Source organism: Polistes dominula, unplaced genomic scaffold, assembly GCF_049000335.1.
Source record: "Polistes dominula isolate Pdom_NZ unplaced genomic scaffold, Pdom_raw_medaka contig_31, whole genome shotgun sequence".
Classification (NCBI taxonomy): Eukaryota; Metazoa; Arthropoda; class Insecta; order Hymenoptera; family Vespidae; genus Polistes; species Polistes dominula.
The window spans coordinates 1,726,646-1,870,824 of NW_028300925.1; the positions used below are offsets into that span (position 1 = coordinate 1,726,646).

Below are 144,179 nucleotides of genomic sequence, written 5' to 3' on the forward strand. Positions count from 1 at the left end.
AGAAGAAGAACTGAAACTTTTTACCTCTCAATAGAATGATGCGCTTCCCCTCTTTAAATCCCTTGGCGCCACTCGCTACGAATATAAAGAGTGGCCTTTGAAAATATATATCTTTTATATATCACGTATCTTTAAACTCCTTCACGTTGATTTTTGTATATATATTAAAATTAATATTATATTTGTACAATAAAATTTCATAAATAATTATTTTTAAAATTACATAAGAAAAAAAGATATAATAATAATAATAATAATAATAATAATAATAATAATAATAATAATAATAATAATAATAATAATAATAATAATTTAAATATATATTTAAATATCTGAATATACACAGTAAATATTAAATATAAAATATTGAAATATATATCCAAATATTCAATGTACGATATTCAACGTATGGATGCACGTAGTCGGTGTTTAAAAATCATTTGAAATATTCGCTTTCTCGTATTCCCAAAGGTGAATAAAACATACACTCTCTTCCATTCGAAAATCCCTATTGTACTTTCGATTGGAGATATAATGCAATTATAATAAGAGAGAATACTACGTGAAGGATGATTAAATTAAAAGAATAACGTCCTCTTCTGAACGATTCTCTCTCTCTTTCTCATTCTTTTTCTCTTTTCATTTTTACATCCCTTTGATCTCTACTTTACTACAGCTAGAAGAAAATTAATCACGAAAATTACCCTTGCTCACTTTTATTCCATTCTCAATTATATTATACATCGGTTATATGAACACGATTAAAGCTATACTATTTTATATCAAATTGCTAAAGTATCACCGTCCAATACATTTTTCATGAAGAACTTTCTATTCTCTCTCTCTCTCTCTCTCTCTCTCTCTCTCTCTCTCTCATTCAAACACTCTTTCTTACAATAGTTTACTTTATTAAATCATGGAAAGTTATACGCTTGGGTATTTACTTATCATTATTATACAATATTCACCAAGTGGTATCTGGTAATACATACATACTTTTAATATTCAATCAAAACATAAGAGAGAATAAAAAAGAAATGTAAAAAATCATAGAAAAAGAAAAAGAAGATTTTAGGATGGTTGTGCCACTGGGTGAAAGCTGACATAACATCAACGAAACACTGTATATATACATATACTATATACTATATATATATATATATCTCACTCTATGTATCTCTTTTCTCTCTCTTCTTTGAAGACGTATAAAACAACATTGTCGAGGAGGAGGCACGGTTGAAGGGATCTTAGCTTTCCAGAGTGGAGTCTACCTCCTCTTTCACGTCTCATTTCTCTTCACCGCTTTCCCAGTAACATGCTTACACTGCACACAGGGTTATCCAAAACACCAGGAGAGCTAACTCTAATCCCTCGAACACGATGGAAATTAACGACATCAACGACTTTGTACTTCACGGTATCCACTCAAACTCGCACCCACCCACCCTCCTCCTCCTCCCCCTCATTCACGCTATATTCTACGCTTTATCGAATTTTCTCTCCTACGAATGCAGTGATATAACCCTACCTATATCTCTCCCCCCCTCTCTCTCTTTAACCCCTTCGCCACTACCCCTTCAAATCACTATCCACCACCCCCTCTATACATATTCACGTTGCTTCTATTAGAGAACCGGAAAATACGTCGTGTTTTAGAGAGAGAGCAACCGTGAGCTGATCGCGTTCGATTGAGTGAATGTCCGTTCTACCCTATACCACTACTACCATCACCCCCTCCAACCCCTTTTAACCATCCCTCTTCTCAAACTCCATCGCTAATTTATATAGCAATGAAAGAGGAAAAGTCGATTTCGGACGATAGAATACACATACACACGTTATATATATATATATACAATATTTGTTTCTACTTGTGACGGTAGTGTGATTTTTTGTTTGTTTGTTTGTTATTTGTTCTTCCCTTTGTTTCTATTTGAAAAAAAAAAGAAAAATAGAAAAAAAAGAAAAATAGATCGGAAATCTTTTTACGAGTTCGAATTGAAATCATTTGCCCGAGGATATTGCTTGTTTTCCGTTGTTCATTCCAATTCGCGTTATCTCGTGTCCGAATTTTTTTCGATGACGATAAATAGTAGAAGAGAAAAGGGATAATGTTTCATTTGTGAAATAGATGAGAAGATTTTATTATTTTAATCGTTGGCTTTGATTCGTTTAGTGTTTGTTTTGTTTTGTTTTGTTTTTGAAAGAGAGAGGATAAAAACGGTCTTCTTGGTTTCTACTTGGAAATCTTATTTGTTTTTAAAAGCACACGTGTTTTATATGAATATATGTGTGTGTCTGTGTGTGTGTGTATATGTGAATGTGTATAAGATACTCGTGTCAAGAAGTTCTCAGTCCCTAAGATAAACCCTTCGGCAGGGAAAGAGTACTCTTCATACATAAATAAGATTTGCGTATACGTGTAAACATCTTAACTTCTTTTTTTATTTTTTTCTCTTAGACATAGTTTTTGAAGTTTCATCATGAACTTTAGTTTAACTTTACCATCTTTAACATAGATCTATATATATATGTTAAATGTAATTATTTTATATAATCTAATTGTTTCTACAATTAAAAATTTCGTACACACTTGAACTTATAATTAAATAACATTAAAAAAAAAATACAATTTATGTAAAAACGTGTTTAATTAATTAATATTTGAAAGTGTTAAATTAAAACAGTAAAAAAGTTATTAAACTAGTTTAAAAAAAGAAACAAGATGTGAATTAAATAAAAATCCAAATAAAATTCCACTTATCTAGAATTTATTAATTTTCACAGCTTCATTTATTATAATTATTTAAATTAATTTAAGAAAAAAGAAAATGAGTTTACACTTACACGCATGTACAAATTACACGTAACACGATAAAAAAAAAAAGAAAAAATTATTCGCGATTTAAGATATCGACGTATGTAAATCCTAGACATATATTTCGATTTGAAAATGGAAATGGAATAAAGAAAAAAGAAAAAGAGAAAAGACATACCTTAAAGAGACGAACACTTGAGAGATCCTAGCCGAGGGCGGAAAGAAGTCGTTTTCTCTCGGTCGTAATTTCCAGCCTCTTTCTCGTTTAATGCTGCTCGAATGAATGACCTGAAGCAAAGTGTCCGTGCGCGCGTGCCGTACCCTTTGTGCATTACCAACCATCCCGTTAGAAATGAGAAGAGGATATTTACCAACGACTTCAAAAAAGTGTTCAAAAGGGGAACCACGCGATTTTCTTCGTCCAGTTATTTCATACAATAACTAAGAATTTCACGAATTAACTGAATCATGTATAATTAACACACTGCTTGACACTTATATGCACATATATACATATATATATATATATTACTCGCATATATATCACACACTAACACAGTACACGCGTTCACACACATATTCCATAGTTCGCGTCGCAATAAAAAAAAAAACACGCGAAATGAATTTACTTATCTTAATTCCGATGTAACATCTACCGACGCTCGAAAAAGACTGCCTAATGTACGAAAGAATAAATCACGTAATTACTCGACAAATACCGAATACACACGAAGGTCAATGTCTTAACAAGAGTACACTGTTAATATAAATTTAAGAACGAGATATACATATATACATAAAACTATGATCGAGAGATTGTTATTTCGAACAGTTTAACCTCTACGCACTCTTCATTTCTTAGTCGTCGTGTTGCTTTGTTTCCGATAAGACGTATTTAATCGTATTCCTATTTTTCATATTAAACAGTGTCTTTTATCCTTTTTCTTTTAACAATGCTCTACTTAATAATATTTCAATAATTATTCTCGTTAAATATATAGTTCGTCTGTACTATTTAGACAGATTATATAAATAACTTACACCAACACATTTACCAATATGCACATCATTTATATATCACCATAAAACAATTATATACGTTTAACATCTTTAATTTTTTCGTTTACCTTTATTTACATAAATTCTAACACTAAACAAACATAATACACATGTATATAGATATGCATAAATCATTCAGTGAAATGTGAACAAAAATAGTGCGTGAATTTAAAGTACTTTTCAACGTTCTTCTAATTGGATTTTTTAGAATCCAAAGTGTTTTAAATAATAGCACAAGTGCATTGTGAAATTAAATGGATTTAATCAGCATCCAGCTTTATTTTGTCATCATCTGCTTCAACTGGAACGACTTCAATCAAGGAAGGAATGGTACATCTTTCAAATTATACTTCCAAAGTGAGTTGACATATTTTTATCTATTTTGTTCATATAAAAAGATTTAATTTTTTGTAAATTTTATATTATTAAGAATCTTTTTTTTTATTTTCTTATTTCAATTTCAATACTAATCAAATTTTATTTGTATATTTTTTGAAGCAAGATATTTAATTTTATTTATAAATTAATTTGACATTAACACAAAAATAATAATGACATTTTACTAGTATATTTTAAAAATCAAACACATAATTTAAACGTAATAATTTAGAATAATTTCAATAAGAGAACAAGTGTAAAAAATAATCGAAATAATTTCTAATCATTTATGACAGAAGAAAATTAGAATTTGTATTGGATTAATCGGAATCCATCGATTCGTAATTATCCATCGAAATAGACTAAATTTCCATAAACGATTTTGGTTGGATACACGCTTGGGATGCAGATACATTTCTTTTATACATCGTATATCTAATCGATATCGATTCGTTGGAGTAAACGCAATGAGAAATGCAAGAACCTTTGAGGGATAGAAATAGCATTCGGAATAGATACATGAGATTCCGCTGACTCGAGTGTGCCCTAATTTCTTGCCGAATTCGCCTTGGCTTGCTTTACCTAGTACGTAATAGTACTTCCTTTTAATGTAAACGGGAAACCGTAAAGGACGCCATCGACTTTACAATTCCAAAGATGCTGAATTGACCAAAATTTCGTATACTATAAATATATTTATATATTATATGATTCATTTATTTAAATATCATTAATTTTACAAAATTATACAATCGAATAATTGAATTACGAAAAAGTGATAGGAATTAATGTAGAAAATAAGAAAAAATAACCAATGAAAAGGGTAGCATCGATTAGGTTTGTTTTATATACGTATTCTTATTCTTTATACGTATCATCGTGTTTCACTTTCGTGTTCTTTCATTTTATCGATTTCCAAATCACCCCGATTTTAAAGAAGTTTCCACTTGAAAAATAAAAACAAAAACAAAAAGGACAACTCTTAAGAGTGCAATGATTAACGATCATACCGATTTCCTGTGGTTGAGATAGCGTAACTTAGATCAGGTTAACATCCTTTTAAAAAGGACACACCCGTACACAGCCTCTTTTCGTTCGTCTTCCTGTTGCAGCTGCTAGTTTCACGTGCCACGACTTCTTCTACAACCACTTTATGAAAGAAAGAAAGAAAGAAAAAAAAAGAGAAAGAGAGAAAGACAGAGATAAAAAAAAAAAAATAAGAGGAGAAAATTCTCGTCGCAGGCAGAAAATCTTCTTCTTTCTTCGAGCAAACCCTCGTTCCCCATCATCCCCTACTTTTCCATATCTACCCCACCATGTTACCTACCAACCACTTTCTTTGTCTCTCTCTCTCTCTCTCTCTCTTCCACTCGTAACGACTACTTAGAGAAGTTCGCGTTAGAAGAGGCGCTGATTACTTTCGAAAAAGGAAATTTTCTTCTTCCCCCACTACCTTTCCATTTTATCTCTTTTTCTCTCTTTCTCTATCCGGACTAGATTTTCGTTGGCAAAAGTTTCTCACGAGTAAAGGTGGGTCTTTATTAAGTCCGCCAATATGACAGTGCCGTGATTTCATTCTATTTCTCATTCTCTTTTCCCCACCCTTATTTCCCTTTCTCTCTTTTTTTTTTACGTAGAAACGCAAGATTTTCTTTAGCAGTTGTTCGTTCATTCTTTTATTTCCTTTTTCTTCTTCTTCTTCTTCTTCTTCTTCTTCTTCTTCTTCTTCTTCTTCTTCTTCTTCTTCTTCTTCTTCTTCTTCTTCTAGACCAAAACTATCTCTCTTTTTATACATCAGTCTATCTCTTACTTTAAGAACAGAGAGAGAAAGAGAATATCTTTTTGCTTTACTCGGAAACGTCGCGATGGAATTGAGTTACAAAGAAAATTAATTAGACGACGGTGAACCTACCCTCGTACGTTGACGACGACATCGGCAACTGAATCGTTCCATGTTCAACCTAAGTTTTTGACTATAGAAACAAACAGAGATAGAAGGATCTTCTTCTTCTTCTTCTTTGTCTTCTTCTTCTTCGTTTTCTTTATTTTATTCAGTGAAACGCGGAATACGGGGAATCCACTTAAATGTTGCTCCTGGTGCGGGGACTGGTGCTTCTGAAGTCAACAACGAGCGATGCCTTTTTGACCATAGATCGGTCTCCGAGATTTCGGTGACCATGGTCGATGGTCGTCGAGACAATTTCAAAAGATTCAGAGATTAGAGTCTAACTCTAGTTCCCCCATCACTTTTCACCAAACAACTTTTGTGTTTTCTTGTTCTGTTTCAAAAGGAAAAATTTGACTGAAAGATTCTAAAAGTCTCCATTCCCATTGGATTTTAAACCCTTAATTTACAATCGTTCGAAATTGTTTTTAACCATTTGATTTATTGTACGAAATGTCCAAATGTCGAACATTTATTAGAATTAATGATGTGGATTTTTTAACGAGCTTGTAGATTTCCAGAAGAAACCTTTTTCTTTTCTTTCTTTCAAGATTAATTGGATGATTATTATCTGGATAGTTTTTATGATCTTTTAAGGAACTACTTTTGTGTTATTTTCGGTAAGTTACAAAGGTTAGTTGATTAATTGATTTCAAAGAAAATGTCATTTAAGGATTAATTAAAGGTACATTTTTGTGGAACTAGGGATATTTTATTTTTTAAGTATTTCATTTACTAATATTTTTTTATAAACGTTTTTTTTTCTTTAAACGTATTCAAAAAAGAGTTTTAAAAATTGTTTCTCTGTTTACACAAATTGTAAGCATTTACAAATTTTATTTCGTTACATTTAATTGCCGTCATAACTACGCGACTGTGTATATAAAAAAAAAAAAAAGAGAAGGAAAAGAGAGTGAAAGTAATAAGAAGAATGCTTCGCAAATCGTAAAACGACGTGATTTAATTTCGAAGAAAGTATCTCGTTCGAGGGGTTGGCACGTTTCAAACTCAAAGGGGGGAAGGGTGGTGTGGTGGTGGTGGTGGTAGTGGGGAAGTTAAATTCATGGAAAGTTTTGAAGAATCAAGACTTTAGACGCGAAATTATTTTTAATAAATTTTCGCGCCGTTTAAAGACCGACAACTCGGCAAGCAAACGAAGAAGAAGAAGATCGACCAAAAAGTGAGAAAGAGAAAGAGAAAGAGAATGAGAAAGAAAGAGACTCGTCAAAAATTCAAATCTCTAAGAAGATTGCAATATCTTTTCTTTTTCTCTTTCTCATGAGCGTAACTTTAGAAAAGGCACTCGTTGAAAGATTTCTCAGTGAAAGATTTATAAAATTTAAACGAACTAACGAAATCCCAGTTTCTCGGCAAAGAAACGTTTTGCTTTAGCTTGTCGCCTCGAGTTCTTAATTACATGGCAAACGAAGTTACGGTAACGCGTACAAAGTGGAAACTCATGTAAGTTGGTCTTTCAACTTTTTCTCTCTTTCTTTCTACTAACTTTCCTTTTTTTTCTCTCTCCATTTATTTTAGAAAAGATAAACTAATTTTGCAATCACACTTTACTATGAAACCATTCGAGTTTATAGAAAAAAAAAAAAAAAACGTACACACATATATATACTTTTATTTTAAACGATTACAATGAAAGGACGAAGATAAAAAAAAGAAAGTAAAAGTAGATATATGACGTGAAGAATAAAATAGATATGTCTCTGGAAACAGTTGTACTACTCGAAACTTGGTACAGCTGCTCATCGTCATTCTCGAAGTTACACTATCCAGGGAAATGAATATCAGAAAGTGCCGCTTAAGCACCTGTTCAGTAGTAATGTCTATGTAACCACTCTTACTATTAAAGCTAGCTACGTGTGCCACCGTTTCGAAATTCAACAAATTCTATTAAGAAATGTCCTTATCGAATTCAAGACAAGAAACAGTATAATGTCATTTTCTTAATTATAATATAACACATTTAGTGTTATTTATTTGTGTGCAAATTTAATTGATTTCGAAGTATGTTTGACGACTATCTATCAGCGGGGGTTTACATCTATGACGTTGACTGTACACATAAACACATACAAACAAATATACGTTATACTTTGGTGAGAGAATGTGTTGAGTAGGTACTTACTTTTTAGAAGGTACTTCTCCAACGTGGGCGTGTTATTGTACGCGTCGGACCCATCGCCGCGTAGGGAAAAAAACACGTTGGAAAACATGTTTTCGCGTGGGAGGAAACACGGAAAAAGCGAGAGTATGGCGAGACTGTTTGTTATAGTAGTGGTATTATAGTAGTTGGTTGTTGTATATGTGAACATACGAACGTACGAACGAACTAACGCACGAACGAACGAAAGGAAGAGAATTCGTTACGCACTCTCCAAACCGGATATCTAAAAAAACCGGGAAGTGTCTAACTACTTTTTACTTTTAATGTATTCAGAAATAAGCATGAAATGAAAACGTTAAATATATATATATATTTACGTATGGTTCGTTAAAATAAAATTATCTCTGAATATTTAATTGAATTTTTGATTAGAATCGTTCTCAAACGATTAGAACATGTTTGATATGTTGAAGAATCTTTGAATTAAAAACGGACATCAAAAAGCCGCACCCTAAAGGAGACGACCAATGAGAAGGTCGCAGCATAGATACAGCTCGGAATGCTGTTCTCTGTTGTATCTACGTGAGATAGAATGAGACTGATATATGTAGACGTGCGCGGGCGCAATATATATTACGCACTTGTGTAAACATGTAAATTCATCGTTGCACGAGTTAGAATGCGTGCGTACGTTCGTGCGTGCGTGCGTGCGTGCGTGCGTTCGTGTATGCTTCGTTACGTCATTTTGAAAAGCAATGCTCAAGCGTAAGCATCATATATTGAAATAATATATTTACGAATTATTTTCGTGATTTGATTTTCTTTTTTGTAATTAAACAAAATTATAATTAATTATCGTATGTTTATGTTTTATGTAAGTATTTATATGTGTGTATATACGTGTTTGAAAAAAAATATTTCGTCGGAACGTAGTGAATGAAAGGATACAAGCTCGTCGATTATTAAAGTGACCAAGCATTTTCTTTTCGAAAGGGTAGAAAGCTTCACTTTGAAGCCATGACCCTAGATCATAAATTATTCATCCCCTTTTCGTCCTTTACCTTTTTAAAACGAAAGGTGCGTGCCTTTCATATCCAATCTTCAAGAACACGATTACTTTTTCATCATATCTTTTCTTCTCTTCTCTTTACTCTCTTTCTCTTTCTTATTTCTTTGTATTATTATTATTATTATTATTATTATTCTTTTCAAAAAGAGAAATGAAAGGTTTTTCGACAAATCGCTTTTTCGAATAAGAAATAATCTATTCTTTGTTTACATTTTCCCATTTTTGTATACGTCAAGAAAATAAAAATAAAAAATAAACAAAATTCTGCATCATATGATTTTATATTATTTCATTTTATTACTTTCAAAATTTGAACGTGTTATAATAAATTGTTAATATATATATATATATATATATATTATGTTAACTCTTTAAAAATTAAATTTGTAACAGTAAGAATATAATAAGAAAGAAAAGAGAGAATAGAGAAAGATGGTGGTGGTGGTGGTGGTGGTCTTGGAATAAAAGGGAAGATGAGGTTCGTTATTTCACCAGTAAGACTGAGCATTCATTATGGCGCCGGTTGTACCGTACGCGGACGATTATTGCGACCGTACATATAGTCGTGTGCCGGTTTTAAGCAAAAGCACAGCACAGCATCCAGCAGTAGTAGAAGCAAGCACACAACCTTTTTGCAAAAAAAAAAAAAAAAAAGAAACCCCGTTCTGTTCGCATTTACGTCTGGAAGAAAGTGCCGGATTCTTGCAGTTAATTTTCCCGACTATCCTTCTAATAATAACCGTTTCCCTGGCCTTAATTAGTCTTTTATCCGTGGTCTAAATTCCACGTCGCGAGAAGATAAAACATTTTTTTTTGGAAAAGAAGACGTGTAGAGAGAAATAGTAATAGAAGAAGAAGAAGAAGAAGAAGAAGTCTATGCAAGTTGCGTAGGAAAGCAAGCCAAGTGATCCCCCTCCCCCTTTCACAGTCGCCTCTCCTGCTCAGTGCTCATTTTATTTTACGTATATACACGGCCGCCACGTCTGTAAAACGCAAATTAAGGCGGAGTATTATGGCACGAAAATAGGGCCCGGCGTCTGTTAATCTGCATATTTTCTTCATTGTTTTCACCCTTTTTTTTTTGTCTCTTTCTTTTTCTTTTTCATTTTTCTTTTTCTTTCTCTTTTTCTCTTACAAGTTTGCCAACGTATACTTCGTATAATGGGATACAGTGGGATCTTGGCAAAGGGTTCTCTCTTCGTTGGTTCTGGCTAAACGAATTACGAAAAGAGAAATTTATCATCTTACTCTCATAGTCGTTTCTTATGGTAATATATGTTATTAGTCGTTTTTTTTTTTTTTTAAGTAGAATTAAATGCATTAGTATTTGTTGTGTTACGTATAGATGATTGATAAGTAATTTGAGGGTTGTTTTTTTTTTCTGTAACATTTGTAATATTTATGTAGATATATTTGTGATTATACTTTCGTACGTTTATATTATAAAGATTCAATGGTTATTTCATGATAGATAGTTTTATTTTATTTTATTTTATTTTTATACGTTTTGTGCGTGAAAGATCTGTGAATATTTCTTACTAAATTACAAAAACGGTGGCTCGTAAAATAACGTCGAAGGGAAAACGTAGGAATAATTTTGTTGATACTAGACGGTTAACGCGTGCGTTTGGTTTGGTAGGTGAAATAAATCAGCATTCGTTTTTAGATCGTCGAGAATAAGAGGGAAAAAGAGGAGGAGGAGGAGGAGGAGGAGGAGGATGGAATAATTTAATGCGAATGAAAGAAAAAGTTTGTATGTGTGTGTGTGTGTGTGTGTGTGTGTAAGATAGAGAAAATGAGAGACAGAAAAATAAGAAGCCAGTAGAAAAAAAAAAGTAGATAAAGAAGAATTTTTCTCTGTTCTTGTTATCTTTAGACTATTCCCGAGACGTCATATATATATATGGTGGTGAACGGTGGCTTTACGGTTGCCAAACTTGAAGGAATGAGGGTGGAGAAAGGGAGGAACGTAATAAAAGAGAGAAGGGTGTGTAAGAGGAAAATATATTGAGTTACCCTTAGAATTCTATACCATAAGGGGGTGCCGATGGTAAATAAAGATGGATATAATCCTTGAGATAGTTCGTTCGGCTTAACGCTTACTTACGTCGAACAAATAACCGTATACATTCTTTTTTTCTTTCCTTTTGATCGTACTTGAACAACAACAATAACAGCAACAACAACAATAAAGAGAAATGTACACTAGGAAAAAAGTAAACCTTATGAATCCTTCGAATGAAAAACTGTTAGAAGAAGAAGTGGCTATTTAATCATTCCTTTTACTTCTTCTTCTTCTTCTTCTTCTTCTTCTTCTTCTTCCTTATTTTCTTTTCTATTTTCTTTTTCTTCTTTCTTTTCTTTTCTTTTCTTTCTTTACTTTACTTTACTTTACGTTACTTTTCTTGCAATACGCGTAACTCAAGGGACACGACTAAGCATTGACTTTTATCGTTCGTCTCTCTAACTCCTTGCCAAGAATGTTTTTTAAAGCTTCTATAATATTTATTTGGCAAAAGGGAAAGAAGTACACATCGGGGTCGGCCTTTAAAAGGTAGAGAGAAAGGGAAGGGTGGCGGCACACGTTTTGCTCTCATTATATCTTTCCGAAGAACTACGTCGTGTCTACTACTATAACTATACTTTCTTGAATTTATTTCCACCGTTGGAGAAAGCCTTACGACCGTTGAACCTTACGATTTTATTTAACTATTTATTGGATATATCCTTTTCTTACACTCTAACTTATATCAAATAAATATGCAATATAGATTAATCGTATTTCTCACTTTATATCTTTTCATATTCACTTAATATCCGGACAGATTATTATCTATATCAAAAAAAAAAAAAAATGTTTTTACGTGGTATATGTACGATAAAAAAAAAAAAATAAAAAATTATGTAAAAGAGGTGGTGGCACGAGTTTCAACGAGAAACGTCGATGAAGAAAGTTCTACTTCTTTTTGTTACCAACCCAGAACGGTATATTCCACAAACGAGATTTTCATTTAATTCCTAGCCCCGTGTACATACCTTAATGAGAGGTAAATTTAGTGTAAGAGTGTAAGAAAGAGAAAATACGAAAAAGAGAGATAGAGATAGAGAATGGAGAGAGAGAGAGAGAGAGAGAGAAGTAGCTTTAACCGTAGTAATGGTACATCGCATAGGTAATATGCTAACGGTTGGGTATGGGTTTAGGGGTTTAGTAGAGGGGGTGGTTAGATATATATAGTAGAGATGGGGATAAAGGTGGTAGTAATAGGTAGACTGGGAGGAGGAGGAGTAGTAGTAGAAGATGGAGAAGGGTTTCAGGGGAAGGGTGCGGTTACGTGCCTCGTTACCGCACCACGAGACGATGCTAATCGTAAGTCTACGACTTGAATGTACGCGGGGGAGGAGGCGGTGGGGGAGGGGGGTGGTTTGCGTTTGTTGTGTGTCGCTTTTACCAGTTGTCGAGAGTACATACGTAGGAAGCAAGCACGTTAGTAATTAGCGTTTTGTTATGTCACGAAAACACAATGTGTGCATGCGCAGAAGAGAGAATGGGGAAATGGGGAAAGAGGGGAGGGGGAAGAGGGGGAGGACATGCGAGCAAGTATATACTAGCACGAGCGAGTAGAATTTAGCTTTCTATCCTAGTTCATCGTCGTTTTCCTACTATCGCAGCTCTCGTTTGTTATAGCATAATTCGAAAATCGCATCATCGACTATTACCACACACCGAGATTGTGTGTATAGGTCTTGTATATTATCTCATTCATTCGTTCATTCATTCATTCATTCATTCGACAAAATTACGCTTTTGTTTCTGTCAATGTATGGATGTTGTTATTATAACGTTTAACGTCATTTAATTTATTATTGTCTTCGGTTGTTTACAGGTAATTTTAGAAATTTGCATATTCCAAAGGATTTGATGACGGTTTGTTAGTTGAAATTAATAAAAATTTCATTTGTTTTTTGATAAAAATTAGTATGTAAAAATAAAATTAACTAATTATTAAATTATTATTAAATTTGAAAATCTAATCAAATTTGTTCGTGGATAAATAATCAGATATATTTGTCTTTGGAACGTACCTAATATCTCACCCCTTCTTCGTATATTTGGCGCAGTTATTTTTACCCTAGGATTAATACTAGGGAAAACTTATCGATTTATCGGATCGAAAGGAAAAGTAAAAGTTGGACCTCTGTTCGGTCGATTTCATTCATTAAAAGAGGTACGGGATCTGTGAGAACGAACGAGAGCTTTTTGCTGTCCTCCCTCGTGCCTGAATTATGAGATAAATATACAGGGTGAATAGACAAAATGGGACACAATTCTGTCAAGCGCAACCAACGTCGTACTGGCCCACGGTCTGTCTTTCCGTCCTATATCTATCTGTTCATATACACCTCTGTATTCTTATCTGTATGTTTGTGTCTTCGCGTATACATGTAGGGTCACGTACTAGTACTACTTGCTATTTTAGTATGTTTCTCTATTGTAATATACACGGTGGTAACGCGTAAACTTCATTCTGACGTGTATAAATTTTTGTACTCGACAGTTTAGAAACGAGTCGACCACATTTTCGCTTAGCATTGCGAGAGTATTCTCTTTATATCTATATGTATTATATTTATATAATATACACAAACATATATACAGATACAGATACGCACAGTCATACAAAAATATATATATATGTATATATATATATATATACTTATAGGTATATATGTATGTATGTACGTGTAAATGCATAAGTGTGTATATATATACATTATCGTAAATTTACTCGTATAAGCTACATCGGCAGATAACTTGTATTTTAGGTCATGCATACGCGCAGGAGTACGCAGGAACAGAGGATTATAAAGTTTCCAGATTATATATAGGTATAACGAGATTTAGATTTATTACAACTATGTCATGAATAATAACGCGAATATATATTTACTCTTCTCTCAATTTTGACATCGTCAAAACGTAGTAGAAGAAAAAGAAGAAATCCTTTCTATGTCATACGTTGATACGATTGGTTTAGATTTATTATTAATCACTAATTACATACATATATCATTTTGATGATGCATACATATATCGTTCAAATCATCCCCCCCCCCTCCAATCCTACTCTTTCATCTCTACTTTTTATCTCTGTCTCTCTCTCGCTCTCTCTTTTCATATCATATTACCTTTTTACTAGTCTGTCTGGTGGTAGTCGTGGTAAAATCGATACGAAAATGTATAGCAAACGGGCAATGGAGCAAGTTTACCATTTTGCGTTTCTGGTTAGATCGACGCACGCATATTTCAATATATAGGTTCTACGAAAATAATAAATTTTTAAGTATTACTTTACAATTTTTTAATTATTTTATTTTAGTTAATGTACATTTTCGCACTTTCATTTAATACATTGTAAGAATCAACTGTTGGAAATGTCCAATAGAAATTTTGTTATACAACGTACGAATATATATGATTATTTGTATTTTAAATCATCCTGTATAACAGTCAAACATTAACATGAAAATTCGAGATAGAAATATTTCTAATTTAACCTTATGAAATCGTATTTTCATTACACGTTTCCAATGCAATCGCATAGATTTAAATTCGTCGAAGTAATTAATATCGTAGAAAGAGATATATTTATATATGTATATTGAGAGAGAGAGAGAGAGATAGAGAGAGATATAGAGAGAGAGAGATGGAAAGATAAATAAGCATTCGTATAAATTTCCGTATATTTTCACATTAGTCAAACGTTTCGATATAATCTATGGATTACGAGATGGTGGGCGTATGTGTTATTGGCATATTAATTAACGTTTCGCCTTTAGGATATAGTTTACAAGAGTCTGACTTGAGAGTTGGAGAATGCGGGTAGGAAGACGTTGAAATATGTGCGTGTATGTGTGTATATATATATATATATATACGAGTCCTTTAGTATTTGTGATGATCGTAGGGAAGGTGGTGGAACGTTAACGTTAGGGAAGAATTGGTCCTTTTCCTAAATTGAAACAAATAGGTTGGAAGGTAAATCAAGCAGCGACGCCCGAGTCATTACTTTTCATTTAAGAAAGTGCGTAACGAAAAGGGTTGAATAAGTAACTTTGGCCCAACAGGCTGCTTTGCTACTTCTAGTTGGTATTGCTGTTGTTGTTGTTGGTAGTAGTGGTAGAGTTTAAAATTACCATGGCTAGACTTTGGGGATGTATCATCCCATTAATTGTTCTCATTACCTTTTCGCTCCTCACGTTCATGCGAACGGTCTTTTACTTACCTGCGGTATCAATTTGCATTAGTCGAATAGTATAAGGGATATAAGTTAAGGTAGATACGAGTTACACATAGAACGTTTCATTATTTTTAATAGTTTGAAATATTTCTTATTTATGAGTCGTGCGGTTGTAATTTTGTTTCTACCTTCTTTGTTTTCGTTTTTCTTTTCATTTGCCGCTTATTTTCTTCAGGATTATATTTATCGAAGTATACGAGGTAAGGAAAGAAAAAAGGTAATATCGTATAGAACGGGAAATATTCTTTTATTAAAAAGATAAGCTAAGTTTCTTCCTTTTCAACACTTTTATTCTCACGAGCTCGATTATGGGAAAACATCAGCCTACCCTCCTTTTCTTAAAGTCTTAGAGTAGATGTTTGTCGTAATTCTTAGTTATACGTCTGTTTCAGTGTAAGTGAACATTGTCCTTGAGTAAAATTTAAGCTTTGCTATTGCTAATGCTGCTGATGATGGTTATTGTGGTGGTGCTGGTTGGTTGGTTGGACGGTTCTGTCGCGTTAAGAATTGTATCATCTTCGTCCCGGTGCGTTCTACCTACGATAGGCTTTTATCTGGTCGGTTTATCGTTAAATAGCAATTTAATAACGGAGAAACGAGGTAAGCGCTTCCTTTGTTCTACTGAAGTCCCAAACAATATCAAAACTCAGGACCAACTTCATAAAGTTCAACCATTCGCGTTCGCATTCTCGAAGTACCGAATCCTCCAAGTTATAGAAAGTTCAACCGCGTACTTTCCTACTTCGACAATACTCCACCTTGAATGCTCAAAATAATATTAAGCGATTCTGTCCTCCTTGTGCTTAGAGAAACGAATATTGCTTCATAGCTGTCGGTAATATCATTCTCTTGTACTCATCTAAGTACTTACATATATATGTATATAACAAATATACCCAACAATTTTTAATATATTTTTATTAATAAAATTTTTCCTTTAAAAGTAATCCTAATAATAATAAATCAATACTTAAATAAGATTAATGTGTTAACTTTATTAGGAATAATATTTATTGGTTACCAAAAAAAGATCATTAATTTTAATCGTTCCATTTCATTAGACAATTCAATATGCTGACACACAATATCTGCCATGTTCCTTGATTACACATAATTATTTATTATTCACGTCGAGACTATAGTTATATCTATTATAGCTTAAAACTAATTTTAACCTATTTCAAGTGCACCTAATTGCAAGCTGTCGTAACATCATTTGTTATCATCACGCCATCAAGATGTCCAAAGGTGTTATCGGCAACACACGTGGTAATTAGGATACACTCAGCCGAATCTGCGGCAAGCTGATATAGACAGAGATACATCAACAGAAACAGAGGGAGAGAGGAGAGAGAGAGAGAGAGAGACTAGCCTACACTAGACTAGACTAGACTAGACTAGAAGTCGAGTTAAAGTTCACATGGAAAGTAAGAGAGAGAGAGAGAGAGAGAGAGAGAGAGAGAAAGAGAAAGAGGGATAGTGATTACAAATATAATTAGTACTTGCAACTAATTAGTAATTGCCAATCGACGAGCGTAGCAATCGAGTGGGTCGAAGGTGAATAACATTGGTCGTGATGTCGATGTGTAAATGTAGTAGCAGTAGTAGTGTAACGGTAATAGTAGTGGGGGTAGAATGAGGAGGGTGAGAGAAGGCCTGTACTAGGGGTGGTTGTTGTTGGACAGAAGGGAGTAGAAACACGTGGGTGGTAAATTACGCGAGCTTTCGTATATTTAAGTAGCGACCGTTTAAATACTTGCTAATTACGTACGTAATCACGTAAAGCGTGCTTCGTAATTAGTCAATTTCTAAACACAATTCTCCTGTCTCCAGCTCGTTTCCTAACGAGCCGACCTCGTTTCGTATGCGCGCTTGCTTGCTTGCTTACTTGCTTGCTTGCTTGTCCTCCAACAACCGTTCGCCCCTGTTAATCGAATCTAATCGTTCCTTGAAATTTTGTCACGCTACTACGAAGAGGAAACCGTGACATTATTATCGTTTGAGATGACTTAAATGAAGAGGAAGAGAACGAGAGAGATAGATAGAGGGATAATGTTTCATATTCTATAATCATTTTGACAAGAAGATTGTTGAAATAAACGAGCAGTCATGTTGCATCGAAACGTGTTATTAAAACGTAGAACATAAATTGAAAACAATAAAAAGAAGTAATTAAAAAAAAAAAAAAAGAAAAAAAAATAGAAAGAATTCGTATTAGGATAAAATGTTTAGGATGAGCAATCACAAATGTTTAAACGTAGAACGAGATTGTATGTGTTTTAAGTGAAATACTGAAATAAACGATCTACGAGAATATTACTACAAAGCATAGTTGAAAACGAGTTATCTTTTAATGGATCGAAAAACAAAGAGAATATGAGAGAATGAGAAAGAGAGAGAGAGAGAAAGGGCAACGAAGCGAGCCAGAGAGAATTCAGTTGAGTTGAGTCGAGTTTAGTTGATTTGCAGTTGAAGAGACGATCTCGAGGACCTTTCGAGAAGAGGGAAATATAAACGGGCTGTAAGTGCTCGACACTGGTTACCGGCGATTTGGAACGTCGAGAATCGAACGAATAGAAGGGACTATGATGGGGGTACTGTTGGTGGTGGTTGTGATGGTTCGTGGTGGTGATGGTGGTGGTGATGATAGTGGTACAGAGGGGTTGTACCGCACTTACAGACCAGAAGGGGATTGCAGCAGCAGCAGCAACCATAGGGTAGAGGAAGGATTCATTCATATCGCAAACTGGGATCTCTTTCTCTCTCTCTCTCTCTCTCTCTCTCACACACACACGCACATACATTCATGCTCATTCATACATATATATATGCACTATATATCCATCTATCTCTTTTGGTCGTGTGGCTGACAAAGAGCAAGCAGGGGTTGAACCGCTGTCAGGAGCAATGCGCTCCATTGCGCAATACAAATGCTAACCAAAAGTGGTGCCCAGGCAACTGGGTGGATAGAATCTTGACCACACACGACGATATCTTAACGTCTCACTTGGTTGTCCACCAAATTCTCTATCATCATCCTTTATAACTTTAGAATGAGATGGAAAGATGGAGTGAGTGAGTAGGGGAAAGTTCGATATCCGATATTCGTAGATATAATTGATATTGGATGAAGCTGTCTTTGGTAAAAGTTTGTTTGGGGGATTACAAGAGAAAGAGCTAGCCGACCCTTTCAAACCAAAGATCTTCAATAGTTTCGACGATCTTTCCACAGACTCGTTCGTTCTTAACGAAAGATAGACTACTTTTTCTACTTCTTCTTTTACTACTACTAGTAGTAGTAGTAGTAGTACTTTTACTACTACTACTACTTCTTCTTCTTCTTCTTCTTTTCCTTTTGGTCGTTACTCCGATCAGAGGGAAAATTTGTCCCAAGAGATTTTTACGGGTAGATAGACAAGTTGAGAGAGAAAGGGCTAAGCTGTCGTGAAAAAGGAAAAAAAAAAAAAAAAAGAGAAAGAAAATATTTTTCTCAATATATTTTCCAGACGTATCAAATATTCTCTCTTTTTATCTATCCTTCAATCTATATAGAAAGATATTGAATATATATATTTTCTTAGATGTTATACAATTTGTATTATATTTTCTAGGATTAAAAGTTAAATTGGAAAATAAGATTGTGAATATAATATTAATTAATTTTTTTTGCAAGAATAGATTTCTTATTTACGAATATTAAATAGAACAAAAATAAGTTGGATGTTACAACTAATAATTAATCAATTTTTGTAAGAATGGTAACATTATTTTCACCATAGTTCTGATTTATATATATATACATTATATATTAATTTTATATGGGATATAAGAGCAACGGTAGAACGTTGCTCTCCTCTTGGCGTTCACGTAGACTGAAAAACAGGTAAAAGTAAGGGACGGCTTTTCTAGATGCGCGCTGGCTTCCAAGCGAAGCGTATAATTGCGCCAGAAAGAAGTACTCTTTATAACTTGCAGCAAATATTACAGAAGCACAGTGTGGAAATAAAGCGTTAGAGACGACGATTACACAACGACGAAAACTACGACAACAACGACAACGACAACGACGACGACGACGACGACGACGACGACGACCATTATGAAGAGGATGAGAACTGTGACGATGTTTTTTCAGGAGAACATTTTCTGAAGGAAAATGAAAACCCTTTCGAATTTCGCGATAACATTTTTGCCTATATATGTATATATGTAAGTATGTTATGTTATATATACATATATATATATAGTATACCTACCCACAATCTTTCATGATAAAGTTCTACTTTCTCTCCTTTCATGGTGTATACCTTCTAGACGATAAAACTGCGTAACGGATAATGGATTATCCTCGTGTGGATACGTTACTTTTAACAGAACACTTCGAAATCTCTATGAAATGATCATTTTATGCATGGGATTTTTCAATAAAAGCTAACAAATTTAATTTCTTTTACTTTTTTTTTCTGTCCTGTCGTTGTTGTTTATTTTTTAATAAATCATTCGAAATGTTTATTATGAAAATAATGAAAATTTCTCTATTAACGTTATAAAATTGATTTGTTTAATATTCATATTTCTCAAAGAAAAACATTGAAAATATTGAAATAATTTTCTAAAGATTTTTATCCTATTAAAATAATACAATATGAAACACGATATTAATCTGACGAAAAAGAATATTCCTTTATTTTTTACTTCGATAAATCTTGAATAATAGTATAGAACGTATTTATCTTTAACAATGAAATCACTGAACAATTTCGATCGATTCGATTCCTGATATAAATATTTTTTAATATAATAATTTCCATTTTTTTTACAAATAGAAAGACCATTCTTCCAGAAGAATGATATCATGTTTAAGATTTCTTTTTTTTTGTCATCCGAGCATTATCGAGATAACAAATTGAATGAAATAATGAAAAGAAATAGATTATCAAAGTATTCGTGGCTTACCTGATTCACTCACTAACTCACTCACTCACTCACTCACTTACTTACTTACTTACTTACTTACTTACTTACTTACTTACTTACTAGGTGTAATCGAGACTACTTTTCCTTTTGAAATTTTTCGACGATTTCCTTCTATCGAATCTTACATCTTATCGCAAAAGTAACTTTTACCCTCCCCCGAAAAAAGAACGTATGTGAGTGTGTGTGTGTATGTGTGTGTGCTCGAAGAAAAGTTTATTAGAAAGAACGAAAAAGAACGAAGAAGAACGAAGAAGAACGAAGAAGAAAAAGAAGAAGAAATCGACTTGCGTTGTAAAGAACGTTGCTACTCCCCTACTTTTACACCCTTTACCAGCAACCTCTTTTCCCCTACCCTTAACCCTCTCTCTCTCTCTCTCTCTCTTTTTTCACTTTTTCGTAGAAGTTATCGTAGAAAAATATCTTGGACGGAATGTTTCGAAGAAATTCGTAAGTTTCATGGAAAAGCTATCGAAGCACACTCGGAATCTTTAGAATATGATAGAAAGTGTAAAAAGCGAGACGAGAGTTAGAAAAAGAAACACTCGTATATATATGTGTATGTGAACATGAGTGTTTGTATGTGTTCTACAAAAAGAAGAAAAAGAAGAAGAAGAAGCTATTGGTGCCAGCTGATACCACAATTTTCAGGAATGATATCGGTGGTGCAAACGGGTTAAATCATCCCGACAATCTTCGATCTCGAAAGCATCTTTCTGGCCGGTAGCCATAAAAATGTTGAAAGATTTCGAATCGTTGAAATCCTTTGACACATGAGATTTTGATATTGTATCGTGAAATCGTGTTATATAAAACGAACGTTTCTATCTATCTATCTCTATCTCTCTTTCTCTCTCTCTCTCTCTCTCTCATTCTCTCTTTCGTTATTTTTATCGAACGAGATATACGTTGCGTTAGTCGTTGGCTACGATTTGTCGAGTGAGATACTTCGTTTTAGTTTTTAGATATGCAATGCATAAAGCTTCCCAATCGGCCTGGAAAATCCTTCTCGATCTATTCCGTGTGTTTTTCTCGGTATATAAGTGTTCACGTATATATGTGGTATTAGGTATATATCCAGATCAATTTTTCTATATCGGGTGAGACATTTAAAACATGCTTCCCGAATATAACACGATTGTTATCGATGATAGAAAAATACGTTCTGGATGATATCTAATCGGTTTTTAAAAATACTACGTTGATTCTCGTGGTAATACATTTTTTTTATTTTTTTTTTTTTTATTTTTTTTCAGATGGATTTTGATGCATCATAAAAATCGTATATAGATCACAAGAAATTTCTATTAATATTTTCTGTTTTCTTTTGTTATTAGAAAAAAGGTACAAAAATGAAAAAATATTATTATAATAAATACTAGAAATCAAATAAATTTTCTACGATTCATTTTCTATCATTAATATCAAATGTAATTATTGGAATGGTCTGTTTTAAATAATACCAGGTACATCAACAAAGCTTGTATTCTTTGGCAAACTGATTGCAGTAGTAGTAAACAAGTATTGGAACATATAAAATGGGATTTTCCCCATGCAAAAACGAAAGGATTCTTTTTTTCGGTCAATAGTAAATATATGGATTCGGTATAATAGCGCGTGCACGATTTTATATACATCGCGAATATCCTTTTGTAAAATTTCAATATGGATTATCTTGATCCTATCGTCAAAAACGAAGATACAAGAGTACATACAAATACTTATACCTGTGTGACCGTGCATGCATGCATGCATGCATGCATGCATACATGCAATAATGCATTCATGCCTTAGAGTAGAAATTCCAATTCGTAACGGGAAATAAATGACTATGGTTTGTACTGTAGAATCTCAAAAATACATAAGGTTTCTTCTTTCATTTTATATAGAGAAGAGGAATATTGTGCTAACGTACAAGTCGAATTTTATAAATACGCATTACGAATATTTTGCTTATGTGAGTTGCATCCTTCAACGGTGTTTGGATATTCCAAGCATTTCCCTGGTTTCACGAAAGGGATTTTACCGTTGAAAATTTTCTACCATACCGTATGTATGTCTCCAATGTGTAATATACATGTGAATGTGTATATGTAAGTATTATAGTACAACGTACCCATGAGTTATATTTAAACTTACCTTGAAGTTTAGCATCTTCTTTTGCATTTAGTCTTTTGCGCTGACCAGACAAATGCAACAGTCAGCAACCAGTCGACTTTAAACAATGCAATTTTCAACTCTCTTATGAATATCAATCTCTCGAGAATTGTTTGAATGTTTTTATAATAACAAATAGTAGATTAAATAAATACAAATGGTCGTAAATTTAATTATTATCTTATCAATTTTTCTATAAAATTATTTTTTCGAAACAAATTTTAATCGTTGAAAAATTAAATGGGAAAACTGGATCGATAGGACGAATGAAAGAAACGAGAAATAAAATGTTTATTATTATTATATAAAAAGTAATATAAAAATAAAGTTAATAATGATTAAATGTATATTTTCTTATCAGTACATATTTTTTTTTTTTTTTTTTTTAAATAAAGTTACCCCGGTAATACAACGTCACAGATGATTTTTACACTTGACGCGTGTGCACGCGCGACGTGTTTTTCTCCTTTCTGAAGAAAGAAAGAAGGAAGGATGAGGAAGGGGAAAGGGTAGAAGGGCAAAAAAAGAAAAAGGGAAAAAAGAAAGATAGAAAGGTAGAAAAAGATTCTTTTCTCCGATAAAGTGTTTAATTCAACGACTCGCAAGTTACTACGTGGGATGATTTATGATCGAGAAAGTCGAGGGAAGCCGCTTAGATCGTACAATTTACGTCCTTCGTCGATCCGTCTTGTACTACGACGTTACAACGTTGAAAATATCGAGTAGGGTTTTACCAAGAGCTTACACAGCACCATGCTTTATACATACATATACATATATATATATTTCGAAAAGCTCCAACTAACATAGAACCCTTTCAGTTTGTTTATAATGTTTTTATCAAAACGAATACTAATGAACGTAGAGTAGTTCAAAGATAAGAGAGAGAGAGAAAAAAATGATCGAAGTTATCGTATAAGAGGAAATTTATTTACTGAAGAGAGGAGATGTGGGGTTTTTAGGGGGAAAAAAATTATGAAATGCTTTCGTTGTGATTAAAATATATATAAATAACTTTATTGTTTATAATAAAATGCCCTATCTATATTACAAATATACAAAACCGTGTACTATTTACATTAAATCACCGTTTCGAGTTTTTCATTTGTTTAAACGAGTCGTTACATTACTTTTCGAAGAACCTGTTTTATTTATTTATTTATTTATTTATTTATTTATTAACTTTTTTTCTTGTTTTACGTAATAATGAATAATCGATCGATTGATTAAAACTATGTTCATCAAGTAAAAAGAGAACGAGAGATAGATAGATAGATAGATAGATAGATAGAGAAAAAATGTTATTTTCGTTGCAAATACAAGGGTGCTGCAAGGTTTATTGTTCCTCGCTATACACAATAGTCGTGGGCTTTTTTCATTTAATTTAATTTAATTTTATTATTTATTTGTAATTTTATTTTTAATTAATCTTTTTTTTTATTTCCTGTATTATTTATTTATTTTTATTTTACTTTTTCGCTCTAATTACACTTTTTTTTTTTTGCGCAACTACGAAGCTATATCACGATTCTCAAAAATACGAATAAGTCGTTTACTTTAATTTACGTGTTTGTTTATAATTTTTTTTTCTTTTCTTTTATTTCTTTCTTTTTTTTTTTTTTGCTTAACACACACCGTGTATGTATTTTTTCTTTTTATTATTCTTACTTTTATTTTTTATTTATTTTTTTTTTAAATCTTATCTCCGGATAGAAGGATATAATTGTGGATTACTGGTGAGAAATATTTGTCTTGATAATAAATAGAGAGAGAGAGAGAGATAGTGAGAGAGAGAGAGAGAGAGAAAGAGAAAGAAAGATAGGGAATGTTAAGTTAAATCGCATCTGTTGGGACCTTGGGATTCGATGATGCGAGGAACGACGCGACACAGAAGCTCCTGAAACAGAAAAGACAAATAAAAACAAGAAAGGGCAAAAGTTATTTACTTATTGATTAATGTGTTATCCGTGCTGTCTATCGGTTATCGTATTACATACGATTGACATTTATTTGCAAGTGAAAATATTCGATTATCATATTATCGAACCGTCCGATAATCAGCACGTGAAATTGAACGAAATAACGTTGAATATATTTATATATACGTGTATTTTACAACGCAAGTTAAAGTAAGTGTGCATATGTGAATACGTGCGTGCATATGTGTTATATATATATATATATATACGTACACACATACACGCGTATACACGATCGATAGTGGGTTGAAAATTTTCATGAAATTTCTTTTCTCTACCCCTCGTTCGAGCTAACGAGTCTTGTTTTAATTTTATTTTTTTTTTATTATTATTTTTTTTATTTTTTTTTTTGCCCCCGTCTTCCTTCCTTCTCAACACTTTTTTTTTCGTTTGTTTAATTTTATTTGATTATTTGCGCACTTTATTTTTCATTTGCATATTATTTTCTTTTTTTTTCTTTCTTTTTTTTTCTTTTATTATCATTCACTTTACTTCGAACGTTCTGATCAATTTGAATAGATAATGGATACATAACGATTTCCCGATAAAACAATGAAGAGAAGTTTATCGAAACTCACCTTTCCCCGTTGCTGCGATTTCCAATTACTCTCGGGATACGTAGTAGTGTATTGTGATAATACTTCTGGCAACATTTCACATCTGAAATAGAAAAGAAGAAAAGTAAATCGATAGAAATGAAGGAAAAATCTCGTAAATTTCTTTGAAATCTTGTTTTCGTTGGTTCGCATTTGTCGTCGTTGAAACATCGGGCAAGTTGTTTTTTTTTTTTATGTAAAAAAAAGATCATTTCTCAAACGTCGAAAAATATAATTTTACTGTATAAAGTATAACGATGACGTGATGCAAACAAATATATATATACATGTACAGAAAAGATTTATACATTATTCTGATTTTCAAATGAAATCAAATACAAAGAAAGAGAGAGAAAGAAACATTGTCAATATAACGTTGTATAACATTGACAATATTTGTTTTATAAACGAGAATATATATATATATATATATATATAAACGTAAAAAGGAGCCCTTTTCGTAAAAAGGAATAAGACGACTCTTTTGAGGATATCAAGTTAACTTTCGAAAAATGCATTTAAACTTCCACATCGCTGTGTGTGCATCCTGCTGCATCGAATTGTATTTTCTTTTTACGATGAGATGGCCACGCGAGGTTACTACCACCACCCTTACGTTTCTTCTCTTACTCTTCCCTCATTCTATTTCTATTTCTATATCTGTTTCTTTTACGGAACGTCACAACGTATCAGAAGGATACTATTTCGAAAATGCGAGTAGTGGAAGAAGTCTTTCGGTAGAAATTGCGTGTCCTTACAATTTCGTTTTACCACTAACATTTCTCTATTTTCTCATCTTTTTTTAAACCTCCCACTCACACCCTCCTATCTTTTTTTATATTACTTTTTATTTTTCATCTTCCATCGCTGTGTGTGTGTGTGTTTTTTTTTGTTGCTTTTTTCTAATTTTTTTCTTTTTTCCTTTTTTTCTTTTTTTTTTTTTTTTTTTTCCTTATAACGCGAAGAAGACGCTTGACACGTTGAGTCAATGCACGACCTTATTACGTGCCCTCGCAACACCCGTCAGGATAATTTTCGATTCTCCATGAGCGATAGAAAAATATGAATATCCTTTGAAATATCTTTTCCTAAGAGAGTGTACAATATTATTTGAGACAAAATATACCAAACAAAGTATGTGAAAAAAATAGATAGATAGAGAGAGAGAGAGTGTGTGTGTGTGTGTGTGTGTGTGTATTAAAACAAATAAAAATACCTAATATTATTATTCCCGACGATGAATATAATAAATAAATAAATGCAAAAAAATATCCATAAAATTTTTTCACGCGTCATATAGAATACAAATAATTTATCCGAAGATAAAAAGACAAAAAAATACAAGAATAAGATAGAAAGAGAAAGAGATAGAGTACAGAGGCACACGATGAATACACTTCGATGAATTCCATTGAGGATCGAAAGGAAGAAACAAAATAAAAAAAAATTAAAATATAAACAAAGCTTGGCACGCACCGATCGTGAGTGAGAGAGAATGAGAGAAAGGGGTGGTATGAAAGAGAGGAATGGGAAGAGGAGGAGAAGAGAACGAACAATCGGAATCCAACAGCACGCGGCGTCAATCGTTTATTGTTTCCACTCGAGGGGCATCGTACTCTCTAGGTAGGATGATTCCAATAAATTTAGATCGTCGAAAAGCCCTTGTGAAAAGGAGTGAAGAAGTAAAGGAGGCATTGATAAATGTGCAAAAGGAAAGAAAAAGAGAGTAAGAGAACGTTGGGGGGGAGGGGGTGGTAGGAAGGGAGGGGGGGGGAGGGAGAGAAAAGTTACGAACCGCAAAAGTCTTTGCGTTTGTACGCGTAATGTAATTACGGTATGGCCCGCAGGATGAGAAGAATGAGAAGGTACTGAAGGGGTGAGAGGAGGAGGAGGAGGAGGAGGAGGAGGAAAACTGCTCGAGTGAAAAAGTAATGGTTTGAGGGTTGCGGTGATGTCGGTGTAGTTGAAGGGAGGAGGAGGAGTGAAGAGGACCGTTGTAGGATGAGAAGGGTGCAGTCGATACGAACGTTTACTATGAGAGTGAGTGAGAGAGAGAAAGAGAGAAAGAGGACACGGTACGTAAACAGTGAAGTTATTGATTGCGAAAAATCACTTCCGGCCAAACGCAGAAACGCAACATGGTAGTTGTGGAACGTGTGTCGGTTAAAAGAGAGAGAGAGAGAGAGAGAGAGAGAGAGAAGAAGGATCGTTGGTGGGAAAGGTTTGATTGGAAAATCGCCAAAACGCGTGTTATCGTTTGTTTTCAAATGAGAAAAACAACGAGTTTTTTTTTTGTTTCTTTTTTTTTCTTTTCTGTTGCAAACGAATTCGATTTAATCGATCGTTAATTTCATTTGAAATTCTTTTTTTTTTGCCTATCGTAAGGTTTGATTTAAATTTTTCTTCTTTATTTGAATCTCCCTTACCCCTTGCAGTTCTTATCGTGGGAGGATTTTTTTTTCTTTTTCTTCTCGTTAATTTTTCATTTCTTATATTTTCTTCATAGTTTTTTCTTTTTTTTTTTTCTTTTTCTTTTTCTTTTTCTTTTTCTTTTTCTTTTCAGATTGACATATGTTATAACATAAAAGACGTGGGTAGTTGTCGTCGTCGTCGTCGTGTGTAGTAAATGACAGGACGAAATTCAAGGTTTTATAACACGATGGAAGGATGGAAGAATCGTCGTTTGCTCGAGTTACGTGATTAGTATCGCGTTTGAATTATTAAAGCTGTGCGAGGACAGGATGACAGATCGTTGGAATGGAATGGAATGGGGGGGGGAGGGGGAGATTCATTCTCGGCAGTCACTACCGATTTCGATATCACCTTCTTCTGATCGGACTTTTTCTATTCCTCTTTGAAAAGAAGGAAGGAAGGAAGGAAGAAAGGATGGAAGGAAGGCTACAAATCGATTTGAAAGGCTTGGACGTCCTGTGAAAGAAAAAGAGAGTGAGAGAGAGAAAGAAGGAAAGGGGGGAGTAGGGGTAGGGGTAGGGTGGAAATGAAGGAAAAAAACCTGCCAATCGTTCGACACCTTTTTCCAGTTTGATCTTTATCATTAGACATTTTATATCGAACTTTCGTAATATAGTTTTCTTTAGACGCGAATATTGCTCCACTCGTTCGTTCACTCGCAATCTCATCTCTGATCAAATTGCAATTTTTTTTTTTTTTAATGGAAAATGGATAAAAAAGATATATATATTCTTTTTTGTATTACTCAAGAGGTTTACTTATTGATATATTATTTGAAATATTAATTATTTAGTTTAGTATTAAATTATAATATATATATATATATATATAAGAACTTTTAAAAGCTTGACACGTAAGACCTCACGCAAGCATAGTCGTTGAAATTTGAGCAAAGTTACAAAATTTCTGGACACGCAACTATGGCAAAATTTATATTACAAAACCAGTTTGGTAATACTACGCGTATAATATGACTACGAGTTTATGTTAGAATGAATGAGAAGTAGTTTTGATAAAAAAGCAACGAAAAATACCTTTATCTATTATTACACACACATCGATATTTTATTTAAATTACTTATCAATAAAGTAGGAAAATACTGACCTAATAAATATCAGCTTAACTAGGGAAAGATTTTATCAAGACGAAGAGGAAGAGGAAAAAGAAGAAGAAGAAGAAGAAAAAAGAAAGTAAAGTAGTGTATCGAAGAAAGTGGGTAACAGCAATGAGATTATTTACCTTTTCGTAGGTAGTAGGTATAAAAGTAGTATAGACGAAATGGCGAGTTGCTTTTAGAGGAAAAGAGCTTTCCTTTTTTCCTTGAAAATTCTTTTCCTTTTCAAATAATCGATATTGCTTTCTTTTATCCGTCCCCGTAAATATGTCAAATGAACGAACTACTGCATCAATAGTGTGTTATGGTTTTTGTTAGAATGATTTTTCTAAAATTTACAAATTAGAAATGTATCGAAGAAAATACTATGCTTCAAATTGAAGATCACTTTACTTTCTTTCTTTTTCTTACTTACCCAATACCCACCTCCCCATAGAAACAACTAGGGAGGAAAACGACAACGTTAACGGCTATATTCGCGTAAGTTGTTAACTAAAATGGAAATAGTACAGTGGCAGCGAGGTGGCAAAGTAATACAATCGCGGGAAATTCGATTTGTCCGAGTAATGAAAACGTCGGATTCACGGTACACCGCACCTCTCTTGCCACCACCAACTCCCCAATACTCACCACCCTACTCCTATACCCCACGTTGCATAAACTTCGGCATATCTGTCGATTTTCCATTTTCACGTACAAGTATCTAACTTAACAGGGAGATTATTTCGTTGTTGTTCTTGTCGTTGTCATTTTACACTTTTTACTTTTCAAGTTTCTATTAATAATCTCAAATCTTTTTCTATCTTTTCTAACATTAAACATTAACAATGATAAATAATTATTTGATCCCATTTTTACGAAAAAAAGTTTCAAAATTTATCTATCAATTTGAAGTTATTAATACGATAAAAAGTATTGGATGTGAAAACACATACAATTCACGTGAACGTGTGTGTTTTGAGAAAACTAAAGTAATAATAATAATAATAATAATAATAATAATAATAATAATAATAAAGAAAATCAACGAACGAAAAAGTAATTAATATTTTTCTCGTTTATCGGTAATCGTCAATGAAGTTTCGATTGCAGTAAACGTATCGACAGTTTGCTCAAGAACACAAGAGAGAGAGAGAGAGAGAGACATATGTATACCAACAAAAACGTCACATTCAATATTACCGGTTAGAAATTACGACGACGCGACGCTTTGAAAACAAAAATCATGTTCTTTTGGTTCATTTCTTTCTTTTTTTTTTTCGTTTTTTATACGAGCAGGAGTAACATGATGTATTAAGATCGGGATAGCAGAATTCGTTATCCCAGCATGCAGGACCATTATTCGTAAAGAGTGATACTCCTGATCCAGCGTTCCATTAATCTCATTTCTTTTTTCTTTCTTTTTCTCGACTCTGCAACCGATCTCCTTATACACTCTCCTTCTCTTCAACTTCTTCTTCTTCTTCTTCTTTCGAAAGCCTCTTCCCCCGTTCCAGGGCCCCTAGCCCCTCTCCTCTCCAGCCCTCGCATATATTTCTTTAGACAAATCGCCGAGCGTATTTAAATTCAGCGAAGAAACCCGCGAAGGCAATCGTCGGGAATTTGCGCTGGAAAGAAAGTAATATCATTCAAAAAAGGAACTACTATCTCGCGCGCTTTTGGGCCACCTACATTCTAGAATTGGCGTTGGTTGGCTGGCTGGTTGGTTCTTTGGTTGGTTGGTTGGTTGGCTGGTTGGTTGGTTGGTTGGTTGCTCGGTTGCTCGGTTGGCTGAATCGACAAAGAGAGGAGGTTATTCCCCGATGCGAAAGTTTCTCTTCTCCATTTTACATTACCGGAATAGTTCCGGAGGAAAATGTTAGTCGTTGAGGAAACTTCATTTCCGCGATAACTTTTCCAATTATTATCAGATGGCAAATGGACACTCTTTGTACTTTCTGATAACTCTTAATTCACACCCCTTTGCCCCTACCACTATAACCACCACCACCACCACCACCACCGTCATAGTCACTCCCTACTCATCCTCCTATTATTCTTTTCATTTTTATTTCATTTCGAAGTATCACATATAACATCATTCAATCTCATTTCTTCGTATTTATGTCACGTGTCACGTGTATAACTGTATGTATATTATTATATTATATTATATGTAATATGTGTGTACATAAGTATATAAAACGATTGGAACGAGTCCGTTAAGTTCGAGCAGGAAGTCTATGAGACTTTAAATTATAGTGCAAAGCCGATGGAAAACCGGACGTATAAAGCTTTCCGGTCGTGGTGCGACGTATTATCTCGATAAGGCGTTCTCGCGTGAACAAGCGATACGTATTGTGCCGATTAAGCGAGCGTAACGCCGAGATATTTCATCGCTCGAAGTTTCCGGTATCTTCTATCTCTATACGTTCACATAGAAATACATATATATATGTATACATGTAAGTATATTATGTATACATAGTTAGGTTTGAAACGTGTTAGGTACGTGACCGATCAACCGATCAACCGATCTATCGTTCAATCGATCGATACTATAATTTTATCTGCTTGTTTTATTTTAATTTTTTTTTTTTTTTTGGAAAATTAAATGATAATTTGTACACACAATTTTTTTTTTACTTTTTACTTCATTTTTGTTTTAGTCGTTTATCAATTCATCGATAAATTTCAATGTTAGTATTCATTTTTGGTAATGGTGGTTGTAAATAACAAAGGGAAGATTTTTTGTATGTACTACGCCCTTTGTAAAGGACAAATTCGAACTATCTCATATATGCGTACACACGATTCATTTTAGTCATGTTAAAGCAACGGAAATTATAACTGCAAAAATTTATGTCGGAAGAACAAAAATTTCATTTCGCCTAACTGTTTGGTCGTCGTCTCTTCTCTTTGTGTTTTGTATGTGTGTATGTTCACGTGTGTTTGTTTGTTTGTTTGTTTGTTTGTTTGTTTGTTTGTTTGTAGGTTACGAGTAGTTCCTCGTAATTACTAACTTATAATAAACTGGTTAAAAGTTTTCAAATAAAACCATACTTATATACCATAAGGGCGTATACCTACTTTTCCAACAGTTTATAGTATAACTTAGCAAGTAATTTAATGATTAATTGCTATTTATTTTGAATGAAAAATATTACTTTTCTATAGATATTTATTCGTTCATATACTTAACACTTCAATATAAAGAAATAAGATATAATTAAGATGAATATTTATTATTACAAAAAAATATATTTTCTAAACTAAAGAGTGTCTAAAGTACAACTTATTCAAAACAATACATACATATAAATAAAATAAAAATAGAATGGGTAATTAACATATGATTGAATTAAAAGATTTATTTTCATTCTAAATTCGCGTTAAATAAATAAATAAAAATACAACAGGTTTTGCACGTGAGATGGTTTAATTAAACTAGATACTTGTACGTGTAGGTGTTTGTATAAATCTACACACGTTTATGAACGGATGAGAACATATATGAGTAACATGTATATATACTCAAACGTTCATAAACACGTATATAAACATATATTTACAATAGATGTGTGAGTGTATCAGTATACATACATAAATGTGTAAAGTTTGATCAAAGGCAAAGTAACAGAAGATGCGGCCAATGGCCGCGAATAGCCGTGGATGGCCGCGAGTGGCCATGTAATAGTAATGAAATGGACCGAACGGATGAACGAACGAATGAACGAACGAATGAACGAACAGTCGAACGTTGGGCTCGCGGAATTTCGCTCTTGAATAGAAGTCCTTTCCTTCGTGTTTACAAACAAGTGGAACTGGTTTCGTATGAGGGGTAAAGAGACGGGTAGGGGGGGGGGAGGGACGAGGATGGGAGAAAACTCTTATACGAGTGGACACGCCCTTGCCTACGGTCGGAGCGTGTGAAAGAGAGAACTTTGGCTTGGATGTCGGATGAACAAAGAGGAAACGCTAGAGCCTTTGTTTCAACCATTTGGCATTAATGCGAGCGCGTTAATTAAGACCGATGATGGTACTCCTCCTCCTCCTCCTCCTCCTCCAACTCTTTCTCGTGGTGGTTGGTCACCCAGGATAAGGTAGAAACGACGAAGACAGAGAGATAAAAATAAAACAAAAAAAAGATAGTGGGTAAAAGAAGTAGAGAAAGGAAAAATAAAGCACATAAAGTAAGTAAAGAGAATGAAAGAAAAGATTAAAAAAATAAATACATATATAAATAATAATAATAATAATAATAATAATAATAATAATAATAATATATAGATAAAAGAGAAATTTTCATCTTTTTCTAGATTTATTATATCGTAAAGGCGAAATTAATGCTCTCATTACGAGTGTAGAATTAATTAAAACGAATCCTTGGAGGTAACAGCTGACGCATAAGGGAATATGAAGAGAATGAAATAGAAAGAGAAATATATATATATATATATAGAAATATATATATAGTCAGATAGAGATAGAGAGAAAAGGGTTGAGTTCTAACGTAGAAACTTGAATTATGAAGCGACTTAGCTCTTTTACTACCAACCATATGGATTTACTAATTGGTGACCTGCCGATCGAGTTACGCTTTAAATTTCTCATGTCTCTCGAGTTATAATGCATTCATATACATCCCATATATATATATATATATGAATATATAGTTGAGGATGTATATGGTGCAGCTGCAACGAGCGAGAACGTCCTGTACCCAAACCCCCCTCTTTAAATATCGTTCGCATTTAATCGTCGAGGACAATTTTACGTAGTGTAGGCGAAGACAATGTTCGAACGTGCACCGGTATCCTTTTGATCCTATTAAAGGAGCGAACGATTTATCGATTACCGACAAAACCGATCATAATTTATTACGGTCAATTAGTCCCTCTTTAAATCATCTACGTGTGTTGAGATCGTCGTATATACACATACGTATGCATGTATTTAATATTGATATCGAATCGCTTAATGCAGATATTTAATATCGTATTATTGTTTAATGAAATGTAAGAAAGAGAGAGAGAGAGAGAGAGAGAGAGAGAGTGTGTGTGTGTGCATGAGATGGAATGGGGAAAAGGTGGATAAACGATTTTAAATGTGAAAGAGAAATGCCGACGAAAGAGTACAAAAAGAAAAAAACGAAATCTTAAAAAAATCGTGTAAGAGGAAGAGCGTGGTCAAGTGAGGAGGGGGGTGGTTCTTGTTCGAGTGGATTTTACCAGCTCGTAACACGTCCTTTAGCGTGCTTTGCAAGAAAGAAAAAGGACCTCAAAAAGAAAGTAAAGAAAAGGAACAACAAATAGAAGAAGATATATAGTATATAAACCTAGGGTCGAGTAGACGACGTGACGTAGAACGTTCTTGATTTCACTCGGAAACACGTTCCTTACCCTTACCCTTACCCTTACCCTTACCCTTACCCCCTGGTTGCTACCGAGTGAAATAAAAAGAACAAGAAAAGGGTATAGAAGTAGGAAGAGGAAGAGGAGGAGAAGGATGAGGATGAAAAAGAAGAGTCCACTCGATATATAGTGCGAGCCCGTTTGCCCCTTATGTTTCTTCTTCTTCTTCTTCTTGACTCGACTTGGCCGTATTTTCAAGAAACTTCAGCTCCAATATTTAAAGTGGGAGATGAAATTCACCCCGGTAAGATTTCAGAGTTGAATTCGTGGATGTACGAGCTATGGTAAGAACGAAGGTTCTTGTTCATGCGCGCACGCGCGAGTAAAAGAGAAAGAGAGAGAGAGAGAGACAAGTAAAAGGTACCAACGAAAACTTTCTTCCTTCCTTGGAGTAATCCTTTTTCTATCTCTCTATCTTTCTCTCTCCCTGTGTGGTTCTTTCTATCTTGTGCTGGTTCTCTCTCTCTCTCTCTCTCTCCTCTCGTGCTTTCGGCTCATTAAAATTGAAGGTCCTCCGCAGTCGCCGTGGCCGTTGCCAAGTCGTATGTCTAACAGAAAGTCCGCAACTGTTTCTCCGTTCCTCTTCCTGAATCTGATAGGGACAAACGCGAAGCAGTCCCGACTACTTGTTACCATATTTATCACCGACTCTCTTTCTCTTACTCTCTTTCTCTTTGTATATATATATATCTTTTTCTTTCTAACTTATTTCAACTTTGCTGGCCCCGTACTGCAGGTGCTTCAAGACAATGAAAAGGTATCGTGTCTCTTTTGTTATGCAGAATTAGCGCAACCACGAGACCATTCTCCTTCTTCAACTTGCCATCTCCCTTGTGCTTTCTTTGAAGAAAAAGAAAAAGGGAACTAACCAGAAGAAAGATAGAAAGACAGAGAAGGAAAATGTAGAATCAGCTTGGAACGATCTAATGTTAATGCGTCACGCTTCGTGAATGTCTTCTATCAGCAAAGATCCTTATGCATGTATGTATGTATGTATGTATGTATGTATGTATGTATGGATGGATGTATGGATGTGCATACTACCAACTAATCAAATTTAATCGATTCTTCCTTCCACATCCTCTTATTTTCTCTCTCTTTCGTTCTCGAATTTTTTCTTATTCTTTTTCTTATTTTCACCTTATCATCCCATTTTCGCATACCTTGCTTCTTCATTTCCGAATGGAATGAAGTAAAAAAAAACTTATCGAACTGTTCTTTGTTTCACCCTTCTCCCCTTCCTCTTCTACAGGTTTTTTCCAGTTTTGTTTTCATCAGTGCAATACTTGAAAAGACGCAGAGTATAGGAGGGTGGATGGGAGGTAAGGTGATGCTTACTTACTCTTGACGCTAATTAAATGTCGTTAACGATACGACTACGTCGATGACAAGAAACGTATATTTCGCTAGATTATTGAAATCGATCAAAAATCGAACGATAAAAAGAGAAAGAGAGAGAGAGAGAGAGAATATGTATGAGTATTTGAAATCACGACTCGTACGTTCTCGTTATTTCGATTAGTAATTTACGAAGTTCATAAATTTTTTATCTTCACCCATAATAGTAATAATAGTTGTAGTAGTAGTAGTAGTAGTAGTAGTAGAGAACGCGTAGATTTTTATTTTTTAAAAATATTTTCTACTATTATTTCAAGAGAAAAAACGAGGTAACCCAAAATATATATATATATATTAAAGTTGAGCCTTTCGAAATTCCCCGGACGTTTCACGAGATGTCATATTTAAAATTATAAAAAGGAAACGCGACGTCCCATGGCTGTTGTAAAATGGTTTTTTTTTGTCTTTTTCTTTTCTTTATTTCTTTCTTTCATTTTTCGTTCCGCAGTGTAAAGTCGCGTGTTTCTGGATTTGGTGACGACCGTGACATTATTACAGGGGTAAATAAACCCCCTTTCTCAAGTTATCTTTTTTTTTTTAAATCTCTCTCTCTCTCTCTCTCTTTCTTTTTGCTCATCATCATCATCTTCCATTTTCTTTTTAGCCCTTATCTCGTAGATATTTCTTTCTATTTTTCTCTCCCTTTCTCTGTCTCTCTCTCTCTGTCTCTGTTTCTGTATCTCTCTCATACTAATTGTAAGATGAAAACGAGGCGTTCGTTCTTCATTTATTTACGAGAAAGGAAAAACGGCAAATCTTACTCTCGACAACTCGCCGCAATCTTAACGACCCAGTTAATCTTGGTCGCAGAAGTGAAATAGACTACCACCATCAACGTTACCTACCTTGATTTAAAACTACGCTCGTAATTAACCAACCCCCTGGAACAATGTAAGAGAGATAAGGACTCCGTACAAACGACACGAACAAACCGAATATTTATCTATAATAAAATACCTAAGATAGTGTGGATTTACGTACATGCAACGAACCCTTTAGTAGTATTCCCTCGTACATTTTCTACCTCGACTCAACAATTTTATATAATTGATGTTCCCTTATGTAATGCGAAGCATTTAAAAATCAGTTTATTATGAAAACGATGTGTAATTTATTTTTTTTCTTTTTTTTTTTTTTTTTTGAGAGAGAATGAATTTAAAAAATACGTAATATTCTTACGAATATATAAATAAAATTTCCGAGTGTTTTATTGGCTTATTTTTATTTTTTTCGGGGTTTTTTTTTCAAAGATCTACTTACACTACTTTCATAAAAAGAACTACCCTGGATTTTCAAATTGACAAGTTTAATAATACAAAGATATGTTTCAGAGTATTGAAATTTATTAAAAAGATTTTATTAAAAAGCAAATATTAAATATTTTAAATTGATAACGAAGATGACACGAAATATTTCAGTGGCTCTTACGTAAATAGAACAAAACAAAAATGCAACGAAAAGAGAATTTTACTGGTACTTTAACTTTATTTCTTGATTGAATTAACGTTTAATATTCATGATGAAAAATATTAAACATTCTTCTTAACATTTTGAACGTGATATTAATTCAAACTTTTTCTCCTACATTATATATATATATAGTATCTTTTGCTCGAATAAATGAAATACATACACACACGTTTATTACACTTGTATTACAAATAGTCTAGAAAATTTCTATTTCATCCAGTTATGTCGTCAAGAAAAAAATTGAGATGAGACAAAGGTTTGCTTTAATGTTAAAAAAAAAAAAAAAAAAAAAAAAAGAAAAAAAAACTATAAAAGAAAAAGAGAGAAAGAGATGAGAATGAGATGAAAAGTTTTGTAGGAAATATAGATGGTGTGTTGTTAAAAACGATGAACAACAAGCAAGAAGAGATGAGGCAGAAAGCGTTAGCAGAGAGTTGTTCTGCGTAGATGATTTCCCCGGCCGGACCCGCATGATTCGAATTTACGAAAGATGTGACACAGCTGACATTTATGACGGCTCTAACGTTTCCCTCGCTTGTACGAGTTAATAGACCTCGGACATGTAACGCGCTGCGTGTCTCCAAAGAGAAAGAGAAGAAGGGATGATATGGTATATACACATGTACACAACCATACACGAATATACGACGTACATAAATGTATCCAATGAATGTACATGAATACATATATATACATATGTATATATACTAACAAACGTTAACGCGTTCGTCCTCATTCGCTATGGCCGATTACGAGGAATAATGAAAATCCGGACACACACGCGAAACGTACCGATGTTTAATACCGTACTGTTAATTGTCTCTGGCTCTTTCAATTACGTCGTTAGTCAAGCCAGTTAAATAGTCCTTCGCGAGAGGCACGAGGGGTGGAGAGGGTGGTGGGGGAGGTAGACGGAACGGAACAAAAAATAAAAGAGAAAAAAAAAGAAAATAAAGGGCGGCGGTGGGAGTCGAGAGAAGGGGAATAGAAAGGGAAAAAGGGTTGTAGGAGAAAGAGAGAGAGAGAGAGAGAAAAAAAATTACCTATGGATCAAACGGACCGAAGATAGTTCTCTGCTTCGGTTAATGGAGGACCCTGACACGGCCTTTCGATTCACTCGCTTTTAATTCATACCTTTGGATTCGAATCCGATTAATTAATCTCTGCCAACGAATCAAGCAAGTAGAGTCGCATTTGCCTCCTTCTCTCTCTCTCTCTCTATCTCTCTTATACTTTTTTGATATTTTGCTACTACCATTTAAAAAGTTCGTAACCACTTACGGGTTCTCCGGAGATATTATTTCAAGCAAATGATAAAAGAAACAGAAATATTGAAACAGAAATCGAATCAAGATTGTCCTCGTTCGATCGTTAAATTAATATTATTTTCTATCTCTCTCTCTCTCTCTCTCTCTCACTCTGTTTTGATGTTCTTTAATTTAACGATAATGTAATTGTCAGAGATGGTATTTTTTTTTTTTTTTTCTTTTTTTACAATGACGTAGAGAAAAATTGTACTCTTGTCCCACGAGATTTCTTTGATCTCTTTCTTTATTATTTTCTTGCTTTATTTTCAGATTAATTTATCCGCGGATTGGTTGCTGCTAATTTTTATGCACCAGGGAGATCATACGGTGCATAAAGAAGAATATCGGTCTCGTTCAATTGTAAGAAATATATATTTTTTTAAACAATATGGAAATATTATTATCAGAAATTTTTTCTATTCAATTTTTAAATTTTATTTTATACAAAGATTTATCTCGTTTTTATAGATGCGATTCTAAATCGATAATTTTTATATTTTCCTTTTTAAGAAATACATATATAGTTTATATACGATCGACCTAATAACATCGATATTTCTCTTTGGGATATCGCGCACCAACGTAATTTATTTTATTGGCGAAAAAGAAAGGAGAGAAAAAGAGAGAGAGAGAGAGAGAGGAGAGAGAGGAAAAGAGACGGATAAGTAACGTAAAATTCTTTCCAAGGTCCAAATTCCAATAACTGTCGGTAACACGTGGTCTATCGAAACAATAGGAAATATTTCATATACATATGTTACAAAAGGGGTTTGCTTGTAATACTGGTAAAACGATCAGAATTCGTTTTATATGTTCGATTGGACAAGCTTGGAAAGATTGACATTTGTTTAGTCTCTTCTCTTTCATTTCGATACGCAATATATACATAAATGGAATAAAAAAAGTGTCCCACGATATAACAGCAGCTCTTTTAGAGAATATAAAAACAAAAAAAAAATATATATATATATATACATACATACATATATATGTACGTATATATTTATTTTCTCATCAACGAATCACAACGTCGTTATCCATTTTTATTGGAACATAAAAGAAAATAAAATAAAAATGTGCAAAAAAGTGAGGAGTGACTTGGTGCGATTAGATGCGCAGACGAGACCAAAAAATGCTTCTTTCCACTTTCACGACTCTACGGATAAATAAATAACTTTTCGATAGCATGAGATTTAGGTTAAGAGATCAATCGATTCTGTACACATACGCATCCAATCGTATTTCCACTCTCCAATTCAATAAACCATTCTTGACGATAGTATCGAAAAGTTTATCGCATCGATAAGCTAGCGTTTTTCGTTCTAACTGCTTGCATTCTGCTTGCTACTATTGCTGCTGATGTTGTTGTTGTTGTTGTTGGTGGTACTTTTATTTTATTTTTATGTTTATTTTTATTTTCTATTCTATTCTATTCTAGAAAGAGAGAACGTTAGGAGTGGTAAAAGATCGAACGTCAAGTATTTTTCAAATAAGCTTTCAATAAATACAATTTGCTATGGCAGCATCGACGTATCACAAATCTTTTTTATTTTTTTCTTACTTTTTTTACTTGTTTTTTTTTGTTTTTTTTTTTTTTTTTCAATTTTTAGCACCAAGACTTTTCAGACTTTGATTGGAAATACTTGCTGATGTTTTTTTCTTTTGAATGATGATATTTTTCGATGATAATTATAGATACTACTACTTTTTCGAAGATTTTTATTTGGTGAATTTAATTTTGTACTATTTTACAAATTTTTGTTTTTTCTTTTTCTTTTTTTTTTTTTCATGGAAAGTTTATACAAAACGAGAGTCGAGAGATTTCCATATTAACTGATTTAAACAAAAAAAAAAAAAATAAAATTAAAATTCGAATAATAATACAGGACATCGTCTACTCCGAATATATACACACACAAAAAAAACAACAAAAAAACAATCGAACAAACAAAAAAGAACGGGAGAATAGTAAAAAAAAAAAAAAAATAAAAAGTGAAGAGAAATATTTTTATCAAGATCGAAAATTAAATAAATATTACAACAGGATTCATTTTCCATGGGTTTGTACGAAGGGGCGGCGCGACGATGGGACAGGGGAGGAGTCAAAAAAAAGATTGTACCACGATCCAACGGATTGTTGGTATGATTTTTGTATTTTTTTTTCACTTTTTTGATTTTTTTTTGTGTTCAGTGATACCAATATTTTATATCGTTTCGAATAATATTTCATGGATATACATATTTACAATATGATTTTATATACATATATATAAATATATATATATATTTCTTTTTGCTCTTTTAGATTTAATATAAAAATGTGAAACCTTCTCGATAATTATTATTATTAAATAATTAAATAATTATATAAATTATATATCTATATATTATATAATATATAGATATTAAATATAATATTTATATAAATGATATATTTTATTATTATATTATATATAAATATATATTATATTTACACATTTACATGTAATATATAATATCATTTTTAATATATATATTAAATAATTAATAAATAAAATACATAACTCATCGTGTTTAAAGATTAATTTGTATCAAACTTATTATCCTAGCGTCCCGAAAGAAGAAGGACACCTACTTTTTTCTATTTTATTTTTTATTTTTTTTTTTATTTTTAAAGCGTAAATAAGAGTGGGGAGAGAAAATGTGTGTTCGTTGGACGTTGAAAAAGAGTATCGCAAAAATTGAACAATTCGAACGGTGGCTAACCAGAAGAGAGTCTGAACGATTCATTCGACGAGATATAGTCGATCGAAAGAGAAATAGAGAAAACAAAAACTAAAGAGAGTGAGAGAGAGAGAGATAAAGAGAGGAATAGGTTGAAACTAGAATCAGTATAGTGGGAAGAACGAAAAAGTGCATGAGAGACGGTGCATACGAAACGATCGGAAAATGCGTCATTCAAATTTCGACTCGCCGTTCCAACGGGGGAATCCCTGAAGCGGAATGACGATGTTGCGGTATACATTCTCTATCTCTCTTTCTCTTGTTCTCTTGTTCTCTTTCTCATTCTTTTTCTATCTCGCTTTTATCTAACAGCTTTTCTTGCATACCTTGTTTCCGATTCAGATTCATCGTTTACGTTAATCCCAGTACTCGTAATAGGATACCGCAAGTATTCGCTCATTCGAAAACACTTTCAAGGATCTGTAATTCGTTCATTTTACTTTTTTCTAATTTATTTTTACAAACAAAAATACATGACAGTAGAATTTAGATGGATGTAGTAAATAGAATTGTAAAATAGAAAAAAATAGAAAAAGAATTCTCAAGTGATTGTAGAAAATAGTATTAATGAAAATCCTTTTTTTCTGTTTAGATTTGATGAACCCCCCAACTATCAAATGGTTGATGTGAAAAATTAGGAAAAAAAAGAAATGAAGAGGTATGATCTAAATTCTATTAAATTATATTTAAAAAAAAAAACACTTTGAAGTATCCATAATTTCTTCTTTTTTTTTGTTTAACAATAATACACAAAAGAAATAGAAAAAAAATAAAAAGCATTCTAAAAAGAAAACTAGCATATGGATTATCATAAATCATATTTCTGCATAGAATTTCATCGATCAAGAACCACCAACCCAACACCTTGCTAGTGTGAAGTAGAAAAGAATGAAAAGAATTGGAAGAGAAAAAGGGCATGAAGGAAGGGAGAGGGAGAAAAGGGAAGTTAGGGATGGAGAAGAGGGTTGTGGTAAGTTCTGGTTCGTTCTGGTTCGTTGTACTAGGTATTGGGGGGTTACTAATTAGAGAAGAGACCCGTTATTGAGAGTAAAGTGAGAGAAAGAGAAAGAAACAAAGTGTTAGTTAAAGGGTGGGGAGGTGAAGAGTAAAAAGGTGAAGAACAAGAGAAAAGATAGGAGATTGATAGGGCACGTACGACGTGCTGGATTGGATGAATGATCGATAGGTACGTATTTAGATAAACACGTTAGTGTGTCTGTGCTTTTATAAGAGACGCTTGCTTGCTCTCTTCTATTATCTTTTATCTTTCTTTTTTACTCTTTCTTTTTCTATTTTTCTTTTTCTACTACTACTACTACTACTACTACTGCTACTGTTGTTGCTGCTGCTACTGTTGCTTTCTCCCTTTTGTTATATCTCTTCTACGTTCTAGTCTTTTGTAACGTTGTTCTTTGTTACAGTACACGATGAAGAAGAGACACGTGGAAGCACACACCCGATATTTTCCACTTAATTACTCGTACGTGCTTATAATAAATTAGAAAGAGAGATAGTAGTGAAGATATTTATTTTATCTGATTGCGAATAGAAAGTGCAAATATCTTTCCTACTATCTTCTTTTTTTTGTGATTCATTTTAAAGTTTTCAATGAAATTTTGATCTTTCATTTAAATGATCCACAAACTAAATTAGAAACTAGAAAAATAATTAATATCGTGACGTGATTTAATTTATTGATTCATTTTGAAATTCGTGTGTTATCGAAAAAAAAAAAAAACAGAAAAGAAAAATGATGTGAGTAAAGTTAACTGATCGACGATAGAGAATTTTGTTTGGCCATGTAAAAATACTAAAACGCTTCTAAAATTTGGCGAATAGTGCGTATTGAAAGATTGCTGACATATCCATCGAATGTCCATAGTCTGACAGACGTTTAGACAGATGTCCGATTGTTCGATCGATATATGTCCATCTATGTCATCTTATACATTTATGTGATCATTGTACCACGTTCACTGTCCGTTACCAAAATATTCCTTTCCAACCCAAAAACTAAAGCCATACACGTATCCGACGTACTAGAAACAAATTTTATTATTTTTTTTTTTTTTTTTCATTTGTTAGGTATAATATATATTACATATATATATATATATATTATTATTATTAAATTCGCTTATAATTAAAATTATATTTATACGAAATAATATGAAATTTATTTAAACATATAATTAAATTTATTTGAATTTTAAAATACGAGGTATAGTAGATAGGTTGAAAAGTTTTAGAAATGATTTTTTTCTCTCTCTCATATATATATATATTGTTTTTTTTTTTTTTTTTTTAGGAGAAAAATCAAACTTTTATTTTTTTCCCATCTATGTTTTAATTACTTCGGTATTTAATAATTTTATTATTCCCATTAAAAAGAATGCTCTCTCTCTCTTCTTGTTAACGGGAAATGCTTTCGGCTTCAACAAAACTGAACGATACGCGTACATATGCACGTGTATTGTATAATAGTTTGATATATACAAATCATAATTGTTATAATTGTAAAAGTATGAAATAATTGTAACATTACTGACTATCAAGTATATACGCGTGCATGCATACACACACACATATATATAACACACATATGTAATATTATATAACGTTCGAAACATTACCAATACGGGGGATATAAAATCCTCATTAAAGCGGAGCACGAAAATATAAACGATTCAATTAGTTCCATCTGTAATTGCCATCAAAGCTTTTCGCTCGACTTACATTATTATACGAGATATATATCGATTATCAAGCGTACAATATCGACGAACATTTAATTCGGATTTTAGTGTTACATTATTCATGTAGATACAGAGAATTTCATGATTTTCAATGCACCAGGAGAGTTTATGACTCAAATTAACGTACTTATTCGTTTGCCGATCTGCCAAAAGTCTAATCGAACATTATTCCCATACTTTGTTATTCTTCTTCTTTTTTTTTTTTTTTCATATAAATATATTTATATTTTTCTATAAATTAATCCAAAATATTTTATACAGTCAAGTCAATAACGACGAAGTTTGACTCCGATTCGAAATTAAAATGTATTCCAATAAAATATTTCAATTTATTTGTGATCAATATTTTTAATAGAAAAAAATAATTTTAAAAATGTATGTAGGTGTTTCTTTAAGTATCATCACTCTTGTTTATTCAATAATTGCAATTTCTCGTATCCGAGGAAATGAAAAAAAAAAAAAGAAGGGATATTATATTGAGAAAGAAATAGAAATAAATAGTGAATGGGTGGTTCCACAATAAGCTAGTCAGCTTTCTCCCATAGCTTTCGATTCATCGTTTACGTCGATCACTATACCCTACTGCTACTACTATCCAGCTTGACACAATGTAAGAGCCCTTTTTCGTTCGAACGAACGAACGTACACGGATTTCTCGTTCGACCAATAACGTGGCAATGCCATTGCGTTCACCATGAACCATTCCTTTTTCACTTCCTCTATTTCTCTTTCTTTTTTTCTTTTTTTTTTTTTCTTTCTTTCTTTCTCTTTTCCTCTATGTTGGAAAAGTAGAACGGACGGATCCACTCTTTTCTCGCTCATTCGCATACCTATTTTACAGTCCGCAAAAAGAAGAAGAGAAAATAGTGACGGCGTGGTAGTGAAGTTTCTTTCTATTTTCTTCCTTTTTCTTTCTTTTTCATCCATTCTCGTTTCTCTCTCTCTCTCTCTCTCTCTCTCTCTCTCTTTCTCCTACTTTTTATCTATCTTTCTTTCTTTTGCTCTACGTGAAGCACGGATTATGCCAAAAGAGGATAAAGACTGCCATTTCACAGCTACGTCTGCCCTTTTATTACATCAACCTTTCATTTGTTTTTTACTCTTCTATAGACTCACCCTTGGGCCCAACTCTAGATCTCTGGGTTTTTTCTTTTCTTCTTTTTTTTTTTTCATTTATATTTTTTCTCTCTCTCTCTCTCTCTCTCTCTCTCTTTGTCTCTTTTTATCTTTATCTAGGAAGAGAGTATAGTGAGAAGGTACGAAGATTACGTTATAATTTTTGTAAAGCAGATGTTTCTAACGAATCTTGGTTTCTGAGAGAGTTGTAATAATACAGGTTTCAAATTGCTGTATCTTCTTTCTCTCTTTCCCTTTTTCTTGTTATATTTTCTCACACAATTTCTTTCTCATTTCTTCGTTTCTCTTAATATGTAAAAATACAAAAGAAAAAGTCAAAAAAAAAAAAAAAAAAAAAAAGAATATATATTATAACATTTCTATTTGATTTTTTCTAAAAGAAAATGATAAATTTTCTCATTTTCTAAGTTTCCATACTTTTTTCTTCTTTCTTTATTCTTGTTCTTTTTTTTTTTTTTTTATTCACACTCTACGCCCCCCCCCCACCCCACCCATCAGTTTCTCGCGAAATGTTTCTCTCAATTTTCCTGACTTTTACGACAATTGTCTTTCTCGTTTTAATATAAGCAACGCCGAACGATTTAAATTACGTTCCGAGTTCGACCGTAAGGTCGCTCGTTTACTTTGTGTGAACTTCGTGATTGCGATTTAACGAAGAGAAACCACGATTTCTCTCTTTCTCTCTTTCTCTCTTTCTTTCTCTCTTATTCTCTCTATCGTTTATTTTTCATTCTTTTCTTTTTCCATTTTGTCCTACTGTCAATTTTTTTTTTTATTCACCAAAGTCTACAAATCGTTTACTCTGTTACAAACGATCGATTGAAAAATCCTGAATGTTTTTTTTTCTATTTTTTTTTTTTTTTTTTTATTTAAAACTATTTCACGTGTTTATCGAATGTGCAAAATTTAGTCGAATTACTTTTCTTTATTTTTATTACCTATGTAATGTCATTATTATTAAACTCACGATAATTTCGTTGTATTTCATAATTCATTTGTTCCAATCGGTACCGGTGGAAGGGAGGAGATGGGGGAACGGGACAAGCAGCTTACAGGTACATACGTACAGCAGGGGGGGGGATAGGAGGAGAGAGCTTGATTATCAAATATATTCCATGATAAAGCTTGAAACTGGATAAAATCGAATGGTTTCATAATATTTGATCTCTCCTACCTATCTTTAATTTCGAGAATATATTATTAATTTTCCAAAAAAAATTCTACTATATTATTATTATTATTATTATGATTCTATACCGTGTTCAATGTAACAATTTCAAAATGTAAATGCACGCGATACAATGAGAAGAATAAAACGGGACTTTGCCCCTCCCCCTTACCACCCTCTTTCTCATCCATTTCTCCCCTGTTACTCTCTGTTCACGAATTGGGAAACCCATGTTTGATTGTACTTAAAATAAATCCCTTTCACATTAAACGAATGAACGATTACAAATTCGTTAATCGTACTTATGATATTTTTATCCTCCCTTGTTCTCTGTCTGTCTCTCTCTCTCTCTCTCTCTCTTTTCATATTTTTTTTTTTAATCACGATTTGAAAGAGGATTTGAATAATTTGCGTATAAAAAGAAATTTCTCGGATAAGTAGCACATATACAATGTACAATATACCCTGTCCCTTTTTCCCTTTTCCACCTGATCCTCCTTCTCATCCCATTTAATGCAATATCATCAACTAATTTGACTATTCGATGAATGCGAAATGAATTCTCATCAGTCAGACAATTAGTCCGAACAAAAATCCAATTTCATTTACTACGTATATCTATATATACAGGATGAAACTTGATTGTTCCATCTTTTCCAATGGTTCTGGCTGGTTCATAAATGAATTTTTTTTGTTTTTCGGTTTGTTTTTTTTTCTCTCTCTTTTCTTCCTATGCGAATATTTTTTTATCCTCCCAATTCACTTGGGTGTACACGTATGATGAAATAGAAGGAAAGAGTGGGAGAGATTCCCAATGGATCAAAAATGATCAAAGAATCGACATGTTTTTAGATAAAAATACGTGTCTGTCGTGAGAAAAAAGGTGTGAAAGTGTAAACGTTAACGTTCACTTGAGTGAAAGTATAAAAAAAAAAAAAAGAAGAAGAAGAGGAAGAAAAAAAATGTTTGATCATTGTAGGGGAAGGTGGAGGAGGAGTCAAATAAAATTTGTGGCTAACGACATCGGTTGACAAACGTTGTTCCAGCCTAAACGAGGCCGCATGCACCGGGTACGGGTATCGTTTGCCAATATGCGTTGTTGGCTCATCGTATACCCCATTTTTTATTTCCACTACCCTCTCTCTCTCTCTCTCTTTCTCTTTCTCTCACACATATACAAACATACATACACATTCCTATACGCCAACACACATAGTTTGATTCCTTTCTCTTTTCCACGTGGTACCATCCCTTTAGCACGCAACGTGCCAACGACACAACGAACAACCTGGGTATACCAACAGAGTTAGGGTTTCGTTAAAGGGTTAAAGGTAGTGTTAGAGTGAGATAGGAAGATGAATTCGAGCAGAACATGCTTTGCTAGTCTAAACATGATTGCGATCACCACGCACGTTGCCAATCGCATTGTAGTTGCACGCCTCTACGCGATTCCTGTTCGCACGCGCGTACTCACGCAATCGGACTGTTAATTCGTTCTAATCGACGAATACGTGTTTGTATATATATGTATGTGGATGTGTGTGTGTGAGTGTGTGTGTGTGTGTAGTGGACAATCGAGGATACGCGAGAATACTCCGAATTTCTCTAGTAATGACGATAACGCTTTAGATAGATAACGTTCTCTCTCTCTCTCTCTCTCTCTTTGGATATCCTAGCAAGAATTCGTAATCCTTGTTTCTTTGTAAATAAATTTATATAAAATGAAAATTATTTAATAGGTGTTGCAGTAAATATTGTTTTATTTATTTGTTGGAATAAATAGAAAATTCGTTTTTTATAATGTTAAAATTAAATTGTTAAATTATTACATATTATAATTATTATGTTTATTATTTATATAATAATTTAATTATTATATATAAAATTATGCATATTAATGTATATATTATATAATTTTAAAGAAGTCCGGAGTAACTATAAATTTATTGATTTAATCAAAATTAAACAGTAAAACATTGAAAAATATTGAAGTACGATGATTAACAAAAAGTACAGTTTAATAAAATATATTAGTTGAATTGTTATTTCTAAAAATATCAAATCACTTAAATCAATACAATAATCGTTAAAATCATTTGTCTTATCGTAATCCTTGTAATCCATTTTACAGACGGATCATTTGATAAACTATGTCGTCGTCCAAAGTCAATCGTTTTCTTAAAAGGACACACTTTTTCGATAAGAGCAATTAAGTCGAGAGACGCAAAAAGAAAAAAGAGAAAAAAAGTAAAAGGGCAAATAAGAGTAAAGAAAATGAAGAAGAAGAAGAAGAAGAAGAAGAAAGCAAAAAAAAAAAAGTAATAAAGTAAGCAGGAGCAAGTAAGAAGGATAGAGAAAGAAGTAAAAAAAAATTGAGTGGCATTTGGACAGAAGTAGGAGGGGATGGAAAGGGTGGTAGGTAGGTAAGTAGGTAGGTAGATAGGTAGGTAGGTATAAAAGGGCGACGCGCGTGTAGAAAAAAAAAAAAAAATAAAAAATGACTAAGAAGCTTCCCTAAGAAAAAGAAGAAGATAAAAAAGTAGAAGAAGAAGAAGAAGAAGAAGATGAGAAGTAGGAAAAGGGAGTAGTAGGAGGAGATAGGAAAAAAAAGAAGAAGGGCTAAGGAGGTGGAGGAGGAGGATAGAAGAGAGAGAAAGAAACAAGCAAAGGAAATCACGGAAACCAATCTCTTGGCACGTCAGCACAGTGGAGAGAAAGAAGCGCCTTTTCACCGAGCAAAATCAAGCTATCTCGATTCACGGGATATCATCTTCTTCTTCTTCTTCTTCTTCTTCTTCTTCTTCTTTTCTTTCTTTTACGATCCAAGCTGAAGTGGTGCTGCGACGACGATGAAAAAAAAATATATAAGAAAAAGAAGAAGAAGGAGAATGAGGAGGAGGAGGAGTAACAGGAAGAAAAGGATCTTCTTCCAAAAGGCGCATAAACAATCATTCTGTTGGAAGGACTTGGCCCTGGGGGGAGAGAAAAAATAAGAAGAAGAGGCTTTGCGTGGCTGCAGTTAATTTCTCCTTCCAATAAATTTTTGTTCAAGTGCTACCTACCACCCTTCCTTCTTTTTCCTTTTTTCCTCGCACTCTAATTTTCACTTTCTCTCTCTCTCTCTCTCTCTCTCTTTTTATTTCTTTTTCTTTTTATTTTCTACGGCTTTGTACTTGCTCCTCTTTTTTTCTTTCTTTATTTCACACTCATACACATACACATACACATATACTATATTTTTCTCTTTATCTTCTCTTTTATCGTCGAATTATCCCTTAAAACTGCTACCGGATTTTCCATCTCGTTTCTCTCTTTCATTCCCTCTCCCTCTCCCTCTCTCTCTCTCTCTCTCTCTCTCTCTCTCTCTCTCTCTTCCATCGCTGTCAAATTAACATAGTTTCCCTAGTTGAATTTAAATAGTGATCAGGGTTGAACGTCACTCTCCTCGTCGTCCCTTTCGACTTTTGGTGTCGGTTGGAAGTTTCAGAGAAGGCTCGGATAACCCGAATTAACAAGATTCTTTATACAGGTATCACGTCGTAATTGGATCGAGCAAACGAGAGAGAGAGAGGGAGAGAGAGAGAGAGAGAGAGAGAAAGAGATAGCATGCAAGCTTGAATCTTCGTACTTGAAAAGCTGCACGAACGTCGGTCATTCTTATGTTACTCGAGCGGTTCCCGTATTCGTTTTCACGTTGGTGTCCGTCCTGTCCGTCCCCTTTCCGACCAACCCCCGTACGGTTATCCATCCGTTAGGTTCGTTCATACTTTCTCCATATCTCTCTTGTAAGTTTTACTGCACGTTAGTGCAGCTGAAACCCGATATACGTCGTTTCGAGCAAAACTCGATCGAGATTCGCTTTTGATTTTATTTCGAAGTTTCATTGAACGATAATATCGTTGTACTTATCATCTATATAGTACGATACATATAGATAGATAAATAGATAGATAGATAGATGGATAGATAGATGGTACGCAACACATTAAAGGAGTAATTAGACATTTAATTTACCTTTAATTAGATCCTATTGATTTTTAATACCTTTTCAAAAGTAGAATTATCGAAAAATATATATTTAACTATTTAACAACTTCATTCTGTACACCCACCCTTTCACATCACGAACTCGAGTGAGCTCGTTCGATCAAATTATTATTTGAATAATCACGTAATGTAATATCAAAGCTATATATTCATATATATATTTATATAGGGTACTTCAAAATAGGTGGTCATAAATTTTCAATCGATTTCATAAATTCGCAAAAATTAATCGTATCGAATACGTATGATCGGTAACGAACACGTAATTCTTATTTTAACGTAATTAAACCGATACCTAAAATTATGCACGCATATTTTGTAACACCTTCTATATATTTATCATGCTTTATCGAAGGTGAAAAGTTCGTTGTACACGCCTCCCTTTCTTTCTCTCTCTCTCACTCTCTCTCTCTCTCTCACTCTCTTTTGTATACCCCGCCCCCTTTTTTCTCCTATTACCAAGCTTTGGTATTTGCTTTTAATATACGCTTATGCACTATGGCTCTCTTATAATCTTACGTGTCCTATTTATGTAGGATACTACTTTCGACTCCGATATACCCGTTAAATCACTGCGATTTATTAGCTGGCTCGAGTAACTCTTTAATAATTGGGTCTCCGATCTCTCTCTCTCTCTCTCTCTCTCTCTCTCTTTCCCTCTCTTTGGGTGTTGAGAGCGATGCAATCGATATTACTTGCGGTGTTAAACCCATTGTGTACTAGTGTGTAAACACAACTCACATATAGGTACATATATATATTTGCATGGGTGTTTTTATATATACGTATATTATATAGACTTTTGCTAGTGACTAATTGGCTACATTCTATTATTGTGTTTGTATGTGTGTGTGAGTTCGTTTGATTAAATTTTGTTTTTTTTTACTTGATTTTTATTTTAATTTTAAATGCATGTTACAGTAGTACCTTTATGAATATTCCATATTTAAATAGTAATAGTAATAATAATAATAATAATAATAATAATTTTTTTCTAAGGTAATGTAACTAGTCCAGTATTCGATGAATCGATAAATTATTCATATTGAATGATTCATTTTAATATTCACGTAACGTGTCAAATTTTGTAAGAACGAATTTAGATCAAGGATCGAATTACCTTTCTCTTTTTACTTTTTTTTTCCTCAATTTTTAAATTTCTTTTTATTTCAATTTTAATTTTAACACGCGAATGTTTCGTGATTAAATAATAAAGAGAGAGAGAGAGAGAGAGAGGAATGAATTATTGTTTTATTTCTTTTTTTTTCTCTTTTTCTTTTTTTTTTTTTTTTTTTAAATTACGTTATACATTTAATCAGGAAAAATTTCGAAGGGAAATCGATGAATGATTTAAATATCGGATGGTACCCTTTAAAATTCCACACGCAACGTGTCGGATAACTTCGAGGGTCGAACTTAGATTAAGGATTTGAAGGATCATAACGAACTTCCTAATTTGAGTGGCCACTCGAGAACGTTCCCTTTTCACCCTTCACCCTTTTTTTTTTTTTTTGACGATGGGAATCTAGTAATAGGTATTACTCGTTGAATACGAAGTTTCAAGATTCGAACGCGTCGATGCGTTCCTAATTTTATCGAGCTTGCGATTGCGAAAAAAAAAAAAAAGGAAGAGAAAAAGGGGCCAGAAAGAAAAAGGATAAAAAGGGGGAGAAAAAAGGAGGAAGTACGTACTGTAATAAAATTTAAAAAAAAAAAAAAAAAAGAAGAAGAAGAAGAAAAAGAAGAAGATGAAGGATGATATGAGAAAATGAATGTGAAAAGAAGACATTTTTTTTCATCAGACCAGTCTCGACGCTATTTTTAAGGGAACGGGGACGGGAAGGGTGGTCCTACGAACATCGACATTTTCCAAGTTAAAAATTACAAAAGGATTCAAGTCGAGCTTGGGTATGGTAGGAGCTTTTCTGTATGCCTCTTATTTCCCTAGAGTACCTAGGATACTTTAAAACGATGCAAAAGAGAATCTCCCGTGTTATTTTACTTTATCCTTTATTTTTCACCTTTTATTTTTCTTTTCATCGTCTTCTTTCTTTTATCATATTTTGTTTCTTTCCTTAATGAAACTGAAAAGAAACATAATCAAAAAAAAAAAAATAATAAAAATAAAAGAAAGAGAATTCAATCAGTGGAAAAAACATATTCAAGTTAAAATAACAAATCATACATTTGCTTAAAACAATTCTACAATTCTCGTAAAGATATATATATGTGCATAATAGAAGTGTAATAAAAAGATTAATTGCTATTAATATTATTTTTTCTAGAGAGAAGGAGAAAGAGAACGTAAGGTGAAAATAAATGAGGTGAGAGATCGAAAGTTCTCTCTCTTTCTTATTCTGTACTCTTTTCTCGGTCATATCTTTGCACGCGAGATTTCATAAAAATGTCCGAGTTTAAAAAGATAAACGTACGGTATAAGGTTTATACATATATGTATGTATGTATGTACATATATATATATATATATATATACCTAGGTATTTCCGTAGGTTCGTGATTTACATTTCGATACTATAATTTAACCGTCCATGGAAGTTCCTCGAGTCTCATCATTTTCCAGACGGCCCCACAGTCGAATATAAATCTCGTACAAAGAGTATCGATATACCGTGTGTCGATTCTCGCCTTGGCCCATTGCTCGTAACGTTTACACATACATACGTATATACATGCATAGATTTATGTAGAAAGAAAGAATAGAAGGAACTAACTGAGTTGGGTAGTGAAAGAAAAATATTCCCTGTGAAAGAAAGAAGTAAAAAAAAAAAAGTAGTAGTAGTAGTAGTAGTAAAGTGAGGACTCGATTCAAGTTCGATAAGTAGAATAAGCTGATTCTAGTTTTCGTTTGAAGAAAGAATAATGTAATAATGTAAAATGTGCTAGAGTACAAAAAAAAAAAAAAAAGAGGTGACTAAAAGAAAATATACCCATGTGTCACAATTTTCGTCTTACCACGAGCCAACCACATTTTTATCCCTTTTATATTTGCCAACTACTTTACAAACTTCAACCGAACACTTTCATTCCACACAACGGGCTTTTTTTTTTTTTTTTTTTTTTTAACACTCGCATACGTAACACGAGTTAACACACAAACGACGTGTATGCAGACATATACTTACATATATATATATATATATATATATATGTTAAAGGATAGATATACATTTTCGAATGGTATTATGTAAAAGTTCGAAAGGTAAAAGTTTAGCGGAATACGAGTGAAAAGTTTTTAGGGGTACTATCGGTTCTCTCCATTGAACTCAAATAATTATCGTCGAAGATTGTGGGAAAGTTAAAGGGTCGCTTTTAAAGGTGGAAATGTATACGTGAAAATTGTGTTCTTTATTCATATTCAAAGAAATAGTTTGAAAACAGTCTCGTAATCATTTTCGATCATACTAAGTAACGAAAATTTAAAGAAACTCCGTATACGTCGATAAGTTGAAAAGTTTTCCTTTTTATTTTATTTTATTTTTCTTTTTTTTTTTTTTCGTTGAAAGACCAACAAATATACACGATGGTGGTAGTTCTAAGGGGAATGAGGATTGAATCTTTCGAGAAAATTTAACGATATCGACGATATCGAAAATGCCTACGAAAGATGGTATCTTCTATTTGTATATGCGAAAAGTTTTGTTGGTACTTATGGTAAAGAAAAGAAACGTTCAGTGGATGTTCCGATCTTATTGATTGCATCTTTACAAAGTAGTAAACGTGTATGCTACCTCGTAGATGAATGTGTGTGTGTGTGTGTATAAAATTTTATTACTACGTTAAATTTATTCGAAAGATTCGTGAAAAAAAAACGTATTCTACTCGAATTTTGTTTATTTTCTTTTATTATTTTTTTCTTTCAGGACAAGTAAAAATTCACGAAAGGGATTGTACGAGAAAATTTGATGGTTAGGTTAAAGGATTGAAAATAAGGATAGGAAGAGGGTGTGGGAAGGGGGGAGGGAGAGGGGAGGGGGGTGGGGAGGGGGTGGGGGTTGGCCGGAATGCAGTAACGTTGGTAAAAAGCTCCATTAGCTACGCGCGTCGAACTAATCAAATATATCGATTAACGGTGGACCACTACGAATGAAGGATTTCTGCGGTATATCGAGTGAACCATTCTAGCGAATGGTCTGTGTGAAATCTCTATTTTCACTGGTTTCCAGTTTCCCCACCCCTCAAACTCCCATTTTCACGGTTCTCGCTCGCGTCGTGTCATTCTATTGAATGATTTTCGATAATCGATCCGATAGTGAGATTCAAGCTCAAAATTCAAAAGGAAACAAAAGAATATTACTCGGTTGTTTACTATCCTTTTATATTGAATTAACAACAAATTTTCAATAATAATTTCTACGAGAAGAGAGACAAAAGAAACAAACAAAATCCAATATACTTCATATGATAAGATAAATAAATAAATAATTAAATTCTCATTGTTTTAGCATTATTTTTTTTTTTTCATATACATATGTTTCATTAGATTGTTAATATTGAAATAAAATATTAAAAGTCCATGAGAAAATAAATATTATTATTATAAAGAAAAAAAAAAAAGGAAATACCAATAAGTATCGTACCAATTTAAAATAAAAATATTTCATTTTATATTCGAGTTATAATGAAACGTGCACATATTAATTTTCGATCTACAAAACGTGATATTTTTTCTTCCCCCCTCCCCCCACTGGCAAACAATAATAGCAATAATAATAATAAGACAAATGTATAATATAAATATTTATATGCACTTATATTATTTCAAATATAATACAATATGATATACGTAATTACAGGTATGTTCAAGCTATAACAGGATGCACAAAAAAAAAAAGGAAGGAAAAATTAAAAAATAAAACACAGTAAAAAGAAAAAAGGTAGGAAACAATCGTTTGGTATACTATCGTATGGTAGTTGTAGCAAATTAACATCACAAATCACTAGTCGGTTGGTTTGGTCTCTACGATATGCGTTTTCGCACGTTCGGTTCGGTTCGGTTCGTTTCATTTCCGCGTGTGAAGGAAAGAAGAATTCACGCGTAATACGAGTCACTGAGCTCGATTCGCACGCTCTCTCTCTCTCTCTCTCTCTCTCTCTCTCTCTCTCTCTGTCTCTCTCTTTTTATCTTTCTGTCTTTTTCTCATTCTCATACACATACATGTATACATACATACATATATATATATATATTCTATACTAACCGAGCTCGTTCGAGATAACATTGAATGGAAAACGAAGTGATAGAAGAGCCACACTTTATTCCTTTCTGACCATGCTCCATAAAACCGTCGCTCGTCGGCCCATATTTTACGCCGATCTCTTTCGTGTGTCGTCCGTTATCGAACATTTGCGAAAACAAGGACCAGTCGAGCGGAAACTCCAAACAAGTATGCTGAATTACATTTAAGAGAGAGAGAAAGAGAGTGTGTGAGAGAGAGAGAGAGAATGAAGTACGTACAATATTCCAAATATTCGATGCATGCATGTGTGCTTGCTCTGGAAGAAACCCATACAAACAAAAAAGTCCAAATATTATCTACGTGAGATTCACGTTAACGTATAAATCGTGTTCGAGTTATTAGACACCTTTTTTTTTTCTTTTTTTTATTATTAGATTTTATGTTTTTTTTTCTTGTTTCAAAATTATTCAATTTATTAGCGTATAATATTCTCGTATTAATTACGTTTGATTTATATTTATTATTATATATTTATTACTAGAGGGGTGCCCCGCCACACGTTGCTGTGGCTCACAATTAGTCCGATACACACGTCTTTAAGTCGAACGAATTACCTTATATCGCCATCTGTTAGAATCTTATCGAACTAACAGAGATAATCATGACTCTTTGTTAATAAACAAATAATTAGCAATAAAATAATAATTATAATAAAATAATACTCGTATCTTTCAAGTTGAATGGATGAAACTGCACACAGTGTGCAAAATTTTATTAAAATCGGTTCAGTAGTTTAGGAATCCATTGCGGATAAACAACGTGACACGTAATTTATATATATTAAGAAGATATTATTTTTTGTAATCTTTTATATATAAAAAAAAGAAACAAAAAAATTGTATAAATATTTGTGCAGTGTATATCACGAAAAGAAAACTAAATAGATAAGGAAAGATATATTACGAAGTTAGGAGAAAGAAGAAGAAGAAGAAGAAGAAGAAGAAGCTTCGTAATTCTCCTTCCTTAGATTCTCCTTTTCACTTTTGCCTATCTCGAATTTCCTTTGAATGTCGGTAATTCCGATTCGCATATCGATCCCATCTCGAACGATGTAATAAACGTGCGACCTCGCGTTAGCAAGCATACATTCATACATATATACATACATACATCTACTTAGATACCATGGAAAGATATTAAAGTAAGTTTCCTCGAGTAAGAATTCTGAGAGTTTGGAAAGAGATTTTTCTTTCTTTCTTTCTTTCTTTCTTTTTTATTTTTCGACAATTTTATTTCCATATTCCACTAACCGCATGAAATTTTCAAAAGTATGATAATTATGTTGGATCATAGCAAATGTTATTTTTTTTTCTTTTTCTTTCTTATTTTTGTTGTTGTTTTCCCTTCCGTAAAGTAACGCGATTAATTTCTCTCTCTCTCTCTTTATCTCTTTCTCTCTTTTTCTTGAAAATTTATTCCGTGCGATTTAATTGCACTATTATCTCGACGGATATAAAATTTGTGAAACTACGAATAGATATGTATAGTAAAAGAGAGAAAGAGAGAGAGAGAGTGTGAGAGTGAGTGAGAGGGATACTCACACCTGTTCTAAATAAAATAACACAAATACACATGCACACATACACATACCTTATACATACATACATATAGTACCGTAATCGAGAATACGTTGGTTAAAGTATCGATTTGTTTTGTGATAACGAGAATGCTTTATACACGAGCGAGCATTTAATTTTAAATGTTAATACGGTGAAGCGAAGAGGGGTTAGAGGGGTTTGAGGGGGTTGGTGGGACCGATGTTTAATAATTGTTACGACGACATATAATATGGACTTGTTAATTGATAATAGAAACGAGGAGAAGCTCGTTATCGTTATCGATACACGGATCGGCCAACTTTGATGTAACATTTTCTAATAATACTTGCGAATACGAGAACATAGAGAATATCAATAACTTTGTTACAAACGAAGACGATATTATACTACTATTATTACTATATACGAAATGTTATAAATTTAATTATAATTTTTTGTTGTTTTTTTTTTTTTTATAGAAAACAAACGATATGGAAATTTTTTTCCGGAAGGATAAAAATAAAAAATAAAAACATGGGGGAGGAACATGAACAAAAAGTTTTTAAAAAGACAAATTGAATCAATTTTTATTACGTTCCGAGTACCATTCGTGTTGTCTACTATTTATAATTAAATAGGACTCGGATGTAGAATAAAAAAAAAGAGAGTGAAATTGAAAGAGAAAGAAAGAGAGAGAGAGAGAAACTTTAATTAATATCTTTCGTGTCTCCCTCAACTTAATGAAATGGCCCTTTATACACCCTTTTCCTACCCGTAATTCTCTCGCCTGTTGCTCAACTATTCGACTAAAACGAATAACCAAATAAGCAACAAATTCTTTAACAAAGATTTCTCAAACCTGCTGCTGCTGCTACAAAAAACAAAACAAAAAATAGATTTCATTTTAGAGATTGTAACAAATCTATATTTTATTATTTTTATCTACTATAATTCTTTATCTCACTAATATTTTTGAAGAAAGATCGAAAGGTTATCGACCAGGATGAACAATCCTTTAAATTTGGTCACATCGATTTAAAGACTCACCCCCTCTCCCTTTTCCCATAACATCCCGCTGATTCTTCTTAAAGTTAAAGAAGGGTAATGGTGGAAGGGGTAGGGGGTAATAGTGGCGACTAAGCGTTGGTCTGAACCTCGAAAACCATAGTAGTATTACTAGTAGTAATAGTAGTAGTAGTAAGAGTGAGCAATGGTGGTGGTTCAAGATGGGTTGAAAAGAGGATAAGGGTGACTCGAGGGAAGAACTTGGATCGCGTTTCGCGGGAGTGCAAACGGTTAATGTTCGATCGAAGGTAGATAAAAGGAAATAGATGAAGAAAGAAAGAATGAGAAAGAGAGAGAAAGAGAGAGAGAGAGAGACGTCTGTAACAATTCTGAACGTCTCGAAGGTTATTCCAAGCTGAACGATAGCACCAGAAATAAGTACTGTTCATCGATAGAAGAAGGAAGAGAACCTCTTTCTTTACCCCTCCATCCCTTCACCATAGAAACCCTATTTTCTTCTCTTCTCCCTACTCTTCTATGCTCTCTTTATCTTATTTTTCTACTTCTTTTCAACCATCGGACACGGGAATTGGATGTTGGAGATAGAGAATCGACAGTACGATGGTTTAACGTTTGAGAGGGGGTTGTGGTTGGGAGAGATGGTAGTATAGGATGGTAGTACGATGGTACTTAGAAACTATTCTTTACCGCGTATTGACCATGGGTAAATCAATCAAAGACAAGTCGTTTTTGACCTTTACGAATCGGATTCTTCTTCTATGTCGAATGAAACCATGCGACAATGATGTTTCCCCCTAAAGCTTGGCGTTTTCGACTAAAGCTAACTGTGCTATATATACACTATTGGTATGTGTGTATGTATTGGTAAGAAGGATAGAGTGGAGAGTAGAGAGAGAATAGGAACATTGTTTGTTCGATCGCAATTACGTTCTCCTCGTTGTCCTGGTTTCGATCGTTTGTGACCTCTCTCTCTCTCTCTTTCTCTCTCTCACAGACATTCACTCATTCTATGTTGCAATTTCGATAAAGTAAAAATTTTATTCGGGCTAGCTGATGATAAATTTTAAAATGGACCACTTTTAAAGGTATTCATATTGAAATAAATAATAATATAATATTTTATCATGAATGTATATTATTATTTTATATTTTAGTAAATAAAATATATTATCGTATTTTATTCTCTCGCAATATATTATATATTATATATATATATCATATTTTATAGATTTGTTAAAAATTTAATTAAAAAAAAAAAAAAAATGTAAAAACGTTTTTATGGTTTTAATGTATTATATAGAATATCTTTAATTAAACATTTCAATTAATAGATCAATCCAATCAAATGATCAAATATATATATATTATATCAACTTGTATTATTTATGTATTTATAAATAGAATACTAAATTTATTCCTAGGTACATTAGAATAAAAATGTTCAAATCAATAATTCGATAGAAATATGTTACTGTGTAAACACTTGAAATAAAGTCATTGAAATGGAATGTTATTTGTTATAGGTAACACTCGAAATGGTCAATATGTAAATTATGCAATAATAGATATCTATTTATTTTATAGGGACACATCTGGCTGGCCTCGCATCGTATCGCGGAACGAATAAAGCTTTAGGCAAAAACATAATATAGGTACACAATACGTTAATGTAAACGATCCTATTGTTATTGTTTACACATTAGTATTGTCAGACCAATGTTATATGTACTCTAGCCCGAAGCCGACAACTTCAGTTCGACATTGAACCTTCCGGCGAAATGATCTCAAAGCTGCGTTATTACATATATATATATATATATATATTCTATATGTTGTTGTGTGTGTGTACTTGTTTATGTGTGTGTGTGTACTTTGGAAACTTTGATCTTTCTACTAAAACACACAGGTGTATCTTATCGGTACATACAAATTAATCAAATTAAATCTTTTAAGCATTAATTATATTTCAAATTAATTTAATCATATTTTTGTTTTAGATTTGTTCGAGAAGTAATTTCACTTTCATGAATGATTATTAAATAGATGATTATATTTTGTATTTAGAATATCCCTAAAGGCTTTTGGAATGATAGCCAATTATCTAATTTGTTAAATTTAATTTATCAATAATTTCTCACCTATTGTTATAGATTTATTAATACATTTATTATAGCAATGTTTGTTTACAATTGAACGACTTCAACGTTTTGCATCTTATTGATAAAAAGTTAGATAATAGTTATAACAGATGAATAGTTATTATTTATTTTTTTTTGGGGGGGGGGGAGGTTAAAAAAAAGAGAAGATAGATCAGTTTAATTAGTTTGGTCATTTGTTAGAAAAGAAATAAACGATTGTAGAACATCGTGTCGTTTATCCGATTGCAATTACACGATTTAGATAGTTTTTTCTCGTTACAGAACAACCAATCTCTTTCATCCTTTCGTACGAAAATCTTTTAGAATTTCAATCGATTTCTACAACACACACACACATACATATATACATGATTACACTTGTGTAAGCATAGATTGTAGAGATACGTGAAAGGGTGGAAACTAGAATCCTTGTGAGTTGAAACGAAACGCTTGGAGAAAAGGAAAGTGTTGACGATTTCTCGAGGGAGATTCGAGAATGCAAGTTGCAAGTAAGACAGAGAAAGAAAGAAAGAAAGAAATTTATATAGAAAAAGAGAGCGAGAGAGAGAGAGGGGGGGGGGGATTAAGGGAAAAGAAAGAGAAGAGATGCAAGGGATTTGTAGAAAGTGTCGACTCGTTGTCGTGGCCGCTTTTCCACTTTTTCTCGAGCCTTATTTAATAAGTCTCGCTAAAGTTCCTACGAAATACGTAGAAAAATAGTAAACAAAACAAACAAAAAAAAAAAAAAATACGAAAAAGAAAGAAAAATAAACGATAAAGAAATAAAAATCGATAAGATGAATAAAATTAGCAGAGATTGAAAAATACAGAGATTTGTAAATTTATCGAATCTTATTTCTTCGTAAATCGTGTAGAAAAAAAGTATTTTAAAAGTAGTTCAAGCTAATACGAAATGTAATATTTTATAAAGTGTCATATAATTCGTTTACGTAAAATCAAGGAAAAAATTGAATTTGTCATAAATTGTAATTTTGTTGACAAATGATTTATTCCGATACGTATTACAATTTTTTCTTCTTCTTTCTTTTTATCTTTTCATTTTTTATTTTTTATTTTTTTTTTTGCATATTTAAATGTAACGAAACTCGAAGCTTTTCGTTGAAATGTAATACTTTGAACCTTTTGCTTGGAGAAGTCAACATAATTTGAAAATAATTTACTTAATAATCAATTTTCTTCTTCTTCCTCTTCTTCATCTTCTTCTTCTTCTTCTTCTTCTTCTTCTTGTACTTCTACTTCTACTTCTACTTCCACTTCTACTTCGTTATGAGAAGTTATTTACCTTCGATCAACTAAGGGCAAGGCTTAAGAATGCGTTCACAAAAGATTTCGTCGTTTAATTATCAAAGTTATTCGAGTTGTTGGAACTGGTTTGTTACGTGGTAATGAATTCATTTGTAGTTAAACAATTTCTTCGAGACTAATCATATTATTGTAATTTATTTCGTAGTAAGCACACAATTGGATATTTTGAGAAAATATTATTTATTTTAATTTTTATTCAAGCTATAATTTGAAGAATTTTCATTATAAAAATCTTTCCAATTATTTATATTATTCTAATAATCTATTATTATTATTATCATCATCATCATCATAAAGTAGATATTAATCGATATGCGATTTCGGTTGGTAGAAAAAGATTTGATAAAACATATTGAAAATAAATAACGCGTTATACGAGAAATAGACAATTATTATTTAAAATGATAATTAAATAACTAAGTTATTATTCATTCGAGTTGATTCGAAACAACAGACATCTGCCATATTGTCTGAATTTTCAAATCGACAAAATATGTATCAGATTATAACTCGTTATTCGCTAAATAGATATCACTCGTTGGTGCAATAGTAATATAAGGTAATAGTATACGATACTGTGCTGCAGAGAGAGAGAGAGAGAGTGCTGTGTTTTATATTTATTATTATTATTATTATTATTTTATTATAAAGTGAAGATAAAATACGTTAGGCAGTAGCATGAAAAAAGAATGGAAAACCAGCGTTCGTTTACCGCAAAAGAATAAAAATTGATATGAGATATATGTTATAACGATTTATGAGCGTACAATTTGGCAGCATAAAAAATTCAACCCGTGTGTCGCGATAAATCGGATGCCCGTCACCATTTCATTCAGTCGTGTTGATGGTGGTACGATGCCGAATGAACGAATGAATGAACGAACGAACGAACGAACGAACAAGTTTCCCGCGATTTTCTCTTGTCCGAAAATTCGTTCTCAAATCGAAAAGCGGAGAGATTTAAAATTTTCAACGGACCGACGACCGGCGGAGAATTTTCAACGCTTTGAACGCGCACCTAGCATTCCCCGATACGCGATTCCTGGATTATTTCTACGAATGGCATTGCGAACTATTGTACTACCAATATTTCATAAAGAACGTATTTTCTCGAACGACTTAGAAATCATCGAAAATATTTACGATATACGAATATACGAGAGATAAATGGTCTTTCGAGATTGTATGATCGATTGTTTAACTCGTACGATAGTATTTTAAAATATTCTTTAATTTATCGATAAAAATTGTCTTATTATTTTTGCAATAATTCGATAATTATTATAATATTATATTAGAATTATTATTATCATATTAATATATAAACCAAATGTGTGAATCTTATATTATATAATTTAATATGAAATTAATTTAGATATTTTATACACTCATATGCAATATAGAAATTATATTTATCAAATAATAATTAATTCAAACAAATATATTAAAATATAAATATCAATAACCCAAAGAAGATGATATTTAGATTAATATCAAACTTATAACTAAATTAAAGCTTATAAACTTTAATATAAGTACATAATACATAAATACAAATAAATACACTAGTATCGTTCATGTTAAAGAGAAGAATTAGTGATAATATCGGTATACTACTCTTACGTTATATGGCATCATAAATTCGTAGAATCATGTTAGCTATGTATGTATTATACATATATATACATATTAAATTATAAAATACTATGACGAACGTGTACTCTTTGTTTTTACCCAGCTGCCTTTTTATATCTCGTATCACGAAATTTATTATTTATTGTCGCATTCTCGTGGTTCTCTCTCTCTCTCTCTCTCTCTCTTTCTCTCTCTCTCTTTTTCTCTCTTGACAAGCCGACAAAAAAGCGGGTAATTACACCCACTTGTTTCGCGCAATATGATCGCGTTATTTCACGAGTATTAGAGATCTCTAGAGAGAAGACAGAAAAAAAATAAAAAAAAAAAAACAGAAAGAAAGAAAGAAAGAGAGAGAGAGAGAGAGAGAAAGTTGATTCGAACGTGCGGAACATTTTCTCGAGCAACATTGTTATCGCGATCCCAAGTGAGTTTTCCCCCTTTAAGAAAGTTCATCGGCCGTTGAAAGCATCCCGTAGCTGGCTTTTCATGAAAACCATTTTAACGAAATGCTACGTGAAACACGAATCATTTCAACATGATTTCTTTAAATTATTTCTCTCTCTCTCTCTCTCTCTCTTTCTCTCTCCTTTTCTCTTTCCCTGTTTCTTTCACTGTTTTTCTGTGTATCTTTCTTCATTCCACTTTTATTTTCTTATTTTTTCTCATTTAAGTAGTTATTACGTATTCACGAAGTATTTCATTATCATAATTTCCGTTCCTGATTATATAGTTATATAGAAAAACGAAAAGAAATAATATAATATAAAAAAAAAATAAAATAAAAAAATAAAAAAGGTCAAATTATAAATCTAAAGTGGATTTATACGAGGGTAAAAAAGAATTCCGGTTTTCTTTCAACCTAGAGCCACCCCAATCTCACCCCTTATGTTCTTTTCTTTCGTCGGATATTTTAAATCAAATAGAAATGAAAGAAAGAAAGAAAGACAGAAAGAAAGGAGAATTAAAAGAAAAAAAGGTAAAAATGTTGAAAAAAACGGGTTTAAGACGATAAATACTACCGCGCGTGGGTTAACGAAAAAGTCTGTAAAAGTTAACTTGACCTTATTCTACTACGATCGTTGAGATTTTCTGTGAAAAAAAAAAAAAAAAGAATCTTAGGGATCTTTGGTGAATGGGAGAGTTAGCCAAAAGAAAAGTCGTTGCGACGAAATCCCCGTTTTCGTTGTTGGAAGAAACGGCATTTGAGGCACCGGCAGCAGGCAGCGGCCTTGGAACGCACCTGCTGTTCACAATCTTTTCTCTCTTTCTTTTTTTTCTCTCGTTCTTTCACAGTGATTCTTTCTGTTGTTACATGAAAGGTTGTCCTTTCTCAGGAACAGTTTCTCTCGAACAACTAACCTTGGACTTAAATATTAGCTAAAGAAATGGCGAACGCGTGGCAGCATGCTCTAACAGCATGAGGGTTAAGTTGTACCTTTTTCTTTTTTCACGCCCCTTTTTCCTAACCTAAAGAAAGGAAGAAAGAAAAAGAATAGAATGAGTTAGAATGAGTGAGAGAGAGAGAGAACTTTGGAAGGCCAAAATTGAATAGTTTCCCTTTTCGAAGTAGTTATCACTTCGTGGCGGGACTCCACCAGCTGGCGGTCGCATTAAAAACTTTGCCTTGCCATGATTTTCCAATTTCAATGGTCAGGCACGTGCGAGGCCGATTACGTTGATGGCATATCCGAAGTCCCACCTCCCTCCATTCTGCAACCCCCGATCCGGCTTTTACGTCTCTTTAAACCGAATCGCTCCGTGACGTCGATATCTCTTTCTCTTTCTCTCTTTTGTGTTTCCCATAAAAACCACGACAATTCGTTTCATCTCTCATATCTCGCATAGTAACAAAAGTTTTATTAATACGATTCATTATTTATATTACCGACACGAATTGTTTTAAAATATAAGAGAGAATCACATTTTTTTTTTTTTTATAGGATAATTTAACAAATATTTTAAAATAAGAATCCGTCCCCCCACCCCATACGGCATATGGTTTTTTGTTTTTTCATATAATTCACATTAACCCTTTTACTGAACCCATTTGTTTTGTATTTCACGTTGATCGCATTTTCAATCGAGGTTTATTAATTATTAACGTGATAATTATGGACGTAAGAATACGTCGTAATATTTTCGAAATAATAATTCGATTCGATTGATTAATATTTGACGTTTGAAATATAATCGATTTTGTTGAATTTAAATGAAAATCATCAGAAATTTGAGATTCGAAACTTTTAACGGGTAATTTATATCTCACGCTAAAACCATCATGTTAACAACATTATTCAACTAGTTATATATATATATATATATATATATATATATATATATATATATATATATATATATATACTAGCATACTTCAACTCATTCATATTTTAATCGGCTATGAAATTGTTTAATAAATCGTATTGAAAATGCATGACTAATTGTATACTGATGCTATACCACCGATACTATTCGAATAACTTCTATGTCTTTCTCTCTCTCTCTCCCTCTCTCACTCTCTCTATTTCAAACGCTTTAAATTTTATATTTTGTTGTATATTTTTGTTTTTTTTTTTCAATGAAACAAAAAAAGAAGGACAATTCCATATATCGCAATCGAGATTCTTTCGTCTGAACTCGTTTTTAACGTTATGGTGAAAGATGAACGATATCAACAACGCGATTACTAAAATACCGAATAGTCGATTATATTTATTTTGCATATTTTCCGATTAGCTTGAATACGAATTTTGTTCTCTCTCTCTCTCTCTCTCTCTCTCTCACACACACACACACACACTCTTTCTCTCTATCTGTCTCTCTTTCATTGTTGCTGCGGAATTTCGTTTTAACTGAGCGATTATTTTGTGCGGCATCTGTTACCGACCATGTACAGAGAGAAAGAGAATGGAAATACATATAAAAAGGGTGGGATGGTTGGTTCGAAAAAGGGGCGGGAAAAGGGTAAGGGGAAAAGGGAATCGGGGGAGGAAGAGGTGGAAAAGGAAAGGGACCAGTAAACGCGTACGTTTCTCTTCCGCAATAAATTATTACGAAGTGAAGTAGACGGTAACGAAAAAAAAAAAAAAAGAAAAAAAAGGCCTGCAACATAACAAGGACGAGAGAGAAATGAAATATTTGTTAGACTCGATGTAATATAAACTTCGACATTGCAACTTAACTCTAGACAGAGTTTTTTTTTCTTTTACATTTTTTTGTTTGTTTTTTTTTCTTTTTTCTTTTTTTTTTATCTGTCGAACTTTTTAAATGCGAGAAATTGTACTAAATTGTTTTTACACGACAAATGAGTGAATCAAGTTCGACAGATGGTATTTTCTTTTTTTTTTTTTTTTTTTTTTTTTTTAAATTAAATAAATTTAATTACAATACAATTTTATTATTCGAATAAAAAGAAATTGTAAAAATACTTGTCGAATATTTTAATAGAAAATTGTTTCAAGAATAAGATAAACTTTGACAAACAAACAAAAATAAAAGTAAAACTTTAAAGTATGTGCGTGTGATTTTTCATCGGTACGATTAAAATATGTTCTAATTTTCTTGTTCACCCTTTTTTTTTTTTTTCTTTTCTCTTTAACAAGTCGAAAAGAGGAAATAAGTTAAAGTCTTATTAGTTTTCAGTAAACAGTTGACACTTAGATCGTGCGACTAGTTGTGCGGCACGTTAAGTGGACACTTGGAGCGTGAAGTAAAAGTCACGCTGGTTAAGTAGAAACCCTGATCTTGAAAAGTTAACTAGAAAGAGAGGAAAGAGAGAGAGAGAGAGAGAGAGAGAGAGAGAGAAAGACTTTTCGTTCTAAATAACATGTAGAAACTTGGTAGTATAGAACTCGTTAAAATAGTGAACTAAACGTAACACGATGTTAAACATAGTCAAAGTGACGAAGATAGTTGTTTGTGTGTTAGTATTCATTTACTCTATTTTTCTCCTTCTCTTTTAAATGGGAAATTCTAACACGGTTCTTCTTCTATCTTCTTCGTACACGATTAGACGTACTAAATTCTTCACCTAAGCGTTCGCCTTTTTTATTTTTTTATTTTTTCCGATTGGTTAGTAAATACCTGAGTATGCCAAAGCACGTGAGGCAGCTGGCCACGGTCTTCTTCACTTGAAGTTTCTTGGTCGAGCAACCTCGAAGAATGTACAGAGAGCAACAACTCGGTAGAACACGAAGAGCTTCTCTTCGATACCAGTTCCACGGCTCTCAATTACGTTCTTCTCTCTCTCTCTCTCTCTCTCTCTCTCTCTCTCTTTCTCTCTATTTTGTTCCATTTATTCGTACGATTAATTGTAATACATTTGAATCACCTCCTAATAAGTATCCAATCGTTCTCGTACAATTTGTAATAATTAATTATTTTCGAATATTATCAACAAGATGTTAAACTTAACACAGAATTATATTTTAATTTAAAAAATGGATTTAGAATTATTTTTTGTATGATTATTTGATTAAACGATAGTACATATGGGGTTCGTAAATTATTATTATTATTATTATTATTATTATTCAGGGAGCATATTAAATCAGTACGATTGATCAATAAGTGATGAACATTTTTCAAATATATGGAATATTAAATCAAACGAAATATTTTTATTTTTTAGTTGTTTATTTTATTCATATTTATAGAAACGTTCGTAAATTCTTATTTAAATTGTTAATGGGATTGCTTTGGAAAAGAACATTTATTTTTTTTTTTTTTGCTTTTCAGATGTACAAGTTAAGATATCAAATGAAATAATTTTTCTTCTTCTTTTTAGTTTTTAATTAAAAAAAAAAAAAAAAGTATGATTATTATAATTTTATTACTATTTGAGTCAAATGGAAAACTTAATGCTCATAAATTCTAATTAATCATTGGAATTATACACGTTCCGATAACAAGATCGTGATATCGGTAGCTTAAACATTTTATCTCTAGCCAAAGGGGAAAATCCAGTTTTTCTATTCGACCATATAGAAGGTAACTTCGAACACGACTTACTATCTTTACCTCGAGAAAAACTGGTGCATTAACGAGCGAGATAACTACCCCGATCGTACTTCACATCTATTATCTCGTTCTATTATCCAAGTGAAGGAAGGAAGGAAGGAAGGAAGTAAAGAAGAAAGAAAGAAAGAAAGGGTGCTCTCTTTTGCGAGAAAAATGGTTAAAACGAAAATAGAAACTAATAAAATTAGAACAAGACGTGGAACGCGAATGGAAACAAAAGAGAAAGAAAAAGAGAGATGGATACGAAGATATTGCAATTAGGCGAAATTGTTTCTTAAATTATACAAAATTACATTTCTAATATTTTTATTCTAGATCGACATTTTCTTTTTATATTTTTTTTTATTTTTGTCACGATTATGGTTAACGTAGTAGTACCTAACCATTCTATCAATCAAATATTCCCATTGAAATATTTTATAAATCTTATTCCCTTTAAGTTTTATTTTTTTTTTTTTTTTTTACTATCGTATTTCTTTTCTTTTCTTTTTTTTATTTTTTTTTTTTTTTTTTTTTTTTTTTATCAAAGATGCAATTAAGGTAGAAAGTTCGCGCACACCACCGCCGTTGCAGTTGCCACCACCATAGTCGTAGCAACTCGTAAATGGGAATAGTTACCACCGCATCGGCGAAATTAAATCGGTCGGCGTCGTTTCGAACTGTTTAAGTACAACGCTACACGAATTGCAATTTCGAGCGACAGGCTCGCGGCGGTTGGCACGATAAATGCAACGCAACCGTCGCGTTTCTCAAAGTGTTGTGTATGTGTGTGTATATGTGTGTATGGTATAGGTACAATCCTGAAAATGTATCCTTGTTGTGTTGTATTTTACTATATCTCTCTCTCTCTCTCTCTCTCTTTCTCTCTTTAACATTTATACGATGCACGTTGTGTCGTTTGACTTAAATTCCTTCTGTCCTTATTTCTCGTAGGGAAAAAAAAAGTACTATCTCTTTCTCATTCTTTCCTTTTTACTTCACATTTGTTATCTCGTTCATTTTTCGTCTTTCTCATATTTTTCTTCTTTGGAAAAAAAGGAACGAAAAAGAATTGATAATACTGCTCAGGTACGATAAAACATTATCGTAAATTCTAATCTGTTCTTCAAAGTTACAAGTACGATACTAATTAGTTATCTACTAATTCGAACGAGATTCACGGTATACTCGATAACAGGGTTGCAATTATTAATCATACTTTATGCTTTATGCAACAATTTATAATTCAACGTAATTAATTATACTTGATAAGTAATTAACGAGAAAATGTTTTCAAAATATGCGAATATAATCTCTAAAATAATATACTCGAGAATTAAATATTATTTCATATTTTATTACATTGAATCTATCTTTGAAATTATTGGCTCGTATATTTTGAAAAATCCTGTACAAGTATAATAGAACGATAAAAATGTTTAAATTTTCTTCCTTTTATTTATTTATTTTTTTGTTTTTTTTTTCTAATTCATTCGTAGAAGTTTATACACGTATATATTTTAAGCTATTCTCTCGTATATATATATATATATATGTATAGTATAGTATTTCAGAATAGAAATGGTGAGTAATTAGGATTGGAATGAAAACGTACACTCATTCGAGTTCTTATTTCAAAGACAGGAACCGAGAAGTAGGTGGTGGGGGTGGGGGGGGCAGGGGGGAGAGTAGGAAGAAGTAAAGGTAGCCGGTTGCATTCAGTTTGGGTGCTGAAATTCGAATGGTACTCGACGCAATTCATCAAATCCACTCTGCGAAAACTAACGACGAGAAAGAGAAAAAGGGAGAGAGGTAAGAGTTGAAAAGGGCCAAGTTCTCTCTCTCTCTCTCTTTCTTACACATATATACATACACACACATACACAGAGATCCTTTCTCACTGGCATGTTGCCGATTCTGCCAACTTGGGCCGATTTAAATTCATAAATGCCTCTCGCCTGAAAAGGGGGATCCTTCATCTGGTGTGAGCCAGTCGAAAAAGGTTCGACTTGGAATAACGCTGAGAAGAAGAAGAAGAAGAAGAAGAACAAGAACAAGAACAAGAAGAAGAGGGAAGATTCGTGAAGAAAGGATAGACATAAAAAGGGTGCAATGTAGATTAGAATATACTCCTTGGTATAGGTAGATAAATTCGCTCGTTTTAATTAGTAAGAACTGACTCGATACTGGTAAGTAACACGAGCCCCTTTACCTCCCTTCTTCCATCACTTTAATCATCATCCTTTCCTTTCGTTAGCTGATACTCGAGAAGGTCCAGGACCTTCAGGATAAGATAAAGCAAAGCAAATCAAAGCAAAGTAAAGTAAAGTAAAGATAGTACTAATAGCAAAAGCTAATAGCGAATAATATAAAGAAAAAAGTTAGAGTAGTAGCAATGAAGGGTGATAAATAGGAAAAAAGGGATGGATAAATTTTCGAGGAATGGGGTTTTTAGAGAAAGAAGATCATTCGGTGTAACTAACACGAAAGCTTATCGAAATTCCGTATAAGAAGGAACTCGTTGGTTCCTAACAGTTAGAAGGATAGACTTATGCTCGATATACGAGTCCTTGCTTTACGTGTACGTGGGGGTAGAAGGGGTGGGGTATCGTATAAAGGAAGATGTACGAGAAAATGTTACTGCTTTGGATCTCCGGGAGTACACATCACCTCTTGCGGCTCAAACAGTGAGAAAAAGAGAGAGAGAGAGAGAGAGAGACGGAAATAGCGTAGGTAAAGCTAAAGGAATGGTTGGAACGAAAAGGGAGTAAGGGAAAGGAGGGAAGAGGTTTGAAGATTTCGGCGCCACTAAAATGCCAAGCGCCGACTTAGCCGCGGAGCCGGAATAGAAGGTCGTTTCGTTATCTTGGTCACGTCTCGTCTGGACCCCTGGGCGCATTTCCTCGGAGGAAAAGAGATACCGAATATTTGTTACCCCAAATCTCTTGGCGATCTATAACCGTGAAAGTCAGTAGTAGTATATATATATACTCTTACAACTATCCACCCCCTCACGTATACTACTTCTCTACAACCCTAACGCGTACACTTATATATGTATGTACATACATATATACCACGTTGAGGTACATTTAGAAATATATAGAAATATATATATATATGTATATAACGCTTTGGTGTGTAACTGTAACTGTAACTTGTAGATATATCCACTCACTTGCTGGATTCATTACTATTGGATGGTTTTTTTGCTTTTTATTCTTATTTTTTTTTTTTTTTTTTTTTTTTTAGATAACCGAATGGAAAGGTTAGATAAAATGAAATTCGTTCATCTTGAGCAAGGATAAAAAGGAAAATTGCTGTTAGATTGAAATTTCTATAGAAAATAAAATATATTTATTTTTCTTTTACTGTCTTTCGCAAAAAAAAAGAAAAAAGAAAAGAGCAGAAGGAGCATACTCTGGTCGAGAATGGATTTTTTTGTTTTATTATTGTTCTTTTCCATTTTATTTATTTCGAGACAAACAAGCAAAGTGGTCTCTTTTCTGGACAATACCGTTTTGTTACAACATACATCTCCCAGTATTGATATTAAAACATATCGATCGATATCATATCGTCCCTTCTGTTCAATCTAATTTTTCTTCTTTTCCTATATATTTATTTATTTATTTATTTATTTATTTATTTAATAGTAAACAACATATCCAATACGATTTTTACTACGGATTCTTTCTTCTTCTATTTCATTCTTTCTTTATTTCTTTATTTCATTCTCCAGGGACGTTCTTGATTTTCTCTTGACGTTGGAAAATGTTCTATTTCATTTTGAAAGTACATAGGAAAGCATAGATACAATTTATTAATAAAAAAAAAAAATAATAATAATAATAATAAAACAAAAGAAATAGAAAATAAAGAAAATTTCTTCGTACGATTGATCAGAACAAAATTGATGATTGTATAATTGAACGAATTGAAATGAGATATAAAAAAATATATATATATATAAAGAAAAGAAAAAAAAGAGAGAGATAGACGAATTCAATATGGCAGAAACGTATGTGTATAATAAGCTTATCGAATCTCTCCTTCATGAAACAAACATATCGTCGTTCTTATCGTTTTCAATCGGCGGAAATTCGATACATAAATCACTAAATTACGGTAATCGAAATTTGCGCCGGGTACGGTAGGGCATTTAGCAGAACGTGCTCCAAACTAAATTGGATTCATTCCACCCGTTCATTCATCCCTCTTTCTATTCTACTGAAAAATCTTATCTGGCCTTTGGCGAACTCAACAAATTTTTCATACGTATATATCACTGGACGAATTATGCGATTTTTGTGCGAACCCAATGCAGGATACATTGACACTTTAATGGCCGTTCACACAGCATGTGTGTGATAGCCGGAACATTGGCCGTTATTTTATTTGTTGTTAAATTGTTGTTTTTTTGTTTTATGTTAATTTTTTCATAAATTACAATAAAGATTTTTTTAAATTAATTCTTGAAAAATATTACCGAGTCCCTGACGACGTTTGACTGCGTACATGTGCGGTCATTAAAGTATTAACGTTATTCGAATGTATGAAAAATCGTAGAAACAAGTGGAAAAAAGGATGATGATCCTAGGTGAAAGTAATATTGGGATAGATGATGAAAAAAAAAAAAGACAAAGATTGAAATAGAAAGAAGAGAAAAAAAGATAAAGAGAAAAGTGGCATCGCAATGTTTTTCCACTTTATTTTATGGCATACTTCGACATACAACCAACACACGTTGAACACTAGAAAGAAGAGTGGCCTCTCTCTCTCTTTTCGGTTTATCGTTCGTGAAATTCGTAAAAGAGAATAAAAGGCCTCTGGACAAATCTTTCAACTCTCAAACGAAGTTTTACTTTTCGTACGAACGATGCTTTGAGTAATTGGAAAAGTGTTTTTCAAGAATATGTATATATATATACATACTTTCGGTTGAAAAGTGGAAGAAGAAGAGTAAAATGTTCGGTTAGGTTCACGTTTTCCTTGCATTCTTTCTTCTTTTTTATTTTTTCCAGTGTCAGATTGAACGATTTATCGTTAGCTCTGGCAACAATAAAAATCGTCGCACACCGACCTTGTTCGGGTTTAACTTAGTTTCCTTCACAAATTCGTTATCGCCATAACAGATATTTCTTTTTTTTCTTTTTTTTTTTTAATTCCTTACCAACTTTCTCAACTCTTCTTAATTTTTGTGTGTTTTTTTCTTTGTTCTTGTTTTTACATGTTTTACTCGAACAACAAGGTGTTTACGTATCCGTAGTTGCGATTTATTACTCAAGGAAAAGTCACATGATTTCATCGTGGATTATGTTCTTCTGGAGAACTTTCCTTCTCTCTCTCTCTCTCTCTCTCTTTTAATCGATGATATTTTTTTTTCTTTGAAATAGAACTGAATTGCCATAGGACGACTTACAAGCTTAGCTATCCGAGAAAAACCGAGATGAAGGAACGTGCTTCTTTTCAGGAGGTGAACGAAAAACAAAATGAGCAAGAAGAAACTGTGGGATGTGAAGAAGAAGAAGAAGGTGGAGGTGAAGGAAAAGGAGATGGATAAAGAGAAACCATACGGAAAGGTGGTCCATGGATGTCGTCTTCCGATCCTAGTAGTTACGTGCCGTCGAGTTGTCACGAACCCGTAGCTGATTGAGCAAAGTGCGCTTAATGACCTGCTACGTGATCTAAATCTATCGAAGCGCAGAACTGACCGAACTATCATCATAGGGGAAAGTCCATGTGTACAGGGTGAATCTATGAGAATATAAAAGAATTTGCGAAAGTGAACGATACGAAAATTGTTGGAAAACAAACAAAATAGAAGAGTAGAATAATTTGTCAAATAATCGACATTTTTGGAAAATAATTTCATTGATTTTCTCGACGCCGTTCCAAATGGATTTTTATTGGTCTTTCTAAATGCATTTCGTTCAAAAAGAGACAAAAAGGTAAATATATATATATATACTGATCCAATTTTAAACGGGAAGTAAACAATTTGTCAAAACGATTTAGTTACGTATTGAAACGTAAATTTTCCCAGAAAAAAAAAAGAAATAAAAAAAAGAAATGGATTTGATTTATGGGAACATTTTTAGGCAAAGGGTCTTCGACATTTGGAAGAAACTTATTGTGTGTCTTCGTGTTTAACAGCATGGGGTATGGGTTAACGATTAGTCATAGATTATTCTCATTTTGATAAATGAGTATCTGCAATTGTCAATTGTTATAATTTTAACATCTTTACACAATGAGTATAATTGATATCTTATTCAAAAAATTGTAATCCTTACAAACCGATTTTCCATAGAAAAAAAGAAAAAAAATATATATGAAAAGAATAAAATATAACACATATTTTCTAAAGGATTACGTAGAACGAATTTATGTGAGATGTTAAAAAAACACGTTCGTGTTAGAAAGACAACAACAACAACAAAGAAAAAGGAAGAAAAGGAAACGTAAAAGAAGAACGATCATCGACCGTGACCCTAATTTGTGTTTCACGCGTATAAACTAAACCCCTTATAAACTCTGACGAATGGGATACAAAAGAAAAAAAGAAAAAATAACTTGTGTAACAAATTCTTAGCACAATTTTAGATTCGATGGAAGAGGAGAGAAGGGGGGGGGAATGGGGAAAATAATTTAGGTCCATGAAAAAAGAAACAAATGATCTAGGTGTTAAATAATAAAGTAATTTACTAATATAGTCCATATATATTTTTCGAGAGTAACCTGTTTCGAATTCTTCTCGAAACTTAGCGTGCCTGTTAAATAAAAGGTAGAACCTAACTTTGAACCAGATAGATCTAACAGAACACGAACGAAGAAAGCAAAAAAAAAAAAAAAAAAGGAAAGAAAGATCTAAACGATTAAACTCGTTCTCGACACACGCGCATTCCGCGACGCCTGCTGAATCGAAAAGCAGCCAACAGCAGCATCCAACTGCAGCAGCAGCAGCAGCAGCAGCAGCAGCAGCAGCAGCAGCTACGTTGAAGGTTGTTTCAAGAGACGTCTCCTCCCAAGTTCGACTCGAGGCGAACGAGTATCGGCGGATCAGCGGGATAAGAAAGAGCAACAGAAAGAGATAAAGATAGAGTGAGATAAAGACAGATAATTCTCTCTCTCTCTCTCTCTCTCTTTCTGTCTCACACACACTCATGCACGTCGGATAGCAATTCTCGTGCGATGAGCGACGATTTAACGCGCCGGTGCATCTTAAGCTTGGCTCCTACTGCATCTCACCTTCATCTCCTTTTCCTTCCTTCCTTCCTTCCTTCCTTCCTTCCTTCGATCCTTTATTTTTCTCTCATTTCCTATCCTCCACTACTACCACTACTACCAGCAATCCTTTTCTTTTCTTTCCTTTTTTTTTTCGATCCCCTTTCTACAAGACGTTCTCGTACGGCCAAGAGCGTCAAGATCGTTTAGGCGAGAAGATATAACGAGAGGAGGACTCGTCGACGGCCCAAACACTCACGCATGCATATATATATATACATATGTAGGGTATTTATATGAGTCTTCGAACTCGTTTCATAAGAAGAAGAAGAAGAAGAAGAAGAACGAGAAGAATAATAAGAATAAGGCGTAAGGAAAATGAAACGAAAGTGATTGAAGACACCGAATATGTTATAACCCAAAGAAGAAGAAGAAGGGTGGAAAGATGAATCTTTTTAGCTGATGGAATAAGTACCATCGAAGACGACTCTGCCAGAGCAGCAATTTGTTTTAAAGTAGGAAGATAGGTGGATGGAAAATGAGGAAAATATGGAAAAGGAATAGGAAAAGAAATAGAGGGGAGTTGTAGTTGGTCGGTTGGTTGGTTTACGTTGGTAGCGAGCAAAACTTATAATGGAATCATCTTTCTGGACCAACCTTACCTAAGAAAGCTGTGCATCTGCCAAGAGATACACATACACATATACACATAGAATGAATGTGTGAGAGAAAGAGAGAGAGAGGACACCATAGAAAACTAGTTCTCGGTAATTCCTCCTTTGATAGGGACCGCAGTCTAACATGCACGTTGCCTCTTACACATACTTTAACATTCACACACGTACACACTTTAATACGCTAACCATACACAAGGGATCTTCTTCGACGTTAACGCGTTGTCGAAGACCAGACCTCCGGAGAATGTGCTCGGCTACTATTTCTTCCAAAGGTAACGTTCACTTTATATGCTTAAATCGTACAAAGATTTTCTAACGATCTCTTTTTTTTTTCTTTTTCTTCTTTCATTTTATTCTTATTCTTATATAATTCCTTATTTTCCTTATTCACGTTAAAACGAACTTTTTATAGTAGTTTTAGTCCCTTTGTATAGTAATATTGAATAGTTGAGATTTACAAAGATTTAGTTTGAAATATAGATTGTAAATTAAAATTATTTTTCATTAGCTGTCAATCGTTGAATCTTTGATTAATATTTAAAAGTATACATGAGTATTAATGAGTATTGATGAGAGAATTTAAAAAAAAAAAAGAAAAAAAATGTACGAGATGTGTGTGGAATATATTTAAAAACGATTTAAAATTTTATCTCAATGATTTATAATAAAAAATGCCATAGATTAGAATATTTGTTGATAATAATTAAATTATAGTTGTTCGTTTATATTACTTTCAATTTACTATGATGAATGATATATTAAAATATTATAAAGTGTAAAGTATATACAATTATTATATAATAATTATTAATATATAAATATATTAATTAATTTAATAATAAATTAATTATAATAATTAATAATATATAAATATTATTGAATAATATTTCTAAATAATTTACTATTAATTAATAATCTCAATAAACTTATTAATATATAATAATATACTATACAATAGTATGAAGTATATAATAATAATTTATTGATCACATTAAACAAACATAAAAAAAAAAGGAGTACAGAAAGAAAGATAATGTACAAGAAGAGAAACGTAGATGCAAATTTTATGAGCAAACAAAGAACAAACGAGAAACTAACAATGTGTTTACCTCTCTACCCCATCCACACCCACCTCCACCCACTCTCTCTCTCTCTCTCTCTCTCTCTTTCGAGAAAATCGATCGATCGGTCGCATATATTGACAGTGTTCTTGGTTGCTCATTACCTTGTTTGGTACTACGACGACAACGAAGAGGTGGAGGAAAACGTGGAAGGAGGAGGAGGACTACGACGACGACGACGACGACGTACCTCGAACTCGTTATTAAAACACTTGCTAAGTACCTGGATAAGACGAGAAATTCTTAACGAGTAGAAAGCTCGACGTCGATCCTCCTGATTAACGTAAGTTCTTCCTTAAAACCTAATCATGGTTGAAACTTTCGTCTTTCGTCTTTTCGGTATTAACATAAGATGAGAGATCATTATCGCAAGATAGCAGATCTTCATTAATTATTTTTTATATCTTCTCGTAATTTATTTCAAATTTTTTTTTTTGTAATTAATCTCAAAACGAATAGAAAAGAAGAAGAAGAAGAAGAAAAAAGTGATTTAACATTTGGTACGATCAACGTGACCACAACGTTGGCCAATCTTTTTACTGATTATCATAAAAAAGGTAACTTCGATGTTTAAAATTACATTTGGTAATGACTTTTATATGAATCTTCTATTTTAAAATTTCTACCTCATTTGTTGTTTCAAACTAATATTAAAAAATAATAATAAATATTACAAACAAACCAAAAAAAAACAAGAAAATGGTCTCGAAAGTAAAGAATAACCGTTGAACGACCTTTTCGAAGGCACTCGAACACGAAAGTGTGTATTAATAAAAAACGAATTACAAAAAAAGAAAAAAGTAAGTAAGAAAGGAAAGAAAATCTGGGCACGTAGGTTTTTTTTTTGAAAAAGTTCTCATCCGCACGCACGCCTTCCTAATCCGTCGTCGAGTGTTCTCTCGCTAAAGTGTTAGCTGTCGACTTTTTAAAACTCTCTCTCTCTCTCTTTTTTTTTCCTTCCCTCTCAACACAACAACAACAACAACAACAACGGCACACCCACGTGTCGCCATTTACACTGACAAACACGTATTCGCGAAATAGGATATAATATTATACAACTTGCACACACATACACACGCACATACACACGAGGACACGTTTTATAAGCCATGAAACGACATTAGAGACAAGATACCAATAAAAAAAAAAAAAAAAAGAAAACTGAAAAGAACGAACGACCGTCCGATTGAATGAATATCTTTCGAGACTTTGATCGGCACGATCAGATAGATCGGTTGTTCCCTTCCTAAGTATAAAATGCTAAGGTATAGTATTGGTAGACACACGCACAATAGCATTGGTATTGAGAGAAACGCATAAACGATCGATCGGATACGCACGTCCGCGAAGAAGGCGAAAGGCCCTAACTCCACTAACACATTTACTTATCTCGTTCATCTATTCCTCCTCCTTCCCCTTACCTGCCTCTTGTACAAATCCCCTCCTCACTCACTCTCTCTCTCTCTCTCTCTCTTTTCTTCACACACATATACATATATAAAATTTATATATATGTATTTTAAACATATATAAGTATAAAACTCGGACACGATCCATTAGATGCAAACGACGGCTCGAAAGGAATCGCACTCGAGCGTAAACTCGACACAATCCCGGTTACGAGGTAACTTGGGATTAGCACAATGCCTCACCCTCTATCTCTCTCTCTCTCTCTCTCTTTCTTTTACTCTCACTCGTTTAGGGAGGAAGGTCTCGATCGAGCTTTGAAAATAAAAGAAGAGACACACGTTCAAAAGAAGTGGTAGTGAAGAAGAAGAAGAAGAGTAGGAGAAGGAGAAGTAAAGATGGGACAGAAGAGAAGGCCATAAAGTAAGGGTAGGGCTTAAAGGTACCAGAAAAAGAGGTGGGGAAGAGAGGAAATGAAAAAAGAAAAAAGAAGTAATAGAAGAGAAGGGACAGATTCTGGCGGTGGTTCATCCAGCAAAAGAATGAAGAAGAGAAAGGTGGAACCCTATTGAGCGAGTCCATGGGTTTACGCGAGACCACCATTATTTCCTTCGTACACCCTGACCCATTATTATCCTCCCGGGCGTGAGGCTGCGGAGTGAGCATCTGCCTTCTTTTCCTTTTCCATAGTATTTCTTTTTTTCTTCTTCTTTTTTGGTTTTTACAAAGTATTATTCTTTCAGATTTTATCTTCTTTACGTATCTGTATCACGAGTAGAAAAATTTGCTATCATTCTGTTTCCTCCAATGAATATATATGTCTCTACGTACTATGTACGAATGTATATGTAAATGTATGAGTGTGTGTGTGTATCTGTACGGCATATCGTTTTTGTAACTCGTCCAAGTAATTTCGATGCGAAAGCATTTTTGTGTTACGTTCGATTTCGGGACGTACTAAAGCAAAGTGTCATAAGCATCCCCTCTCTCTCTCTCTCTCTCTCTCTACGTCATTCTCACCACCATTCTAGACAGTCCACCGGTATGTTCGATGTAAAAATCAAACGAAAAAGAAAAAAAACTACTTCACCCTTTTCATATGTGTGAATGTGTGAATGTGTGTGTTTGAATGCATTATATGGGAGAGTCGTTCGTCGTTATATCTACGCGTACGCAATTTTATGTTTCCTTTTTTTCTGCTGTTCTTTTTTTTCTATTTTTTTTTTTTTTTTTTTTTTTTTTTTAGGTTCATCTATATATCCTCTTCGCTACTACTAGATTACCCTTTGCTACTACCATTTCCACATCTCTTCTTTCTCTCTACCTTTCTATCTATCTATCTATCTCACTTTACTGGCAGATTTATTATCTCACGCTCGCGATATGTCGCACGGAATACGAAGATGATAAGAAGGATTATGATATTCGGGAAATATATATATATATATATATATATATATATATATATATATATATATATATCTACCTATGTCAAAATATTGTGGATGACATTTGAGAGAGAATTTACGTATTCTTGTAATTTATTTTATTAACGGGGTACACACACAAAAATAGTTCCACATACTTACTTTTAATTAGTTAGATACCGATTTTTATTCGTCTCCCTGTTAATAGACGTAATCTTAACGAATTATCTGTTAATTCATTAATGTCATTTATTAACAATTCAATGTAATCACGAAACCTATTTGACAAATATCAACAAAGCTGATAAAAAGCAATGGATGAGATCAGAATACAAAAAAAAAAACAAAAATTATTAAAATCGCAGGATAATATTGCAATATGTTATCATCATCATATTGAGATTAATATACTCATATCGAACGATACAAACAAGAAATTAAATTCCAATATATTTTTATAATAAATACATCAGTTATCAGTAAACTCTCATGTATGCTGAATTGAGTTGAGAATCAAAGCAGATATGAGATATTTTTTTGCCATCCCCATATCTATCTCTCTCTCTCACTCTCTCTCTTTATCTCTTTATATTCACACACTCGATCACACCAAAATCCATAATATCGTCTACGTTCGAAAAGAAAACCCTGTGAATAAGGAGAAGTCATTCCCCTGAAGAGAATCACTGAAAAAGATCGAACGTATATCTCTGCCTATGCAAATGGGTAAGAAAGAAAGAGTGAGAGAGAGAGAGAGAGAAAGAGATCAACCCATAAGAGTGTATATGCATATACGTGCAAAAGAGAGATAGATAAAGAGAGAGAGAGAGAGAGAGAGAGAAGGAGAGAAAGATAGTGATAGAAACACGTTGAATGTTGGAGACAGTGCCTGGAGCCGGTCTTTGCCCGTTCATCCGCACAAAATATCGACGATGCCAAGCGGTAGAGAACGAACAGAGTATAAGACTATATCTGTGTGTGTGTGTGTGTGTGTGTAAAAGTGAGAAAGAGATAGAAGACGAGGTAGAGAAGCAGGGAACGAAAAAAGGAAATGTCACTTCCTCGAGGACCGTACAGGGCCCTCGTTCACGCTCGATCGCCGATTGTGAACGCGGACGCGGTCAACCAGGGAGGGTTGTCCCTCTCGATAAGAAGGGAAAGAGGGAGAACCCAAAGAATGAGAGAGAGAGAGAGGGACTGTCAACGAATAGAACGCGTTTATTGCTGACCCGCGATTCGCAATCTCGTAACACGCGAAACGAAGTTTCGACTATCTTCCCTTTCCCATCCTTGTCACCCTTACCCCCCCCAACCCATCTCTCCTGATCCCTTTATCCTCCCTTTCTTTCTTTCTTTCTTTCTTCTTCTTCTTCTTCTTAACCTTCTTTTCTTTCTATCACTTTTCTTCTTTTTCGATCAATGTTTCTATCTCTTTTTCTTTCTTTTAGTAGTTTTGTCCCCTTCTTTTCTACTACTCGTAGCAGAGAAAGCAGTTTTCTTGAAGGGCCAATCGCGTCCAACTTCAACGGAATAATTTTCTCGATTTTTCCGTCCCCCACATTTCTAACAGAATAAAAGAAAAGAAAAGAAAAGAAAAGAACAAGAAAAAGAAAAAGAAAAAGAACGAAGGGAGGAAAAGAAAAGATAGAAGAAAGAAAAACTCTTTTCGACGTTAAGTCAAGGGATGGTGGAAAGGAGGAGGAGGAGAAGGAGGAGGAGAAGGAGGTGGTGGAAGGAAAAAAGCATATTCTTCGGTAGAGAAATTAAAGTTTTTGTTTGGAAAAGGTCGAGGGTCAGTATTGTAATAGTGGTGGTGAAATTTCGTAACGCAATGTTGAATATTTCAACTTACTTTCTCGTTACCTTTGTATCTTTCTCTCTTTCTGACACTTTCTTCCTTTCTCATCGTCTTTACCTTGGTTCGAAAGGAAGTGGAAAATAGAAAATCAACGAAGAAAACGGAAAAACGTTCGAGTAAACAAAAGACTTGGGTGAAAATCGTGACACGAAAGGGGTTAGAGGGGTAAGCGCGAGAATGTGCAAGTATTTTTCACGCAGAAGAAAAAAAGAATGAATGAAAAGAAAAAAAAAAATAGAAGAAGAAGAAGAAGAAGGGTAGAAAAAAAGGGGATTAAATAGAAAGATTAAAAGGTCGGAGGTCGACACGTTTTGGCGAAACCCTCTTCTCCCATCCACCAGAGTTTCTACCAAGGCATTTTTTTTCTCTTCCCACAAATTAGACTTTTTCTTCCCTTATTTTTTCTTTCTTTCTTTTCTTCATTTCTTCATTTCTTGAATTCACTCTCCCACTCTTTACCATTCACCAACCACTACCATCCCCCTCTACACCCCTCTAGTCTTCTAATATTTTACCAACATTTTACATTCTAACTGATTTTATTTATGGCAAACGATTTTCCACTCTTTCTTTCGGTTATTTTTTTTTTTTTTTACTCGTTCCCTTCTCTCTGTCTCTCACTCTTTTACTCTCGTCCTTCATTTTACCTTCTATTCCTTTTCATCCTCCTTTTCCTAAACGAGTACCGCCGAGGCGCCGGCACTCCTTGCGCAATTATCGCGAGCTATTAATTATTGCGGCATTCAACGTTGTGTAGTTTGCTAGAGCGCTAGCCCCGATATAAAAGCCCATTATGTTTCATAACTGCTGTATAGAACATGAAATTTAAGGAAATCATGCTTCAAGAGGAACGTATATATATTTTCTTCTTATCCCCTTCTTTTTCTCCTTTTTTTTTCTTCTTCTTCTTCTATTTTGTTTCTTCCTTGTTATTCTCTTTTTATTTTTTATTAAAATTAATAAACAGTCGTTTAAATGCATCAGAAAATATCGTCGACATTTCTGCTTACTTTCTACGAAAATAATTATATCTTTTTAAATAGTATATATATATATTTTTTTTTTCATAATTTTTTAAGTAGCCACTCAAAAAATTTAGATTTTTAATTTCTTTTTTTCTTTTTCTTTTCAAATTTTAAACGAGAATTTTAAAGATACTTCATTTAAAAAAATATATATATATCTTCGTTATATACTTTCTTTTTAACTTTTAGAATTTTTCTATTAACATATTTACTTCGTTAGAAACAAACTTTTTGTGTGCACAAAATTATCATAGGTCTAAACAAAAAAAAAACATAATATATTATTATTTACATGAAACATTTTTTACAAGACGATAAGTGAGCCTATACACACACACACACACATACATAAACACACACATTTACTTCTACTTTACATCGCATTAAAAATAAATTATCAAAACATATCCACCCGTGCAATAAGTAACAATGCATGTAAGTACTAGCGTATATTACATAGGATATGCTTATAGAAGAAATAGAAGAAAAAGAAAACCAAAAAAGGTCGTAAACCACGAGAGATTTAAAAGTATTTCTTTCCAGCTAAGGTAATATCTTATGTCTGTTTTTAACTCACCCGTTAGCTATGACATACAAACATACATATACAAACATAAATGTTATAGATACCTACGTAAATATATCAATATATTACGTAAAGACTATAACTCTTTTATACTTATATACATTATATACCAATCATTCTTTGTATATAGAACCCTTTTTACGTTCTTTACGTGTTTATCGATTTGAAGAAATTCTCAAACGTTACATAATTCAAGCTTATAGTAGTAATAATTGATTCGCTACTTGGCTTCATTCCTTCTGCATAGCAATGTCGTTTTACAATGAGATAGCAAAGATATGCGAAACTTTTGCAGTCGATAACGTCGATTTAATTGAAATCGAGAAGAACGTGAAAAAGACAGAGAGAGAGAGAGAGAAAGAGACAGACAGACAGACAGAGTGACAGAGAGAATATAACTATAGTGGAGGGGGAGGGGGAGGGGGAGGGGGGGTTGGTTCTCGTAATACACGCCGTAGGATATTGCAAATTGAAACGCTTAGTAGAACAATATTTGAATTTCTCTTGTGAAACAAGAGAAGCGACTCTAACTGATTATTAATTAAAACCAGCAGCAGCGAAGTCTCTCTCTCTCTCTCTCTCTCTCTCTCTCACACTCTCTCTTTCTGTTCTTTCACGCCAGTCGTTTCATTTAAAATTCATGTTAACGACATTAGTTTTCTTTTCTCAATCCCCGACGGCCATTCCATGGTAGTATCTCATTTCTCTTTTCACGTTTATTCTTTCTCTCTCTTTCACTCTTAGTCAGTCTCTTTCTATCTTTTTCTATCTTTTTCTCGGGCCTCTCTCGTAACTTTGACAAAAGTTAGGAAAGTAAAGGAACGATGAATAGAGAAATTCGAACAACTTCTTCTTCTTCTTCTTCCTCTATTTCCTGGTCTCACTTTTCCTTATTACTCTGACGACAATGATGATGATGATGATGATGATGATGATGATGATGATGGTGATGATTATAATGATGATGATGATGATGATGATATATATTGTCGAAAAGTTATTCGAAATTGGAAAGATCGTCAGATTTATACGACCATACAAAAGTTGCCAATTTGTACGTATATTTCAAGGCAACTTAGGTTATTTGTTAGAAACAAAATGTACGTTCTTGGAATTATTTAAATTATTTCAAACTTTAGTAGTTTTTTTTTTTTGTTTAATCAATGATTACTGTTATTTAATTTAACGAATAATTTTTAATATAAATATTTGGTAAAAGAATTGTCAATGATGTTTGATCACAATAGAATTATCTTAAAATTATTCAAATATATTTCAATCTTGGTAGTTTTTTTTTTTTTTACTCAATGATTACTGTCATTTAATTTAAGAAGTAATTTTTAATATAAATATTTGTTACATAATTGTTAATAATGTCTGATCAATAAGATGTCTGTAATAAGATATTGAAATCTTTTGAAATGTAATTTCACATGTTAATAATGTTTGATTATTAATAATTATAAATCGTTTGAACTTTGTCAAACGATTTTCAAAGTTTTAATCGATAATCTATTGTATCTACGATGAAAATCCTTTTTGACATCAAATTTCTTACTATACATATATATATATATATATATATATTATCTATCCTATCAGAGTGTTTCAATTAAAAGTAACACCGATGAAATCTGCACCAAGTTAAAGATCCACCATCCCGTGGTGGTTGAATTTAGTCGTGAGAGTTCGTGTTAGTGCGCGAACATGCTTTGTAACGAAGACGAAGAAGAAGAAGAAGAAGAAGAAGGAAATTACCGTAGATCGTAGTAGACGAGGTGACAAAGATAGAAAAGAGAGACAAGAAGAAGAAGAAGAAGGGATAGAATCAGTGGAATGACGAGTTTTAATTAAAAGTGAAACGGGATTTGATCGATCGTTGTGAAACTCGTCGTATCGTGATGGGACAACCTGTAATCTTAAATTAAGGTAAAAAGAGGAAAAAAGAAGGAAAAAAGAAGGAAAAAAGAAGAACAGGTGTCGACAGAAACAGAGAGGGTGAGGGTGAGAAGAGGAGGAGGAGGAGGAGGAGGAGGAGGAGGAGGAGGAGGAGGAGGAGGAACAGGGGAAGGGGATGGACTCGATACGTCATTAAAAAGTATCCCCGTTTGGGCAAAGACACGCACGTGTCCCACCAAGTGGAACGAATGGAATGGAAATTATACAGTAGATTTAATAATGCCAACATCAAGAGAAAGAAACAGAGAAAAAGAGAATGAGAGAAATAGAGAGAGGAACCTTGTGCGTAATTTTGTTCATGGGCTTAGTGGCTCTAATGACAGGTCCGTCTACTATATTTCCTCGTAACGTTCGAAAACGTCAAAGAATAAGCATCAAGTTAGAATTCTACTTCTCTACTATTTTTTATTTTTTTGTTTTATTATTTTTTTTTTTCATTTTTATTTTTATTTTTATTCTTTCCATTTATCTCATCCTTTTTTTTTTTTAACATCCGTTCATTCGTTCGTTCGTTTCGCTTCGTTCGCACGAATTTCCGTAAAAAGAAAAAAAGAAAAGAAAATTAGATATTTTTTTTGGGGGGGTATTCTCATTTCTCGACAAGCCTGATCGTTTTCAACCAAAAAATTTCTATCTTTTTTCTAACGAAATCTGTGCGAATTCAAATTTCATTCGTATAAGCTTCGTTCGCTAACATTTTTAAATTTTCAACGATTAAAAAAATGATCGTTCTCTACAATCTTCTCATATTCTGTTTACTTTTGTTTATGGTTACTCTCTTTCCCCGTTTAAAATCCAATCTTAATTTTTATTTCCTCCCATTTTGAATCTTTCTTTAAACAAAAAAAAAAAAAAAAGAAAAGAATAGAAAAGAAAAATGATTGTATGCGAATGCAACGATAATAATCGATGAAAAGACGTAATAAAAAAAAAAAAAGATATATGACAATCTGTTGTAAAAGAAAAAAAGAAAAAGGACACACCCATGGGGTACCATAGACTCAATAACAAATTCGTGACTAGAGTTTCTTATTCGTATACTCTTTTATATCTCCGTTCTCCATTAAATTCTAATCGATGTTCTCCGGTATCTTTATGGTGTTGGGTTATAGCATATATACATATATATATATATATACCCATATACACTGCAAAAGTTTGCCGATCTTTTCCCACGTTGGAATATAGAAATTTCTATACTTCCTTCCTATTTCCCTTACGACAATACGTATTTGGTTTCTTGTTAGTCGTTCATTGTTAATCTTTGAAAACGAGCACGTTATGATACACCAAAAGAAATCCCCTCTCTCTTTCTCTCTCTCTCTCTCTCTTTTTGGTCTGATTTTGTGCAGTTCTACTTTTTGGTTAAAAGGTGGAGAGATGACACGAGCTGCTGCCTTTTTTCTTCTCTCTCTCTCTCTCTCTTTCTTTCTTTTCATTTTCTTTCTCATTCTTTTTTTCTCTGTCTTTTTCTCGTTCATCTATCCAACATATAGATCCTTCTCACGCTTGCGTTAGTTTCAATGGAAATAGAGAATTCCACTTTCCCGTTTGCTCTTTTCAAAGGTGCCGAGGGTAAGCTCGACATTTTGGTGACAGGTAAAAAGCCAGAAAGAGAGACAGAAAGAAAAAAAAGAAAAAGACAAGTAGTGAGAGAAAGAGAGAAAAGAGGCTAAGAAGAAGGAAGCTGCCCACGCGGAAAGAGAACGTCGACGGACCAAATCCCGACATTCCTTTTCAGTAAAATAAGAGAAAGAGAAATAGAAAGAAAGAGAGAGAGAGAAAGAGAGAGAGAGAGAGAGAGAGACGAATAGACAGACACAGACAGAAAGGAAAAGACTTTTCTCTCGTTCAAATCGAAGGGGAAAAGAGAAATAAGAGGGAAACGAAATCGATCGAGGGTGAATCGTCTTCCTGTTCGTGGTTTTATACCCATGTATATAAAATATATATGTATATATGTAATACAATGATGATAATAAATAATGTTTGAATATTTGTTATACAAATTTCATCGAAATCGAATAAAGAATATTGTAAAAGTTTTTGATAATGATTAATATACAAACACACACACACACAGATGACATTTTGTTTATAGATATTGTAAAAATGTAACACAAATGTAATTTGAAATCCTTTTGCGTTGGTGATTGTTCTGTAACTATTATTCGGCTTTGTTTTACTTTCCCATTGCTTTATCCATATATTGAAAAGAAGACTAAATTTTATTTATACGCGTAATAAATATTTTATTTGAATTCGATTAAAAAATATGTGTTTGTAAAGAGTTATGGAGAACAAAAAAAAAATAAAATACTGCGAGATTTAAAAAAAACAGTTTTTGTTATAAAATATATAAATAAATAATAAACAATTTATTATCTTACGCGTTTGTGATTTTTATATAAAAAAAAAAATTACGGTTCATAATTTAATACCAAATAATAATTTGTAGTTATTTCATTGCAAAACACATCATATTTTTTGTCCAATTCAGATGAGATTTAATATTTAATATATTTTAAATACTATGACATCATATATACATATATATATCATGAATATATATTATGAAGATTATGATTGAAAGAGGTAAAGATCCTGAGAAAGAGTTTCATCATAAAAAGTATATATATATATATTGCCTAAAGGATTGAAGATATCGTTCTCGTTCACATTCAGCCGGTCATTTATGCGATCGGTTAGCCCAACCTCTTTTGCTTGGTCACTTATACATGACGCCTTCTCGTGCATCGCGACAGATCATGATGGATGATGAATTGTAGCGCGATTATCGATACCGCTCGAGTTGCTCTCATGAATTATGCACGAGCTGCGTGTTCAAAGGAGTAAGGGAAAGGGAAAGGGACGGGTGGTGGTTTCAGAAGGAAGGAATTCTACCAGGAAAGGTGCTGATGCTGGTGCTGGTGCTGCTGATGTTGATGGTAGGTAGTGATGTGGTTGGTGTTGGTGATGGTAGAAGTGGAAATAAAAAAAAAAACTATGGGTCTTCTCTCTCTCTCTCTCTCTTTCTCTCTTGTAGGACTCTCGTTACGCGTGTTCTCCTACGAAGACTTGTGAGCTCGTTGTCTTTCTCACTTTTTTTCTTATTCTTTCTTCCTCCTACCCAACTTCCATCTTACTCGTTCATCTTTCGATATACTTTCACGTAACCGGGCTCGAGAACTCCTATTACGCCGAAAGACGGCTGCTTTATTCTAACGCGATCAAAATATTCTCACTTGGTGGCCAAGGTGAGAAAGGGGAGCAAGGGGAATGGATGGGAAACGAAGGGGAATTTATTTTCATTCAAATCGAGTCACCAACCCTTTTTTTTTCCTTAAATGCACTCGTGTCCTAGATTTCATAAACTTATGATCACTTTTTAATCAAGTGGATAGTCTGGCTTTTTCTCTTCTAATATTTATGTCAACAATTTTTAACACATAATTTTTATATATTTCAATAAACATACTATAAATATTGTGCATATAAAATAAAAAAAAAAATGAAAAACATAACACTATTGTATAAAGCAAATCATTTTTGACTATAATGACAATAAATCATCGGTGAACCAAAAGATAGAGAATGATATAGATAAATTTGACAGATATATTAAACCATGTAACGTGTGCATGCCATTTTAGATACACGTGGCATGCAAATGACACTTATTGTTAGTCAAATATAGTTTGACGTGAGACGCGTTAATGTATGGTCCAAAATTTAGAAAATTTTTACCTCAAATTTGATGATTGAACTTTGTTTAATATATTAATATTCACACACAGTGTCCAATTTTCGTGATATCCTATTTAATATTTATAACAATAACGTTATAATATATATTAGATACTTCAACAAAAAATCTAATAACATTTCTCTTCGTAAAATATGTATGAAGGTAAAGTAAAAAAAAAAAAAAAAAAAACAATAAAATAAAATAAACTAAGCAAAACAATAACGATCTATTTTATTGATATATTTAGAAGAAAAAAATATACAAAAACACAGGACAAATAATAGACAAAAAGATAGACAGATACAAAACATATAAAAAAGAAAAGAAAAATAGAATAATAAAAAGAGAATAGCAAGAGTGAATAAGGAATAGCCTTAAGGTAAAACGTCGCCTTTCCATCTATCTTCCCTTTCAGGAGCAATATCGCGCGTCGAAGGTCTTGAAACGATTCGTTCAATGCCGCGGGCAACTTTAAACGAACGAAGAACCTCTTTTGCCAGGTTACGAGCGAGAACACACAAAGGAGAAGCGAATTGATTATGAAAGGGGACCAAGGGACTTGTGGGACAAAGTGCAAAATCATGCAGGTGCCGTGAAAATTTGCGAGATAGTGGGAGTATATGAACATTTTACTACGATAACGCGTCCAACCAACAATATACACACATATGCATACATACACACTTATATATATCTATATCATGCATGCATGCATATACGTGTATTAATATAATACAATAATGACATACATTTTAACTCACATTTATATATTATATACGCATACATATAAAGATAAAACGTGACATATACAATTACTCTAACACAAAGAGAAGTATAATCAGTGTGTGGGCCCAGTCGTGTTCGAAGGCTACCGTTTACTCGAAAATTTCTAGCCCTATTGAGGGTGTATTCAACGTACAACGACACGACATCCCTCATTGTTACGTTCGGTTACAGTTACGAGCGCCGTAACAAATTTGTCGACGGTGCGGTGCATAATCGAGCTCGTTCCTCTCTTTCACACGAGCCCCTTATACTATACCACTCTCATTTTCTCTTTCTCTCTAATTTCGAATTTCCCCATAAATAAAAGGAGAGAATGGGAGAGACAGAGAGAAGCTACAGAATCTGTCAGAAAAGGGGAACAATCTCTAGTACCAGACAACAAACAACATTTCTAAAAGGACGAGACACCAAAAGCTATTCTACTATCCATACGCATAATCTCTGTTCTGTAGGAACAGTCATAGATCCCATTTACTCTTTGCCTTCCACAATCCTCTTCCTCTTTCTCCTCTCTTACCCTTTCTCTTCGTTTTCGTCGTCGTCGTCGTCGTCGTCGTCGTCGTCGTCGTCGTCGTCGTTTAGATCGGTCCATACGCTTAAGTCTGGTCACGTTCCCATTTCTGCTTGATAAATTGATTGCATTTTCGAATTCTCCTCGGCAAGTCGAGCCCGTTAACATTGCCCTGGCCCAATTTCCAATGGCGGTTTATGCTTTTATATAGAGATCCTTCGTTTTCTTTCTCTCTTACTTTCTTTATCGCTATTTCTTTCTTTCTTCTATTCCATTTGTACGTTCCTTTTAACGCAAAAAGCCGTTTCTCGATTTCTTTCTTTCTCTTTCTTACTCTATCTCTATCTCTCTCTCTTCCTGGTTCACTTCTTTTCCTCTTTTTTTTTTTTCTTTCATTGACTTCTTTAAATTCTCACCACGTCTAAGAAATGAGATGATAGCGAATGCAATAGAACGACCACCACACACATCGTGTTACCCTCCTTTTAATATATATCATCCGCCACCATTTTCAGTTAGTTCACTTAAATGCCAGACAATAAAGTACCACTCTTCGACGATATCGTATTTTTTTTCTTTTTCTTTTTTTTTAAGGAAAACTCGAACGTACATTATTTGAAACTCGATTGTGCATTCATACCTTTCACCGTTTCAAATATTTTAATAGTATTAGCGTATTAATTTCTTCATTTCCTTTTTCCCTCCCTTTTTTTATTCTTTTTAATAGAAATTATTTAATTCGCGAGTTGGTTGAATTCGTAAAGACTTTAATAAAGCTACTTGCGGTTATAAAATCGTGGATTTGTTCATTTTTCATCACATTTAATAATTATAAACGTATTTTCAATTTTTATAATATCTGTATTATCGTAATGATAAAATATATATATATATTTAAGTGGTTTATAATTAATTTGTTAAGGTTGGTTACATCATTTGAATTATGCGTAAAAGCGAATTGATTATTTAAACGAAGCTTATACAAAATGACAAAGAGAGTTATGCATGTCAAATTTAAAGTGATCATTTTTGTAGATGAAAAATCGATTGTACGTTCGAAAATATGAATAATTAACTTATAATAAAATAATCATTCGTTATTATTAAAAGATTATGCATTTTTAAATGTATAAAAAGGTATTAAATATCGCGTATTTCATTAATTATTACAAAATAAATGAAATATTTAAAAGAATAAAATGACAAACGTCAATCGGATAAACATGATTGAAACTCTGGTGATTCGGTGATAGGATTGTGATGTGTCTGTGATTCAGACGAAAATAAAGAAAGTAGAAAGATCGTGCAGCTGTTTTAACGAAAGAGAGAGTGATACTTTAATGGAAGGGATGAAATAAAAAAAAAAAAAAAAAAATAAGAATAGAATAGAAAAGCGAACAAATAAAAAGGGAGAAGAAGTAGGCGAAAATTGGGAGAAAAATATCATTTAACGTGTTCCATTGGGCGTTAATTGTTAAGCTCGTTTCGTTACTGACGAGATAGATGAGAACCTTTGTCACCACCCATCGGCTTGTATCGATTTTATTCGCGAAGAGGACCGGTAAATGCAACGAAATACAACACAACAAGAGGGCCCATTCGATGAGTCACATCCGATTCTTTGCATTAGCTTTGACACACACACACACACATACTGAGTTAGTAGTAGTAGTAGTAGGGGGAAAAGTGCAGTAAAATGTATTGGGGGGCTTCTATTATAGGGAGAGGAAAAATATCCAACCGTTTCGCGTTTGGTATAAGGACGTTAAACGTTGAAAAAAGAGCTAATCAATGTACCCATACTTTACGAGCTTGACAACCTATCGAGATATTGCATTAACCACATTAGGCCTGTCACACGTTGCCACAAAGAAAGAGAAAAAAAAACATCGAAACCATACGCCTCGAATAGTATGAAATATTATATTGACTTAATCAATAAGTTATAGAAGTTTCTTTTCTCATTTATATGTCGATCACAATTCTTTTTTTTTGTTAAATACGTATTATAATTTATTATCGGTGAATTGTAAAAGTGGGGTAGTTAAAAATGATTCATGACGTGAACGAACACTGACAATGATGTCAATGAATAAACTGTTAACCGTGGTTATATACAAGATTTTATATAACATAATGTTAGATTTAACATCTAAATAGAAATGAATGATAAATTAACAATTTTCAAAAGACAAATATACTCCCATAATTTAAACTATACTTGATTATCGATACAAAGATCATGAAATATTATTATACATGTTTCATATTCGAAGGAACAAAAAAAAATTCGATTAAAAGATATACTATTAATTTATTATCGTGTTATTTAAAATATTACACGTGACTATACAGGATTTAAAACTGGGAGATTATATATTTCTATCGACCAAAAGTATACGTGTTTTTATAATCGCGATTATGGGATAGAAATTTTGTTTTATTTCTTTAGATCGTAATTAAAATTGACGTAGGAGAATTCGATAATAAAATACCAAGACAAAAAAAAGAAGTGGGACGATTTAGAACGTTTCGTGCGTAAATATATATATATATATAAAAATGAAGTAAAAGAAGAAACATATCGCATTAATTTATACGGTCGATTTAAATCGGAAATTCAGCGGTAAACTAATTCAATAGATATACAGATATATTACCAACGTATATATATATAATATATATGTATATAATATGTATGTATTCTGTATCGAATGAGGCTGGTATATAAATCTCTTTGTGTCGTCGAGAGAGAAACCAAGAGAAAGAGAGAGAGAGAGAGAGAGAGAGAGAGAGAAAGAGAGTACTCGCGCGTAAACGTTTGCGTAATCCGCAAACGCACGGATTTTGATCGGACGATACATTAGAGGAAGATGCAAGGGCGCGAACGATTTACCTAGCAAAGCTATATGCTGGTTCTGGTTCTGGTTCTCTGGTATTGGTGCTGGTGCATCCATGGAACGTTAACCGTAGAATTGCAAATTACAAGAACAACGATTGTGGATTTAAGCTAACCAGAGCTATTCCGATATTCACCCCACGGAATCGAGATTTATGGTTGAGATCGTAGATCGTCCTAGTAGCGTTCTCGTAGATTTACTGGCTCGTAGAAGTTAAAGGGGTTTTCCAGAAAGGTTACAGGGTAGAAAAAAGGCGACAGAGGGAAGGAGGGATTCGATTCGTTCTTTTCCTCTTATTACTTCATCTATAAAAAAAAAATAATTCTCACTTCTCGTTTATTTACATATTCGTGAAAATGAAATTCTATCTGTGACAAATTTTAATCTAATCTCGTAATTGAGAATATTTTTTATCTTTTCTTTCTGACGTATACAAATTTGTATACGTACGTGTAAGTAAGTGAATGAATGCATGAGTTCGTGTTTGTGCGTATATTCGTTTAAGGATTCGCGAGATTGATCTACGTTCGGCACGTTGATCAAGAATTTTTCAAGCTTGTCAGAGATATGGAATATAGTTGAAGATCAAAGGCTACCTTTCGAAGTAATAAAAAGAGTACTAGTTGCGATAAAATAGAAAGAAGAAAGTAGGAGGGAAGGAAGGAAGGAAGGAAGGAAGGAAGGAAGAAACGAAAAGACTGAGCTAAAATGAGTTGTGATATGAAAGTAGCTCCTATTGAAAATGAAATAAGCCCTCTGGCAATAAGATGCTAGAAGAGAAGCAATGTTGTGTTTAGGTGATGTAGTCAACGTAGAAGAGAGGATGATGACTACACGACGATGAATACACACGCATATAAATACATACACGTACACACCCCTTATACACGCAGTAGCAAACATATACGTAGATGAGGAAGAAGAAGAAGAAGAAGAAGATGATGAAGAAGGAAGAAGGAAAGAAAGATCTTGTAGAGCGGCAAACTCAAGTAGAGACCGCTTTTCAGATTGACCAAACAGCCGCGAGATAAGTTAGCTAACGACTTTACTAAGAAGAAGAAGAAGCCGAGTGTTCAACTCTCTTGTGGGGAAGCAAGTTAGACGATGGAAGACTAGAAGTGAAGTAAAAAAAGAAAAGAAAAAATACAAAAAAAAAAAAGGGAGAAACTGTGTCTGTGTATATGTGTGTGTATGTGCCACTCGACAACACAACATACGTGACGCGAGGGCTAAAAAAGTCATAAAAATTCCACCTCTTCTTCTTCGTCTACTTCTTCTTTAAATGTTACCCTGGATGCAGGTGGCTTTTCTCTTTCCTGCTTCATCTCTCTCTTTCTCTCTCAATCTTTCTATCTTCATCTTCGTTACTTCGTACCAACATAATGGCAGCGTTGATAAGATAAATCGTAAAGTTTCAACGAGCTAGGAAGCACGGGACACCGCGTGATTTTAAACCATAGAGAAACGTCTCACTCTCTCTCTGACACACACTCTCTCTCTCTCTCTCTCTCTCTCTCTCTCTCTTTCTATCGTCTCTTAAAACGAAGGTCGTTACGTTCCACCAGGCGCGTCCCCTTGACAAATTTTGCGTCGTATTTCGTGATAGAGGAACAAGTGTCGCATGCATTCATTTGTCATCTAACGCAATTCACCCGACACAATGGTTACGCATTATTCTAATCAACGATTCGATACTCCAGCCACCATGTCAAAACTTTACTTACTCATTTGAGGTTGTATACGTGTAAATTGTATGTTAATAAAACCAAAAGAAATTATATAAAAATGAACGTTCGATAAATAAAGTTGATATTTCATTCGCAAACTAAATATGTGCCCATAATTATGAAAGTGGTCTGAGTCAAAATTAAAAAAAAAAAAAAAAAAATCAGTTTATCAGTTATTTCATGCCACATTACTTTAAACTAATTAAATTCAATGTAATTGAAAACGATATTGTCAAAAATGAGCCATTAATATTGTATAGAATTCATATAATGTTCAAATGCAATTCTTTAAATACCTCGAAACAACTGTTATATATGACGTAAATAATATTAACTAGCAATTAATAATTAATTATCCAATAAAATGCATAACAGAGAAAGAGGGGATATAAGCATTAATTCGTGGAAACAATTAGGAAGATAAATTTACGAGCAGTTCTAATAAATAAACGTTTTAAAGCACCCTTTCCTTCTCTCTACGGGGAAGTATGAATTCAATCGAGCGGCACGCGAGAGTATAATCGACGTTTAAAGTACCGAGAACACGAAATCACATAGATTTTCATGGTCATCATGCATTTCCCGCATAAATAATAATTCTCAAAAAAGATATTATTATCTGACGATAAAACTTATGCTCGTTTCATCCCTCTAATTTTTTTTTTCGTTCACCTTTTTTTCATTTCCGTTTTCATTTGCAATAAAGGATAGAAATGAAAACGAGATTTGGAGCGTAGAAAAATCTCTTGGAGTGGGGTGGTAGTGGTGGCGTGTGAGGTTTTGACGAAAGAATAAAAAGGAAGTAAAAAAATCTTTGGATAAACGACAGATATATGTGTTCTTTTTTCTCTCTTTCTCTGGTGTGTGTGTGTGTGTTTTTTTTTCTGGTTTCTCTTAGTTTCACACTAGGCGACGAGTAGGAGGAAGCGCGTGGTTCAAATGATAGCGCGCGATAATGCTATAAACGTGCAAACAGGGTGCCGTTAAACGTAATCTCGTCGTCCGATACGTCGTCGGGTCGTAACGAAGACAGAAGAGCCCCTCGGTGCTCTCGATCGTTCGATTCGTTTGAAAGCATCCGAAAAGTCGATAAACGTGGAAGGGCGGAAGGGAGGGTAGAGAGGGGCGAAATACACGAACACCGTCCGTTGTAAGCACCCAACCGTCGTTGGACTGGTGTAAAGCTCACCAACCTTCCATCCCCCACACACACCCCCTTTTCGCAGTTTGTACTTTCAACGGGCGCCCATATACACCTCTGTACGATAACGCGAATTGATCGCATTTATTTCACGCTAGAAGTAAAGAAAGAAAGAAAGAAAGAAAAAAATGTATGTCGATAATATAATTTACGAAGAAAGTTCGACGGATAGTTTGACGAACAAATTTTGTTTATTTTAAACGTAACAAATTTTTTGAAATGTAAAATACTACTGAACAGAGAAATGTGAAATAAAGAACTGAGAGAAGAAAAGGAAAAGAAAAAAAAATAATCAAGATTTTATACCTTACATTAGTTTTAGTTATAAATGTTTTCATAAATGACGACTATATATTTATATATGTGTGTGTATGTGTGTACGTATTATATATAAATGATTCAAGCTCTCCCAGAGCGTTAATACGAAGGAGGAGAGAAAGGCATCAAAAGTTATGCATTATTTATGACGTAAGAACTTCTCACACTCTCTCTCTCTCTCTTTCTGTCTTTCTCTCTTGTTCTTTCTTTGGCTCACACGAAACATGGTCTTTCTCGTAACAGTAAAACAAGGGGAACTCGGTATAAAAGCTAAGCGTTGAAGCTTGGTTGCTGCCAGATGCTGCGAGCGTAAACGCATATACCTACATCTATTCTCGTTAACAAAAACGCGACTTGCCTACGATGTCTGATAGTAGTGGTGATGATGGTGGAAAGAGGGGGGTGGAGGTGGTTGGTACAATGCTGTTGGAAGAAAGCATTAAGCGTGAAACTCACCCTGTCAGCAACACTCACTTTATATTATCTTTCTCTCTCACTTTTTCACTCACACTCTCATTCTCTCTCAATGTAACGCGATCTGTTTGGAAATATTTTCGAATTGGGAAGATGTACCTAACAGTATCTTTCTTTTTCTAACTTTCTCTCACTATCTATCTTTGTTTTTTTTTTTTCATGTTACGAATAAAGAACAGAAGAGTAGGATGAGAGAAAGAGATCTGGAGGGGGTAGGGTAGAGATAGGTATGAGTTTTATTTTTACAACCGCTAGGCGAGAGAGGATAGGTGATTGAACCGTCAGAAGCGACTTTCGCGAAATTCGCTCGGGGATCGTAAAATATTGTAAAAGTAGGCGGAGATATGGGGGGAGTGGGGTCGGGTGGTTTGAAACGCGTCGCCGGCTTATTTGAGATTCTTTTCGCCGGCAGTGCTCCTCGCCTGAGTTACACTTTATGTACGAGAAGCGTTTCCGAGAAAATATCTTTACGGTAGAAACCGCATTCGATAGGGAAGAGAGAAGGGTGTCGAGAAAGAAGAAGAGGTGTAGTAGGAGGTGGAGTAGGGGATGTTCGTCCTTCCGACCGTCACCAAACTTCCACCATCGGCTGCATAAGAATGTAAACGGAAGTCTTATAAAAGGTTTGCCAAGATAAAATTTTCTTCTTCTTCTACTACTACTTCTACTTTTACTTCTACTTCTTCTTCTTCTTCTTCTTCCTCTTCTTCTTCTTCTTTTGCTTTATCCCCTTTTCACCCTAGTGAGAGAAAAATTTCCGTATTTTGAATTAACAACTTTATTTGCACGATCGAAAGGATCTTCCCTCCCCACCTTGGGCCAATCCTGGGCCAAAGTTTGATCGTTTTGTCATAAACGTGTAAAAAACTTTTTCTCGGTTTGAATTTCTTTTTTTTTTTCTTTTTTTCTTGTTGTTATCATCATCATATATATTTTTGCAGATCGCGTTACCGTAAGGAAGAAGAAACACGTTCGAATTTTATACAAGATAGGAGGTAGAGAAAGAAAAAAAGTCAGAGGGGATAGAAGGAAAGGGGGAAGAAAAAGTTCAAGATAAATCTTCAGTGTCGAGTGCGTGAACCTCTGAACCCCACCAGTCTCCTCCTAACTGAGAGGAAGCTAAATGGAAACTTTTTCTTTTTTTTTTTTTTTTAGCTCTGGTCGAGTGTTTAAACACTCGATAGATAAATAAACCGAGAAAAAAGAAAGAGAGGAGAGAGAGAGAGAGAGAGAGATAAAAGGGGAGACTTTTGATAAGTATTATTTTGTTTGGTCTCTATGGTGTTTGAAAATTAGCGCGAGAAGAAAAAAGGGGTCTCAAATCTTTCTCGTTCGTGCGTCCTTTGAACAATCCTATTCAGAAACATTACGCACGTAGGCCGCGAACGTTGGTGAGAGTTTATGGTAATGGTAGTGGTAGAATGAGGAGGAAAAAAAAAGAGTAAAAATGGAAGAAAAAAGAAAAGAAAAGGTGAAAAAAAGAAAGATAGATAAAGAGAGAGAGAGAGAGAGAGAGAGAGAGAAAACGAAGGTGCTTCTTCTGTACTTCGGTTGAAAGGCAAGTGGATGCTTGTGTAGACTTTATTTTTACTAACACGCTTGGTTGCACCCAAAGAGGACACAAGAGCTACGGATACTGAGCATGAAAAAGAAGTACGAGAAAAAGGGTAAACGAAAAATGGAGAAACAGAGAGAGAGAGAGAGAGAGAGAGAATGAGATGACTTCGCGAGGATTCCACAGAGATTGTAAAAGATAGAAGAAACCCCCACCCATCTTTCCTCGGACGGCCTATTTAAGAGCCGTTTCCTTCAGCCTCGTTCCCGAGGATACACATTTATACATCGGAGACTGACTACTAGGCTTTTCGAAGTGATTCGTGCAAAAGAGGTGAACACAATAGCGTTGAAACGAAAGAAGAAAACTAAGAGAGAGAGAGAGAGAGAGAGAAAGAGTAGAAAGGAAAATCTTGGAAAGTGTAGGTTCACGAAATAACGAGGAAAGTTAGCAAAGAGAAATAATAGTAGAACGTTCGAAAATGATGTTGCAAACCCCGTTCTCTATAGGCTTCCTGAAGGCCTTCTCCAATTTTGAAGGTATTCGTGGTACCAAGCTCGTAAAACAGTACTGCCAACATCCTCTAACCTGACAATGGTTTGCTAGATGCAACCCACGATTCTGACGTCCTTTCGAACGGAAGCACATTTCGTTGTAACAGGACGACGACAACGACGAACAATGATCCTCTTTCCTATATCTCTCTTTCTTTTTGTTTTACCATTTCGTGTTTTTACGAAACGATACCATTCCAATCTCGAAATGTAATACCTGAGTATGTGCTATACATGTTGTCGAGTGAAACGTATAATTTTTTAATTTTCAATTTTTTTTTTTTTTTTTTTAGGATTACCAAAGTGTATTACAAATTTAACATTCATTTTTTCTCGATTATATTTGGAAATAAAAATTTTATTTATTCATTTAATTATAAATTTTATTATTGTTCTAGAATAATTTGTACAGGAATCTCAAATATTTTAAATGAGAGTACACTGTTTTACCGTTTCTCGAAAGTTAATGGTACACAACATTTTTTCTTTTTTTTAAAGGTATGGTAAAAAAAAAATTGGAAATCTTTTCGGAGTAAATATATCGTCTAACAGAATGTTGAACACGTGCTATTATTTTTTCTGAACTATACCAACAGTGTATTAATGTTAGTCGGGCAAACGTTGGACACCGTCATTAGTTAAAAGATATTTTCTTCAAGATTCTGAGGTTTTACCTTGTTTTTTCTTTTTTTTTTCTTTAGGGGTATTTTTTTCCTCTATAAAATCATTGGGTCTACGAACGCAGTAGTAACCTCTCGACGCCGTTAAACTCAGGGCAATCGATGTTACTTGCATTGCAATTAATGTGCTGTTTACTCTACTCCAAATAACGCAAGTACCGTCGAGTTAATGGTTGCGTTTAATTTAACACGAAAGGGGGAAAATTTCTACTTGAATTATATCACAAAACTAGTTTCCTTGACTCTAAAAGTAACCTATACATATATATATATATATATAGCTAAGTATATACTTTAATAGTATATAAAAACAACATAAAATGTTCTTTGCTTAATTATATATAATATAATTAATCTAATTATATATTATAATATATAATATATTTAATTATATATATATGAGAATATATACTGGCAGGATTTGGTATTTGCGGCAATGAATTTTCGAGTTCCTAATGCCAATTAATAATAATAATAATAATAATAATAATAATAATAATAATAATAATAATAATAATAATAATAATAATAATAATAATAATAATAATATAAATTTAATTAATTAATAATCATTCGAACCTTTACCAATATACTTTTTAAAACAATTAGTTCAAGTATAATAATTAAATTCTTTTTATATATTATCTTTTTTATAAAAACTTTTAATTATCTTATGTAGACCCTTTCTATTTCATAAATTAACTGAATTATACGATTTAACACACCGACCTATATACATTATATATATATAATATATATAAATATGTATATATTTAACTCGTTGAGAATGCCTTGGCACGCTTCCCACTCTTAATAATCCCAATCGGAAACGTGTTCGATTATCGGTACGACGTGCTTTACATTCTCGCAAAAATTTTCCATGGAAAACGGTTGAGCATACTTCAACTGATCTTTTCTCTCTTTCTTTCTTTTAATTTATTTTATTTTTTTCAAACGATCTTCAGCAATATCTTGGACTTGTTCGTTCTCTCAAGATCATTTTACGACTTTACCAAGGAGCTGACTTTTTGCGTACTGGCAGAGAAACGAAACGAAACGAAACGAAACGAAACGAAACGAAACGAAATGAAAGAAGGAAAGAAATAGAAAAAGAAAAAAGAAAGAGAAGTAAAAATCCGAGCACCGCAAATGGCTCGGCGTGCGTTTTAACGATTAGAGTAGATAGGAAAAAAAAAGTAAGAAAAGGAGAGAATGAAAGAAAGAGAGAATGAGAATGAGAATGAGAATGAAAGAGAAAGAGAGACAGACCATCGGTCGTAATAGGTCCGCTTTTAAAATTATGCATACCATAACGAAATGGCCGTCCATTAGAAAGGGTACCAGTAAAAAAAAAAGGGGGGAAAAGGACGGGTGATGGTGGTGGTGGTGGTCGAAGAGGTGTGCTGGTGGTAGCCACGAAGCGTACAAATCTCTTTTTAATTTCTTCGCCGAGCGCCTGCAGAAAATGCAAGGTCGAGAACGGGACAAAGACGAAAAGGTAAAAAGAAAGAAAGAAAGAGACAGATATAGGAGAAGAAGAAGAAGAAGAAGAAGAAAAGAGAAAAAGTCATTTGTCGTGGTGGTTCTGTCCTGTTCGTTCTCATCTTCGTATCTTCGTATTTTCTCTTCTTGTTTTTCTTCATCGTCACAACTCTCATTGGCTTGTTCACGAAACAACCTGTAACTTACATCAGAGAGGAAAAGAGCAGCAGAATCAGCAGAAGTGGTAGTCAGACCCACAGGTATATTAACTGTTTCGTTCAGACGTTTCTACGACTAACACCTGTATCAGGTAGGTAGACATTAAGAAAGTCTGTAAGTATCCAAGGCTCAGGTGAATTCCCTTTCGCGAGGAAGAGTGAAAAGGTGGAGTGATGAACCTTTTCGTAGGGCCATTAACGACCACTTTCACCGACGCCCCAACTAACTGAAATTTCTTGGTTTTGAGTTTGATGCTAGGATCGAAGAAGAAGGTTCGGGAAAAACCATCGACGACGGATGAAGCGTAAAAAGAAGACTCTTCGTTCAAGCTTTGGGCTGAAGTAGACCTTGGTGAGGATGAACAAGCAATCCAAAGAGATAGATAGATAGATAGATAGATAGATAGATATATAGATAGATAGATGGATAGATTGATGGATAGTGAGTAAGAAAATTCCTTTACGTTAAACGAACTTTCATTAACGGTTCTCGTTAAAATTCATTTTGGTAGTTTTAAATTTACTTCTTGATAGAAACGTAAAAGTTAAATGAAAAGAGAAGAAAGAAAATTAATTGTAATATAAAACTATAAGACATTTAGTATCGATTCAACGAAAGTATATTATTTCAACGTAACGTCTACCTGTCCAAGAGAGAAGGAGACAAAGGGAGTCTTAATGAAGAAAAAGAAGATAAAATAAAACGAAAAGATCTTTCGATCTTTCGAACTCAGACTAATCTTTCTCGCAACCATCTAACTCCACTAACCTCCCACGCGAGCTGTACATTTTCATTTACTCATTTAGTCTATACATCTTTCTCTCTCTCTCTCTCTTTCTCTTTCTTTATATTTCTTCTTTTGTTCATAGTATAGTCTGGTCGTGGACACAAAGTTAGAGGCAACGCTTTTAAATCTTCTTACATTTTTCACGATACACCAACCAACGCGGATTACTTTAATACCAATCTACGAAAGGACGTTTGACAAACGTCTCCGGTTTAGAATGGATTCATCCTTTGCTTCTTTGAATGTTTTATCTCCCTATTTCTTTCTATCTCTTATTGCGTGGATAATCAAACACGTTGATGTCACCCTTCTTCTTTCGATCTTTAATACCTAAAAACGACAGAGACCTGTCTCGTCTAAAAGAGAGAAAGCAGCAGCAGCAGCAGCAGCAGCTGAAGGCTTACTCCCCTTCTCTTCCCCCGATCTTCTTCTTCCTCCTCTCTTTTCTCTCTCTTTCTTTTTATCTCTATCTCTTGCACAAGTCCCTTCCTTTATCCTCGTGACGATCCATTTCTTCGCATCGCCAGAGGCTGGATACGAAACCCTATTGACACTCGCTCCACCTCCTGTTCTCATCATCATCGTCGCCCGGTTTCCCGACTAACACAACGAGAAAGAGAGAGAAAGAGAGAAGAAGAAGAAGAAGAAGAAGAGAAGAAGAGAATTCTCTTCTCTTTTCTTCTCTTCTCTTCTCTTCTACTGGAAGAGCCAACGAGTTCCGGTTTCTCGAGGAGTCGACTTATCGTTGGTCGTCTGATAAATCACGTGATATGCTCGGCAAAAAAAAAAATAAAAGAGACGAAGAATACAAGTGGAAGAAAGATAAAGAGGAAGAGAAAGAAAGAGAAAGAGAAAGAGATCGTTTCTTTCACATCTGCAAACGCGATGATGTTTTCCTTCTACAGAAATAGGAGAGAGAGAGAGAGAGAGAGTGAGAAAGGGAAAGAGCATTGAACAGAGTTCCCTTAGGCGGACTTACAGTGCATATCCATTTGCGTTACGTTTATAAAGAACCGATCTCATCCATACCGACAACATCCATTCCCTCTGCTATGTATATTACGCGTACATAACTACGTCTGCTACGTTTGTATTATCTATTTGAGTTTACGAGAGAACAACTCGATATATTTTTCCTTTTTTTTAAACTTACTTTCTTCAAGTAAAAAAAGTATAAAAATATATATAAAAATAATAATATATAAATAAACATAATAAATAATATATATATAAAATATAAAAATATCTAAGCATTCCCTCGTGATAAAAATGAATGGAAGAAATGAATAAAGAAAAAAAAAATAATATAGAAAGAGAAAGAGAAAGAGAGTGAGAGTGAGTATATGTGAAGACAAATTTAGGTAGCAACATCGTATACAATTTTGTAGCTAACAAGTTCGGCAACGAGGAAGCAATTATTTCGAGAAGAACCATTTGTTAAATACATTTTTTGTTTTTTGTTTCTTCTTCTTCTTCTTCATCTTCTTCTTCTTCTTCTTTTTCATCTTGTGTCATGTATTTTTTCTTTATCTTTTTTCTTTTTTTTTTCTTTTTACCAACGATCGTTAGCAACGTTACTCAAGTATAATATACCCGAAAGGTTCGAAGCAGCTTGCTCGTTCGGAGTTGCGACATGGCCAACGATGCTGGGTGGAACTCTCAGCCATGCCTGAAACTGAAGCGTGTCACGAGAAGTTAACGCGACGAGCCGCACATTTGGCCAAGGGCCACCTGATACGAACTATAGAAGGACAAGGATAGAAAGAGAATATGTGTGTGTGTGTGTTTATGTGTTTGTCAAGGGAAAGAGAGAGGGATGAATGTGGACCAAGGATGTTGGGGTTACTGGTAGCTTGGATATTTCAGTGTACGAAGGGAAAAGCTACTACTAGGAGTAGGTGGGTAAAGTATCGTAGACACACAGGGATTGCAGACCAACTCCGTTTTGGATCAATTGACTTTCCTAATCTTGCTCAGAGCGTGGAGAACTAACGTAACCCTACGGATAAATGGAAAAAGGGCAACGACCATTCGGTTACGTTCAAATCGTCACATGACTCATTCATTCTTCGATGACGTTGACTCTTTCAGTTTTTCCCCCTACCTTTTTTCATTCTATATATATCATATCATGCATCCAACATATCTTTTTCTTTTTCCATCTCGTCGGTTGATTCCACGTCACGCTCGAAATATCGAATAGATCGAATCGATTAGGTATTTTCGAAAGGTCCCGCGTGATTCGTGATCGTCCCGACGAAACTCGCGACGAATTTCTTTTTCCTAGCTCGGGTAACATTTGAAAGATATCGGATACGGAGTATGCAATTTTATAAGCCTAATCGATTAGTTACGCTTCCTCCTCCCCCCCCCCTCTCCCCCTCTCTACTTGTGCAAAAGGGACACCTATCAGATGCGTCGATATGCAATTAACAAAATATATTTTTAACCGTGATCTCAATTTTGATCGTGCAAGCTTGAAATTATATTCGTGTTGTTTTGTTTATTATTAGTAAATACAATTATTTTTAATAACGATATTATGTAATCAAAAAAAAAAAAAGAGATAAACTTTTCATTATTTTTCTTTCGTTTTTTTTTTTTTTTTAAATCGATACCTTTCGAATAAATGAAATTACTTGTCGTAATATAAATCAATCAAATTTACAAAATATGTATAAAACATTTATCATACAATCCCATTAATATTTGCCAAGAGTTACTTTGTATAAATTGATCGTAATAATGAAATTAATATAAAAAAAAAAATATATATATATATATAAAGAAAGACAAAAATAAAGGGAATGAAATTGACAGAAAAAAAATTAAAAAAAAAAAAAAAAAAAAAAGAATACAAATGAAAAAGAAAATAGAAGAAAAAGCAATCAAGATTTATGTACGCGCAATGTGCGATGATACGTGATCAATGCAATTATAATCAAAGTAACGTAGAAATGAAAGTGCTAAAAGAGAAAGAGAGAGAGAGAGAAAGAGAGAGAGAAAACGAATATAGTAGAAATACGAGACGTGACGAGAAATATTGTCAATATTTGAATTCCCTTATGGATTTCGAATCGATCGATCATCCTTGAATAGAAATCACGTTGAATTTATGTTATAAGCTCACGAGTGTCCGATTCGTATGAAATGAAAGGGTTAACTTGGAGAATATTGCAAAGAGGTTGAAACTGGTAGTCATTGGAACGACTTCACCTTCTCGTGCTTTCAAACCTTCGATGTTGAAACTAACGTGTAGTTAACGACACCGTTTATGTCAACCGCTATAGAATCGTTACTAAAATATATATATATATATATATATATAAATCGGATAGGGCATTTAAAACGGATCAACTGAATAAATCGATTATAATTGGTGATAGATAAAAAAAAAAAATGTGTGTCAAACGAAATTTATTTGGTTTCGATGGTCCTCGTAATCCATTTGTTAATACTTCTTTTTTTTTTTTTTTTTTAGATAAATGCAAAGGTCAACTTTATTTTTTTTTCTTAATAGAATATAGACTGATGTATTTTTTAATGCACCATCGAATAATATAATAAAATTGTTTTAAAAATGCATACAACTGAGCTTCATCATGGTTTCCCATTATTCTGCTTGCTTTTATTATTTCATTTTGTAAAAAGTAAAATAAAAGTGATAAAAGGTAATACGTAAATTATAATATTATTATAATATAAATTAATAATAACAAAATCGTGTTATTCCAGTAGCAGATTTTTAATGTATCACCCGTTATATACAGGTATAAAGAAAGGTGTTTCAGAAGAGTAACAGAGCGAAAGCCTTCAACAAATGCAAGCCAACGATGATATAAAAAGCTTTGCGACCGCGAAAGAACGTTTTACTTGGGAACAATGCTCACCTCGTCCACTCACCCCTTACCCTTCCCCCTACCCCTATCCACAACCCATCTACTTTTCTACAAACCCCTGCCGCGTTACCCCGATATGCCCACTCGAGACTTAAGAGTTAAAGTCCTTTCTAAAAGATTCTACACGCCTACCACTTTCAAACTCGATTATTTCTATTTTATTATGTTTTTTTTTTCTTTTCTTTTCTTTTCTTTACTTTACTTGATCGTTTCCTCTTATTAGTTCATTCGCGTCCATGAAGATTATCTTTTAATATCTAGCAAATCGATCTAATTTGACTTTTCTTTCAAGAATATACTCAAAGAACTTGAACTAAGTTAACAAACACTTTAACTAACTGTTCTCTTGTTTTTCTTTTTTCTACTCGACATCTCGATATTATTAAACTTAGAATATACTCGAATGAATGAACTTTTTTAAATGGAAGCAAAAAAAAAATAACAAATTTATATAAGGTTGAAATAGGACGAGGATGAGAAAGGATGCATAGGAGAGAGAGACAGAGAAAGAATGGGATCTAGAAGATAGATGAATGTATAGAAAATAAATAAATAACACAGGTAGATTTAGGAAATAACGAATAAATTATTATTTTACACAATAGCCTTGTTCTTGATTTTTCTTTTTTTTTTTTTTCTTTCTTATTTCTTATTTTATATGTACAGAATTATATATACATTGTTCGTAATTTTTTTCTTACAACAAATTGCACCTATCGCAGAATTAGTTTTATTTATAATTGTCGAACTTTCACGCTAGTTCGGTCAAAGATGAATCGTGGGTGGTGGGTGGTAGTTTCTTTGGGGGTAGTTTGTTAAAAATGAACAACACTCGAGGAAACCTGTCGATCTCGAGAGAGCAAACAGAAAGATTTTATCTATGGTGTTATATATATAACATTCGTTTGTTCATTTACTCGCACGCTCGTTCGTTCGTACGCTTGCACATATGTATGTACAACATATATTTGTACACCCGTTATATTTTCGAAGAAAAATTTCGTTCACCCGAGGGTGGAGGAGCCCAGGGAACACCACCGTCGATTCATCGCAATCTCTTTCTGTCTCTCTCTCTCTCTCTCTTTCTCTCTAAAATAAATCACGTTAACGTTATACACAAAGAGAGAGAGAGGAAGAGAGAGAGCTCACGCATTTGGAATTTGCATTAACTTTAAAATAATTTGTTTCAATTCATTTCATTCGAGAACTGTGTTATATGGCTTGTACCAAGTGGCCATACATGTATATATATATATTACTCATCACACACATATACATACTCGCACACGTATACGAATTTCATGAAAATTTAACCAGCTACCGTGTCACATATTCGATATGACTTCGTGACGATGGTTACGTAAATGTCGCACAAAACGTACCGGAAATGATCTCTCCCTCTCTCTCTCTCTCTCTCATTCACGTTCTCAACACACACGAAATACACATATATACATACTCACACGCGTACTTAATCTCTCTTGGTGGTACTCGATAAAGGCAACTTTTTCGTTATAACGAATCGTTAGATGATTTTAAGTATGATTAGAAGGGGACAACAGACTGAAGGGGAAGGAAGGGGGGGAGAATGCGAACAACGTACACTCACGCACGCGTGTAATTGTGTGAACCCGTAGAAACGTTTCTAATTTTCTACTAAAATGAAAGAAAGAATACATTTCAACAGTCGTGCAAAAATTCTTTTCTATTCTCTCGTTTAGTTTGTTCATCCACTAGCCATATGTTTCCGCGCGTGCGTAATGTCCCTGTCACGGAATCACCCCCATTCATGTTCGAAACGATCGAACAATGGCGCGAAATGTGCCGACGTTAAATCAGAGAGTATAGGCTAGTAAACCTAATGTTAAATGGCACCGCTCTACGATCTTGTTAGCTTTGTCATTTATAAATGATGTACGTTTTAGATCGGAGCAATTATGTCGAGAGAATGAGAGGGGGTGCGCGATGGTCTGTGATAGAAAGATAGAAAGAGAAAAAGTGAAGACAGGTGAACACGAGCGTTAACAAAAGAGTGAAAACGCGATTTGAAATAAGCTGACTAGCAGACACCACATAAAATATAATACTTTATCTCTTTCTGTCTTTCTTTTTATCATTTTTAGATGATTTTTCAAGTATCGTCGTATTCATTAACGTAAAATAAATGTTTATAGCCTCTCTCTCTCTCTTTCTCCCTCTGTCTCTTGCACAGTCAAAATCACAAATCGTAATTCGTCGGAATCTTCGAGGAAGAGAGAAAAGGGGGTATGAAGGGGTTATGAAAGGGAGATGGTGGATGGGTAGGTGGAGAGAGCTTACCTAAGAGAAGGAGGACGACGGTGGTGGCGGCAACGGTGGCGACGACGGGTCTACGTCCACTGATGGTGCACCGAGGGCAGTATGTGTGGCAGTGGTAGGGGCGGCGGCGGGGGCGGGGGCGGTAACGGCAGGGGTCTCTCCAAAACAGAAACCAGAGAGACGTCCGGCATGGCAAACCTTAGCTTCTCCCAAAACATCTTGTCTCCCCATACCAGGACTGTGTGAGAGGAGATTCTCCTTTTGAGATCAGCGTCGAGATCGCGCGGGCAAACACCGCCCACCAGGAGTAATATCACCGAACGACCTTTCCTTTGAGGGCGTCCCTAAGGGCCGCCTTGAATTCGAATCTCGCCCACTCGCCGCGTAAAAGTTCTTCGATAAAACGAGAATGGTGCGCCTAGAGGAATCGGCTGCCTCGGCCACGGCATCGGCGACGTTGCTCCCAGCACCAAGATCTCGATAATGTAGGCACAATCGATAAGAGCTTTCGAGACCTGGCACGAGTATCGTTGAGACGAAGGCCTCGTCTACCGCCGAATAGGAGATGTACGCGTCGAAGGGCTTCTCCTGATCCTCGAAAGCCGCGGTCTTGTAGCAAGCACGTAGTCCGCATCTACTGGCAGCCCATGTCCTCAGAGTACGTCGATGTCTGAAAGCCCCACAGACTAGTGCCACCATGGCGAAGATCAACAAAGCGCTGGCCAGTAATAGGGGCAGATAAGCCTCGAGCGGTCGAGTCTCGATCACCGTGTTAGTACCGCCGCCGGTTAATGCCGCACAATTTACGGCTGATCCGTTCACCGGCAATGTAATCGGTATACCGAGAGAACAGCTTACGCTCGGCCAGTCGACGATCTTCTCGCGATTCCGTGACATCCACTCGCGAGCACGCTCCAAGTAAGAACACTCGCAGCTCCATGGATTGCTGGATAAACCTACGTCCACGAGATAGGGATTCTGACCGAGTTGCCATAGGGCAAATGTACCGAGACGATTCCTTTCCAATCTAAGAACTTCCAATTGACGTAACGGCAGGAACGTACCGTTGTCGATGAAAGTAAGAATGTTGTTCTGCAGGTAGAGTTCCTTTAGATTCTCCAACGGCATCAATTCCAACCCGCAGAGCATGCTTATCTTGTTGTTTTCCAGATGGAGCACCAGTAATCTTTTCAGTCCGCTGAACGTGTGGTTACGTATAGAGCTTATGTTGCTGTCGTTCGCGTACAATATCTCAAGATTCTTACGACCGATAAACGAGTGCGAGTTTAACTCGCCAAAGTTGTTACCATCGAGGTAGACTTCCGTTGCATCCATAGGTAATCGACCGGGTAGACTTTTGTAACCGGAGCTCGAACAATCTACGACGTTCGCGGACCAAGACTGATCGTGGTAGCACGTGCAATTCGTCGGGCACGTCATCTCGCAATCGCAAGCGTCGAAGTCGCAACAATGACAGAGAGCGAAGCAATGTGCCTTGTACGTGCAGAGAAATTGCGAAGGTTTCGCCTCGAGCAACGGTATGAATGACTTGCGACGATCGTACGGTAATCGGCAATAGACCGATTCGAGATCCATCACTCGGGGATGTTGTCTGAGCGACAAGGTATTGATTCGTTGCAACCACTCGGTCGTGCAGTCGCATATGAAGGGATTACCACCGATGTAAAATTCGGGAAGTTGGCGCGTTTCGGGTACTTGAGTTAATTGAAGAGCTGAGAGATTCATCTTGACGATTTGATTCGCATAGAGATCGACCCGAGTCAAATTTGTCTTACCGAAAAAGGTCTGTGGTTCTACCGTACGTATGAGATTGTCGTTGACGAAGAGCAACTCGATGGAATCCGGTATGGAACTTGAATATATCCTCGTAAGTTGATTGAAGGATATGTCGAGCGTTTGCAGTCTCATACCCGGTGGCGCTATTCCCAAGTCCGAGATAAAATTTTTATGCAGATCCATCCACTGTAATTTCTCCGGCAAATACTTGTAATCGAAGTTCACGATCATGTTGTCGGACATGTTAAGCCACAGGAGACCCGGTGCACCCACGAATATCGAGGACACGTCCTGCAGTAAGTTGCTGTCGAGTCGTATAGCTTGTAAGGCAGGATTCGCGGAGAACACGCCGTCCTCGACAAACTCGATTCTATTTCTTGCCAAATTTAGGATTTGCAAGGCCGGTAGTTCCGTAAGATCTTCGCACGTGACATTCGTGATCTCGTTACCGATCATTCTCAACCCGTAGAGATTCGACATACCGCGGAAGCCAGGCTTACTGAGACTTCTAATTTGATTTTCACCGAGATCGAGTGTCTTCAACATCCGCATGTCCTTTACCGCGACCGGCACGCTATCCAAGTTGTTACCCGAGAGATTAAGATCTTGCATGCTGGAACAGTTCCTGAAAGCGTCAGGATGTATTCCCTCGAGCATATTCGAATCCAAGGCAAGAAGTGAGAGAGCATATAAGCCGTTGAGGGAATAAGCGTCCAAGTAGGTCAACCGATTGTGCGTGAGCTCGAGTGTATGAAGGTTGCTCATAGGTGAGAATGTATCAGCAGGTATCGTCTCAATTTCGTTGTGCTGTAGATTCAAGATTTGTAACGTGTAAAGGTCTTTGAATAGTTCCGGATCGAGCCTGGTGATTCTATTGTGAGAGAGATTCAAGAGAACCAAACGAATCAATCCGGAGAAGGTTGCTGAATTGAGCCAAGTACTCGTCAATACGTTCCTCGACAAGTCCAGAGCAACGAGTTGATTCATGTCGGTTATGAGACCCGGCGATAGTGCGCTGATAGAATTATTTTGCAATCTCAATTCCTTCAGGGATTTGGTAGCATCCCGAAACATGTCCGTCGGTAGAGCTACTATTCGGTTGCCGGACAGATCGAAGGTCTCGAGAGATCTCAATCCGTGAAGCGCTTCGTCTGCCACCATGGAGATCGCGTTATTCGACAGGTTGAGAATCCTTAGACGTTTCAGGGAGGAGAAACCATAAGCTGGCAGTACAGATATTTGATTGTTCGAAACATCCAATGACTGCATGTCAAGGGAGCAAGGAAAGGGCGTGGGTGTTGATTCGTGTTGACGGTTCGAGTATTTCTCGTTGACATCCCTAAATCCCAATTCTGCTATATCCTTCAACGTATTCCAAGATACATTGAGCGTTACCAGATTCGTCAACGGACAAAACAAATATTCCGGTATTTGCCAAATATTATTAGACGAAAGATCCATCTTCTCGATCTGCGGTGTTGAATCAAAAGCCCCACTTTCCAATTCCAAACTATATTTAGTCTTTCGTCCGATCGACGTTCTAACCGTAAGATTTCTTAAATCCCTCAAACCACCGAGTATCTTAGCCGGCCAATGAATTAACTTGCAACCGATTAATTTTAACGAACGTAGTCGCCATAAATGTAACAGACCGTCGACGTTGAGGACACCGCCCTCGAGGGCGGGATCGAACGTCGACTCGGGCTCGGTGTCCTCGCATATAACATTAACCGATGTCACGTATTCGCTCGTTGCTTGAGAAAAGTTAGTACGAAATGAATCGTTACTTGGATAACGATGAATGCAAGTAAGTGTACCGTCCTGCCTTGAATCCCAAGAACAATACTCGGGAATGTCGAGTCTCAGGCGGCAGTTCGCTGGTCACGGCGAGCACGTGGTGGTACCGCTGACAGCAAAGTACTATGGCCAGCAAGAGATAATAGTAAGGGTGGTAATTTTTCTTGTTATTGTTGTTGTTGTTGTTGTAGAAATGCTGCTTGCAGCAGCCCTGAGTTCTTCGACGCATCTTAGCGACTCCGCTATTTCCGTCCTTCTCTTTTTATCCCTTTCTCTTCTTTTTCTTCTTCCTCCTCCTCCACCACCTAGGTCGGTACCAATGTCGTACTCCCTGCCCTCTCTACCGGGCACTCCTCGTCTCATCACACGACGACGAGGAACGCCGAACGAGTCATGTTCGAGCCGAGGCTCTCCTCTCCACTTCTTCTTCTTCTTCTTCTTCTTTTCTTCTTCTTCTTCTTCTTCTTCCTCCGTTCGTGAACGCGCGAACGCCCATGCACCGTTCACGACACGACTACGACGACAACTTTAACTTCCAACTAGTGTATCAGTAACTACTACTACTACTACTATTATTATTATTACTATAACGACGAGGACGAGATACTAGGCGAGGCAAGATGCGCCCAGGCGTGCCTCCTACCGTTCAGATTGTTTACACTTCCGGTGGATCGCACTTGATCGTGTGTGTATACGCTCTTATTCTATCTCTCAAGTATTAAAAGAAAATTAACAGGAAGAGAGAGAAAAAGAGAGCGTGCTAGCTTTCTATCTAGCCACCTAGCTAGCTAGCTACTACTTTTCTCGTGGATCACCAATCTCCTCCTCCACCTCAACCTTCCTCCTCCTTTCTCTTCCTCACCGCAACCGATCCATTCGATGCTTGCTTGCTTGCTTGCTTGCTTTCCAACCGGCGCGTCGTCGTTGTAAAATCACGCGCGGAAAAAAAAAGAAGGTAAAAAAATAACACACGATAAAAAGTGTTCTTGCTCGATCGGAACTAACGACGATCCCTATACTTCTTGTACTTCTTCTCCCCCTTTGTTGGTAGTATCACATCATTCCACTTACTACTCTTTTATAATAGATTTTTCTTCTTCTTCTTCTTCCTTTTTTTTTTTATTTTTCTCTTTTCTTTTCTATTTTATAAACTATCTTTTTTTTTTCTACACTACAAAGCTAACGTACAGCTTTTATTTTTGTCCCTCTTTCTTATTTAATAACGGTCCAACGAAATAATCGTTCACATACACCATAATAAACATTTTTATTTTCTTCTTAGTTCTTCTTCTTCTTCTTTTTCTATCAACTTTTTATTAACTCGATGTATTTTCCAATATTAATTTTTCTCCGATATTTCAATTGAAATAAACTTGTCGCGTAAAAAAAAAAAAAAACAGTCACATCAAATCGACGAGATGAAAATTAAAAAAATGAATCAAAATTAAAATACAAAGAATAAGATAGTGAAAGAGAGAAGATAGGAAAGATAAAGTTAAGTATCATCTAATGCAGGTGCATCACTCGCGAAGCGCAACACACTGAACGCTGTCCGCCGCGCAACTGACGAGATGGATCTCATCGGCTTCTAACTCGCCGAGAAGAGCAGAACGGCGTCGTCGGCGGCAAAAACGGCGGCTGCAGAACCGGCGGCGGCGGCGGTGGCGTTGGTGGTGCTGGTGGTGGTGGTGGTGGTTATGGTACTGGTGGTGGTAGTGGTAGTGGTGGTGGTGGTGCTGGTGCTGGCGTCCAATCGTTGCTTCCCCTATCACTGAGTGGCAGCACTAACACACAAGCACACGACACTCGCGTGTCCCTTTTCGTGATGTCCCTTTTCGTTTGACTACTACTGCAGAAAACTTGTGAGTGCATAGAAGTACACCTAAAAGGTTGGAAACAGATAGAGAGAGAGAGAGAGAGAGAAAGAGAGTGTGAGAGAGATAGAAAGATAATGTATCAATTTATTTTTCATTTTTACATTTTTATAATAAATGTTTAATAATAAATTATTATCTATTAATAATCTTAGCGTATGACACATGAGTGACTAAATAGAGTGCACAAATGTGCAACTAAAATAGTTGCGAGAGATAGGTAAAGATAATGTATTTTATTTTTATTATTTCTTTTATTTATAACAAATTTTTATGATAAATTATCTGTTATTCCTTTGTTAATAAATCTTGAACTAACGACACTTGTATATTTCCTTTGTGTAATTATTATCGTAGAAAATTAAGTACATAGTAGTGAGAGAAGTTAAAAGGTTTAAGAGTGAAAGAAATAAAAAGAGATTTATTATATCTTATTAGTTTTTATGATTTTTTATTTTTTATTTTTTTTTATTTTATAAGATAATTGTACGCTGAACTATTTAATTTCTTTCTTTTTTTTTTTTTTTTTTTTTTAATAATTCTAACAAACTCGTACGTTCCTTGTGGGACTACCGCGTTGCAGGGAACTGAATTTATAAAAATGCATATAAAATATTAACGAGAAAGAGACAGTGTGTATGTGTGTGTGTGTGTGTGTGTGAGAAAGAGAAAGAGAGAAGATTTTTTATATTATTTTTTCATAAAGAACTATCCGATATTTTAATAATAATTTTTACGAGACAACAACACAGGAGTCACATTTTGCAAAAAAAAAAAAAAAAAAAAAAAAAACTTTGACAACATATATACTTAACTTTTGTACAAGACTATTACGTTGAATAATGCAAAATAAATAAGATTACAAAGAAAGAGATAGAAAAAGCAAATAAAAAATTAAAAAAAAAAATATAGATGACCGTACTCGGAATGATCGGAGAAAGAAAATGAGTAACGATGAGATAGAGATAATTAGAATAGATAGTGTCATCGCGCGGTATGTATTTTAATAGAGCAGATAATTAGAATATTCAGAGGTATGGTAATACGGGGCATAAAGAACGAAGAATATGAGCGACGAAGAAAAAAGACAGGGAGTTAAATAGAGAGAGAGAGAGAGAGAGAGAGAGAGAGAGACAAAAAAGGGACAGGCAGAAGGAGGGAGGACAGAAAGAGAAAGAGAGAGAGAGAGAGAGAGAAAAGGAGAAAAAATAAAAGGAAAGAAAAAGATGGAAGATGGGTGCGATCTCTCACACCTTGCGTCGAGAAGGATGCACCTGTCTCTCGGCCTTCTTACTCTTCTTTCTTTCGTTCTTTCTTTCTTTTATTACTCTTTTTTTCTTTCTCCATTCCTGAGAGAGAAGGAGCCCTTTTTCTGGTACTACTTACGCAGTCGACGCTTGTACGCGAGATAGAAAGGGACAGAAGAAACCTTTACCTTCTTGCAAAAGGTGAGAAAGTGGGGATACCTTTGAGACGACGATGCGACGTTGGGAGAAGGAGAAGAAGGGAGGAGAGGGAGGAATTAGAATCTTACATCGAATTTCGACTGCCGAACTTGCACGAACAACCACGAATCTAATTCTTTTTTTTTTTTTACTTTATTTTCATTCCAAAGGAACCCTTCCGCTATATCTTTTTTGTTTCATCTCGTTCTATTTCTAAGAATATTGCTATTCCTCATAGAGGAATGCATTTCGATTAACTTTTTAACGAACGAAAAAGGAAATGAATGAGAAAGAAGAGAGAGAGAGAGAGAGAGAGAGAGAGTTAGTTAGTATCTTGTCATCCTTCATCGACTAAAAAATAAAATAAAAAAAGGAAAAGGAAAGAAAATATATTGAAATAACGAAACGTTGGATTTTTTAAGAAAGATGAGTAGGGTTATGGTAAGAAAGTAGAAGAAGAAAAAGAATAAGTTTTCTTAGTAGGGAATAAGGGACACATCATGGAAGTAAAGCGAGCAACCTTCGACTCGTAGGAGAACTCCTTCTCACTGTGAAGTATTTCAAAAGGGAAACGTTACGAGAATTATGAATCTCTACATAAATGATGCGCGACCAAAACGAAGAAAATAAATAAAAAAAGATTCAGAGAGAGAGAGAGAGAGAGAGAGAGAAGAGGAAAGGGAAAGGGATAGGGTGCGTGAGTAGAAGAAATCATTCTTTCCAGTGTCTCGGTCACGATACCTACTTACCAAACCGGAGCGGAGTTAGTCCCGACAGGAAAATTGTGAATTATTGTCGACAAATAAATATATTATAACTGGATGAATGAATGAGAGGAAAAGAGAGAAAGAGGGGAGGAGAAGAAAGGGGAAAAAAGAAGAAGTTCATCCAATGTTAGAGGGGGTTTTGGCCTCCTGCAGCACCAGCAGCAGCATCCTTCTCGTTCTCATCCATAATGTAGTAACGTTTCGACCGTACATCATTTAATCTTTGCGCCCGGTGATACTTCGTTGTTTAAGGATCATAAATAAAGCAGGTAGAAGTAGTAGCAGCAGCAGCAGCAGCAGTAGAAGCAACAGCAACGAGTGTGTTTCTCGTAGAAATGTTTTTTACCAAGATAAGATATTCCTTAGGTTGGATAATGTGCTATCGGTCGTGTTATTTTTGCAATACTATAGACAAGAAAAAGACAAAACATATATATATACACACACACACACACACTAGTAAGATAAAGATAAAGATAAAGAAAACAAAAAATATATATATATATAGAAAGAGATACACGTCGTCTTCGAGTATCGCTAAAATTTCATGACTTTCACGTGAAGGGGATTACTGAGAGAGACTTTCGAGAGTCTCCAGTCACTCTCTCGTAGTGCCTTCTCTCCTTCGAGACTTTAAGATCCTTCGACTTTTACCGAAGGTTCGATTTACTTCAGCTTTTCTATCATAAATCCTTAAACATTTCTAGAACCCGATAGTCTCTTTTTCTTATTTCTTTCCTATTCTTTTTTGCTAACTTGAATAACCTTTAATTTTAAATAATAAAAAATGTTACTTTCATTTTATTATTTGCATATTTATTTCTCGTTTAGAATATTTCCTTTGATACGAATTAAATTAATAGTTGTTGTTTTTCTTTTTGTCAAATTTACAGTTACAACAGTTTTTCCCGTGGTTTTTAACTTTTAAAAACGTGCAACGTTCATCAAACGTTTTAATTATAACATTAACATTGTATATAAATATAAATACTTCTAAACATATTTCTTTCTTTAATAAAAAAAAAAAAAAAAAAAAAAAAAGAAAAAAATTCGTAGTTTTAAGCGATTTTCAACTTTTACACGGGACACCAACGTTCAAGTTTTAATTATAAACCTTTTAAAAAATTTCTTTCTTAAGCAAAAAGAAAAAAAAAAATAAATAGAAAATATCCTGGTCAAATAAATTCGCAGTTTTAGTTGCACATGAAGAAGTCATGTCTCTTTTGCTAATTCTTTTTCCTTTTCTTTTTTTGTTCGTAGCCACCGGTTGGCGAGAAGATCCTGAGGCTGCTCTGTTGGTCGGTTAGAAATAGCGAAGAAAGAAAGAGAGAGAAAAAGAAGTTTTAATTAAATGTAGGAGTAAGAATTTAATGGGGTGGGAGGGTGGGGGAATTAATTGGCTCTCGTCGGAGAGATCGGTTAGAAGGAGGAGTCAGGATTCGTGGTGTGTAGAGGGGTAGTAGTGTTGGTCGGTGATTAAATGACAGAAGAGATCAAACGAATCGATTGGCTTTGCGATTTTTAAACGTGAACCCAGTTTTTCTTTTTTTTTTTTTAAGTTCTTACGAAAAGTAAGTAGGATAATCGAACGTATAAAAATATCCGGTTACCGAAATCCTTGTAAAAATGAAATAAACCAACCCTTTTCCTTCCTATCCTCTCGCAAGAGGAAATAATTTTGTAAAAAGGATAAATTATTAAATATAGATAATATCTTCTTTTTTTTGTTTTTAATTCATTTAATCCCAATGTGTTTCAGTTTAAAAATTGTTACTAAGGTTATTTAAATTTAAAAATAAAAATAAGATATTTAAAAACAAAAATATTCTTATATAGTTTATGTAGTTTATTTTTATTTAAAATATTATTTATTTTAAATAATTTTCATGGTGTTATATTAATTGGTAAAAAAAATTAATTAAAGCAAAATCACATGTTGGTTTGAATAAAAAAAGAAAATGTCTGGAGAAAGAGGATGGGTCCGGTCCGATGATCACTAACTCGGTTAGCTTGATAAGAAGAGAATAAAAAAAGAACAAATTTTCGTCTAATGCATTTTATGTTTGTCGTAGGGTATTTGTTGAGAGAAGTGAGTAAGAAGTACATGTACGGCTATTTACCCGCATCGGCAAATAAAAACATCTATTTCACGAAAGCTCGTAGCGTAGTCTACTACGTGTTGGTCTGTCGTATATGGTAACTCCGCAACAACGTTAACGTATCTACCGAACGGACTATCCAGTTTTCCGAAGCTTTCGGGGAAAAAAACTCGCTTTTCTCTTTTTTATTTCTTTTTGTTCTTTTTTTTTTCTTCTACTATCTATCTCTATTTTATTTTATTTCATTTCATTCGAAGTTACATTCGAAGGGAGAGTGATCGGGTGCATCTGTGAACCGATGTTTACAACTCCACACGAACGTAGCAAGAAGTTTCGAATTTTTTTTCGGTTGTGTAGAAAAGAAACAAAAAAAAAAAAAGAGAGGAAAGAAACGTACGTCGAGAATTTGACCACTTCACACATACACTTAAAAAAAAAAAAAAAAAAAAAAATAACCATTAAACCCATACTTCACTAAGTATGTATGTACATATATACGCGTGCGAAGGGTTGTACGGTGTATAACCAAATGGTTAAAGGTACGATTCGTAAATCTTTTCGTAAACGACGTGCTTATGAGAAAGAGAAATAGATAGATAGATAGAAATAGAGATAGAAGAAAAAGAAACCAAATTCACATCTGGCTTTCGATCGTTTTTCTCACCTATTTACTGCTTCACAACCAATATATACGGGATACTACTATACACCGTAGGTATGCATGTATGGTATGTTTATACGTACGTATGTAAACTGATACAGGGTTTCTGGTGTTGTAAACATTTTCAAAGCAGACCGATGCAAAATATAATCCGTCATGGAGTGGCAATGCTTGCTTTACAACGATTTGATTTACGTAGGGGATTTTTCCGGCATACTATTCCCAACATGTTTACTATTGGTATATATATATATACGTATATATTATCTAGAGGAATCGTAGAGAGAAAAGGAATAACGGGGTGCGAAGAGGGGGAAAATTTTGTCGACATCGAGAAATCGCAAAGAAAATATACGAATATATAGGTCCCCGTTGTCCATTGCTTCTTTTTTTATTCTTTTTTTTTTTTGCCATATAAAAGGCCATCGGTAGTAGACAGTTGGGTTCGGTTTGGTTGTGTATACCCGTCGTCTACCTGCCAGAAACGTCAGTTCACAGAAAAATGCATAAAACGAATATCGTGTTCTTCGTTCATGGATATCCAACACACACCCCCTAACAGATACGAAACGCATCGTCCTTCATTTTCTTCGTCTGTGTAAGTGTGTACTGTTTTTTTTCTTTTTCTTTTCGTTTTGCGAAAAACCTTTTTCTTTTCTCCTTTTTTCTTTCTCTTTCGTTTACGGTGTCCCTACACGTCCCCGGAATTATTCAAATCAAGCTCCCGGGAAATGTAAATTTTTCCCTTTCCACAAACAAACAAACAAATCGGCGCGTTAGCGAATCATAACTTCTCGATCTCGGTAAAATTTGATGGGGAGAGGAGGAGGAGGAGGAGGAGGAGGGGGTGGCAGGTTGGTAGAGAGGACAGGGGAATACGCGATGGATTTTTCTTCGAAACCAGACGATGCTACGAAGCGTGTGTCGAATGCCTTTCAACTGATTTTCTCTTCACCTTCCAACCCTTCTAGTACCCATCCCACATATTCAATATTATTCTAATCGAAATCTTATCATCGGTCGTGATCTTTGGTTTCCATTATTTTAACATAGAATAATTTGTTGTCCAATTTATCATTGAAATAATAAATTTATTTGGTAATAGGTGTTTTTTTTTTTTTTTTTTCTGTAGGATTTCGAAGAATTTCTTGCACGTTGATAGGATGATAATTATTTTCAAAAAATAACTACGTGAAATGGGCGGGGAAGAAGAAAAAAGAAACAAAAAAAATGGTCGGCTTAGAAACTATCGTATTTCGTCGGAGATTTTCCGAAGACGACTTTTCAGGAAGAGATGGAAAAACGGGAATGAAAGAGAAAGAGAGAAAGAGAAGAAGAAGAAGAAGAGGATGCCGCAAATTAGAGTAGGTACTTCCTAATACTAAGGGGTAGAAGAAAAAGGAAGTGGAAGACTTCTTAAGGAGATTCATTGAGTCGCACGTGGTTGCTCGTTCTTTAACGATCACAAATCTTTCCTGATCCTTTTTCCAAATCGAAAATTTACCATCGAAAAAGAAAATCAACAGAAACTAACAAATCTTTCTTGTATATCCTTGTAACCAAAATTTATTGTAGAAAAAAAAAAAAAAAAGAAATAAACCCGTCTCCTTTTCCTTCCACATTCCATAAAAAAAAAAAACCATAAAAAAATCGAACCCCCATAAAGAAAAAAAAATTGAATCTTTCTAACTTCCTTCGTTTCCTTTGGGTTCGTCCCAGTTTCGTTAATCAAAATGAACAATCAGAAATATTAATTGGAAAAATTCAGTCTCCCCACCATAAGAAATCCCAAAAATAATTCTTTTTTTAATTTACTATTAAATTTGTTTTTTACTTTTTTTTTCCCCTATTAAAAATTAATCATCTCATTCTTTCTTCGATTATTCCATATCGTTTGATAAACTTCGAGAAGCAGTTTACAGTTTACATATGGTATTGTGTACGAATTCAAAGGAATGAGGTATAGATAGAGAGAGAGAGAGAGGGAGGGAGGGTAGAAAAGGGGGAGGAATAAAAACGTATTTCACGGAAACGCGACATGAAAGTGGAATATTAATATAGGCCTCGGGCTACGTTATTCTGGAAAACTAGGAGGCGAGTTAGGGATGAAGGACGGGACCGGTTACGGTACTCTTCTACTACACACGATGTCGTGTAGTGGTACTGATCTCTCTTACCAAAGGTTCCCTTTATTCACAAAGGGACGAAACGATTCGAGGACGAAAATGCTGGCAGCGTTTATATCCTCCTTCTACCCTTCATGGTTACCCCCCCCCCTTTTCTCTCCCCTCCCACTCACCCTTACTTTCATTCTTTAACATCCTTCCTTCCTTCCTTCCTTACTTTCTTTCTTTCTTTCTTTCTTTCTGTCTTTCTTTCTTTTTTTTTTTTTTTTGCTTTCTTCGAAATTTCCTCTGTAAACGCAAATTTTCTCCACTTTACCTTCCTTTATTCATTTTCTTATTCTTATTTTCCTTATTCTATCTCTTCCTTGTCCTCTTCTTCTTCTTCTTCTTCTTCTTTCTGTTCAGATGGAGTACGCTCGACGGGGTTCTTTATACGAGAGATGAAAAAAAAAAGAAAAAAGAAGAGAAGAAAATAAGAGGAAAAAAGAAATCAAGGATGAAATCCCTCGTAATGAAGTTTCGATTTAAACGTTGCGAAGAATCTTCTTCCCTTTAAGTTTCTTATTTATCGCAAAATTCTATTACCGTTTGCGTAATGAGTTTATATTAAATGTTATATATCTATAAAATTAAGTAATACTAAAAAAAAAAGAAAAAACATTAAAATACAACGAACGAGGTTTCTCGATTCGTTGGGTAAAAAAAAAAAAAAAAAAAAATAAAATAAAATAAAATAAACAAATATCGGTAAGATCGGTCGTAGAAAAGTTGAATAAAAAGATCGATAAGATTGATTTATTAAGAATCGTAGTCGTTAACGAGGATACCCATGGAATTTTAATTTATTTTCCCTTTCTCGCTATTTCTATATTTCTTTATTCTTCTTCTTCTCTTTTTCTATCTCTCTCTGTTAACATTAGATGGTATTTCGTGGTCGTCGTTAGATCAAAGCAACGATAGAAGCGGAGGTAGTTTGAATGTTTGCTATATGCCTGACGATTATGGCTACCGGAAATTTCGATGAAACATTAATGTATGCTTGTTGATGAACGGAATGATCAAGTAGGATCATCTTTTTAAATCTTACCGAAATTTTTCTTCACGAATTAAAATGAATTTTACAAATTTTCGTAAGATATTTATAAATAGAAACGTCTTAGATTATAATATATTATATATTTAATATTATATATATATATAATATAATTAATATATATTTTTAATTATATTCTTAATATAATTAATATAATATTAAATATATTAATATTGAATTATGCATTTAATATTATTATATATATATATTATAATTTATATATTATAATCCTATATATTTTCATTAAAATTTAAAAATATATAAAAAAAAAAACAGAGAAACATATTTTTTTTATTGTAAACGTATGAATAAATTAGAATGAATAAATTAGATAAGATATATCTAATTAATAAATTTTAATTAACTTGTACATTTTGATTTATATACTCAAAACCTGACATAATTTACTCTCTTATTGGTAATCGTAAATTATTCGAGGCCAAGGTCGTAGCAGGTTTATTTACATTCTTTTGTTTTTTCTCATTCTTATCTTGTTCTTGTCTATTTTCTCTTATTTTTCTTATTTTTATTTTTCTCTTTCTTTCTTGTTTCTCTCATAGGACCATTCACGAAGGATCTATGCTTGCTGATCACGTTAAGCGATACATCCTGTACTGGCTGCTAATTTCCATATAAGGTAAAACGTGCGAAGGCATACTTTATGTTCACGATTCCTTTTATGTGTCGATTTACCGATAAGCAGATACAGGTAGGAACGATATTGTACAAATCAATGAACATGGTATGTAACACGAATTGTCGGTGGAAAATACCAGAGATGCTGAATCTCCATATATACATTCATACATATACAAATACATACATACATATATGAATTTATATACATTCTTATATATATATATATAGGACTTACCTTTTCCTTAACTCCATTCTAAGAGTTCTCCATTCGAATTCTAGGGTCGACATCGTATACCATAAGGATTTGCATTCCCAACTTTATACAGTTCGTATCTGGGTACATCTTCATGAAAAACCATAACTTACTTTTTTTTTTTTTTTAAATATGATTATATTGTATTTATTGTTTTAAATGTAACCAAGAAATGATTTATTCCCATTTATAAATACATTTTATATAAAGGGAAAATTTCAATATTTTTCAATTAAAAATTTGTTTATATTTATTAATACAGTAAGTACCTGTAAATTAAACTCAATCGGTTTTTGCAATATTTTTTCTTATTAGACGAATTTAATTCAAACAACCGTGTTAATGAAAGAAAAAAGTCACAAAAAAAAAAACATATTTATTTATTCCTCTATCTAAAAAGCAAACAAAACAAACAAAAACACGTTTGATAGAAAGAGAAAGAGAAAGAGAGAGAGAGTATTTATCAATACGTTTTATTAAAATAAATTGAAATTATTTCGTCACAAGTTGAAATTGAATTTTCTACACGAGCCGGGGGAAAGAAAAAAAGGATCGTTCATTAAATGATATAATAAAATGAAATAAACCATGAGAGAAAGAGAAAGAGAAAGAGAAAGATAGGAATAACATTAAGAATGAAAGAGAAGCTTTACCATCGAAGATAATCCATCCACGTCGTATTCTCGAAGAATATGATCGAGATTACGATGGGTATTCCGTGAAAGTCGCGATTTCTGAATGCCGCTCGAGCGATTAAACCGTTTCATGAATGATTGATGTACCATTTGCTACGAAAAATGGAGCTTGTTAGAACTCCAGTAGCAAGAAACGGACGGATCTTTAGCAGATCGCTTCTGGCATAGTCATTTTTTACTCAATACCGGCACGCCGATTCCATTCGATCTACTGCAATTCAGATCGATTCGAGAAATGCACGTTTTTGCTACCTTAACCTCCCCCACCATCACCCCCAGCCCCCCCTCCCGCTCCCTTTATCCCTTATCCAACATCTTCTCTTCTTCTTCTTCTTCTTCTTCTTCTTCTTTTTCATCTTTATCTTCATCTTCTTCTTCTCCTTCTTCTGATTCTGGTTTTGATTCTCGTTCTATTTCACTCTCACTTTTAGTCTTCTTCAATTTAAATCATTTCTGAATCGTGCGGTTCAGAATGACCGAGAATCTTCATGTTACCCCACCCCACCCCACCCCACCCCAATCATTTCATCCTACTCGGCATAGCAATCGTTATGCAATTCGTCAAGCTCTAATTGTTTGTGAAACTTAAATGACGCCGAAACGAATCTTCTTTACAAGACATCCTTTATATGGCATCGGAAAATAAAAAGATGAAAATAAAGAGAGATGAGAATATATTAAGAAAGTGTGAGAAAACATTTTATCTAACATAAGTTGATTATTTTTCAAAGTAAACAAATTATTAGTTTTTCTGGATAATCTTTGAATATGGAATAATTGAATTGATTTTTCTAAAATCAATCTTACAAATCTTTATCTGAGAAAAATCTTGAATAACGAATGAGAATGAAAATGAAAATGTTTAAGGTGAGAAAATTATTTCAAATAATACACGTGTCAGAGAAATCAATTCTGCAACGTTGTCGTTCAGGAAAGAACGACAATGACAACAATAATGTTCGTTCTCAGATTTGTAAAAAAAAAAAAAAAAAAAAAGTAGACAAATTAAAATCTTCTCGGTTGTACAGGAAGTAAGTACTTCTCGTGTTCGGTTATATCGAGAAAAAGAAATGAGGGGAAAAAAAATTAAATGCGGTAGGAGAGAGAGAGAGAGAGAGAGAGAGAGAGGTGAGTGGAGTGAAGGGGGTGGGTAAATTCAGCTTTGCTCTCTTTTTTCTTTTTTTTTTTCTTCTTCTTTTTTCACTATGGGGGGACACTTTAGATCGGTAATCTGTCGCATAGAACCGCACGTCGAATGTAAGTATGGACACGACCCCGAGCTTTTCAATAGGTAAAAAGAGAGGGAGAGAGAGAGTAAGATAGAGTGTGTGTGTGAGAGAGAGAGAGAGAGACAGAGAAAGCAGCTCTTTCATGCTGCACCGGCAAGACCTGAACGACGTTTAACCGGAAACTTGATATCGGTGGACATTCAACGTGGCGCACACGGAGCTCTTTCAATTGATTGTGACCCGTGCAACAATGAGGATCAACGACGTCGTCGAAGAACCGTATATTACATATACACCTATGTTGTAAGGTATATATATATATATATATATATGTGTGTGGTACAGTGAACGCCTTCTTCAGTCTCTTCTGAAACCCCTTTTCCTACCAATACCACTATAAACACCTATAATCGTGGACAAAACGAGAGTAGAATTTGTTGTACCTTTTGTTGCAGGTTCCCCTCCCCTCTCCTGCCGCAAAACTAATCGCGTTTTACCGCGAACTACGAACATTCTCCAAAAGAATGAAAGGAGAATGTTTCATAAAAGTGAGAAACCCTCTTCTAAAAAAAAAAAAAAAAAAAGAAAAGAAAAAAAAAGAAAATAAAAACAACAATAACGAATAGAATGAAAATAAATGGAAATAAAAGTTTAACAAGAAATATCTATGGAATATTGAAAATATATATATATATATATATATATATATATATTTTTTTTTTTTGTAGAATGGAATATAATATTGTTTGTTAACATTATTATTATTATTAGTTTGATGGTAAAAGACTAATTCGCTTTTTATCATGAACCGAACGTACTTAGAAATAAGATGATGTTTCTTCAAAGTGAATCTTTGTAAAAAAAAAAAAAAAAAAAAACATAAGCGTGAAAATTGAAATATTTTGGTATTTTTTATTGGACAATGGGAGAATTGAATTGGTTAGACCCTTATAATCGCGTTTTACCATGAATCCTAAAATAGAAAAAGTGTTTAGTAAAAAGTACTTTTTTTTTTTTTTTTTATAAAAACAACTATGAAAAATGATTGATTATTGATTTATTATTTTTATTTTTTTTTTTTTATGGTTTCTTATTGTTCTTTTAATATTTGTTGTTGTTGTTGTTGTTTTAACGAAAAGAATCATGAATATATATTATTATAAAAATGATCGCTTTTAACACTAACACAGTGACAAGCCGATCATCCAAACGGAAATGTCAGGCCGATTTTCGATACGTCGCGATCGATGTATTACAATGGCCAACGCCTCTACGTTGCTATTGTTCGTATAGTCAGTGTATAGTCAACCCCCATAGCTTTTGGAATATTCCCTTCTCGCGATATTGACGGTCCGTTCGACCGACTGGAGCCAGTCGTTTCCGTTTTTACGCTTTCTATCTTTCTCTCTTATTCTCTTATTCTCTTTCTCTTTCTATTTTTTTTTTTCTATTTCTCTCTCGTTTCAATCTTCGTAATTCACGAACAGACCGAAAACGATCGATGATGATTCTTTTCAAAATCATTTTGTCATATCTTTTCTCTTTATCCTTGGAACCACATAAAATTTTAAAATATAAAAAACAAAAAAAAAAAGAAAAAAAGAAAATAAAAATGTCGCAGAAAGTTTTTGGTTTTTTTTGTTTTTTTTTTTCTTATCAATAAAGCTTAATGAATAAATTTCTTTTATTATATTCTATATTATAAATTTAAGATTTATTTTAATATTATTATATTAACAATTTTTTTTTTATTATAAAAATTTATTATATTTATTATACAAAATTTTTTTTATTAATAAAAAAATTCTATTAAGTTTTTGGTTATAGTATAAGCTATTTAAAAAATATCACCGTGCACGTTTATGCATTGAAAAAAAAAAAAATGAAACACTTTTAATTCCGACAAATTCCATAGTAATATTTGTATTTTATTTAGAAACATTTTTCGAAATAAATTAATTGAAAAAAATTAATTCGTCATAATACCATTTAAATATGTGTCGGTATTCAATCTATTTATTTATTTTTTGTTTCTTTTTATTATTTTATTTCATATATAAATTCATGTTCGGGATAATACTTAAACGATTTATGTTTCACGGAAAATTCAATTGATATTTGAAAAGTGTTTCGAGTTTCATGAAAGACAGATCCATAAATAATATGATCGCTTTATAACTCGTCGTTCACATCATTTAACGATCTTCTTTAATCGATCAAGCTAACTATCGTTTTGAATATTTAACGTTAATACCGTCGTTAAAATTAATAGCAATATCTCGTACGGAGAAACATCTTTTCGAATTTACGCGAACTTTTATCCGAGATTATTCGCTTCAAAGTGAAAGATAAAGATAAAGATGAAGGATAATAAGAGATAGAAAAGTATAATCAATTTACTCGTAACATTGAAACTTGAGGATTTATTGAGCGGATTTATAATCTCGATATGATTGTTATTTAATCGTACGATGATTATAATAAACGACAAGTGAATTTACAATCTATGCACATCTCCTCGATTCGTAAAATTACAAATACGATACTTGGTATGAACAAAAAAAAAAAGAATGTACATTTGAAAATAATCTGCTTTTATTGTTACTAGAGAGAGAAAGAGAGAGATTTATAAAACGTTTCGTAAGAATTTTTCCGATTATCATTCATGCGATGGGAAATAAAGGTCGTATCAAACGTGAAAATATGGTTGAAGTATTAACCCATTCATTTTCATTCCTTCATTTTCCTTCTTCTTCTTCTTTCTTCTTCCTTCTTCTTCTTTTTCTTTCTTTTTATCTTAATATAAAGCGTTTAATGAAGAGGATCACACATTTTTAAATAGCGTTAAACTTTTTATCGATTAAACGATTATCTTTTGAAAAGTCTTCAAAGTAATGACGAAGAGATAATCGTTTAATAATCGTTATTTCATTTAAAAGCATTTAAAAGCATTTTACGAAGAAGAAAACTTGGTCAAACTTGGTCTATCATTTCTCAGTTGTAAGTAAGAAGTAAGAGAAATTCGAGTTCGGAATTTATTGGATCGTTTGAAAAGTAATTTCGTTTCTTTTATTTTTTGTTTTTTTTTTTTTGTTCGAGTTTCTCAAACATTTACAATTTGACGCTAAATCTCTAAATCATTTGATATTCCAACAACAAACATTTTGATCGTGATATAAAACCCAAATTTTGTTTTTTTTTGCTTTGCTTCTCGAATTTATTTCGTATTTTTTTTTCTTGTTTTGTTCGATATCACACATCACACGCAACATCGAAATAAAAATAAGCAGAAAATAAAAAGCGTTAACTCTTTTTAAATACAATTAAATATTGAATCGTGAATGTGTTTACGTACGATAGATTAAAATAATTTAAAATGATCGATTTATTTTCCTCCTGTGATTTGAATTAATACAAAATATTGATACTACGATAATATTTATTTAAATCTGACAAATAATTAATGAGAATTCGTATGAAAATTATGAAAAAAAAAAAAAAAAAAATTGGAAATCAAATGAATCCAAATTTCATCTCGTTAAAATTGAATGACACAAAAAGAAAAACAGAAAGAAAGAAAGATAAAGTAATAAGGGAAAAAAGTGAAAAAGGGGTGATAGAGAAGAGAACAGACAAAGGAATGGACATTTAATGGGACGTCGAATAACTTTGGTTTATCTTTAGACAAATTGTCGCTTGTGTGTAGTTTACGCAACTCTATCAACGACTACGGAAACTCTCCATTTCGTGGAAGCTTTACGACATGCGTCATCTCCAAGAAAGCGAACAAACTTAAACTCGGCACTTAAAGCCCAACTCGCGAATGGTTTGAATTCGAAACCTCCTCCTCCTCCTCCTACTACTACTACTAGTACTAGTACTACTACTACTAATACAAGATTCTAAACCGACCAAATCCAAAGCCATTTTCGAGAATTCTAGGTCGAACCAAGCCACAAGTAATCTAAACGCAAAGCTTTCTCTCTCTCTTTCTCTTTGAAAACTACTTGTATATGATTTCGAAATCGATTCTAAATTAATTTCAAACATCTCTCTCTCTCTCTCTCTCTCTCTCTCTCTTACTCTCTTACTCTCTTTCTCTTTCTCTCTTACATATATTCATTCGGGTCTTATAACTTTAAACGAATACCACGAACTATGTTACATGGTTTCTATAACGAATTTTCTAGAAATTAATTCTACGAATTTATCCAAGAATTTGATACACCCCATATATATATATAATTTTCTTTACCATGTTTACGAATAATAATATTCTTAATATAATTTAATTATAACGATTAAAAAATGTCAACGCGTTGAAAGAATATTTGTAAAAAGTTGATTACAACATATCGAATGATATTCGTAAAAAAATAGTTGAAAAAACTCATTAAAAAAAGGGAAAGTAATTTAGACGAATATAATTACAAACCAAAAGAAAAACAGAAACAAATTTGATCAAATTTTATGTTTAGAAATTAATTGAAACTTACACAATTCAAAAAAGAAAAAAAAAACTGACACAAAGCGATAAATGAAATTCTTACTTTCGTCTAATGAAATTAACAATTTAAATGAGTTGACTTTCGTGAGACGTCATTAGAAATTAATTTGACTCGTGTAGTTTTGCGTATATAGCCATCGAAAACGAATGATTTCGTCGTTTCCCTTCAGGGGAACCCCCGAAAAGGGGAAACGAAAGAGGTCCTTTTGGTTCGTTCGTCGTTTCGTGCGGTAATTTTGAAGGAAACTCGATAACGTATTAATGAGTAGCAGTACGAAGTTGAATGAGAGTAAAGGAGAACGAAATTAAAAAGAAAGAAAGAAAGAAAGAGGGAGAGAGAGAAATAAAGTTGAAGGAAGAAGAAAACGCCTAGAAGGAGAACGCGTCGATCGATTTCGACCACGTTTCCGAAGGAAGGGTGGTATTGGTTGCGTTAACTTTTCGCGAAGGGAGAACAACGAAGACGGAAGAAAATAAAAAGAGAGAGAGAGAGAGAGAGAAAATAAGAAGAAGTGATGGGGTAGAGTGTAGACGACGAGCCTTACCAAGCTAATTTCGAGACAATGAGAGAGAGAGCCCACGGTCGGCGGCTTTATTTTCTCATAAAACAGAAAGGGTGGTAAAAGGGTGAGGGAGTAGTAGAAGAGAAAGGAAGGAAGGAAGGAAGGAAGAAATGTTGTGTTGGAATTCTAGATAAAGCAAAAACGGAGAGAGAGAGAGAGAGAGAGAGAGAAAGTGTGTGCGAAGGGGAAGGAAGGCCGACTAATCTAATATCGAAGGAAAATTACGCATAAAGGATGCAAATCCTTCAGGTCTGGTGGGGATCCTTTCCCCCTAACTCTCGGTAGCGCGTCTCGTGGCGCGTCCTAATAAACTCCTTTCATTAGAGCCACCTTCCGCAGCACACGGCGAATGAACAAACTGGTGCAGTCGTAACATCGGCTTTGGCGACAGCTGTGGGACGAAGCGTATGGTAGTTGGTTCCCCCTTTTCCCATCTCTTATCCTTTCGCTACAACCTCTCTATTTCCATCTCTTTCTCTCATTCTATTTCTATTTCTGTCTCTATCTGTCCTCTATATATATCTGTCTATCTATCTATCTATCTATCTATCTATTTCTCTTTTACTCCTTTCTCTCGCGGTTTCTCTGCAAACCCTGACGCAAACAGGATTCGTGTACACGCACGTTGCACGCTAGACATAAAGTATACGTTTGTGTATGTGTCCAGTACGTGCTCACGTCTATATATACATATATATGTACGTATAAAGGTGATAGAGTAAAAGAGAAAGAGAAAAGGGGATGTCTTTCCTCGCGTATGTGTGCAATTGAATAGGGAGGGAAAGGGTTGGTGCATCGCGTGCAAAAGAGTTCCTCGTAACGTTTGTCGTCGGCCACCGAGCAAATATCAAACAAACGAGAATGGTATAGGGCCAGAACCTCGACGTTTTAATTACCGTTGTTTAGCCGCAGAGAGTGGAAACGCGTGAATCTGGACACTCGTCCTTGAATCCTCTCTCTCTCTCTCTCTTTCTGATTCGTTCACTCAACTATCTCTATCTATTTCTCTCTTACTCTTTTTTTTTTTTTGTCGAATTCCATTCCGTCGACCTGCCATCAACCTTTCTCTCTTTCTCTTTCTCTTTCTCTTTTACTAGTAAACCCTAATTTTCCCTTTCTCTCTTACCTAACTGTAACGTAGGTACAAACGAACAGAACTGAACTAAATGTATATATGTGTCAGTACCTTTCTATATATATATATATATATATAACTATACCTATCTTTACATAGACCCATACGAATATATATATATATAGGTACACGGGCAATAGCAATCGCGTGGCACGAGTTCGTTATCACCGTGCCATGCGAGTGCTCGCGAATTTGTCAGCCGAAGCGTGGAAACGCCGAGATATTATATTCGACGGGGAAAGCCGCCAGCTACCGAGCATGATTACACTCGAATCTTCCCTCTCTCTCTCTCTCTCTCTCTCTCACTCACTTTCACACACACACACACATACATACATACATACATTCTCTCTTTCTTACTGTATATAACTAGAATCAAGAGTGAGAGAGAGAATTACGAGCCACGGGCAATCTTTGAGATTGCTTCTGTCGTCGTTGTCGTCTTCGTAGTCTTCGTCTGAAGTTTCTACCCCTCCTACCTCTACACCTTCCTTTTACTTCTATCTTGTTCGTCTTCCCTGTCTCTTGGTTTGTGTCGGTCGCGAATCCGAAGAGACAAGTGTCAGATACCAACCGAAATCGTGCGTGAAACGAACTGTCTCTCTCTCTCTCTCTCTCTCTCTCTCTCTCTCACTCACTCTCTTTATGACACGCCGAACTAAATTCAGGACAATGTTCTGCCATCTATGCAGATCTGTTTGCACGTTTAATGACCGTGATATTGGTATTTAATAGATCGCAACATTTCATTTCTTTTATTTGTTGTTCTTTTTTCTTGCCAATTTGAAAATACTAATACAAATTAATCGTCGAAATTATATCATCGATCTTACGAAATAATCTTAAGCTGGATCTAATTGATTCCACTTGTCCGGGATTTTTTTTTTTTTGTAATATTTATCGATAAATATCGATCGGTATGAATCATTCTGACGTAATATGAGAATATTTCTTGTTATTGTTATCTTGTAAAAATTACGTCTATTTATTTTTATATTTTTGTTTTTCTTCTTTTAGACAATGTTTCGTAGATTCTGGCACTGCAGAATGGAAGAATAAAACGATTATAGAATCTCTTAGAGCTTTTGTGAAAGTTATACGTTATACGTTCGTAAGAATCCATAAGACCTTGCTACGTTCGCACATTTGTCATAACCTCGGGCAATCTTCCAGGACCCTTTCGTCTATCTTTTCTACTCTTCTTAGGAGTTTCTACGAGTACCCAAACCCTACCCTACCTCTAAACCCTCTGGCACAATCTCCTTCGACGGTGGGGAAATTCACCCGACCATTCTTTCCAACACGTTCCGCATAGAAATTAGCTACATCTTATTAATAATTATTTCACACATCCAATAGAATGATAATAACGATAATGTGGGGTTACAACATTCAAGAATAATCAGAATAAAAAGTGTAACGATTAAAAGTTTTTTCTTTTTTTTTTTTTTTTTTTTTTTAACTGAATAAATAAACAATTAAAAGACTATAGAAAAAGCTCGTGGTACGTAAAGAAAACTTTAGAAACGTTCAAATAAACGTGTCCTATTGTTTCAGTGTTCGATCTACAAACCTTAACACCTCGACAAACGTGTGTAGTATCTTCTAATGTAACAAAACAAAACTCAACGTTTATTTGTTGTCGGTAAAAAAAAAAAAAAATAAACCAAAAGCCTTTTCTCCAATCTCTTTTCCAACCAACAACGATAAATACTCTTTTCGTAGTAAATAATTCCAGGAAAAATAAAAGTCTGAGATAGTAAAAACGACTCGAAAGAACCACACGTCAAAAAGAAAAAAAAAAGAAAAAACAGAAGAAAATAATTAAATTATTCTACTCGTTGTTCCTCATTATTCTGAGAAGAGAAGAGAAAGAGAAAGAATACAAATAAAAAAAAGTAAAGAGGAATAAGAAAAAGATTTCCAAGAGATAAAAGTGGAAATACCGAGGAGAATTGTGTGTCGTAGTAGTTGGTAGGATAAAAGAGGAAAGTCCCGTGTGATCGTCGAATTCTCAAAATTATGAGGAGAAGGAGAAGGAAGTGGAAAAGGGAAAAAGAAGAGAAAGAAGTAGAGGAAAGGGAAGAACGACGCCTTCGGGAACTAAGAGGAGGAAAGGAGAAGGGCTGCGGTTCGTTCGTGGCACGTCCTGTTGAGATGTCCCAGATGCAACGTTTATAGGACGCCTCAGGGATGTTACCTCTTGGATCATAGCTGGACATTTCGCGTTAGATTCGACCAGCTAGCTAGCTAGCTTCCTTCCTAGCAACCTACCCTTAGACGTGGTTGGATTATTCGAAATGCGCTAAGTGAAGCCCGCAACTTAGGAACCCCAAAACGTGACGAGATCGCTACAATACCTGATATACGTTTTTCTTTCTCCTTTATGTTATTTCTTTTTATCATCATGTTCTTCCTTTTCCTCCTCTTCTGCTTTTTCTTTTTTTTATTTTCTCAGCTTTCCTTTTACTTTTGATTTCTTCCTTTTTTGTGGTTACTTTACCCTAACCCAAAGAAAATTGAATAAACTTAAACGGTGATAAAGTTACATCTTTTGCTGTACATCCCCCGTCTAGTGTCACGAGTTTAGTCGTTCGTGTCTCCCAAACGTAATTCATCTTAGGAGAAGGAAATTGTGGACACGTCGGGAAATCTGTCGTCTGGTGTGGTAGCCGTTATAATGCGCAACACTATACTACCAGCTACTAACATATGTATCCGCCCGTTTCCTGGTTTAACAGATGTTCATTTCAAAACTTTCTCACTTCTTATATCGCTTTATAATATTATTATATATTTTATAACTTCATACATTATAATTTTTCATTATTTCTTTTTGTTTTATCTACAAATAGAAAATATCACGAATAATTGATATGAAAAGTATACTCTCTTTCTACCAGTCGTTTTCATTTCTATGTAGAAAGAAAGGAAATACCTTCAATATGACGAAGTTCTTTTCTATTTTAATTTTACACATGTAGGAATATGGAATCCCTTTGTTTTTTTTTTTTCTACGAAACACAATTTTTTTTTCTCCCTTTATACAAGTTTCTTTCAAATGAAACTTACGTAATATAAAAAAAAGAATATAAAAAGAAAAGGAATATCACTTTACAGTGTAATTCTAAGCTTAATGATATTTTTCCACGTACTCTCTTCTTCTTTTCCTAATTCTACTCGCTTTTATTCGAAAGAAAAAAAAAATAGAAAGAAAAAAATAAAAAAAAAAAAAACCAAAATGAGAGAAGAGATTATTAAGGAAAACGAGTGTAGTTGAGTTTTTGATATAACCACGATAAGGTTGGTGCAACGTGGTTAATCCGTCTGCTCGGATTAAATTCAATCTAGTAATTAGAAACATCCCTTCGCGTTGCAATAGCTGACATTTTAATAAGAACGAACGAACGAACGAAGTATCTCTTGTTGAATAACTTAGATATTACCACCGTCATACTTCCTTCTCATTCTCTCTCATTCTTCATTCCTTTTCGATTTCTCGTTTGACACTTCATTACCCTGAAATAACTAATTTCTATCTGGTAACGAGGTGCCGGCTGTTAAAGTCCGTGACATTTGTAATACTGTTGGTTAATGATATCCATAGCGTACACTCAACAGACACATACTCAAACACGTGTACATGTTTTATAAGTCGACTCGAAACATTTTATATATATATATATAACTCGTTCTTTCATAAACTCAAACTTTATTTCTCTCTTTCACTTTCCAAAGGGTTCGTATTCTCGTTCTTATTATCGTGAAGAGACTGCCGCTGCAGCACACAACCAACCTACCAACCAACCGCTTGATCTCGAACCGAACGAACGATTTCTCCTCTCGTCCTTCGTGATTAGCCCGTCTGGCTTTCATAGTAGTTATAAATAATGCATATTCGATGGCCGATGCGCTTGCTCATAAATTATACATAAATCGATCCCGTCATTGATATCTATCCTTTAGATTTTTATAGCCCTACGAACCGCGGGATATACAAAAAAAAGAAAATGTAGAAAAATAAATATAAAAAAAAAAAAAAAAACAGTAGAGGGAAAGAGAAAGAATGAGGGGGAGGGAGGTGGGTGGGTGGTGGGAGCGAGTTAGGGAGAGAATATCATTTTTTGTAGCATCAATTTTAACGAGGTTACACTTTTAACGGGTTAAAAGTCAAATTTATCTACGTGCATATTTTTTTTTGTTTTTTTTACCAAACCATAGAAAGAGAGAGAAAGAGAGAGACGTTTTATATAGAAAGAATTATCTTACCAATTTATAATAATTATTAACGGTGAATGAATTTTATCAATTTGTTATTAAAAAAGTGGAAAGACTATTATAACGAATAAATAATGGAATTAAAAAAAAAAAAAAACACACACACACACACAAATTGATTTACGAGAAGAATCTGGGAAATAATTTTTCTTCCTTCTTCCCCCACCATTCCATAGGGAAACTATGTTTGAAGATAAATAAAAAATAAAGAAACGAGAGTCTAATGGTGTATAGGAGGAATAGGAAAAGGTGGCACAGGGAAATAGTGATGGGGAGAGTGTGAAAAAAAAAATATATATATATATATATGTGTATATAGAAAAAAATGTTGGATCGCAAACGTAGGACAATTACCGAGCCGTGTCCCTCGCAATTTTTCGGCGCGATTCTCTTGAATTTTAACGAGTAACAATTCCGTTGAGCCCTCATCGAATATAAACAAATCTCTTTGAGAGTGGTCAAAGGTGGTCCCGTCGACTATGGTTCACTGCTCGGGCAAAGTTCATCAATATTCATGTAATTAGCGTAGGGGAAAGTTTACAACAAAAATGACGTTTAAATTACTAGATTAATAGTAACACACCGTAGTAACTTTAATTAACTCCTAACGAACTCGTTGTACACTTATAACGCGTATTGATACATTCATGCGTATTCGCAAATGCACACACACACACACACATATATATAAAAAAAAATATTTAAAAATATATTCTAGTGTTAGAGTGCAATGAAATATGGGAACGTTTATTGTGCGTAAATGTTCAAAGATCTAATTATGAACATGACTTTGCTAATATCTTCTACTAAGTCGATTACATGAAATAAAAAAATAGGAAGAGAGAGAGAGAGAGAGAGAGAGAGAGAAATTGTGCTTTTGTCGTTCATTCGCGTACATAATTTTCAACGAAGATCTAGTTTCTCGCAATTGAATAGCCTTGTGAAACGCGTTAGAGACCGTTTCCTCCGTTCGGAAATTACGTACTCGACGTTATACCTGTGGTCAGTCTACCTCTCTAGAACTGCATAAAATAATTCAGAGAGTGGGTAAGTGAGATAGAGATAGAGATAGAAAGGATGTGTGTAAGAGAGAGAGAGAGAGAGAGAGAGAAGGACGGTCTCTACGGTTCCACGTTAATTAATCTTCCCTTTGAATTCCCGTCGACACTAAGCGAGCAATCAAAATTGATATTACAATCAAAATTCGCTTTCGATCTTCCTCCTACGGTTTGGTATGAGTTGATATCATTGAAATCATATCTAAGATTGAAAAATTTTCATTTTATCTAAATACACACTTAAGTGTATTAACAAATGTTATTCTTAATCGTATTAATCGATAAATATTCTCTTTCTTTCTTTTGTTTTCATGAATTATCCTGACATTTATAATATAATTAAATGTAGAAAGATGTTTATACAATGATATTGATGAAACAAAAAAAATTGAATAATAATAAGAAACATATAAACGTGAAGGATAAATTTGAAGAATGAAAAACAAATAAAATATCAAAATCATTCATACAAAGTACGTATAACTTCCTTCGTATTTGTAAGATCCTTTTCCTCTTCTTCTTCTTCTTCTTCTTCTTCTTCTTCTTCTGCTTGTGGTTGAATATAGGAAGCTACTTATTCCTACCTTACAGCGTCCTGGAAGGTTCATTATCCTGGGGTAGCATAATGATACGGCACTTAGGCGCATACGCGAGCTAGCGGCAGCAGCTTGCGAGTTTTGCTCGGGTCGCGCGTTTCAATGGTTGTCGACGACAGTTTGTCGAAAACCGTGATAGAGGTGGAGGGGTGGGAGGGAGGAGTAAGAAAAGGAAAGGGGCAGATAGAGAAGGACGGATATATTAAGAAATAAGAAAAAAAGAACGTGGTTTGTGCAAGGTATATAAAGTATACGTATAGTATATAGCAAAGAAACGAAAAGAAAAAAATAAAATGAGAGAGAGAGAGAGAGAGAGAGAGAATAGTAGAGAAGGGTAAAAAGATCTTTTGTCCTTTGAAAACGTCTTTACGGAGGACGACATGTCCTTTCGTACTGGGAATATAAACAAAGGGCCGACGATAGTGCGTCAAAAACGAAGTATAATGTTCCAGTGTTCCTCTCTTTCTCTCTCTCTCATTCTCTTTCTGCTTTTACCATGTCGGTTCTCTTTGTGTCGTCGATATGGCGCTGCTCACAACAGCCAACACAAAATCTTCCTTCTCTTTCTTTCTCTTTACGGTTTCTTTCTCTCTGTCCGTTTTACATGTTAAGAGTACCCCAGGTTTCTGTTGGCTTCGTCGAGCGTAAAATCAACGCCCTTCCCCTTTTTCTACCATTCCTTTTTCCCTTCCCTGCGAATCGACCGATTGGCCCACTGAGGATCCCGCAACTGCAGTTCCCCGGTCCTTCCATTATCGGATCAAGATATTATCATAATTGCCGTGGCCGATTCGCGAATGCCCTCTTTCTTTCTACACGATAGAAGGGAGAAACGAGAGTGTGGGAGGGGTTGGGGTAGGGTAGGATGTTACGATATAGACGGATGAGAAATTAAGGCTGAGTCAAAGGGAGGAGCGTAACGAAAGGAAAGAAGAAAGAAAGAAAGATGAACGTAACAGACATACAGTCGGAGCCATGAAAAAGAGGATAGCAATAATTGAATGAAAAAGGAGAGTGAAATCGATTCATGGTGGGTGGATAAGTTTGTTTTATGAGGGGAAAGATATGCGGGCCTTCTCCTCGTAACGTCACGTGCGCCAATATAGGCGAAGCCTATGTTAGGGGATGAGTTAGTTGAAGAATTTGAAAAACGGGCTGGAGTGGGATGGATGATGCTGACCGCCTTGGCAATGAGATAAAAAAAGATAGATAGATATATACTCTATCTCTAAAAACAGAAAGAGAGATAGAGATAGGAAACGGAGAGCTTCTAAACCACGTATGTAGTGTATATGTGAGTGTTAGAGAAAGAGAAAGAGAGAAATAGGAAAGACGTCTTTTGCCCTTTACGTTGAGAGCGAAAACCAATGGATGGATGGATGGATAGATGGATGGATGGATGGATGGATGGATATACCACCACCAGGGTAGGTAGCTTTCTCCTTGATTGCCTTAGGACCAACCGCCATTTTGTAGTACGTCTTCTTTCGACTAACATATCTACCATGTGCTTTGAAAAGAGAGTAAGACGATAGAAGGAACGTTCCGTCTTAACTTGTGACTATTTCCTCCCTTCCCCAACCACACCTCAACCTTCCTTTCCACCACTTCCTCCTAGTTTTCTTACTTCTCTTCTACCCGTCAAATGATCGAACCTTCTTGGCCGTCTTTTCCTTGAGTCCACTTCCACTTTCCTACTACGACAATGCTAGCCCAGCTTGCTTGCTTGCTTGCTTGCTTGCTAGCTTCGTTCTCAGATAAGTTCGATTTCGTTAGTGATTTACGAAGGAACGATTTGTGGTTACAGAACCAACCGTCCTGGCGATCTAACTTCTTCCACCTCCTACCCTCCCTCCACCTCAGCGTCAACCCCTTCCCCTTCTTCTTCCATCAATGTTCCTCTCCTCCTGAAAGCATTCTGTCGTACACGGATTGCCTCGTAAAACCTTATCTCTAACTATTCCTAACTTTGTTCCTTTGCAATAAACGAAAGACCTAATTTTCTTGTCTTTATTCTTCGGTAAAGAGAAAGACATGGAGAAATAGGAGGAACAGGGGGCGAGGAAAGATGAACACTTATAGCGATGAAACATAAATTTTTATCGTTTTATAACGGGTATTCGAAAATAAAAAAAAAACGGGCATCATTCGAAATCTTTTTTTTTTTCGAAGCCTACATTGGTCATTTTATTATTATTATTATTATTATTCTTTTGATGTTTTTTGTTTGAGAGGTTTGTTTTTTTATTTCACCGGTGTATTTTAGATACTTTTTATATGTAGAATGTTATACAGAAAGAAAAAAAAAAAAAAAAGAAAAAAACAAAAAAGGGAATACGAGAATTGCCTAGATAGAACGTGGGGAAAAGTTTAGTTTGATCTATCGGCCGAATTTTAGTATCACAGAAAAGCGTCCACGGAATTTAACGAGCCACTCAGATGGAATATTTTGTTTTCCCAGTCATCCTGTACCATATATATGCAGATATATATGTATACATGTATATGTTTGTATACGTATACACGTAATAGTAGTAGCAGTAGTACGTGTCCAGGCTCGTTCTGGTTTTTGAATTCCTTTATTGCAACGACTCCGCGATCGTTTCGATATTAGAATTTTAAATAAGTCGGTGAGATTTTTATTGTTTACGAAGTTTTTATGATCGAGTTTCTGAAAATGGCGTTGTATATATTTACATACGAGTGTACCGTGCGTTTATGTGTACACAAATAATTTTACTAATAATTTTGCAATATTTTTTTCAAGTTAATATTTATACCAAAATTTGTGTAATCTCTTTCTCGTGTGTAATAAAATAATAAAAACGACGATAATAAATTCGTTCTCGTAATTTGTGTAATCTTTTTTTATTCAGAAATTTATTTGACAAATTAATTATTGAAATTTGTAATATGGAAGAAGAAAATTGAAATATAGGTATATATATGTATATAAGAAGATATCGTTGAAACGTTTTAGAAGATCACTTTAATTTAGTCAAAGGTTTCTGGCGCTTATTCGATCGATCGTTTTCTACAAATACGACTACGACGACGACGATGGCGACGACGACGACAACGACGACTAGGATGACGACGACATCCTTAGACTCGATAATTTATGAGAAATTCTATATTTGAATCGTACATCATCGGCGATTATCGTTTTCTGGTCTTTCACAGAATGGTGGACCCCTAGCCTCCCCCTACTATCGGGTTGGTTGGGTGCAGCTCTCGTTCGTTGAACTTTCGTTAAAACGAATAAGCGTCTTCTAGAAACGCGTCTACCGCTTAATCTGACGATTTCTCAACTTGTTTGAAGAAAAATAAAAGACTTTCAGAATAAAATGAAAAAGAAGAAAGAAAGAAAGAAAAGAAAAGAAAAGAAAAAAAAAATGATCGAGAGAAAGAAAGAGATAGAAGAAAAGTACCGTCTGCATCGTTAGTTGGAATCGTACCGAGAAAATCTGAAGAAACGTGAGACGTTTCTATTTCCAAGTATTCCCGAAGGATAATAAGAGACTTACCTTTACTTCTACCTCTTCTTCTTTTTATTTTTTTCTTCTACTACTTTAGACTATACAAGAGTGTATTTCATGGGAATTCAATGGATAGAAATAAAACCTAACTCGTAAGCTAATTAGTCGGAAATTCGTCGATAAAAAAAAAAACATGATACACGAGTGTATTCCTTATATACCTTTTTTTTTTATCTCAAAGAATTCATTGGACTTTCTTCATTCTCAAATAGAAATGTGTTCCTCTTTTTCTACAGCCTGAATCTCTTTCATTGATACAACCCTCATCACCCTAATATATATATTTTTTTTTCTAAACCTTCTTTTATGTATCAAACCCCACTCGAAACATTTGATGATACTCCCTTTTCTTTCCTACCAAACTTTTATTTTTCTTTTGAATCGAACACGTTGCTTGTAAGTAGATATACTTACTTACTTACTTACTTACTTTACTTACTTTACTTACTTTACTTACTGGAACAAAATTTTCAGACCCATCGGATTGAATTATTTACCTTTTGGCGCCCCTTTCCTGAACTCAACGTCATCGTCGATATCTTCCTTCAGAAAGAGAGAGAGAGAGAGAGAGAGAATAAAAGGGCGAAGGGTGGAAAGGGCCAGCGTGGATCTTTGTTTAATGAATTACCCTTCTCGACGCGGCATTAGATTAAATCCGAAGCAAGTTCGTTGGTGTAAGGGTGCCCGGGGGTAAATTGATACAAACGAGACACAGCGCTGCCCACTCTCTTCGTCTACTCATCCCATCAACCCACCCACTCACCCCTCTTACTTAACCCTCCCCCTTGATACCCAACTCCGATTTCCTTTCCTAGCAACATTTCCACCACCTTCATTCTCGTTCGTTACTTTTCCTCAAAGCAACGACGTTCAAATTACAAAGGTCCTTTAAGTTTTGCCTTTTATTCCATCGATTTATCTGCTACATGCATGATCTAAATTCCAATATAGATAAGAAGGATTAATTTCTATAAACATGCGTTTGTAACATTTTTTAATCGAATATTCTACTTTCAGAAAAAGAATACAACAAATTCTAACAAGTTTAGGATTTTGTTGGATTGAATAAAATTGAAATTTCATTTTTGTTTCAATTGAAAATTAGATTTTAAAGTAACGAAACATATTACGACATAAAATTATTTAAAATAATTTTTTATTAACTCATCCCTTTTTTTTTAATATTCTTTTAATTACGTTAACTTAAAGATTATTAACGATCATTGATAAAATAACATGTTTTTGAGATAAATAAGAATAAAATTTGTTACCAAACGTATGACATGGAGTACGCAATTAAAATTGTTTATGTAAAAAAGTTAGTATAATATATTGAAGTCGCATAAACATAATAACAGTCGTTTCAACGTTTCACGCTTTTTCCGAATTGCCCATTTCGACGATGGCAACTATCTACACTCTTGATTTACGTGTTTCCGATTTGTCTCTCTAGACGCTGTTTATCGCGGCCAAAGTACAAACGGGATCTCTAAAAGTAGATTCCTAAGAACATTAGTCATACTTTTTTCTACGGGTCATAGCTTCTTCCTTTTAACGTTACTATATTTTTCTCTCTTTCTCTCTCATATAATTCAGAATTCCAAATAGTATGATATAATATCGATAGTGACATCGAAAATCGTCTATCGAATTCTACCAAAAGTATCCTATCCCATATTTGCTCCTCTTTATTATAATTATTATTATTATTATTATTATTATTATTATTATTATTATTATTATGATAATATTGATTATGATGATAATAATTATTATTATTATAATTATTATTTATTATCTTTACGGATCATTGAACTTTGTCGAGTCCTTTCGCGAGGAAACGAAACCACGGTCGCGGTTAATTAATTTCACTCGCGTATCCGTTAGCTAAAGTTAAAAAAAAAAATAATAAAAAAATAACTAAAGGAAGAAAAGGGGATATTAAAAAGAAAGAGAAGAAAGATAAAAAAAAAAGAAAAGTGAGGGAGAGAGAGAGAGAGAGTGAGAGGAGGAGGAGGAGGTGGTGAAGACGGATGGAAGCAACAAATTTCTTCCGACAGTCAATGAGATGCGGCAGGAAGTTAGAACGGGGGAGAGGGGGAAGGGGGGGGTGGGTAAGGGAGAGTGGGAGGGAAAGGAAGGAAGAGTGAGAGTGAGAGCTGCTTCGGGAGGGTACCTAAGAGATTATCCTAAGAAAACTTTTGCTCCTCCTGGAGTTTCGCGTATCCTCGCGCGCGTTACTGCAGTTAAACAATCTACAAAATTGAAATAATATGCAGATGTAATTTCGAGTAACTTCATAGCGTAGCACCGCGGGATCCCAGGTCATATCCCTTTCAAAGTGTCCCTAGGCGACGCGTTGGCGAACTACCCCCTCGATTCATCTCTCTTTACCCCGTACCGATCCTTTTCCACGACTGACTACCACCACTACGACTACAAGCATCCTTTTTATTTCATCCTACTCTCGATAGATTTTAAGCGACTTTGACTGGCGCCAATCGAACGTTTCGAACGATTCAATGAATTCGTTGGAAAGGGAAGAAATGTACAACAACAACAACAAGTATCAAAAAAATTGATTTGCAATGATCTGTTATTAATTGACGTGTTGATTTCTTTTTTTATTATTCTTTTTGTTTCTGGTATTGTAGATTGAATCTTTTGGATAGAATTATTTAAGGATGACTCTTAAGGGTCGATGATCATGTAAAAACTGATGTAACAAAAATATATTGATCAATAGTTTAATTAAATATTAAATACGTGTATTTGATATTAAATAAGGATTAATCGAATGTTACTTTTGAAATATCGATAAGAAAGAAGAAAATATTTGAAAGACAGGTAGCATCATTTTATTGAGGTTTTTATCAACGAAGGAGAATCTTCTTTAGGAGAGCATCTTAAAGGATTATCCTTTGACGTAGTGGCAAGTAGATCGAGACTTTTCTAAAACAGTAAAAAGAAGAGGATTACTTTTGAGAGCTTTTCTCTCTTTTTCTCTCTCTCTCTCTTTTACACTTTGTATCTGTAAAACTACTGGTATATCAAAATATCTGATTCCATTTTAAAGATTAACAAAATTCTTTTTGAAATTTTATAATAATATAAAAAATATTAATATAAAAATTAATTAAATTTATTAAAAAGAATAATTAAACAATACGAATTATAATTTAACTCGTTAACACCATTCATCGTTTCACAATCGTAATAAATGTGACACCAAAAAGATAATAATTAATTGAATAAATATAACTG

The 144,179-nt window shown here is 34.0% G+C and overlaps 1 protein-coding gene and 1 long non-coding RNA gene across 2 annotated transcripts; one reads left to right on the top strand and one right to left on the bottom strand.

The window, feature by feature from the left end:
- Nucleotides 1-23,802: 23,802 nt before the first annotated feature.
- Nucleotides 23,803-113,921, bottom strand: Toll-6 (Toll-like receptor 6). The gene is given in 6 exon segments (XM_015317711.2): nt 23,803-24,715; nt 25,376-25,457; nt 108,786-109,092; nt 109,095-109,151; nt 109,154-112,424; nt 112,426-113,921. Coding segments are annotated over 4 exon segments (3,747 nt in total). The 5' UTR covers nt 112,588-113,921; the 3' UTR covers nt 23,803-24,715; nt 25,376-25,457; nt 108,786-108,835.
- Nucleotides 38,818-48,231, top strand: LOC149032948 (uncharacterized). Its single transcript, XR_016176132.1, has 3 exons — nt 38,818-38,908; nt 41,904-41,969; nt 42,143-48,231. It is a non-coding gene; the product is annotated as an uncharacterized LOC149032948 (long non-coding RNA).
- Nucleotides 113,922-144,179: the final 30,258 nt, after the last annotated feature.